The 144,179-nt window shown below is 36.7% G+C and overlaps 5 protein-coding genes and 1 long non-coding RNA gene across 6 annotated transcripts; 3 read left to right on the forward strand and 3 right to left on the reverse strand.

Annotated features, from left to right (window-relative positions):
- The first annotated feature begins 2,492 nt into the window (after positions 1–2,492).
- LOC140156644 (steroid 17-alpha-hydroxylase/17,20 lyase-like) lies at positions 2,493–44,225 on the forward strand. Its single transcript, XM_072179580.1, has 10 exons — positions 2,493–2,598; positions 30,490–30,687; positions 31,630–31,806; positions 33,540–33,633; positions 36,232–36,390; positions 37,668–37,876; positions 38,793–38,918; positions 41,547–41,786; positions 42,802–42,900; positions 43,195–44,225. The coding sequence occupies exons 2-10, from the start codon at positions 30,537–30,539 to the stop codon at positions 43,449–43,451; spliced, it is 1,512 nt and encodes a 503-aa protein (XP_072035681.1). The 5' UTR covers positions 2,493–2,598; positions 30,490–30,536; the 3' UTR covers positions 43,452–44,225.
- Positions 17,907–25,478, forward strand: LOC140156645 (steroid 17-alpha-hydroxylase/17,20 lyase-like). Its single transcript, XM_072179581.1, has 5 exons — positions 17,907–17,977; positions 19,249–19,374; positions 20,908–21,147; positions 24,180–24,278; positions 25,181–25,478. Exons 1-5 carry the CDS (start codon positions 17,929–17,931, stop codon positions 25,435–25,437), a joined length of 771 nt encoding a protein of 256 aa, XP_072035682.1. The 5' UTR covers positions 17,907–17,928; the 3' UTR covers positions 25,438–25,478.
- Positions 44,226–57,946: 13,721 nt separating the features above from the next.
- LOC140156646 (ADP-ribosylation factor-like protein 6) lies at positions 57,947–68,953 on the reverse strand. The gene is made up of 5 exons (XM_072179582.1): positions 68,777–68,953; positions 67,578–67,708; positions 62,368–62,462; positions 60,571–60,756; positions 57,947–58,896 (listed from the first exon to the last, which is right to left on the reverse strand). The coding sequence occupies exons 1-5, from the start codon at positions 68,897–68,899 to the stop codon at positions 58,871–58,873; spliced, it is 561 nt and encodes a 186-aa protein (XP_072035683.1). The 5' UTR covers positions 68,900–68,953; the 3' UTR covers positions 57,947–58,870.
- Positions 68,954–78,083: 9,130 nt separating this feature from the next.
- On the forward strand, positions 78,084–99,379 carry LOC140156647 (dimethyladenosine transferase 1, mitochondrial-like). The gene is made up of 8 exons (XM_072179583.1): positions 78,084–78,277; positions 79,420–79,574; positions 82,353–82,463; positions 87,118–87,124; positions 88,678–88,820; positions 92,018–92,137; positions 93,091–93,218; positions 95,891–99,379. The coding sequence occupies exons 1-8, from the start codon at positions 78,163–78,165 to the stop codon at positions 96,066–96,068; spliced, it is 957 nt and encodes a 318-aa protein (XP_072035684.1). The 5' UTR covers positions 78,084–78,162; the 3' UTR covers positions 96,069–99,379.
- Positions 99,380–112,950: 13,571 nt separating this feature from the next.
- Positions 112,951–129,917, reverse strand: LOC140156569 (organic cation transporter protein-like). Its single transcript, XM_072179509.1, has 7 exons — positions 129,827–129,917; positions 129,133–129,229; positions 125,705–125,839; positions 125,111–125,196; positions 119,293–119,413; positions 115,664–115,736; positions 112,951–113,202 (listed from the first exon to the last, which is right to left on the reverse strand). Exons 1-7 carry the CDS (start codon positions 129,915–129,917, stop codon positions 112,951–112,953), a joined length of 855 nt encoding a protein of 284 aa, XP_072035610.1.
- Positions 129,918–134,860: 4,943 nt separating this feature from the next.
- Positions 134,861–142,289, reverse strand: LOC140156228 (uncharacterized). Its single transcript, XR_011859492.1, has 3 exons — positions 142,164–142,289; positions 135,456–135,652; positions 134,861–135,002 (listed from the first exon to the last, which is right to left on the reverse strand). It is a non-coding gene; the product is annotated as an uncharacterized lncRNA (long non-coding RNA).
- Between the last annotated feature and the right edge of the window lie 1,890 nt (positions 142,290–144,179).

Raw genomic sequence — 144,179 nt, forward strand, 5'->3', positions numbered from 1 at the left:
GAAGAGAGGAAGGAAAAAAGGAAACAAGGAAGGAAGGAAGAAAAGAAGGAAGGTAGGAAAGAAAAAAGGAAGAAAGGAAATGAAGGGAGTATGGAAGGAAGGAAAGGAAGGAAGGAAAGAGGGAAATGGGGAAAGAATGAAAGAGAAGGAAGGAAAGAAGGAAGAAAAGTAGGAAGGATACAAGGAAGAAAAATAGGATGGAAGGATACAAGGAACGAAGAAAAGGGAAAGGAAGGAAGGTAGGAAAGATATAGAAGGAAGGAAAGAATGAATGAAAGAAATAAGGAAGGAAGGAAAGAAAAAGGAAGGAATGATAGAAGGAAGGAGAGGAAGAAAAAAGAAAGAAGGAAGGGAAGGAAAGAAGGAAGGAATGAAAGAAGGAATGAAAATGGAAGGAAGAAAGATGGAAAGGAAAGAAAGAAGGAAGAAAATAAGGATGGAAGGAAAGAGGAGGAAACAAGAAAAGAAGGAAGAAAGGGAAGAATGAAAGACGTATGTAAAGAAGGAAGCGATGAAAGAAGGAAAAAATAGAAATGGATCAAGACAAAGATGGGTGGAAGGAAGGAAAGAAGTTAGGAAACAAGAAAGGAAGGAAGGTAGGTAGGAACTTGGAAGGAGGGAAGAAAAGAATGATGGAAGGAAGGAAAGAAGGATAGAATGAAGGAAGAAAGGACAAACTGAAGAAAGGAAGGCAATAGGAAAGGAGAAATAAAAGGAAGGAATGAAGAAAGGAAAGCACAAAACAAGTATGAAGAGAAGGAATGAAGGTAGGAAGGATGAAAAGAAGGAAGAAGAAAGGAAGGACGGAAGGAAGAATAAATGAAAGAAAGGAAAGAATGAAGGAAATATGGAAGAATAATGGAAGGAGGGAAGAAAAGAATGATGGAAGGAAGGAAAGAAGGATAGAATGAAGGAAGAAAGGACAAACTGAAGAAATGAAGGCAATAGGAAAGGAGAAATAAAAGGAAGGAATGAAGAAAGGAAAGCACAAAACAAGTATGAAGAGAAGGAATGAAGGTAGGAAGGATGAAAGGAAGGAAGAAGAAAGGAAGGACGGAAGGAAGAATAAATGAAAGAAAGGAAAGAATGAAGGAAATATGGAAGAACAATGGAAGGAAGTAAAGAAGAAAGGAAAGAAGGAAGGAAGGAAGGAAGGAAAGAAGGAAGGAATAAATCAAAGTATAAAGTGCATCAGCAAATTCAGCATATTTAGTGGTATGCGCCCTGCAGTACAAAATCAACATGTTACGGCATAGAGCACACTCATTCTAAAATGTAAACAGCTTATCTACAGTAGCGTAGCTGCTACACTGAAGCATTGTGCACTTTCTGTTAGAAGCATAAGAGTTTCCACACAAGGTATATTTATGTTTGCTTACTGAACAACGGGCTGAACACTAGGATCCACAACATGCTCATCTATCAAGGCACAGTTCTTTAACCCCAATATATTTTGTACATTCATTGAATGACCTATGAAAATTTGGGGTCAAAATCTCATATTCTGTAACTGGAGGTCAAATTTTGCACTATGATTGTTTAATTGAGGTTAATGAACTATGCCATTGAGATGAGGCCATTGTGGTCCATAGTGGAACAATTATTCGGATCTACCAGTTTATTGATCGTGAAGTCCCGAGTAAAAAATCCACTTGGAAAGCTAACAAACAGAGGGAGTATGGTGACTGAAAAGATCAGACTGATCCACAGAGAAGTCTATGATGCATGTTGATTAATTTCCATATAGCCTAGCATACGATCTTATACAAAATTTATTCTTTTTTTTTTCAAACCTGATTTTTTTTGCATATTTGTAATGTTTACACATGTTCCAACTTGCACCCCGGATTTTTGTGTTTGTAGGTCAAGAGCAAAGTTCGACAAAAAGTCATAATTCATGAATTATGACTTTTATATGTCCGCCTGTAGAATTGCATGTTAAAAGGGCAAAAGGTTACTTTCACTTTATCTTGTTATTTCAGCTCGAATGGACAGAAATCCTTCCCACAATTATTTCAGCATTTTGAGTATAATTTAAAATATGAAGGAAATTGCAGATTATGACTTTTATGCATTGATCATATCTTTTATTTCTCAAAAAAAAAAAAAAAAAAAAAAAAAAAAGAAGAAGAAGAAGAAAATAGAAAAGAAAAACTATGACATACAAGTAGTCTACCACGGGATAGCCTACTGTTATTTTGATGCATCAAAATCGGAATTGAATCGAAATGATTTGAATCAAATCAATAAAAAAAACCAACAGGGAGCCTTGAATTGGAATTAAATAAAAAACATAATAATGATATATGAAGTGGAGAATCGAATTGGAATTTAAACTGGAAATTTGAATCCAATTGAAATAAAAAACCTGAATCGAAATAAGTGGGATGTGCCTTTGGGAATATGTGGAAACTATCATGCTTCTAACAAAAAGTGCACAGTGGCACCCAGTTTGGAAACTTTGCAGCTACACTATAAACCCATACCTCACGGGCATTTGGTTACTGTGCTGATGAGCACCACGTCATTTATGTGTCCGTGATACCGATATCATTTTCCTACATTCCATGAGATGCTCAAGATATGCAAACAGGAACTGTAAGTATGCCTATTAATTTCTCTGTTAGGTCCATCTATAGTAGGGCCTATAGCAGTCGAAGAAATTTATCTATCTACACACGACACACGTCAACTTGACAGCAAAAACGCTCCATGTATTGTAGGCCTAGTCACGATTATCGCACTTTCAGTTTCCCACGCGTTTGAACGGGAATTGGATTGCGGACTTTTTCGATGTCTAGTGAGCAAATTTTTTCAATATTTTGAGAAAATGATGTCAAATTTTATATTCTGTATTGTTTGGTAATAATGTCTTTTGCCAATAGTATGTTTAAAGTTGTAGTTTTGTGTTTTTGATCGCAAAGATCGGATATTTTCGTTCCCGATTCGAATTCTGAACCCTTCGCAAGGGTGCCGATTTCGGCAGAACTTTGACGATAATTTTGCCTTTTTGGACACTAAAATGCTTTCGATCCTTAATTTTGTTTCAACCGAGTCTTAAATTAGCAAGCACAATACGGTTGGTACCACTTTTATATACATTGATGAAATTTTAAAGATTTTTTTTCAAGTTTCTAACCGGCGCAAATCGTTAAGTGTGTATTTCTCATTGACATCCAAAATGGCGTAAGCCAGTCCTCAATATACATAGGTACGGCGTATATAGGACTGGCAAGCGAGTCTATGTAGGCCTATTAATATTATAGCCTTATAGGAGGTATGAAGTTACTCCATTTCCGGAGGTTCTGCGCCCGAGCGCAAAACCTCCAAAACCGGAGGTTCTGCGTATAACGTGCGCAGAAACTCCGTTTTGGAGGTTTTGCGCATGGACGACAGTGACTATTATTATAGTTAAAAACCACCACAGTGTGCGCAAAAACTCCAAAATCGGAGTTTTTGTGCCCGTCGCAAAACCTCCGATATTGGAGTTTTTGCGCATCAAAACTAATGTTATAAAATTGTTTAAACATGCTTAATCTTAATTACTTTTAGTATACGCAAAAACTCCAAAATCGGAGTTTTTGCGCCGGTCGCAAAACCTCCGATTTTGGAGTTTTTGCGCATCAAAACTGATGTTATAAAATTGTTTAAACATGCTTAATCTTAATTACTTTTAGTATACGCAAAAACTCCAAAATCGGAGTTCTGGCGCCCGTCGCAAAACCTCCGATATTGGAGTTTTTGCGCATTAAAAAACTAATGTTATAAAATTGTTTAAACATGCTTAATCTTAATTACTTTTAGTAGGTTTATACGCAAAAAACTCCAAAATCGGAGTTTCTGCGCATCAAAACTCCGATTTTGGAGTTTTTGCGCATCAAAACTAATGTTATAAAATTGTTTAAACATGCTTAATCTTAATTACTTTTAGTATACGCAAAAACTCCAAAATCGGAGTTTTTACGCCCGTCGCAAAACCTCCGATATTGGAGTTTTTGCGCATCAAAACTAACGTTATAAAATTGTTTAAACATGTCTAACTCTTTTACTTTTAGTACGCGCAAAAACTCCGAAATCGGTGCGTCTGCGCCGGTCGCAAAACCTCCGATTTTGGAGTTTTTGCGCATCAAAACTGATGTTATAAAATTGTTTAAACATGCTTAATCTTAATTACTTTTAGTATACGCAAAAACTCCAAAATCGGAGTTCTGGCGCCCGTCGCAAAACCTCCGATATTGGAGTTTTGCGCATTAAAAACTAATGTTATAAAATTGTTTAAACATGCTTAATCTTAATTACTTTTTAGTATACGCAAAACTCCAAAATCGGAGTTTTTGCGCCGGTCGCAAAACCTCCGATTTTGGAGTTTTTGCGCATCAAAACTAATGTTATAAAATTGTTTAAACATGCTTAATCTTAATTACTTTTAGTATACGCAAAACTCCAAAATCGGAGTTTTTGCGCCCGTCGCAAAACCTCCGATATTGGAGTTTTTGCGCATCAAAACTAATGTTATAAAATTGTTTAAACATGCTTAATCTTAATTACTTTTAGTATACGGGCGCAAAAACTCCAAACTCGGAGTTTTTGCGCCCGTCGCAAAACCTCCGATATTGGAGTTTTTGCGTATCAAATCTAATGTTATAAAATTGTTTAAACATGCTTAATCTTAATTACTTTTAGTATACGTAAAAACACCAAAATCGGAGTTTTTGCGCCGGTCGCAAAACCTCCGATATTGGAGTTTTTGCGTATCAAAACTAATGTTATAATAAATGTTTAAACATGCTTAACTTCATTACTTTTAGTATACGCAAAAACTCCAAAATCGGAGTTTTTGCGCCGGTCGCAAAACCTCCGATATTGGAGTTTTTGTGTATCAAAACTAATGTTATAAAAATTGTTTAAACATGCTTAACTTCATTACTTTTAGTAATAGTATACGCAAAAACTCCAAAATCGGGAGCTTTTGCGTCGGTCGCAAAAACTCCGATGGCAGCTTTCGGCATGATGACGACGATGATGAAGATGCAGACTTAATGAATCATAATAACGTTTTGAACAACTTTGTGACTGATGAATCAGAAGCAAAATGGTACCGAGTTTAGGTAAACCATGGGTTTTAAACATTTTGGCATGTTCGGTATGACCTGCAAATATATATCATCATATCAAGTTATTTCAAAAGAAAACGTGCGCGGTAACTTTTACCCATGTTTATTTCAAACGTGCCGCCAACTAGGCAACTTATCGCGCAAGGCGAGGTAGACTTGGCACCCCGCTTGGCACTTGAGATGAGCTATTGAGATGAGACTAATATCTTTATGGAAATGCGATTAGCTAGGCCCTCAAGATGTCATCTTGGTCCCGTTACGGTTAAAGGATAAACTTGGCACCCCGCCGTCCTCGCGTGGCTCTTGAATAGCTTAAACCCACTTGTGAGTATTGAGGTGGGATTATTCTAAGGATAATAATTGGGACTTGTCTTAAGTCGTCTTTAGCAACGTGTGATTAATAAAATGGCACTTATGTCTTTCGGAGAAATGCCATGTCCATCCCTATTCATGTACTGGTATCAGTCGATATCAATGACTTTTTTATTGTCATAAGCATGGCCACAGAGTGCTTCGTGTGTTTAAGGTCAAAAGGATATTATCCTACTTACATACATACATACATCGATTTATATTGCGCCTATACAATTTTAGCTCTAGGCGCATTACAATAAGAGAAAACAAAGAAAGAAATAGCAATGACAAGAAATGGATCAAATTGGAAAAAGATGGGTTTTTAAAAGCTTTTTGAAGCTGGCCAGTGTTTGGGCCTCCCTGATGTTGCATGGGAGGTTGTTCCAAATTCGAGGACCAAAGGAAGTGAAGGCGTTATCGCCAGCTAATTTGATTGTGGGAGGAATGGAGAGCCGTGTAGTATCCATGGAATATCAAAAATTTGAAAAATATCAAATTTTTATAATTTGTCATAAAATTTGTATTATATTGTGATTTTAAAAAAATGAAAATTATTTGATATCAGAAAGACATGCTTTGTATTCAGAATGCAATTCGATAGATCTGAGGTGCTCTCATGTCCCACAAAAAATACTGTCGAAACGCAATAAACGCTCATTTTGGATCCCTTAACGCCACTTGTGAGAATTGATAATTGGAATATTCAAAGCATAATCCTGGGGCTTAAGACATCTTAAGCAATGTGCGAGTATAATGAGATGCGATTAAACATCCCCTTCCTTGCGCGTGTATCGACTTAAAATGTGTTTCCCATTGTCATACTTGGATACACACTGACCACAGAGTGTTTTCTTTACTGAATTAGTTGTTTTGTTCTTTTGTGTTGAAGGACCATTGAAAGAATATCCAATTTAACAATTTTGAAGTCAGCTTTTCAGAAATCGCCCAATATCATTGGCAATATGGAGTTTTTGCGTATACTAAAAGTAATGAAGTTAAGCATGTTTAAACATTTATTATAACATTAGTTTTGATACGCAAAAACTCCAATGTCGGAGGTTTTGCGACCGACGCAAAAACTCCAAAATCGGAGGTTTTGCGTATACTAAAAGTAATGAAGTTAAGCATGTTTAAACATTTATTATAACATTAGTTTTGATACGCAAAACTCCAATATCGGAGGTTTTAGGACCGACGCAAAACTCCAAAATCGGAGGTTTTGCGTATACTAAAAGTAATGAAGTTAAGCATGTTTAAACATTTATTATAACATTAGTTTAGATACGCAAAACTCCAATATCGGAGGTTTTAGGATCGGCGCAAAAACTCCGATTTTGGAGTTTTTGCGTATACTAAAAGTAATTAAGATTAAGCATGTTTAAACAATTTTATAACATCAGTTTTGATACGCAAAAACTCCAATATCGGAGGTTTTGCGACGGGCGCAAAAACTCCGATTTTGGAGTTTTTGCGTATACTAAAAGTAATGAAGTTAAGCATGTTTAAACAATTTTTATAACATTAGTTTTGATACGCAAAAACTCCAATATCGGAGGTTTTAGCGATCGGCGCAAAAACTCCGATTTTGGAGTTTTTGCGTATACTAAAAGTAATTAAGATTAAGCATGTTAAACAATTTTATAACATTAGTTTTGATACGCAAAAACTCCAATATCGGAGGTTTTGCGACGGGCGCAAAAACTCCGATTTTGGAGTTTTTGCGCACGCTGTGGTGGTTTTTAACTATAATAATAGTCACTGTCGTCCATGCGCAAAACCTCCAAAAACGGAGTTTCTGCGCACGTTATACGCAGAACCTCCGGTTTTGGAGGTTTTGCGCTCGGGCGCAGAACCTCCGGAAATGGAGTAACTACATACATGCTTATAGCCCTGTGTAGTAAGAGTATGAGCGGCTTTATATATAGTACACTATGGGCCATTGGGAGCTATTGGTTGTAAATATTCATTGATTCTTGTTGTCTCCATCAGGGAACTACATGAATTTGATATCAAAATGTAGGCCTAGATATTGTAAAGCTCATCACAATTGTTCCCATGAATGCAAGTGGAGCATTAGTGAGAAATTTTCACAGGAAATTCCAATCTAGAAAAAAAAAATGATACTAAACAAGAATTCCCTTTAAAAAGAGAGTGTTGTTCTTATGTGCAGGCTTTCAAAGATTGTGCTTTTTATAGGCACAAAAGCATGGGTATAGGTCTATTTGACATAGAATGCTGCAGCGTGGGACACTGCGCAGGTAACCACACATTGCACATAGAGGGTCTACTAAGGTCAGTTCGGAGGGGGGTGGGAGGTAGGTCTACTCAAGTTTAATTTGTTGGGCAGAAATTTGAACCCATCGATAAAAGTTGGAATTTTCATCAAGTTTTTACAACTTTTCTCCAAATTTTGAGGAAATTTCCAAAATTTTACCTACAGTGAGGCAAAATTTTGAAAAAATGGCATGATCCATATACCAAAATTGGCCTAGAAAAGAGGGGCATTGCTATACCAAAAGGCTGAAAATGCGACACATGGGGCTAGGCATAGATCCGGGTAACCTACCAATATTTTGATGTGGGGGGGGGTGGTCCATACAATCATCCTCCAATGTTGATGCCTGTATAGGGGTTTCTGACCAAATTTATAACCTCTTGGCCATTTCATCCTAAAAAGTGTCAAGTTTTGTGTGCTTTGTGCAAATTTATTCCACATAAATGTGTACCATATTTCACTAGTTTAGCTTTAAATAATATGGCAAAATTTGTACCATATTCACTGGACTTCAAGAAATTTTTTCAAACCCTTTCCCCAATGTCAAAAAGAAATTGACACTACTGATGCTACCCATCAGTATGGTCATTTGCAGTGGCGCACCCAGGCCACTGCTACCCAGGGGCTGGAGAAAAGGTGAACTTTGACGCCTCCAAAAAGGTTGCCCCAATATTTTTTGGTTTGAAAAAGTGAAGAGCAAAAAAAAAAAAAAAAAAGGAAAATAAATAGGCACTAGCAACCTAAAAGCAAAATATTTTATGTATAATTTTATTTGTTTCACAATCTTTGAACTTTAATCATTCTTTTAGCTGCCCCTTCTTCTGCTGCCCCTTCCTTTTTGCTGCCTTAAGGGGCTTGTGCCCCAAAGCCCCCCATATTTAAACATTGATATGTACAGAGTACCCCTTCTGGGAGACAGATGCACTTTACATTGAAAAGTGGTAGGTAATGCCTGAATAAACCAACACTATAAGGGGCTGTGCAATAATTATGAGCCCTATAGGGAGGGTAAAAAAATTTTTTTTGGGGGGGGGCGAAAGTTTTGGCAAGCTGAAAGGGGAGGGTGCAAGAAATTTTTGGCGAGCCGAGGGGGGGGGGCAAGTGATTTTTGGCACACATTCATGGGGTGCCTTTTAAATAAAACACTCTAAAAGGCTTCGGGAAACAGTACGGAAACAATGCAAATTTTCCTACTTGCTGTGCTCGCAACACATATCCACAAGGTTTGCAAATTGGGATCCGAAAAATTTGGCATGTGTAAAGGGATGCAAAGATTTTTTGGCGGGCCGAGAGGGGGAGGCAAGCAATTTTTGGCAGGCCGAGGGGGGGGGGGGATCATTTTTTTGGGGGGGGAGGAGGGCTCATAATTATTGCACAGCCCCTAATGAAAGGTACTTGAATACCACTTTTCAGTGCTAGTCTTGGCAAATTGGCTAGTGGGCTGCAGTGAATGATTCTCAAGTAGCCAATTTGGTAATCCTCAGTTTTGGAGTCTAAATTATTTTGCATGTTTTAGGGTTAGCGTTTAGTTAGCTCAGGGTTTAGGGTTAATAGGGCTAAGGATGGAATTAGGGTTAGGGCTAAGTTAGTTTTTGGGTTAGGGTTAGTGTTTGGGCAAAATAATTTACACTCCTAAAAGCGAGGATCAACACTAATTGTTAAGATGATACTCCAAACAAGTACCCACTATCACATATGTGGGTGGTTTTACATGATTTTTTAATGTAAATGATATGATTGGGCAGAAAAGTGCTTGGTGCTGAAATGAGAAGTTGCTGATCACAAAACCCATTGTTTCAATTTGGAGCTTCAGAGACCTTTCTAATTCAGCTAAATTGCAAGGAAAATAAGTCAAATTACTACTGCTATCAGACACTGCTGCAAAATTGCATGGGTGATGGGATGTGCTGCCACATTGACCCCCATTTTTCAGTGGTGTTGCGAGGGTCACGGTTATCTTTTGGATGAAGGTGTTTAGCACACGCTTGGAAGTGAGGTGGAGAATGTCAGCAGCACAGTGGTCACAAGAGCAGGTAGAAAGGAGTCGTTAAACTACCACATACAAGTCAGCCATATTAACAGATCACGTTGTTGACAAGAATCGCATCATTGGATGGTGGGAGGCCGAGGTCATTGGCATTTGAAATAAGAAAGAGGGGGTGTACATTACACATTGAACAGAGATGAAGGACAGTATCAATTAGCTCACATTTTTGATGAGCAGCAACAGGGATCAAGAAAATGCTGGAATCCCTCTAGCGTCGGTTGTCAGTAGCTGCAGTCACTCCTCATCAAGTCACGATTGACAAAGGCAACAATGTTTGCTGAAACGTACACAAGTAAGTGCTTTTTTTTGGATCAGATACAACAAACCTTGTTTACTGAATTTAATCTACCAATCCTGATGAATTTGTTCAAACAATTTCAGCAAGTTTGAAATTTGACCCTGTATAAAGTTTGATGACCATTTTACTCAAAACCCCCGATGTTTGGGGCTTTGAGGCATTGTATAGGGAGGAAGTACATGTTATCAAGGGCGTCGCGTTGATCGTGGGGGATACAATGTTTGTGAAATATGATCTGGAAGCGGGCATCTCGTCATGCTTGCTCAACTCAGGGTGGTGTCTGAAGGGGACGTGTTCCCTTCAGTGTCTGAGGGTGGTGTCTGAGGGGGACGTGCCCCCCTCAGACATTTGAAAATTTGACAAAAGAGCCCAAATGAAGGCATTTAGTGGATACTTTTACACTATTAATGTGTAAAATGTTTGTTGGAAAAACTTGAAAAATATCCCGGGAAAAATGTTCAATGTGAAGGCTAAATTGAGTGGCGTGCCATTACTTTTTGCCAGGTGGTTGGGGTCAAAGAAAAATTTGCCCAGTGAGCTTTATTCCAGCCAATTTTATTGAGACATATGCATGCGCAGCACATGAAAAATGTCAGTTTCATACTATTTGAATAGTTGATACACATTGCAGGTTTATTTCCAGCGAAGCATGCAAAAATGTGCAATTTTTCACTATTTTATTATACCCAAATCAAGGTCAAGTGTTACCAAAAGTGTGCATATCTTACTAAGAAGAAGGATTTTTTGGTTGGTGAGTTGTCGGAGGGGGGGGGGGGTCAAAGAAAGAAATTTAAGGAGGAAATATTTAATCCCTACTGATTTAATATTTAGTTGGCTTTGTCATGTTTATCTGTAGCTTGTTTACTTTCTTCAATCCTTTTACTTAACTGTCTTTTTACTCAGTTCCTTGAAAACCCTCATTTTCCGGTCTATCCCTGGCACATGTACCAGAAAGGCCTACCAGGGGTAAGACATCTAGGCAAATCTTTTTACTGGTCAAGTTTATGGGGACAATGTGCGTATTATTCACACAAACTTTGATTTCAAAAGTATTCAACTTTGATTTTGATCGACATCAGACTCATTCTGCTTGATCGCATCACATATATGTTCTCCTTGTGCCCCTGGGATTGACGCCCATGCATGTTATCAGGGCTGGATTTACCTTTTGGGGGCCCTGGGCCAGGCCAAAATTCGGAAGCCCAAACTCACGGTAGGCCCCCTACAAATAGGGGGCCTACAATAAAATTGATATTACTAGGACATTTATTTATTTATTACATCTTCTTTAGCCTGGGGATACCCAATCAGTGAACGCTGTTTTCCATGGGTGCCCAGGGAAAATTGTGTGTGAAGCGTGGAAAAAAATTAAAATTTTAGACGATTTTAGCCCCAAATGAAGTTGAATTTTGCTATGCAAAGGGCCAGTGCCTGTGAAGTGTGAACAATTGTGCAATTTTAGCACCAGAGAACCCGTGTCTGACAGTGATTGATTCACCCAGGCTATAAATTAAAGCAACAAACAGCAATTTGGTGCTAAAATTATTATTATTAATATAACCATTATATTATATGGTTTAATTTTTGTTCATTTTCCAGAGAAATATAACAATAAAAACCTTAACACCATGTTGGAATATTTGATCTCATCATTGAACGCATCGACCATCATTTTACTGGTAGTCTCATTCCTGATTTATGCATGGTACAAGAATGTGAGCAGACCTGCAGGACTTCCTCCAGGACCCATGGCGCTACCCATTGTGGGCAATATATTAGGTAAACACTCTTTTTAATTCTATGTGTCCTGTCATTTTATTCGAACGCATAGGTGATGTTGATAATACTGTATGTAGAAAGCGTACGGAAAGATCATCACACATTAGAGGACCGACCTCAGAAAAGTCGACAGAGCGATGTGAATCGGAGACATCAGCACTGGAATTAAATTGCAATTTTCTTTCCATTACCTCAGTTGTTCAACTCAAAATTAAAAAGACATCACACAGTGTCAACACCCTGTATTATAAATATTTTTTCCATACAGCTCCATACTCCGTTGAAATCAATATTCTATTATTGACACAGATAAAGAAAGTTTACATATGCATTGTGTTATAGGACTTGCACCTGGATCTTAACTGAATGGGCTAAATGTGTTCCTTTATACCTATAAAGTATAATTGTAATTCTCAAAATTAATATATCACAATTTTTACGGCAATTTAAAAATCTTTACGGACAAAATGCAGTAAAATATATACACAACAAACAGCAGTCGCAGCTAATTAGTGTATTGCATTTCAAGTTAGTGTACTGGAAACAAAACCTTGGTTTTACCTGAAACAAATCAATTTTTCTTGTAACAGCAACATCATATGGGGTACGAGCATGCACAAATCGTAATAATGTGTAGAATTTAGAAACTCTGTGGTATCTCATATTATGATTATTATTATCTCGAACAAAATCGCGATGCGTAGCTGTTGAAAAAAGAGAGGATTCGCTGTACTATCACAGCAATTTTTGACACAAAGATATAGGGATGATGACGATGTGCATCACATATCTGACATTTTGTGGAAAAGAAATTATTATACCAATCTTTTTATGGAAAAATGGCTTTAAAACACTTCCACAAACCTCTAGAAGTATATCTTTCATGCAAGCTCTAGTTTTTGGAAGTAAGGAGGGGTGGGGTGCAAAGTTTGTGGACTATATACACCTATTGATTGGGTTGTTTGCCAATAAACCTTTTATGTAACTCTTTTTTAAAACTTGTAAGTTTTGATGTACTATCTTATGCAGTGCCAGGGGGCTTCCCCCGGGGCTTCCCCTCTTTTAACTTTTAACATAGTCTTAAGGGGAGGCGATCTTTTGTGCGTAATTATAGAGGGCCAGGGGATTCACTCTATCATTATAAAAAAATATCTGAAGAAATCAAAGAGCCCTAGGAATAAAAATTGCAGTGTAATTCCACGCCAGACACAATTTCTTTTAATGACAAAAATGAATTTTTGTTATCGATCAAAAACCAAACGTTGAATTTTGAATTTAGCCTGAATCCGTAAATATGGCACCTCTCGCCCTTTTTCAGGTCAAGGCTGTTTTAACCATTATGCAGTGAACCATTGTTGAAGCTATTTCACATACATGTTCAAAACACTCTAGAGAAAGAATGTGGCCATATACTGCTGAAATATCTTTTGCTGATTTCGAATGATAATGTCTTAACGTCGTAAATTTTAAGGTCAAATTCCTAAAATCAAAACAAAACATTGAGATGCAGAATCGCAGATATTCCCCCAACTTATGCAATTTCATCATCATGTCAGTGTCTTTATTATTTGTTTGAGGCCTTTTCCAAACAATCTATCTTTACAAAATGCATAATTTTTATGTAAACAAAAGGCTAAAGATAGCATTATGAGATATATCTTTTATTATTACTCTCCTTTGATCATCTGCCTCCGTGGCCGAGCGGTAAAGACCGGGACTGATAATCAATGATGCTTGGAATCGTTGGTTCGAGTCCCATCGAAGCCTGTGGAAACTTTTTTATTTCTTTTTTCTTCAAAATTCATGATCGCATTCAAATGAGTAACTTGTCGGTAAATCGTGTATCGTGTCCTTAAAACATGCCTTATATTTTTCAGAATTGACAAAGGGCCTTTACATGAAGAGTTTAACAAGATCGCCATAAAGTATGGTGACATATTTTCCGTCAAGATAGGGGAGTAGTTGGTGCATCATCCTAAATAATCTTGAGCTAGCTAAGGATGCCTTTTTGAAGAAACCTGTAGAATTTGCTGGAAGGCCCAAAACCTTTACAAGTAAGTGTTAGGAATGGGGTGTAGCCAGTGGTGGTGTCAGGGGGACCAAATGCCCCAGTCAGAATTCTTGCCCCCCCCCCAGTAAAAACCCAAAATTACCAAAATTTTCAGTTTTTGCGGCAATTTGTGCAAAATTTGTTGATTTTTCCCCCTGAAATGATAGGATCAATTCATGGTGTGGGGTCCAGGGGCCCAGTTAAGGGCCTTGGTGGGCCCCCTGATGGGGTCCAGGGGGCCACAGCCCCCTGAAACTCCAGGGGTTTACAGCATTTTTAATGCAAAATACTGTCTAAATTTGCTTTTTTATGGTGAATTCTATATCCATGTCAATTAAAACGATTATGTACGTTGCTGGGGTAGGGGTGTGGGGTGTAATGATGGGGGTGGGGTGGTATTAACATGTATATCCATGTCAATTAACAATTAATACCTTTACGTACGTTGCCAGGGTAGGGTTTGTGGTGGTGTGGGGTTGTTAACATACATATATGTATATTCATGTCAATCAACAATTAACACATTTACGTACGTTGCCGGGTATAGGGGTGAGATAATTTGTGTGGAGGTGTGTGGGGGTTGTTAAGGCATCCCTATGCCTTGCTCATCTCCTACTCTCCTCCCCCTCTCTCTCTCTTTCCTTTTTGCCTTTTCTTTTCCTCCATTTAATTTTTTTGGACAGACCCAAAGGGGGTGTTTCACACACTTAACATCCCCCTGTGTAGCACCAATGGATTAGACAATGTCATGTTTGAAGTTGGGGTTCCACAAAATTTGCCAAGTGGAATGGGGGGGAGATTTTTGCAATTCAAGGGGGGGGCAACGATTTTGAGAATTCACCCTGAAGTACACATTTACAGCCCCATATAAAAGAGAAAGAAAGAGTATCTCAATTAATTCTTATATTTTTTGTTTTTTAGCTGAGTATTTCTCTCAAGGCTACAAAGATATTGCATCTGTCTCACTTAGTCCAACATGGACGCTACATCGCAAGATTACGCACAGTGCTATCAGGTCAGTCAATCAATCAATCAATCAATCAATCAATCAATCAATCAATCAATCAATTGTCTCAGTCCAACATGGACGCTACATCGCAAGATTACGCACAGTGCTATCAGGTCAGTCAATCAATCAATCAATCAATCAATCAATTGTCTCAGTCCAACATGGACATTACATCGCAAGATTACGCACAGTGCTATCAGGTTAGTCAATCAAGCAATCAATCAAGCAATCAATCAATCAATCAATTGTCTCAGTCCAACATGGACACTACATTGCAAGATTACGCACAGTGCTATCACGTTAGTCAATCAATCAATCAATCAATCAATCAATCAATTGTCTCACTTAGTCCAACATGGACACTACATCGCAAGATTACGCACAGTGCTATCAGGTTAGTCAATCAATCAATCAATCAATTGTCTCACTTAGTCCAACATGGACACTACATCACAAGATTACGCACAGTGCTATCAGGTTAGTCAATCAATCAATTTATTGTCCTACTTAGTCCAACATGTCACTACACCGCAAGATTATGTACAGTGCTATCAGGTTAGTCAATCAAACGGTCAATCAATCAATCAATCGATTGTCTCAATTAGTCCAACATGGAAACTACATCGCAAGATTACGCACAGTGCTATCAGGTTAGTCAATCAATCAATCAATCAATTGATCAATCAATAAATCAATCGATCGATCAATCAATCAATCAATCAATCAATCGATTGTCTCAGTCCAACATGGAAACTACATCGCAAGATTATGCACAGTGCTATCAGATTAGTCAATCTATCTACCAATCAATCAATTGATCAATTAATTAATCAATCAATCAATCAATTGATTGTCTCAGTCCGACATGGACACTACATCGCAAGATTACGCACAGTGCTATCAGGTTAGTCAATCAATCAATCAATCAATCAATCAATCAATCAATCAATCGATTGTCTCAGTCGAACATGGAAACTACATCGCAAGATTACGCACAGTGCTATCAGTCAATCAAACAATCAATCAATCAATTGATTGTCTCAGTCCAACATGTAAACTACATCCCAAGATTACGCACAGTGGTATCAGGTTAGTCAAATGAATGAATGAATGAATGAATGAATCAATCAATCAGTTGTCTCAATTAGTCCAACATGGAAACTACATCTCAAGATTATGCACAGTGCTATCAGGTTAGCCAATCAATTAATCAATCAATCAATCAATCAATCAATCAATCATCAATTGTCTCAATTAGTCCATGGAAATACTACATCACAAGATTACACACAGTACTATCAGGTTAGTCAATCAATCAATCAATCAATCAATCAATCAATCAATATATCAATCAATTGTCTCAATTAGTCCAACATGGAAACTACATCTCAAGATTACACACAGTGCTATCAGGTTAGTCAATCAATCAATGATGTCACAGCACCTCATATAGCATGTATAGTTCCAGGGGGAAGCTTTTGTAAGATTGCACAGGCATTAGGTTAGTCAATTCTGTAGCCTGGTTAGATCCAATGTCATAAAATTTCATGATTTTGCACTTATTTTGTTAATATTTTCAATACAGGCATTTTGCGTCAGGAAAGCGTCTGGATCAGCTAGTTCACAGTGTTTTACCCAAGCTAAGCAGGGCTCTTGATGAAACAGAAGGAAAAGCTTTTGAACCAAAGGAGGCTCTAGGAGTTGCCGTATATAATATCTTGGCAACCATGTGTTTTGGACATGAGTAAGTATTTATTGGTACTCTCTTAAATTAATCAATGAAATTTTTCAATCTCTTAAAGGTTGATGGTATAACAATCTAAAAGGATTGAGAAATAGATTTTTGGATTTAATCGTAACACTTCTTGTAGACTTATTTTACTATCCAATGAAGTGTTTAATACTCCTAATGTACTACCAAATGGCATAATAGTTGGAACAAGATTTCAAACTATTAAGGGGGTACTACACCCCTGCCCAATTTTGTGCCCATTTTTGCATTTTTCTCAAAAATTATACCGCATTGGGGACAAGTAAGATATGTATATTATAGGGCCAAGGACTACGATTACTGCACTGGAAATTTTATTTCAGCACAGACAACAGTTGTGGAGTTACAGTCAGAAAGAGGGAAACCATTATTTGATCAATAAATCAATAACTACTTGCTTTGAGTTGCTGACATTTCAGTACAGTAGTCGTAGTCCTTGCCCCTATAATATTCATCTTACTTGTCACCAGTGTGCTATAATTTTTGAGAATAATGCAAAAATGGGCACGAAATTGGCCAGGGGTGTAGTATCCCCTTAGTGAAAATTTTCCATATTTTTTCTCATTTGGAAAGGATTTGTCTCCAATTGCAGTTGGCAAAAGATTGGAAAACAATGAAAATGAATCATATAGACTAAATATTCAATCAACAAAGATGCATAGAAGATTGAGAACCCTCCTATCCACTTGATTGATTAAAAAGATTGGAAATTAAAATAATTTGACTGAATATTCAGTTTTGTTACTAATTGCAGTCAGCAAAAGATTGAAAAATCAATATTTTTGATTGAATATACAATGAGAAAATTTCAGGGAGCGTTTATGAATTAATAATCTGATCTGGACTTACTTTTTTGGAAATATTTCACATCCTTTCCCAGATGCATTTTCAGGCCAACTGATGTTGACCTGTGATGCAAATATTGACCTGTGAAGCCAATATTGTTGTGTCACTGGTCAAGTGAAATATTGCCACCGAAAAAAAGTAAGTCCAGTAGATCAGATCATAATTTCAAATTCATAGTTGCTACTACCACCTGGATGAATGATAATCTCCACAACCATATTAAGAGAGTATTCTTATTTAAATGAAGAGATTTCATATTTCTAGTCCAATAAATCAGTACTCACTGTGGAAATTTCGTAGACTAGCAGACTTCTTTCTCAACACTATTGTAAGTGTTGTGACGAACTTCTGTTTTAAAGTTTTAAAGCTGATAGATGATTGGCATATGGAGCTTGGCAAAGAAATGACGGCTCACAAAGAATCCTATGATTCTGGTAAGTGGGGGGGGGGGCAAATGACACCCCAGTCAGAACACTGACCCCAGTTATTTTCATCATCATCATCATCATCATCAGCCAACATCATCCCACTGCTGGGCAATTCTGCCAATTACTCTTGTCTCCTGCAATTCCTGTTCAGGCTGTTGTACCCAAGTAGCTGACCAGTTCAGGTCGAGGGCTTCCTCTTTTTCTTGCTCCATAACAGTTGCCACTCAGTTGTGAGCTGACTCCATCTTCCATCTGTTAAATGTTATCCTGCCCAGATGTCCAGCCCAGCTCTCATTCAATTCTTCTTACTGTTGTTAATGTTGTTAACACATCCTTTACTCTTGTTTGTTCCCTAATCCAGATGTTCTTTTTCTGGTCTCTCCTTGTATACCCCAGCATCATCCTTTCCATACTTCTTTGTGTAGTCTGAAGTTTCCTTTCCATATCTTTGTCCATGTTTCATCACTTCCATATGTGGCATGATCAAGGGGAATGAGTCACATGTCGACTCTGGTCGACAATGATTTTTACATATGGTTCTAAAGAGGACATTTAGAGCTTTCAGAAACTGAAAATCCCATGTAGATATGACCTTCCTTTGCAAAGTTACATCAATTTATAAATCGCTGAAAACAGTATAAAACAAAAGAATTTTAACACTTTCTTTACCAATATCTCAAAATCAATATTAGGGACATCCGACTCATTTCCCTTGACCATGTCACATATGTTATGGTAGGTAAGATGCACTGATTGAAAAGCTTCCATTTCAGGCAATTTGGCATGGTTTTGTTTGTTAGTATGTCTTTCTATATCTGCTGAAAGCTGCCCATCCTGCTTATGTTCATTTGGGGGTCATTTTGAACAAAATTTTGAAAAATGGTCATTTGGTATAAAATTTTAGATAAAAGGGGTCATCAGATAAAAAATGTCAAATTTGCTGAAATAAGAGAATTTGAAAGTTTCCACATTGTTTTATGGTATTTTGATGATACAATTCTTGAAAGAATTGGGTCATTGGGTAGCAGAACTTGAAAAAAGGGGTCACCAAGTGTTAAAAAAGGGTCATTTACTTCAAAAAAGGGGCTTAATGGCAGGCACATATTGTCATTTCTGAAGTTAATACCCCTCCCCCTGCACGGGACCCCGCACCAAGCATGTAACTGCATATTTCACACCAAGGGCCTCAATTTCTTTATCTTCTTTCCCTTCATCAAAAAGCATCTGGGATGTTAGGTTTAATAATCATTGGAATCTTGTTTATCGTCTCTCCACAGAAGATGTTAAAGATTTGATAGACTGCTTGATGAAGGAACAAGAGAATGCTATCGCAGAAGGATCAGCTAAAGTAGACTCACTCACTGAGACACACCTGCTTCAAACAGTTAGTGACCTCTTCCAAGGTATAAATACTGTCATTCAGACAAGTTTTTAATTTCTTTCTTAAGAAACACCTAGATGATTTCTTATTTTGACTTGGGAAAAACAGGAAGGGGGAAATTTCTCCCCATTCTCTGAAATCACCCATTTGACTCAAATTCCAATCAGGAAACAGGCAGTAATTAAAAAATCAATCAACATCATGCAAAACCAGTCCATTTTAGCCAATAATGACTGCTCAGTACCAGAAGTGGGTAAGTGCAATAGCTGTCATGTGTAGCTGCCATGTGTAGATGAGTACATAACTGTGTAAATTGCCAAATGTTCACAGGGCAGCTGTTGCACTTACCCACTTCTGGCACTGAACAGTTGATGCTTTCTGAATGGAAAAGAAAATGAAAGAAAGTACATTTTCTTTAGGCAATGTTCAGAGTTACAATTTTCCACTCAAAAAGGGTTGTCCTCCATTTCACTCACTCACTCTTTTTTTTCCACTCTTTCCACTTGGTGTACATTTAGAGAGTAGTCTGCCCTCCAATTGACCATCCATGATCCTGGATCTGCCCTTGATAATATTGGCAGGAAAAGAAAAAGTTGAACCATTTACATTCACTTGATCAAGTGTGGAGGAGGGAGGGTGGAAGAAAACCAAAAACATTTTAAATGCCCTCTCCAGCTAACCCCGTTCATCCAATGACCCATTATTTTAGGGTTTCAAAATTGGCTGTGCTCTCAACTTCACTGTTTAAAATAACTGAAAGTTTTAATAAACTGGCTTAAAATTTTTCACTTTGCCAAACAATTTTGTCACATTTTTAAACCAAACCAAGTTTCCTTTATCTTAAATCTTGATTTTGCAACTCCAATATATATTATCTTCTGATATCAATTAATAAAAGCATTATGGCCTATTCCAGTTGAAATCCATACATTCACATCAGAAGACATGACCTTAATCTTTTGCATTCAGGGAGGGTGAATTTCAAATGGGGTTACCTGAATGGGTGACTCCATTTGAAATCTATATCCCCCTGTGTGGGAGATTTAGGTCACGTCTTCCATATGCAGTGCTGTACGGTGCGACCATTTTAGGCGCATTGGCGACTAGATTTTTGCTGATGGCGACTAAATATTCAATCCCTGGCGCCAATGGCGACCAACTGCTGAAGCTTTTAATCGCCAAAAACAAAACATGTATGTAATGTAGCATTCAAGAGTACGAATACATGTAGGCCTATGCTATGAATATGCATTTATCATGATGTCTCAATGGGGACTTCCTGGAAAACATATAATATAGGCCTACACTCTACATGCTGTGTATGAAGTATGTAGCGTTCAATGGGAATATGTAGATTGAGTACAGCAGCTATGAACATTCAACACACGTGGCTGTTCAGTTGGCACCTCAGATATTTTACGAGCAAAATTTGGGCGCCTAAATTGATAAAGTTAGGAGCCATTGGCTCCTCAATCAGTTTTTGCACCGTACAGCACTATCCATATGGGGTATGGATTTCAACTGGAACAGCCCAATTCCCTTTTTCTCCCATCAGCTGGCACTGACACCACTACCACCACTCTTCACTGGGCTGTTGCCCTGATGGCACAGCACCCTGAAATCCAGCAAAAAGTAGCTGAAGAAGTTGACAGAGTAGTTGGAAGAGATCGTCCACCCAGCGTGGAAGATCGTGGCCAGTTACCGTACACAGAGGCATGCATGTATGAGATGTTGAGGTACAGCACTGTTGCACCTGTGGGAGTTGTACATGCTACTATGGAAGATGTTGCACTGGGTAGGCAATAGGCTCTTCACTCTAAGAAATACAGGATTTAAAAAAGTTCTAAAGTTGTCCTCTCAGGAGAACCCTTAGAGGTTCTCCATCAAAAATGGCCCAAAATGTGATACAGAACCGTTTTTGGTTCCTTAGAGAACATTTAAGGGTTCTCCAAAATTAAAGAACCTTTTTAAAGGTTCCAAGGGGAAGGGTTTTCCTGAGAGGACTAAAAAGGTTCTATCTAGAACCTTTATTTCTTAGTGTGTTCTAGTTGAAGTCCATACACCCCCTATGGAATACATGACCTTAATCTCCCACATAGGGAGTATGAATTTTAAATGGGGTTACCTGAATGGGTGACTCCATTTGAAATCTAAACCCCCTGTGTGGGAGTTTATAAGGTCATGTCTTCCATACTGGGTGTATGGATTTCAAGTGCAAAAGTCCAATAGCATAGGACTAAAACAAGAAATGTTTGATTGTCCATAGATCCCCTCTAAGGGGTAGGGTCGATTGGTTAGATTAAAAAAAATAATTTTTCAAAGGTCATAGCCAAAACATGTATAGGCCTAATTAGCTTTAAAAAGAAATAGCTGAAATAGGTGTGGAGTGGATATTCACTACTGTATACCACTTGTTTCATGTTTTAAAACATTTTAGAAGTGTGACGAAACTGTTTAAAACTGTAAATAATTTTGAAGAAGAAGACTTTTGTACAGTAAAAAAACACCTTTTTTCCAGATTTTCCAGATTAATATCATTGGGATGAGGACGATCAAACAACTTTTTCCCCCTTTTTTTTGCTGATTGTTTTGTGTAAATGTAAGCATATTAAAAGTATTGATGGTGTTTTATACAGTGTGCATTAATGTGACATGATCAAGGGGAATGAGTTGATGTCGCTAATATTGTTTTTTGAGATATTGCCAAAAACATCGTTTAAATTCTTTTGTTTTATATTGTTTTCAGCCATTGCTCATAACTCGGTAACCAGATGTCCGATTTTGATGGGGTTTACATCATAATGTAGCATTCGTAATCTGCCAGAAAATGATGTAAAAAACTTCTAATTGAAAGTTGCCTACATGTGATCCATTCCCCTTGATCATGTCACATATGCAGGCTGCAACGACCCAGCAAACACAAACGTTTTGTAGAAAATGTTTAGGGTAGGTCAACATTATCCAAATGATTCAAACTGTGGCCAAAGGCTTCAACATACAAAGTCCAAGTTTATTTATTTATTTATTTACATAACTGGCTAAAATACATCAAAAATACACATACAAAGCATGTCATAAAATGTGCCCATCCACCACAAACTGGTCGTAAAGTCGGCATTTACCATTTTGAGATACAATCAAAAACAATATATGGATTTCTATGTAAAAGATATAAGAAATTTGACCTTTGATGAACCATAACTTCACTTCCAGATGTCAGATGAAGCTGGTTGAGGTGTCATTCTAAAGCTGAAAGTACATTGTTACAAAATCTGCAATAAACAGAAAATGGTCTAGAGCCGACTTTACTACCAATTTGTGGTGGATGGTCACAAATAAAAATTATAAAAGATTGTCCCGGTAGGCTAGCCAGGAGGAGCCAGGAGCGTGAACACTATCACCCGAGGGGTGTGACCCCTCCAATCCACCGAGACAAGTGAACTCAAAACATAAATATTAAATATTGCACATTTAGAATAAGTTACATATTACACATTACACATATTTCATCAACAATAACATAAAATTTAGGAGTCCAGCTCCAGCTCTTGCATAGTCATTTCAATAAAATGTGTTTTAAGGTGGCTTTTGAATGGCCTCATATTTTTATACAAAATAAACTGATCCCTGATGGACACTAGAGTGCATTCCAAAGACGGGGAAAATTGACACTGATGGTATATTTAAAACTATCGGTTTTTGGGGTGATGTGATTGTTAAAAAGCAAATTGTCAAGATGGCGAATGTTTACAATCCAGTTGCTGAATTGAAAGACATAAGAATTTGAAATACACTGGCAAGCAAAACAAATAGATAAATATTTCCTCCTGTTATTAAAGGGGCATTTCGTGATCCACAGCCTCATCCCCCCACTTTTCTCAAAAAAAATTGAGATTTTTATATCACTGGAAACCTCTGGCTACATAATGTTTATGTACAAAATATTTCTTGCAGATTAATTCGTTTAGCAAAGATATCGTGAAATTTGAATTTCGTTCTGGTGCACCAGAACGAAATTACAACGCATTGTCTATGGAGCCGTGTAATACACATAATCATGCATAACTCGCGAACGCAAAATCGGAAGCAACTGAAATTTTGGTAATAGGTTTTTTCGTGGATATCTAATGAAAAATTACATAAATAGAGGATGCTAGGATCACGAAATACTCCTTTAAGATCCATAAGATTGAGTTGTTGAAGACGCTCCCTGTAAGATTGATCCCCCCTTCTCTGACCCAAAATAAATCTTGATGCCCTCCTGTGGATAAGTTCCAAATTATTAATGTGATTTTTACGATATACAAACCAAACTGGTGAACAAAAATCTATGACCGGTAAAACAAGACATTTTCTCAAAATATCAAGAGCTATGTCAATAACCACTGAACCAATACTAGGCTTGTTTGTACTCATTGTGATGCATTTCTCATGCTGATTCCAAATATGTGACATGATCCAGGGGAATGAGTCACATGTCGACCCTGGTCGAAAATGAGTTTTACATTTGTTTCTAAAGAGGACATTTAGAGCTTTCAGAAACTGAAAACCCCATGTTGATAAGACTTTTCTTTGGGAAGTTAGGTCAACTTATCAATCGCTGAAAACAATGTAAAACAAAAGAATTTTAACACTTTCTTTGCCAATATCTTAAAATCAATATTAGCGACATCCGACTCATTCCCCTTGATCGTGTCACATATGGTCATGAAGATTTACAATTGTGAATTTTTTGAATTTTTAACAAACTTTTGAAACCTGTCATCTGCAGTCAACACCTGCGTGAAGAGAGTTAATTAAACACTAACTTATTTTTTATTGTTGCAGGTAATTACATGATTCCTAAAGACACTTGGGTAATGGTGAATCAATGGGCTATCCACTTTAATGAGAAGCACTGGGATGAACCAACTAAATTCAAACCTGGTAAGTTAATAGGATCAGTAACAATCTAATGGTCGGATAGCAACATTTGCACAGTATTTTTTTGTGGAACAATGGAGCACATCGGACATATCGTGTCATAAAATGTCTAAATTTGCCATAAAATGTCTATTATATTCCGAATTTAAAAACAAATCAAAAATTATTTGATATCAGAAGGACATTTCTCAAATTCAGAATGCAATTTGATATGTCTAATGTCCAACAAAGAATACTGTGCAAACGCTGCTATCCGAGTCCTTAATGGCTTAAGACATTGTAAATCGTACTCCCTATCCCTGACACCCAAGGGCTTTTAGCGACTGCAAGGGAAAGAAGGAAGGAATAAAGAGAGAAAATAAACAAAGAGGTTGTTTGTCCTCATCGGGATTCGAACCCGAGACGCCTCGCATGCCAAGCAGTAGCTCAGCAATGGTGAGCCACAGGTCTTTTGCTGGCCAGGCCAACGAAAGCATGTCTATATATCACTTAAGCTGATTGCATCACCACATCACATGGGATGCATGCATTTGAAGTGCATATATCATTTTGTAGTACATGTACCTGGTAGTGTTAGGGTTAATGACATTAAGGGGTATTTTACCCCAAAATGGCATAATGACATGCAGAGCACCCCTGGCAGAGCACACTTATAAATTATTTTCCAATAATGCTAACGATCGTTTTTATGATGATGCATTTAAAGGGCACCTAAACGTCGTAGGTTGTTAATTCACCTCTCTTTCCCATAACGTTGATGACACTATATAGTAAAAATCCAACCCTCTAACAATGTTTTCTGGGACACAGACACAGTCACCCCAGGGTTATCGGGGGTGATTTCTACCTTACTTAATTGAGCTGTCTGGCGAACTCATAACGAAATAAACTATTTTTCATTTCAGAACACTTCCTGGATGAATCTGGTGGTGTGCGTCAACATCCCGAAGGATTTCTTCCATTTTCGTTTGGACGTCATGTTTGTCTTGGTGAATCGTTTGCCAAAGCAGAGATATTTATTCTCTTCTCCTGGTTGTTTCAACAATACACCTTCTCTATACCACCTGGGCATGAGGGAAAGTTTGAGCTCAAGTTAGACTCCAGTACAGGCTTGGTTAATCAGCTTCTGGAATATGATATTGTTGCCAAGAAACGGTTCTGATTTTCATTAATTTCATATATGTGATCAGTTACAGTGATATGACCAATGCCCAAAATAGTCTTTCTCTGCACAATTTATTTTTAGTTTTTATTAGTTTTTAAATATGCTTATTTCATATCAAATGTTGGTTATTCCTTCATGTAATTTTCCACGACATTTGGGTTAGGGTTAAGATTAGGCTTAGGATTTAATATGGTTATGGTAAGCTTACACAAAATAATTACATGAATGGTCGACCTAAATTTCACCAAAATATAAGTTTCAAAATAAAGGGCAAAAACAACCACCAGTTGTATATATTAGACTTTATTTCAACACACAAGCCCAATTCAACAAAAGTTGTTCTTCCTTGGGGCCGTGCATATACAAACATACATGTACAAAATAACAAACAATTACAAAAGCTTATATTATCTAGACTTACACATACAAAAATGTATTACAAACTGATTAATTGTCAAAAGCCAAATTGATACTTATGGTTACATACTTACCATGCTTACAGGCATGGCTTTATGATTTTTTAAGATTATTTTTGAAGTATACAATGTTGGAGAATTTTGGATATTATTTTCTAGTTCTTTATGTTCTTTAAGACCAAAATTCACCTTGATTATGTACCAAAAGTTTGGTGATGTCCTATCAATGAACGTCCTTCCATTAGGATGCAGGGATGCAAGTTTTCAGACTTTTTTCTGAATTCAGGTTTTTTTTTACCAAGATTTACATAGTTTCTTTAATTTTCAGCTCCTTTTAGGGTCATTGCGGTTATATTCACACTGTTTTGGGATGGGAGTGGTCAAAAAGTCTGATTCCATTTATAAAAAAAAACTAGTTACGATATTGTTCCAACTTGATCATTTGAGGTTGGAATTGTCAATATTTCACACTTGCATTACAGGGAAGGAGGGAGGAAGTCAGCCTCCTATTGAAAACACTTTTATTTATGGGATGTTATCAAACTTTTGGTTTGTTCCCTAATCTAATCACACATGGAGTTGCAATTAGTTTTTATGTAAAATAAGTCTCATCTAAAACGGGGTAAGATTATACACATATGTGACCATCCAGCACAACTGAGCCCTGAAGTCGCCAATCATCATTTTTGAGATATTCAACCAAAATATTCTGCTTGAAATTAGCTTTAAAATGATGTATATCATGTCTATAGTACTTGACATTAAAGTAGTGAAAATCAATAAAACAGTCAATAAATCCTTTGTTTCATATTGTTTATTGTTAAGTTCAATGGAGCATATCTCAATAGTGGCACTGGCGACATCCGGGCTCAGTTGTGGAGGATGGTCACATATGGGCAAGTAAAACATACATAAACGAACACATTTTGGACAATTTTCAGATAAGGCTAAAAAATACAAGTTTGTTTCCTGTAAGACGGATACATTTAATTTTTTGCAGCAATTTTACCACATTTTGTTTTTTCAATTTGAGAAATTGTGACATGATCAAGGGAATGAGTCGGATGTCGCTAATATTGTTTTTGAGATATTGACAAAAACAGTGCGCAAATTCTTTTGTTTTATATTGTTTTCAGCCATTGATAAATTGCTCATAACTCGGTAACCAGATGTCAGGTGTTTGCATCAAAATGTAGCATTTGTAAACTGCTAGTAGGGCCTAAATGACGTAAAAAACTTCTAATTGAAAATTGCCGACATGTGACTCATTCCCCTTGATCATGTCACAATTTAGAAAAAATATTACATTTTCAAGCGACAGTAAATATAAGTAATTTGAAGCATACCATACATGTATGCTGAAATGATGGACTATGAACTTCGGAACGATGACTTCAAGTTCACTTCCAGTTCATTTCCGGGTTTATGATCAGACTTTAGCCAGCTACCGATGCCATTAACAATCGTGTGTGCACCTTGGTAAGCTTACTACACAAGATAGCATGGAAATATCAGCATTTTTAAAAACATTTTGGTTGAAAAAATGGTGAGGGTGTTTAATTGAAGGGGGACTACTATTTGAGGATATACGGTATGTTTCCATGCATCCTTCTGAAAAGAAAACAAAATAAAAACCTCGTTTGTATTTAGGTTTTTAGGCCTTCTACAGAAAATAAACTTGGGTTTATTACCCTTGACTGTACAAAATGATACTGATTAACAAATACTCTCTCTCTGGGTCAGATGGCACAGGATTGCGCTGCTGTGGTCTTCAAATACAAATACTAGTACTTTATTTTATTTTTAGGAAATTGTATTTTTACCTGTAGATTCTGATCTGTCATTTTTAAACAGAACTAATTATATCATAATAAATTTATAATTAGCCCAAATATTTTGTTAAATCTGTATTAACGTTATGGTGAGTGTAAACTAATACAAAATAAATATGAATGAATGAACAAAGAGTTGGGCCTGATTTGTGTCACCAACATTTGTAATAAAGCAACAAAAAATAAACCCTGTTCTACGGGCCTGACCAACCCAGATTTAAAGAAATTGGGGATAAATATTTTTCTGTACAGATGAATGCCAAATTTTTATTTCCAAATATACCAATATATGCCTATTTACAGATTTTGGTGATTTTTGGAGTCATTTGCAAAAAAACCCACAAAAAAACCAGACGGATTGAACGACCGACCGACACTAAAAAAGTCCATACAGCCTTAGAAGAGGGTGCAGTGGTGTTTTGTTTTTTCGCCCAAGAGGATATTTTTACATTTAACAGTCCTTGAAGTAAACTTTATATATCAAATAATTTCAAAAAATCAGAATTATTTGATATCAGAAGGACATTCCCCGTATTCAGAATGCAATTTGATGTGTCTGATGTGCTCTCATGTCCCACAAAAAATACTGTGCAAGGGTGGGTGACCAACCACTTAAAGCCTTAATGTACGATCTTTTAAAATTTGTAGATTTTTCTTTTTTTCTTACAAAATGATAATATGCAATCATTATGAAAGTTCCCAATACATTTGGACGCGAAAAACATTGGGAATTTGCACAGAAACAATATCATAAACTTCACCTCTATCACTCGAAACATCTCACACTATTTGGATTAGGACAGCGAAAAGTGCGGCCTCAGAGTTAGTCTCCTCTGCTGCCAAGTTGAGTTACGCTCCCTCCACATGTGGAGGGAGCGTAATAAACTAGTTTTGTTGGAGACTACGGTTTGCGATCATGGCCGACATAAAATCATAATCTAAAAAATTATGATTTTATGTCGGACCAACAGAAAATCATCCTGTTTTACTACAATAAGGCGAATTTGACAGTTTGCTCATAGATCAAGTTAGAACATGTGTAAGTATTACAAATATACCAAAAAATCGGGAAAAAAATAAAGGTAAATTCTGAAAAAAGATCGTACATTAAGGCTTTAACTCTGATATGATGGCTGTCAAAAATAATGGACCAAAATGACATAATTTAAATGTTTAGCTCAGATGCATGTGACCTTTAACTTATTGCGATTAATCTTGGTCGAAATAACATCATTATGTTTTAAGGTCAATTCAAGGTCATTAGAGGTCATCCTAGGTCAAATTAGTATTCTTGGATTTCATATCAATTTGTAAGTGCTCTTTAGCTAAGTCATAGTTCATTGAATTTCCAACTGTATGACAAAACAGGCGAAAATAGTAACTTTTTGCATAAGATTTGCAATTTGAAGAGAATTGGCCATTGCTCTTTTTCATTTAATGACATAAAATTTGAAAAATAATGTAAGAAACACTTTGAGGTTTTGACTTATAAAACCTACATTTTGGTCAAAACATGTGCTTGGATAGGTAGTTTTCAACAGATTTACCACATTAACCTTGCTATTGAATTGTGTTAACTGTTGACCTAGTGACCAAAAGTGTTTTTAGGGGGAAGTGTTAGCTTTTGTTTGATATAAAAAAAATTCTGATTGGATGAAGAGAACACTATGTTTCGACAAAAAACAATCAAAGAGGCCCATTTTTCAGCTAGAAGCTCCACAGCTCTTACGATGCTATGCACTGAACTGTGTAGTGTAATTAAAGACTGTGTGGAGACAATTCATTGCTTGCTTGAGAGCTCTTGGACAAAAATGTATCAAGGTGGAAACTGTGCGCATGATGGTTTATAAGAGAATCATTTTTGTAGAGAAACCTTTCCATATGCAACTGGGTATTGTAAAATCTCCATTTGGACCTAGCAAGCAAGCGATATGCGCACAATGATGAAAATGGCTGGATCTTCCTGAATATAAGGACAGAAAAGACAGATTGGAGGAATATGGTGCAAAGCTATATGAAGCCAAAGGCCATTGGCAAAAATACAACCATGATATATAGGATAGAAGATGAATCGCCACACCTCAGGTCAAAATGTAGAATATGTACTACACCAGATGAACAATGGGGAATCACATGATTTGATGAGATTCCTACAGAGCTATGGGAATCAATATGGGGAAAAATGTATTGATCTGCTATGGTGCTTGTGTACCCCGGTCAGTCACTCCAATCTCAATCGGATGCACATGCTTGTGTAAAAGATGTCTCTTTACATCATGAAATCAATTTTTAAGGCCATTTTAATATAATGACAACTTTTTTGTCAATTCCATGAACCTATATGAAAATTGGCACCCATGTTCATGCCATCTGGCAGGCATATGCCCATGTAGATGATCACACCCCAAACCTCCTCAGTTAGCAGCACCTCATGTACTGGCACACAACATGTTCCGTGGGTGGCCCATTCCTTTTTGAAAGAAATTTTATTAACCAATTTTGTGATGAAGTTTGGTAGGGGGTGAATGTTAGTTCATGCCAAAGGCAGGAGCACCATACTTTTTTGTTAAATTCAATACTGCAAGGGTATACATATTCGCTGTCATAGTGTGACGTCAAAATCGATCGTTGCCAGGTCAACTGGAACATATTAACTGTGATCGGAACCATGATCACAACACAAAGTCAACCAGGTTGTTAACAGGCAAAGCAAATAGGTCTGCAGAAGACAATTAATATAGTCTGAAATTGTATGTTGTTTATTGTTCTTAATGTTTGCTGTAATGTTGTTCCTTTTCCAGAGAAATATTGATTGTTCTTCACCAATAGCAGTAAGAATCTTGACACCATGTTGGAATATTTGATCTCATCGTTGAACACATCAACCATCATTTTACTAGTAGTCTCATTCCTGATTTATGCATGGTACAAGAATGTGAGCAGACCTGCAGGACTTCCTCCAGGACCAGTTGCGCTACCCATTGTGGGCAATATATTTGGTAATCTTCTTATTTGCAGGTCCAGGGCCGTAGCAAGCGGGCTCGACCGGGGAGGCCGTGGCTGCCCATTTTTTGATAAAATTGTTGTCTTTCTTTATCTTTATCTTAATTTGTGCATATATTTGAATTTTGGCCGCCCCACATTTGTGATGACCGGCGACCGCCCATATTTTATAACCTTGCTACAGCCCTGTGCCGGTCTACATGAAGGGCTAAGGGGTGTCATTTTCATTGAAAGTAGGGTCGATATAACCCCCTTTTTGAATTGTTTTTATGACCCCTATCTCCTGTTGAACATTTGTATGACCCTTCTCTGCACACGAAGATGATTATCTTTTAACAGTTCTTGTATATCTAAGATGATTAAATCAAAGAAATGTTGTCAAAGCTTTGGGCACATCCGCATGAAAATAGACATTTTCCGTGCAAGTCTCGATACGATACCATTTTATGTGCAAATACTGAATTATTCCCTTACAAAATTGTTGCTATTTTTTTCTGCGAAATTAACTATTCCCCCTGCAATCATTGATCCTGTTTACACAGAGCCCGAAGTCGACTTTAATCGACTTTGAACTCGACTTCATTTGTGTGTAAACAGAAGTCGACTTCAAATGACGACCCGGAGCAACATTTGTCGAATTCAAAGTGGACTTCAAACTCGACTTTTGCAGTGTAAACGAACATGTAATTAGAAGTTGACTTCATAATGGTTATTTGAAGCATGAGCCAGTGATGGCATTAAAATCGAATTCACAATTTGTTTTGAAGTCGACTACCTTTTAAACACCCTGCACCCTGTTAAGAAATAATTTATGCTAATCCTTAGTCGCAATCTGAACTTGTTATCGCAATTGAAGTTGAGTTCTCTCTGTGTAAACGGGGTCATGTATTGATTCTTGCTCATATGCTTAACAAAGTGTAATGTCTTATATTTTTCAGAATTGACAAAGGGGCCTTTACATGAAGAATTCAACACGATTGCCAAAAAGTATGGTGACATATTTTCCATAAAGATAGGCAGTAACTGGTGTATTGTCCTAAATAATCTTGAGCTAGCTAAGGATGCCTTTTTGAAGAAGCCTGTAGAATTTGCTGGAAGGATAAAAGCGTTTACAGGTGAGAACTAGTAACCATGGTAACAGCTAGGGGTGTAGTCAGGTTCTTTTTCCATTCTGTTACTGGTTATAGAAGAACAAACCTCAAGATGTGGGTCTAACACGATACAAGGAGATGTATGAGTGGGACGTGCCACTCCTCCCCCAATAAGTTGGATTTTTTTTCAAAATGAGGCCCCAATCGAAGCCTTTTGATGAACATTTGTGACCAGCTTCAACAAAACCTGGAACAAGTCTCCAGACATGTTTTTGAGTTATAGGCCTTTAAAGATGACATTCCCATAAAAAAATCAATTTTTGGAATTCTTAATTTCATGGTATTTCACTGTGGGACCAGAGAAGATGATAAAAGAGGAGGTCGCTCGCTGCCCACATCAAATAAATAATGTGTGCATCCGCCTATTGATGGAAACAATGATCTAATCCGATTGATCAACTAATACGATAAGTGGCTTTGCGAGTCACGACTGTCTATCTCTAAACGACGCATGCTCGGATATCAATTTGTTACGTCAGTTGACCGCGAAATATAATTTCTGTATTGTTTGGCATGACTGGCTGCTAAGTTTGACCCGAGATCCCTGTGAAAAAGACCCTCATTTTGGATCCAAATAACATTTTTGGACACGTTTGGACACAAAGCGGGAGTATATGGAGAAACTGACACGAGTTTGAATTACTGATTACACTGGTTTTATGTTTCCGTAAACTGCCGCAAATATTCAAATAGTTATCATTTAAATTTGTTTTCCTTTGACCTTATATTAATTTGACTGGAAAATTAATTATGCTTGACTTTCCATAACTTAACAATTTTTTTTTTTTTTTTAATGGGAGTTGCGATATATATAATGCTTTTTCACTCGTTTAAAAATCATGGTCACCCTGGTTAGTATTATTTTTGTTAACAAAAAAGCATGATTTGACTGCAAAATTGGGACTTTAACGATGTACTTCCGTGTGTGGAATATTTTCTCCACTAGAGAGAACTACCAAATCGGACGAGCATGTGGCGGATGAACAGATTACCACAAAGGAAGTTTCAAGTGGTGTTTTAAGTACCCCAAACAAAGAAAAGTGAATAGAGGTTAACTGTGGGTAATCGGATTATATGTTCGAGCGATCTCCTCTTTTCTCATCTTCTCTGGTGGGACTAAGTGGACTTTCAAATCCTTGAAATTACTTATTAAAAAGAGATTTATTTAAGCTTATTTAATCAATAAATAATAGTTGAACTATGAGAATTCCTATTCAATTCTGTGTAAGGCAGGAAACTAATTGCCCCATTACTCAGAATAGCAATTTGGCAAAAATATCAAGGTATCATGTACAAAATTATCCATATCTTGAAAAGTATTGATGCTATTATATATTTTTAAAGCTTATTGTCTAGTGCTAAAATGTGTTGGGGACATTTAATATTGTGCCCCCATCTAAAATTTGAGGATGTCCCCCCCAGGATTGATGCCCACCGGGAATGCCAGAGTTAAAAAGTTGCAACTATTTGGTATGTAATCCAAAGGTGTACGCATACACAACAAGCACTTTGCAGGTATAACCTCATTTTGAGATGATTATGCAAATTGTCAATTGCCAGCACACAGATCATTATTGTCAACTTTTATAGAGAGTATGCCTAACAGATGAGTCACTTGATAGATTGCCATCTCAAATGCTTGAATATTTTATGTCTAAGTATTATACATGATTATAGAATTCTTGTTTTTTTTGTAGTTGAGTATGTCTCTCAAGGCTTCAATGATATCACAGGTGCCTCATATTGTCCCAGGTGGAAACTTCATCGCAAGATTGCACACAGTGCCATCAGGTTAGTCAATCAATCAATCAATCAATCAATCAATCAATCAATCAATCAATCAATCAATCAATCAATCAATCAATCAATCAGTCAGTCAGGTAACTCGTATTGTCCCAGGTGGAAAATTCATCGCAAGATTGCATACAGTGCCACCAAGTTAGTCAATCAATCAATGATTCAATCAATCAATCAATCAATCAATCAATCAGTCAGGTAATTCACATTTTCCCAGGTGGAAAGGTCATCGCAAGATTGCATACAGTGCCATCAGGTCAGTCACATCAATCAATCAATCAATCAATCAATCAATCGGGTAACTCATATTGTCCCAGGTGGAAACTTCATCCCAAGATTGTATACAGTGCCATCAGGTCAGTCAATCAGTCAATCAATCACCCACAAGGTATTAAATCTTTGCAGGCCTCCCTTAAGGGCTGAGATAGCAACATTTACACAGTATTTTTGTGGGTCATGAGAGCACATCAGACATATATTATATTATATATTACATATACAAATTATATTGTGAATACGTGGAATATCCTTCTGATGTGAAATAATTTTAATTTTTTGAAATTTGTGATATAATACAATATAAATTTTATGGCAAATTATTAGAAACTAGCGGGAGACCCGCGCTTTGCGCGGGTCCCCGCTAGTTGAGTAAACGGGAGCGGTTAGTACACGGGAGTGGTTAGTATAAACATGGTAAACGGTGATGATGATAATCATGGTGTCTTGGTGAAGATTATTCATCCAGTATAGTAATGACCATGTTAGCTCGATAATCATAATGTTAGCTCTTGTCATATTAAAGAAGCTAAATAACTTTAAGTGAATATCCAGACCTGTGATAATGTTGTTACTCACTCAATCCCTCAGATTTCTTTTGAAACAGCTTGTGACAAAATGGTTGATCTTTAACTTTATCCCAACAAACATAAAACATTAATGTTAGAAGAGGTTGCTAGAAAAGCAGCAAAACATTTTAAGCGAGCCCATGTTAATAGCTAGGTCTACATTATAGCCAGGATTTATTTGCAGGGGTCGCAGAATTTAATAAATGTGGACTTTCAAGTTCCACTAAAGTGGGCTCACCCACCCCATATCATTTAATCTTTTAGGGCTATACTGAACAGTTGAACGACTCTGTTAGCTATATTTTAACATTCCATCTGAAAGTGGACTTTTTGCAAATCTGTCACCAATAACCCCCCCCTTTTCATCAGCTTACACCCAATGATCCCCAGAAATGGCTTCAAGGCCTTTGCTTTGACCCAGTTTCCAATTCTGAGGGACACAGCCGGCTGAAGCAGTAGCGACACAATGGTGCTTCGTGGCAAAGGTGGCGGCAAAAAACTTCCGAGTGTGCCCCACCCCCTTCCAAATTCCTGGATCCGCCACTGTCTCAGAGAAGCAGTTAAGCTGGTTTCATACTACCCTGCCGCTGAGCGGCGTGGCGCACGCGCATTGCAGACAAACACACCCAGACAAACATACGTGAGGCCTCACGCGCGGTAAGCCAACATTAAATGCGTCCATACCATGCGCCGCATTGCGCGTGAAACCATGGTGTGTGTGCGCGCGAGGTGCGTGACTCGCCACTTACGCGCGTGTTGGATTTGACGCGTTTGCTGTCATGAACTGAACCATAAGGTTATTGACCTCAACGGCCTAGCAACCGAACATTTTTTTGTTATTTCCATAGTGACTGAATAGTTTTGCAAAATGAACGTCAGATGGTTTAATGGCAATATGTACCCGATCAATGTACGAATAAATCAGAGCTGAAAGTGAAAGCATTTCGGAGACTGCTTCTGGACAAGATTTAGCGACTTCCTTTTATTTATATAGATAGATATTTTTGACATCTAACATTCCTCGAAGTAAAATTTATAAATCTAATGATATTTGCTTAAAGTGTATGTAGCTGGGAAGAAAAGCCGACGATCATTTGAAAATTTTGAGCTTTTGTGTTGAAATTGCAGATTTTTTTCCCCAAACACCTAAAAATGTGTATCTTCAATATGAAATGTCAAAATTTTTAAATGGTCCTTCCAGCTTGATACACTTTAGGTGCATATCATTAGATTTATAAATTTTACTTTGTGGACTGTTAAATGTGAAAAATAAAAACAAATATCAATTATTATTATATCGCCAATTTCAAAAAATTAAAATGATTTGATATCAGAAGGACATTCCACATATTCAGAATACAATTCGATATGTCTGATGTGCTCTCATATCCCACAACAAATACTGTGCAAATGTTCCTATCCCAGCTCTTAACAATTTTCAGTGGCACCCTTAATAATTTTCAAGCCCCCACACCCTTGACAATTTTATACAAGATGCCATTGTTTGTGGCTTAAAAATAATTTTGAATTGATTGTTTAATTGAGACATTAAATCCAACACAGAATACCACAGTTAAGCATTTAAGATTTTCTTTCATTTTACCTCATTATTTCAGCTTAAAATGACCAGAAAACCTTTCTGATAGGTATAACTAATATCATTTCATAATTTTTTGCAATGAATATAACCAAATTAAAATTTGACTGAAATTGTATTTATACCATTGTGTTAACATTTTCAATACAGGCATTTTGCGTCAGGAAAGCGTCTGGATCAGCTAGTACACAATGTTTTACCCAAGTTAAGCAGGGCTCTTGATGAAACTGAAGGAAAGGCATTTGATCCAAAGGAGGCCCTAGGAGTTGCCGTATATAATATCTTAGCAACCATGTGTTTTGGACATGAGTAAGTATAGGGTATCAGTGGCATGTCCAGAGGGGGTGCTTTGGGGGCTGAAGCCCCACACACTTGTTAAAAATCTGCTCAAAACATTGTGCTTTTACTGTCTGTGTAGTTTTGCTTGCCAGCTATGTATGTGTACAGTGATTTTCATCACTTCCAGTGTACTTTTGTACTGTTTTCCTGACACTTCTGTGGGGTCTGGAATTGGCAATTTTTGGCCATCAAATTTTGCATGTTTTTGTGGCTACATTGGTTGTTTGGTTTATTGTGTTTTTTATGTGCACAGTGATTTTCATCACTTGCCCTAGTGCACTTTTGTATTTCCATTGATCCTTGTTGTTTTTGCAGGTTTAGCACTTCTGCGGGCCTTGGAACTGGTACTTTTTGCTATCGAACTTTATTCTAATGCCTACATTTGCTGTTTTTGAATGAAACCCTTCAAATTAGGTATCAATGGATATCAAATTTAATTATATTTAGTATGAAATCTTAATGTATTTATATAGATTCTAACCTTAATTTGGATGGGAGACACAAGAAGACGGGGTCTTAGCTGGGATTTGACAAGTGCCCATCATTTTTCACCAAAACTCCCTGTCCAAACTTTCACCCAGAAAACATAAACCAGACCTCTGCCCCTTCTGGGTGTTCAGTCAGTTCAAACAGGCATGGTTTATTAGTCTGGTCTTCTTTTGAGTTCACATTAAAGCATTATTGGTATAATTTGGTGTATGTCATTAATTTTGCCTGTCCCGGGAGCAAACTGCCCATCCAAAATGATGGGTGGACAGATGACTAGCTAACACCCTGCAACAAGATCCCCACTTGGCCAATATCTCCGTTGAGCCTCTTCATCACAATGGGTTAATGAGCTACACTTGCTAGTCAAGACACAAGTTTATGCAAGGGATAAATTTATTTATGAATTATTATTCTGGGAGGGGGGAAGGGGATGTGCTGCAGATTCTGGATGCAATGTCAGTCATGTGGCTAAGATTAGAACTGTATCTATTTTGGTTTATTGATGACACGCAATGTCTTTAAAATTTGGTTTAAGAATGGGAGTTTTTTCAAAATTTTCTTGAAAAAGTGCAAATTTTTCATCATTATGAAGCAAAATTTTTCAAAAATTGGTATAATTTTGGGTGTTTTTGTTTGTCAAATTTGGTTTAAAGTTTGGTAGTTTTTTGGAGTCCTAGCCACACATCCTCTCCCAAACCAAAGTTGAGCACTTCCCCTGGATTATTATAATAATTATTTTAAATTATTTCTTTACTTAGTTACTCCTATGGGGATCCAAAACTACAGTTTTGGATAGACTTCAACAAAGACATGGTGAGAGCACTTGGTAATGGAGTACCCGCAGACTTTATACCAATCCTGAAGCACTTCCCTGATCCAAGAACTAAAGGAGTCATGAAAATAGCAGATTCATGGCATATGGAGCTTGGTAAAGAAATGAAGGCTCACAGAGAAGCCTATGATCCTGGTAAGTGGCCTAATTGGGAGTTTTGACCAAACAAACTGACAACAAATTTTGCATTTCCCCTCGCATCATCTCAAAATTTTTGGATCCCCATTGATTTCTCCATTTAAAACTTAACATTGCCTCCACATGGTTCAAATAAAAAAATCTGATTTTCCCTCAAGACCACAAACAATTCGGATTTCCCCCTTAAAATTCACATTCCCTCTGGCATCTGTATTGAATTAATCAGTTCTGTGCAATTTGTACACCAAAAATGGTTGAAATTTGGGCATTTGTTATTATTATTTTTGTAAAATTTAGCATTTTTCAACCATTTTTAGTGAAAATTTATCAAAGTTGGTAGAAATTAAAAAAAAAATGAAACAAAATGTTTTCCAGATTTATATCTTGTTTTCAAAAATTAATTAAAAATTTTAATGAAGAATTGATTTTGTTATGTTGCCCGAAAACATTTGGTTCAAAATAAATTTTTGAGGGATTTACTCCAAAACTAAGCATTTGATCTCACCGATGGATTTGTCAAGTCTTTGCCATTCTAAATATGTATACTTTTAAATTACTTTAGACCAACAATTTAGCAGTTATGAGGTCCAAAATTTTCCATAATTCCAGAGTTACGACCAACCTTAAGGTATTATAGAAACTATGGGAAAATACTTGTTTAGGGTTCGTTTTGAAAGTTCATGATATCTACTTCAGAATACAATTAAGTGATCCCAGACCCCTCCAGCCCTCACCCTGGTAACAGAACAGACTGGTGATGATCTGACAGGAAGGATTTTCTCTAGTTCAGAAACTTACGTGGCCATTTGTTGATTTTATTATATGGTGATCTTTGCTCTGAGGAAATGATTTAGGTCCAGAATACATACCCCATGTGTACTGATCTTAATGACAATTTACTGTCTCTCCACAGAAAACGTTAAAGATTTGATAGACTGCTTGATGAAGGAACAAGAGAATGCTATCGCTGAAGGATCAGCTAAAGTTGACTCACTCACTGAGACACACCTACTTCAAACAGTTAGTGACCTCTTCCAAGGTATAAATACTGTCATTCAGACAAGTTTGTAATTCTTGAGTGATAGTGATATGCATTCATATTAAAGGAGTATTTTGTGATCCTAGCATCCTCTTTTTATGATATTTTTCAGTAGATATCCACGAAAAAAGCTTATTCCCATAGATATCCACGAAAAAAGCTTTTCCACAAAATTTCAGTTGATTCCGATTTTGCGTTTGTGTGTTATGCATGATTATGTGTATTACACTGCTCCATAGACAATGTGTTGTAATTTCGTTCTGGTATACCAGAACGCCAAAACGAAATTCAAATTTCACGATATCTTTGCTGAACAAATTAATCTGCAAGAAATATTTTGTACATAAACATTATGTAGTCAGAGGTTTCCAGTGATATAAAAATCTGAATTTTTTTTAGAAAAGTGGGGGGATGAGGCTGTGGATCACGAAATGCCCTTTTAATCTTGATGTAAGAGCACTATATATATATATACCATTTTTTGCCTTGTTTTGGTGTTTTGGCAGTGACGTCAATGCATTGAGGAGGCCGTTTCGTCTGCATCAATGTGGCATGCGCATGTATGTGTGTATGCCAGCTATTTGTTCAGCTGCACCCAATGAAATGCGCACTAACGCCACATCAGGGTGGAAATGGTATACATATACTTATCTCTGTATGTGCAACCCTTTTAAACTTGATTTTCCTCATTAACTCCATTCACCCAATGACCCATTTTACCCCCCTTGCTTCCCCCCCTAGCACCATGCATAGGCAATGTTGTGAGAGTGTATTCCTGCAGTGTGTGGGTGTATGTCAGTGGCGTATCGTCATAGGAGCGCCCAATCAGACCCGATGCCCTCCAATCATGGTCGGTGCCCCCCCAATATGATGACCCATGCTACGCCACAGGGTGTGTGTATGCATTTGCATCAGCATTCAAACTATGGAAGTGTGCATATTATACACATTACCAACTATGGAGCCTCATCGCACTTAACCATGGAGCTCCATGCCACAGGTTGGATAGCTTCAAAGCCATAGAGGGGTATAACACCCCAATTTTGAAATACAAATTAAATAAACCACAGTCAGTCAATTGTGTATGGATGAGCTCTGCACTATTAAAGAATGCGTGTGATGATAGCATTGACAAGGTGGAGGGGGGGGGGGGGTGAATGTGTGTTCCATTTTGATTAGGTTTTTCCTGATATTTTCTCACATCTACAATAATTATGCAACTTGGAGTAAGTTAACTTTGTATGACACATTTGGAAGGTCATAGGTCAAAGTAGTAAAGGTGGTTGGATTTTCACACAAGTTTTGAAATTTGGTTGATTTTCATGAAACTTGATGAATGAACAGCAATTTTTCAAGATCATTTCAAGGTCATAAGAGGACATCTTAGGTCAATTAAGTAAATAATCTTGAATTGTTTTGAAACCTGGTGGAAAAGTTAACCTTTGGGTACAACAGGTTGGCCAGGGAGACTTGAGAAAACAACCTTCTTTTTCCTAAGCCTTTCTTATAATACTTATTTTCAATTTTGTTCGCAATTTAAACAATTTTAATACTTATAACATTTTCATATTACATAATTCATTTCATTTCATTTCATTCGACCGTGGAGCAGGTGACTACAAAGTTTCTCCAAGCACCATGCATGATCAAAAACTAGTGAGGTAATAACATCTGTTTCAAGTCATAATATGTGATTTGCTACACAGCGACTCCCTCAATTTTTCTTGAATTTCTACTTCCTATATGATTGTGGTGTACTAAAATACCACATGAAAGACTAAGCCTGAAGTGCTTTAATTACAGTAAAAATTAAGTTTTTATATTAAAACTAGAGATCTCAGGTTTTATTCAGAGTTATCCCCGATTGAAAGCTTGTTAACAAGTTTGACCATAAGTAGTTTAAAGCCTAGACATAATTGGCAACTGAAATGAGTATTTCAAGTTATCAAATCAGAAATGCTGTTAAATGGCCAGTATAGTGTCCAGGGGATTAACAATCCCCATGTGGGATGTCTTTCCCTTTTGTGTGATGCTTTGAACCTACTATTGGCAAATTGCCCATATTAGACCATTTTTATCAAACCTTGCCCCCAGCAGCTTATTTTGACCAGTGTCAGGATTTTCCAGGAAGGTGGAGGGGAGGGAAAGGCAACTTCAAGGGGGATTTCTGAAAATTGTCAAAAATGAGCAAAATGCCTAAAAACCACAAGTATAATGGGGAAGAAATAAAAGCTCCCCAAATTTGCCCACTGCATCTTCTGTGCTGCCAGTTTCCAACCAAAATTCATCCCGATCATGGGCCAAAATAGTGTAAAATACGCGCACACTTTGTCCCAATAAAGCCCTTTTTAGAAGCTTGAAGACTTAACATGTGCAGTCTTTACATATTTATATAGCCCACTGATGCAACTGGGATTTTTTTCATCTTTTCCCTCAGCAAAGCCGGGAATTATTTTTTGATTTTGCCCCCCGACCAAGAAAGCTGGCTACGTCCCTGCTTTAAGTGTTAACATTAGAATCATTTCTTCTCAATTGTGTCACTTATTTTTACTGAAACATTTGGCAGTTTTGTTTTAAACATGTTCAGGGGCCAAAAGCACAGGAAGTTTTTCCCTATTCTCTCCTCAGCTGGAACTAATACAACTACCATCACCCTTCACTGGGCTGTTGCCCTGATGGTGAAATACCCTGAAATGCAGAAAAAAGTAGCTGAAGAAGTTGACAGAGTAATTGGAAGAGATCGTCCACCCAGTGTGGACGATCGTGGCCAGCTACCGTACACGGAGGCGTGCATGTATGAGACGTTGAGGTACAGCTCTGTTACACCAGTGGGTGTGGCACATACTACTCTGGAAGATGTTGCTCTGGGTAGGCAATAATTATAGGGATTTTTCTATAAACAAAAGTGATTTTTTTTAAATTTAAAGTATTTTTTTTGTAAAGTAGAAACATTTTTTTCCAGATCCAAGTAATATGGTATACTCACTCAGAAATATGTGACATGATCAAGGGGAATGAGTCACATGCCGGCTCTGGTCGAAAATGAGTTTTACATAGGTATCTAAAGAGGACATTTAGAGCTTTCAGAAACTGAAAACCCCATGTTGATTCAACTTTCCTTTGCAATGTTATCAATCACTGAAAACAATGTAAAACAAAAGAATTTGAATACTTTCTTTGCCAATATCTCAAAATCAATATTAGCGACATGCGACTCATTTCCCTTGATCGTGTCACATATTTCAATTCTTATCAGGGGTACGGTGGTGCAATAATCATGTGAACCCACAGTGTGGTCAATTATAGAGGGAGGCAAAGATTTTTTGACAGTCCATAAGGGGCGGGAAAGGAAAGCATTTTTTAGCAAGTCGAAAGAGGGGGGAACAAGCAATTTTTGGCATGTCAAAAGGAGGAGGGAGCAAGCGATTTATTTTTGGCACAGATATTTTGGGCACAGTTTCAATAATTATGCCCTAAGGTGTATGAAAATGTTAGGGACACATTAAAATATGAAAAAGTTCCTGCATGCTGAGTTCGCATTATATGATAAGACAGTTTAAGTTTTTAAGTTGGGTTACACACAACAATTTGGGTTACCCAAAATCTTGTATGTGTAAAGGTGTAAAGGGGGCGGGTAAAGATTTTGGGCACATCAAAAGGGGTGGGCAAAGATTTTTGGCACATCCGGGGAAGCAATTTCTGGCATTCGGACAGCATGCACCATTCTAGGCTGAAATTGGCTTCAGTCCATGAGAAGCCCAAAACTCATATGAAATAGTTTTATTGTGTGCTCAGTTCTTATTTAATGAATAAACAAATTTAAACAATTATGACTGGTCATGAGGGAAATTTTGATTCAATAAATTCTTTGTTTATGTTTCAGGTAACTATATGATACCTAAAGATACATGGGTAGTGGTGAACCAATGGGCTATCCACTTTAATGAGAAGCACTGGGATGAACCAAACAAATTCAAACCGGGTAAGTAGAAACAGTTTGCCCAATTGTTGGAACAGGTTGCAAATGCTCTTGGAGGTTTGGGACAAGGTCAGGGGGCATACTGGGCCTCCAAGCCAATGGAGGCAAAATTTCCAAATCGTCCCACTGACCCACCACTAAAATGACTTTATCAGGACAAAGCAAAGCAAGGCAACTTTCAAGGGGTAACAATTTGATGAAAAAGAGGGAGGCAAGATTTCTCACAGTGGAGGCAGTTGCCCCCTTTCCATGCCACTGCTGGCCACATTCTAATATATAAACTATTTTACATTTCAGAACACTTCCTGGATGAGTCTGGTGGAGTGCGGCAACATCCCGAAGGATTTCTTCCATTCTCATTCGGACGCCGTGTTTGTCTTGGTGAATCGTTTGCCAAAGCAGAGATATTTATTCTGTTCTCGTGGTTGTTTCAACATTACACCTTCTCTGTACCACCTAGGCAGGAGGGAAAGTTTGATCTCAAGTTAGACTTGGGTTCTGGCTTTGTGAGACCTCTTCTGGAGTATGATATTGTTGCTAAGAAAAGGTTCTGATTTTATAATCACTGTGGACCACAATAGCCTCATCCCAATGACATAGTTCAATAACCTCAATTAAACAATCATCACGCAAAATTTGACCTCAAGTTGCCGAGTATGAGTTTTTGTCCCCAAATTTAATATCAAAGGTCATTCAATGAATGTGCAAATGTATTGGGGTTAGAGAACTGTGGCCTGATAGTTGAGCATGTTGTAGTATAGTGCCTTAGGGTTAAATGTAGACCTTATTTTGGACATTTTGGGGGCTATAAATTGTTATTTTTGACCAAAAATTGGGGTTTTAGCCCAAAATTGCAAAAGTAAGATCTATGTTTTTGGAGCCACTTCTTTTCATTAACTTTTGGTCCATACAAATCTGTGTACCAAATTTGGCACTTCTGTCACTCGTGTAACAATTTTGACCTTAAAAATATACTTTTGTGGATCCTAGTGAATTTTACACTGTGAGAAGGAGCAGGGATGGAAACAAGCACTGACATAATTTCCTGAAACTCCTTTAATATTTCCTGAAAATGTATATTTCCCTATACTTTGTACAGAGAAGATCCAAGCAAAATTTCCTGAAATCAGGAAATTTCCTGAAGATTTACATCCTTGAAGCCAGGAATAGAAAGTGTAGAATAAATTTTGCAGCCAATGAAGGGCTCATATAGTGAGGTTTACACAGTAATTTTGGGTGTTTTGGGGAATGTATATCTTCAATACGAAAGGTCAAAATTTTCATTGATTGACAGTTTTTCCTCTCAGCTACACACACTTTAAGTATGTGTCATTAGATTTACATAAAATTAGAAGAAACAAATTTATTATTTCATGTGAATCAGCATGGAATAATAAATTTGTTTCTTCTAATTTTATGTATACATGCTCACCGTCATAGGATTGAGCACTCTTTTACACGAAAGAAGAACGCAACTTTATGTATATCATTAGATTGATAAAGTTTACCTTGAGGACTGTTTTTAGCTCAATTTGCAAGCAAATTTAGGCTACAGGCATGATCTAGATTTCTCTCTGTTTTTTACTTTCTCTTGCTACATCGTTTGAGTAATGGAGCTGGTAATTTGAGGCGGCGATCTTTGCATGATCGTTCATGATGGTTACTTATTTAGCTAGAAAAATTCGGACCGGAAGTGTGATTTTTGGAGCATTTTGTTACGAAAATTTGTATCAAATTTCAGAGAATAGTCTCCTTTGCAGACTGTTTGTGGTGCTGATCATATTACAAACACTGTTCAAACTCCTTGTTCTTGTGATGATGTGGCATTTTGTAACAGAAATGTTTGCTTTTCAGTGTTGCTTTGCCGGACCGATGTGCATTAGTTGTTTTGAGGATATTGTGCAGGCTTGGGCGATATTTTGATTAATCAAAAAATAATTGATTATTTATTTTAATCGGGTACTTGATTTTTTTTAAAACACTGGTCAAAGTATTGTCATTTTGACTTTCTCAAGAATAATCAATTGTTTTTCTAAGCAAATAGTTTTGTTAAGGTTATACAGGATTTTGAACTCTTGTGTAGGCAAATTGGCTGCACGTAGCCACCTAAAATATTTTGTTTTTCAAAAAATAAACATGGCAGGCCTAAAAATCATACTTCATCTTAAAGTTGACACTCTAATGATTATTATTGTAATACTTTTAACGTCATAGCTCATACACAAATGTACTTTGTAAGTGTTTCAATTTGTGTTCAATTTCATGAGCATGAGATTTTTTTTGGGAAAGAGGCCAGGAAAATATGGGGAGAGGGTCCGATTTCATTGCGATTTCAAGCATATGTGTTACAAACAAACCAATGAAATAATGTACCTATTTATTCTTTCGATAGGTCCTCCTGATTTAAAACAGTAAGCTTACATGTTCACAGAATGTCAATGAAAATGATGGGGTAAATGTCGTCTTTTTTGCAACAACAATATTAATTTAGTGTGCCAATATATTGACACAATTATTCCCTACATTATTTCTTTGAAGTATCAGCTAACACATGCATATCAAAATTTTATGAATCAGCTACGGGAAACATTAAAAATAATTTATTTCATCTCAGCATATCAGGCCAAATGGTCCAAAATGGAGTTCTGAGATATCCACACATTTAGTTTCAAGTACTCACATTTTCTGCTATTTCACAGTATCAATTCACAATCCCATAATATTCCAGGTGCAGTGCTCCTGTATTACTACTGATAATCCTTACTGCATGGGAAGTATCAATTGATTTTCACAAAACTTGCAGAAATTGACAAATTTCTGCCAAAACTTCCACACTATCTATTATCATGTTCAAACCATGTGCTAACTTGTTTACAATGCTAGTTAGTGTTGCCAGGGCCAAGGTGATAGTACTTATTTTATTGATTTTGTCTAGTATAGTGCTGGTTGAATACTCATGCTCCACTGTGCATATGCTTCAGTGATTTTAGCAATCAAATGAAAATGATAGGGTTGCCAGTTCATGCACTGGAATAATAATCACTATAAGGGGCACATCACTAAATAAATGTCCCATTGAAATACATGTGAAAATACAATAAAGTAACTAGGTGCATAATAATTATGAGTCCTGGGGAGGGTAGAATGGGGAGGGGGGAGCAGTTTTTGGCAAACATTTACAGTGCATCTTTATAAGGCTTAGGAAACACTACAGAAACATTCAAATCTGCATCATAATATCTAGGCCATTTAAAGTTTCCACATTGGCAAAGTTAGGCTGGCCGAGAGCAGGGCCAGGGGAGGATGACAGGAAATGTTGGCATACCTTTTAAAATCTAACCCACGGGCCCCCCATGTATATTTGGGATTCCCCTTCCAAAGAAAATGATAGCCCTCACACCTTCTCTTTCTTCCATGAGTTACACCAAATGCGGAAAGATTTAGTGTAGTGTCCCCTTAAAACAAGAACTGTCTTTAAAAAAGAATTAGTGCTGTGGGATATCTAGAGCAAATATTGATACACAAAAATAATTTAAAAAATACTTTGTTGATACAATTTTTTCAATCTACATCTCTGAGATGTTTAATATATACATATACTTCATAAATAAAAATTAAAAAACAAAAGACAAGTTGAGTGGAATTTTCACCCTCCGTAACCTTAAGCTATGTTTCAAATGATATGTGGTTATTATTGGCGACTATTTGCTGAAACTGCAACCAGAATAAGAAGCGAAACAACTGTTAAACACATCTTCCTCCACTTAAAAATACGCACAGCAATGTTTAATAGTGGGATTCTATGCAACAAACGATGTTCAACCTATTACAGTCACACAATGTTCAATATATCGAAAATAATCAATTTAAAAAACAAATTAATCACAATCAATTGTTTTCAACAACCGCCCAAGCCTATAGTATTGTGAAATATCTACTTTATTCATGCAAAACAGTGGACCAAAAAAGTGAGAACGAAAGGAGCCGTATAAAGGACCACTCCAAAAAGAGTTGTCCCTATATGGCCTCTTTTAAAGAGTGAATATTTTATTCTTGCAATGAAACTCTTTGGTCTGTATGCACAAACAAGTTAGACTGGGTCTAAAGTTAGACCAGGTCTAAGTGGAATTTAGTCCCAGGATGAGAAAGGACATTTTCCTTTACAAAAGTTATTTTGTATTAATTATTTTTGAACTTTGCATTTAAATCATTAGAATTTGCTAGCTACTCTAGGAAGGAGTAAAGGACCATTCCTGATGGAACTAACTTTAGACCTGGTCTAACTCTTGTGTACATTTTGGTTCACTTTTTTAAATACGAGAGTAAACATTGTGCTTGTGAGGCCTTTTAGGGCGAGTTTCCCGACAGGAGTCTTATTAAGCCGTAGTCTTAAGGTGGCCTTGAGGCTACTAAGCCTAGCCCGCTCTCGAGGCCCGAGTCTTAACTCCAGCCGGATTTCTTCAACGCAAATTTAACCTAGTCTTAGTGGCCTTGTAGGCTTAACGCTTGACAACCTCGTCCCTTTCAACCAGCGACTTAATTGTATAGGCTGTTGGCGGTAGATGTACATAAGCTGTGGTCATCACGGTTTACCGTACTAACTAACAAGGTTGCCGTCTCATTATCGCAATGTTCCCGGCGCAAAGACTAGCCTAGACCCGCGGTCTTGTGCTTGGGCTTATACCGTACACAACTTGATGCAAGAATATTGTGTCTGTTTTCAGGGCGTAACCAGACCTGACCTTCCGGGGGGCAAGATTGAAAAATTTCCCAATTTTTGACCAAAAGTTGTATTATTTATGTGCGATCGCGAGCGGCTTGCCTTGCCAAGTGATAAACGGAGCCCCCTGAAGCTCATGGTTTTTGGCATATTAGAAGCTAAAAAATCCAGTGTTCAGAGTACACAATTTCACAATGAAAGTAGTATAGATCTTCTTCCTCTTTCTTTCCCTTTCTCTTCTCCTTCCCTTTTTTCTTCCCCTTTTTCTTTTCTTCTTTCCCTTTCTCTTCTTCCCTCTTTTTTCCCTTTTCTCTTCTCCTTCCCTTTTTCTTCCCTCTTTTCTCTCCTTCCCCCCTTTTCCCTTCCAAATTTGTTGCTCTTCTTCCCAGTTTTTTTGTGTCCGGGGGGGGGGGAGCTTGCCCCCCCCACTGGTTACGCCACTGTGACTGTTTTTGTGTCTTTTATGTATTATTTTATTTCCACTTGACTTTTTATGAGTCCAACTTGTATGAATGATACGTCTATGCTTTACTCGTGATTCTTACTTTGCATCCCAAAAAGGGTAAAACTGTAAGCCTAATGGAAAGGAATCTGTGATTCCCCTAAAAAGGAAAGCAATCAACGTGCTATCTACTGCTGATATCAGTAGTCTTCTCAGATCTCACATGAAATTATCTGTTGGTACAATATTTATAATTATTTAAGTAGAAGATATAGCAATATTATATGCATCTTATCCATAAATTCAGTTTTAATACTGCATGCATTATTGTTTCGTGTCAAATATTTACTATATCTTTACCAATTTTGTCCTTACTCTATTGTATTAAATTGATGTCCAACCTGGTATAATATAGGCACTCTAAAATAATATTGTAATAGGCCTACTTATGAAAAGTACGAGTATCAAACTATTAAAGCTTGGATAGGGACAGGTAGTATCATATAGGTCTTCATGATGATGATGATGATGATGATGATGATGATGATGATGATGATGATGATGATGAAAGAATTTTTTTTAAATTATATTCGTTGTTAAAAAAAAACCATCATTCAAAATGAGTAGGTCTTATGATAGCAACAGCTACTTAAAAAAATTCAACTAACTCAAATGAACACAACTAAATCGAACAATTACTTACCCACAGTGGCGTAACTAGACATTTTCATTTGGGGGTGGGGTGGGGGAAAGAGGGGGCAAACATAATAAATGAGGGGCAGGCATCGTTCATGCTGTTTTGGTTTGTAAGGGGTGGAGTAGGTCTGATGAGTTATGGGATCTGCTTGGAATGTGTCCCCGAAACATTGGCGTAGATTTCTTTTTGACATGAAAAAATAAAATTATGGTACAAATGCCAATGGTACAGAAGGGGGGTAAATGCAATTTATTTAACCTTAAAAATTGAGTTTGTAAGGTTAAAATGACCAAATGATGAGGTTAATTAATAACTCTCAGAAGTAGGCCTAATTTACCTATTTCATGGGGGCGGGGGCAAGAGCTCCTCCGCGCCCCCCCAGTTACGCGACTGCTTACTCATGTTAATTGAAAGACCGTCAAAAATATGAAAGATAAACTTTGCGTTACAATTTAAATAATTTGTAAATTGAAATAGACCAAGGCTTACGACCTAAGACCTGCTCTGAGGCAGGGCCAAGAAAAGCCGCTGTAAGCCTGGTCTAACAGGCTTGCGTAGACTACCGCTACAGAAGACTGATTTTGAGAAATGCAAATTTTACTGAAGCCTGGGGCTAATCCTACAAGCCTGGCCCATGGGCTAACTTGAAGCCTCGAGGCTATGGTAGCCGTGCTTCGGGAAATACGTTTTCAGTTAAGCCTGGTCTTACGACCTCTTAAGCCTTGAGGCTAGACAAGCCAATTGCTAAGCCACCCGTCGAGAAATTCGCCCTTAAAGTTCCCCTTGCCCGGCCGTCGGGCTGGCATTGGGCATGTCTACATGGATATTCACATAATATTTTACTTGTATAGAATTGCAGATTCATACGTAGTGGTAATATCTATAAAAGTGAATGTTTTATGAACATTCATTAGTTATTTATCAGTCAGTGTAGCCTGCAACAGCCATAACCTTCCTCATAGGCATCACAAAATATACATATTATCATGAATGACTGAATATTTATAAAAGTCAATGTTTTTAATGAATGTTCATAAGTTAATTATTTCTCTTTTCTTGAAATGAGAGAATAAAAGGAAAGTGATAATTAGTGCAGATTTGTAAATAATGGCTGATTATTAGTATCTTCAAATAAGAGAATTGATTGAAAGCAAAGTGATAATTATGCATATTATTATTCAAATTAATCATTTGCATCTTCTTGGATAATTTTTTTTTCCTTTCCATGCAATAAGATAATTAATTGATAGACCAACGTAATTAGTTGCATTATAAATTAAAGGAGTATTTCGTGATCCTAGCATCCTCTTTTTATGACATTTTTCAGTAGGTATCTCTGAAAAAGCTTATTCCCAAAATTTCAGTTGATTCCGATTTTGCATTTTGCATTTGCGAGCATGATTATGTGTATTACACTGCTCCATAGGCTACTGTTGTAATTTCGTTCTGGTATACCGGAATGAAATTCAAATATGACGATATTTTTGCAACACAAATTAATCTGCAAGAAATTTTTAGTACATAAACATTATGTAGCCAGAGGTTTCCAGTGGTATAAAAATCTCTTTTTTTTTAATAGAAAAGTGGGGGGATGAAGCTGTGGATCATGAAATGCCCTTTTAAATTACTACAATGTTGCTTTGTACATGTATCTCTGTCAGCTGTTTATTTAATTTGCTGAATTAATTGAATGATGTATTTTACTGAGTTAATCCAAACATCATTCAATGTACTGTTTTAATGTAACTGTATCTCTGAGTTTTGCGCTGTCGGTGTAGCAGGGTTTAAACTAGGGTAGCTTACTAGCTTCAGTGACTGTACAATGCGGTAGGGTATTCTAAAGTTTAGCCGCATTATTATACCACAAGGAAGAGATAAATAAATTATGACCTAACTATTGTATGGAATTTGTTATTATTTGAATGAGATACTAAATTATTAATCATTTTGTAAATATTCAATAAAACAAACCAGAAAATTTGTAGTGAAAAACAAATCCATAATTTAATTGGTAGCAGTGTAGTAGTGAGGTGATAGTTATAATTACCATAACCACTTGGGTATAAGCCCACCTTCGCCTATAAGCCCACCCCCTATTTTTAAAACCATTCTGAGAAGAAGGGTGCACTCAGGTATAAGCCCAGTAGTAATTTTGGTTAATTTCTTAAATCGTATCAATGCTTTTCTTTCACATTTAAGAACAAAAAATATAAAAAATATCAGTTTTTTTGTTGTTTATTCGCAATGTTTTGAAAACATTGGGCGTGCGAATAAACAAAAACAAACATTAGGATTAATTTCAAATTGTAAACCAAGTTATTACTCAAACTTAACTTTGATGACATTGCCCCCATTTTGTGATCAAGTTACTCACACATGCATGTAAATAAATAACTAATAAGAATAAATTTGTTATTGTTTATGATATTAATAATAATATCAATTTTAATATTTACACAAGCTCAGAGCTATATTCTCCATAAATTGGGCTATTCCATTTATACAGAGTAGCCTGTTTGACTTGTCAATTATATGAACAAATGTAGACTTTTGTTCCCTACAATGATACAACACTTGCAGTGGTGGCAGTGGCAGCATGGGGGATGTCCCCCAGTCAGAGCTCTTGCCCACCCAGTTACCCCCAGTAAAAACCTACAATTTATGAGCATTTTCACTTTTTGCAGCAATTTTGTGCAAAATTGGTTGACCCCGAAATTCACTTCACTAAAGATCATAATGTTGCCAATAAGAATATTTATATGAGATCACTATATAGGCCTATATGCTCTAACAAGCCTCACAGTGTCGACACCCAGTGTTATAAATATAAACTTAATACTCCGTTGGTGAGTGACGGGCGATTGATATTTCACCGAACGCAAGAAAAGGAGGCCTATCTGAGCTTATCTGATTGGCTAGAAATCGATTGCTTGATCGCTCAGTGGTGTACATTGTATTATAGATACAGCACCTGGATCTTACACGGGTTCCTTTATATAATTTGTTTCTCAAACAGTTGAATATATCACAATTTTAACTTTTGATTTCAAAATTGTTACTTATAAAATGCATTAAAACATATCCACAGCAAAATACCGGTCCCCGCTAATTAGTGTATTTAATTTCCAGTTAGTGTATTAAAAATAAAACCTTGGATTTACCTGACAACAAATCAAATTTTCTTGTAATAGAAATACCATATGGGAGTATTTCAATATCAATACACGATGTTAAATGAGTCTTGTTTTTTTTACCAATTATAAGCCAAACTTTATCGCATGACTTCAACAATGCTGGAGTATACACTAAATAGAACTGTACTTTGAACATCACTACTGTGTGCTGTGAACAGTATTACATTACATGCCAATAGAACAAACATACTTCATGCTATGTCAAGGAACCTAGGGTCCATTTCACTAAACTTTATGAAGCTTCATAAGTCTCAAAATTGTTTGTAAACTACATAAGTTAAGACGCATCGTAAAATCCATTTCACTAAAAGGACGTACAATTGAGACCCTTTGATATAAAATTGGATCAATTGAGCCCATATTTATTGGTAGAGCTATGAGTTTTAAAATATTGGACGAGACGTAGTCAAGTCCAATATTTTAAAACTCATAGTGAGACTATTAAATATTGGGTGTAAAGCATCTAATTTGATCATTATTATGTTTTGGATCCAATATTTTCACACACTTGGATCCATCAAAACATAATAATGTAAGTAATTGGGATTTACTACCAGGACCCTTCGTAAAGTTAAGTCTAGTATTAGGGTATTCATAACTTATGAGCGGTTACTTGAGTTACGTAGGGCTAACAGTTTAGTGACTAACACCCCCGGGTTCATTTCACTTAACTTTACGAAGCTTTGTTAGTCCCAAAATTGTTCGTAAGCTACTTACGATGCATCATAAAATCCATTTCACGAAAAGAATGTACGCTTCATAATAGAGATTTACGTCTAGTATTATGTATTCATGACTTACGAATGGTTACTTGAGTTAAAAAGGGTTAAAAGTTAGGTGAAATACATGTACATCCCTGGGGTCCATTTCACTATACTGTAAAAGTAGAAATTTTCGCGAGGTTTTTATTTTCGCGAATTTCGCGAGTGTACATAAAATCGCGAAAATAAAAACTCGCGAAAATAACCTTTTGTATTAGGTTTCTATTGTATCAATATCAAAACCGCGAAATTTAATTCTCGCGCAATTGACAAAATCTTCAAAATCGCGAATATATCTTCTCGCGAAAATATTGACTTTTACAGTACTTCGTAAGTCTCGAAACCATTTGTAACTTATGATGAGTTGTAAGTTCCATTTCACTAAACTTACATACGAACGGTGCCCTTCATACGTAATAGGGATTTACTACAGACACCCTTTGTAAAGTTACGTCTAGTATTGGGTATTTGTAACATTACAAACATTTACTTGAGTTACGAAGGGTTAAAAGTTTAGTGAAATGGGCCCCAGGAGGTCTTGAAGTTGCAACTTTATGCTCATTAAGAATACATCAATACAAAAGCAATATCAACAGGAATATTATAGATTACACCACTAGTCCAGTCAATCTAAACAAATTAACGGTGTCACCCACCACTAATTGCAACAGAATTTTTGTCACTTTTATACATTTTAGAGATGTCCCCTGAACATCATACCAAAAATATACCAAAATATACTTGGTGGAAAGGTAGTTTTTGGTGGGAAAAGGTCATACAGGGTCAGATTTCAAAATTGCTTTAATCTTTTAAAAATTATACCAAAGCATTCCTCTAGTCTTAAGGATTCAGAAAAAGTATAGTTTGTCATATCTGTGATGTACCATTCTCAAGTTATAAGCAAAAAGGTCAAAGGTCAAATTTTGGGCTCCACGTGGGTCAACTTCGAAAAAATGCTCCGATCTCCTTAAAATGGTCTCAATGTGTTAGTCCTTTAAAAACACTCGAAAATAAGAATAGTTTGCCATATCTTGGATGCTTCGTTACCTAGGTAGCAGGGTAAAAGAGGTCATTGACCATTGAACTCTATTGACCCCGACCTAGTTTTTGATGTTACGCATGTAATTAAACAACCTAAACGGTGCAAATATTCTTTAAATGAATTATGTTTGCAAGCCGAACAATTTGAGACCATTTTGGTTTAAATCAGACCATTTTTAGTTTTTTGACCTCTGTTGAACCCAACATTTGACCTTTGACCTTTTCGGCTATAACTCAAGAACCGTACATCACAGTTATGGCAAACTATCTTTTTTTCTGAATCCTTATAACCAGAGGAATAATTTGGTATAGTTTTTAAAATGATTGGAGCAATTTTGAAATTTGACCCCTGTATGACCTTTTCCCGCCAGAAACTACCTTTCCACCAAGTATATTTTAGTATACTTTTTGTGTGCTGTTCAGGGGACATCTCCGACATTCATAGGAGTGAAAAAAATTCTGTTGCAATTAGTGGTGAGTCAAAATCCACTTTGACTGGACTACACACAGGAAGAACTTTCACTGACATAAATAGTTTATATTAAGTGCATGTACAAATTGCATTGGTCTTGTTCAAGGCACCACACACAAGAGGTACTTATCAGAGATTCAGGTTTAATTTACTGACATCTAAAAATGGAATGGGTCAATTTTGGTGTCGATAAACATATACACAAATTTTTAACATATCAAATTTTTAACTCTCAAATAAATGTTTCAAAAAAGTGGCAAGTTATTAGTTCCTTGCACAGTGAGAGAGTCAATATTGGGCTGCATTGAGCTATTCTAATTGAAATCCACACTACCCCTGTGGAAGATTTTGGAAATATCTAACACAGGGGGAGTATGAATATTAAATGGAATTAACACATTAGGCAGCTCCATTTAAAACTCACCCTCCCTCTGTGGAAGATTCAGGTTGAATCTTTCTTAGAGGGTGTGTGAAATTCAAATGGAGCTGCCTATGTGCTAATTCCATTTGTAATTCATACTCCCCCTGTGGAAGATATTTCCAAAATCTTCCACAAGAGTAGTGTGGATTTGGAATAGCCCAATGCACAACTCAATGCATGATGGATATTTATAAAGTACACTGAGCTCAAAAAGAAACTTATAATTTTTTACAACTTGTGAATCACAAGGTCATATCTTAAAATACTGTCAATCAAAATGAACCAAAATTACACACAGGATTACTTTAATACTCGACTCAAAACACATGTCAGTAACCAAGCAGTTGTCCAACTGACACAACAGCAAAATGCACTGTCATGGGACAGCTTCCTGGATGTTCCTCCACTTTCACAGCCTAACATTTGGCACCCAGCACAAAAAATCTGTGAGAATGCTTGCAAGATCCTTGCACAGATGATAAAACGGTGCTGCTTTCTGCTTTTCATACACTTTTTTCATGAAACAGGGCTGGGCTGTGAATGTGGTCCAGGAAGCTGTTCCATGTCAGTGCATTTTGCTGTTGTGTCAGTTGGACAACTGCTTGGTTACTGACATGTGTCAAGAGTAGAGTATTAAAGCAAACCTGTGTGTAATTTTGGTTCAATTTGATGGACAGGATTTCAAGATATGACCTTGTGATTCACAAGTGAAAAATTATAAGTTTCTTTTTGAGCTCAGTTTACTTCTCCAGACTGGCAGAAATTGAAAATTAAAATGTTACTTAGCTGAATACTTTTTGAATAGCTGAATTCTACATGCATATATGGCCATCCATCATGAATGGGCTGCAATGTTGGTAGAGTTTGTTTTGAGATATGGTCCATTAAACTCTCTCTTAAAAAAACACACCAAAAAACAAAGGATTTCTCAACACTTGTACAGATTTTTTACTACTGTGCAAACAAGCAACAGGGGCATGTCTTATATCTTTGTAAAGCTTACTTTGAGGAGAATTTGCCTGGCCAATATCTCAAAGTAAAAACGCTGACATTACAGCCCATTTGTGGCATATGGTCATGGCAAGGATTTCAATATTACAATGTCCTTCAGTTCCCAAAGTCAGGGTTGATCAACTTGAACTCAAACTTGTTGTAAAGACATCATCATCCTGAGCCATCGTCGACCCACTGCAGGGTGAAGGACTCTCCAAGGTGATGCCACTTTGATTTATCCCACACCTTTCTCATCCAGGTTATATCAAGAAATTTTGTAATTTTATCCCTCCATAACAAGAAACAATTGCCACTTTTTGCCAGGACATATTCAAGGTGATACGACCCAATTTACATGAGACAAGGTTAAGAAATTGCTATAAATTATTAAGGTTCGTTCAGACTACGCCGCAATTGCTTTGTGGTGTGTTGCCGATATATTGATTATTTATTATTGCAACTCAACACGTTTCCAAGTTAAAATATATTTAACTCTATTGCGATACCGCAATGCAGTATTTTGTAGCATGATGCAGTACAGCAAAGTCAGCAATGCACCGCATCACAAAGCAATTGCGGCGTAGTTTGAACGGATCTTAAGAATGAGCACCATAAGTCGGCTACAACTCATGATACAGGTTAGCTTATTTCCTGCATGAATACTTGGATAGAAATGTTCAACACGCTGCATTTTATCTACAGTACAATTGTTATATCTTTTTACATCATCAACATGTTAAAGATCAGTTAGAATCAGAGGATAGATTCATTCTACACAGTAAATCGGTAAGAAATTTATCGTTTCCATTAACTTAGAGGTTCACTATTTAATTTCCAGGGTGGGATGGGGGTGAAGTTTTTTAAAAAAAAAAAAAACAAACTTGCCCACAAGTGAGACACAAAAAAATCGCCCACTGAGTAAAAGAAAAAGCCCACCTGAACTATGTATAATAAAAGGTAGACTTAAAATGTACATAAAAAATTTGTCAAAAACAATAATTTAAAAAAATAATTCGATCTGACCCAAACTTCCATGACCCCCCTGGAAATCTAATGGTGCACCCTTTTGCTTGTAAGAATACTTTTAAACCAATTTTGAGCAAAATGAGACATTTTGTGCAGATCATTCCACCAACTAAGGCCAAAAAAAAACAACCAGATTTGTCTCATATCCCATGGGAGTTTGAAATCTAATGTGGTATGCGACTTTTTGTTTTATATTTTACCCCCTTGAAAACTCACCAGTTTTGGCCCATTATGTTTTGCCAATGGCGTTTTGTTTGGCATCAGAAATCTAATGCACATGGGGGACATGAGACAAACCCTTTTTTTGGCCTAAACAGTATACATGTGATACACACTAAATATTGTATATTGAAATTAGATATTTGGCCCTGAACATATTTAAAGCAAAACCTCCTATGTAACCTGTTTGCAGTTTTGTTGTAAACATGTTGAGTGGCCACAAGCACATAGGAGGTTTTTCCTGCCCAACAGCGATATACATTTCTTGCAAACAGATTGCATTTCATGTTACAGAAAACAATAAAATGCAAAAGATTTGAAAGCATTTTGGTCATATCTCAAAATTCATCTCAGTAACAAATGATTCATTTTGCTTGTACTTCTTACATTTTATTCTGATAAAGTCACCCTGAACACCAACATTCATTTTCTTAATTCAAAGCAGGCCCTGATTAATGAGCTACTGTAGAATTCCATTTACATATGTGCCTCTATATGAGTTTTTTTATTTTACAAAAGAGACGAAAGGCAGACACCCTCCACAAAAACATTATTTGCAGTTTGAGCAACAATATTACTGATACAGATGGCTGTACAAACATGCATTATTGTAAGGCCAATCTATATTGCAATGTTTTTGTGGAGGATATCTGTCTTTCATCTCTTTCGTCAAAAAAACCCTTATTTAGAGGCATATATGTTTGTAAATGGAATTATGCGCTTTTCTTATTCAGTAGTAGGAGGGGTCTAGTTCTTTAATTGACGACACATAATCTAATTGGACAATTGCATGATTTCGGGTGTCATCACGAGTAGTGATAACGCATAACACACCAGTAGAGAAGTGTATGTAGCATGTTGTATGTGTAGACCTAGTATGCAATACTCGCAAACTTGCAGTACACACATATGTAGACGTAAAGTAAGTTGTAAACAAATTTTGTTCATTTTAGAATAAGTTTTTATAAGGCAAAAAAAACCAACCATGTTTGGTTCCTGTAGCAGGTCTAAAAAATCAAATGCGAAATGTTTTTTTTAAATCCATGTAAAAAATGAAAAAAAAAACACCTTTCTTGCGGCAGCTGCAAGTTGGGCTCAAGTTGGTTTTGCATACAGCAACACCATTTTATTTTTCACTACGCTCGTTTGTTGTGTAAATGTGTGATGTTTTCTCCAGTAATTTTTCACTACGCTCGTTTGTTATGTAATGTGTAAATGTTTACTCCAGTAGTGTTTAAAAAAAAAATTTTGTGATTTTTCTAATGCGCAAAATAAGCCGCCAAAAAAGGAAATGCGCATGCTGCGGGAAACTAACTTGGTTTTTTTTTTGTCTAACAGTAACATAATTTTTGCTCAATAAAATAGTTAGATATTATTTAAACTGATTAAGAATGAGAACAAAAGATATGCACTTTTGTTTTGCTATCCTCTACCGTGTGACAGACGACAGGAAGGTCCAATATTTTATTGTAGCGCCGGCATCCAATACTCAAAATATTGGACAAAACTGTGGTTTATCGCAGAGGTAGAGGAGAGTTTTAGTAGACTGTTGGCTGCACCATTAGCCTAATCATTTACCATGGCAACCTGAGTAGCAAGCAACCTTTACATGCACTATGGACCACAATAGCCTCATCCCAATGGCATAGTTCAATAACCTCAATTAAACAATCAGTGCAAAATTTGACCTTATGTTGCAGAGTATGAGTGTTTGTACTCAAATGTTCAAAGGTCATTCAATGAATATGCAAGTGTATTGGGGTTATAGAACTGAGCCCTAATAGATGAGCATGTTCTGGATCCTAGTGATGGATAGTATTGATTGCACTCAGTGTAATATGAAACCTACTAATCTGCCATTAACACCCAATTGAAGTAGTACTGCCACAAACCTGATGGTGTTCTCAGCAATGATGGAATAAATATAACCTCTAGGATTTTCAAAAATATACAAGTAAAAGTCTCTTATCTAACGGATCTGTGTACCTCATCGCTTCTGTTGGGTCAGTTGATCTGTAATGAAATATGAAATGAAATTAAAATAGTGTTAAGTATTGGTTAGATATAATGATATAAGGATGTAAGATAGGGTTGCTTTAAAGAAGATATCTTACCCTTCCCAGAATCCTTTGCAACATGATGCATTACCTCATTGCATGAAATGACAATCTTATTACTTAATACAGGTTCCTTTTGTTTTCATGTTTAAAAAAGACTGCCTAAACATGGGTTGATAGTCAAGAAATAAACATATTTTGCAAGATCTGGATGTGCCCTGTTCATTGAGGTACTTTTTGTCACTATCAACCCATGTTGCATTAGATAGCAAATCAATACAGAAAATTGAAATGGAAGAAATGCATTGTGGGAAGTATAAGACATCTTCTCTTGGGTTGCTGAAAGGGTTTACATGCACATATATGCAGGTAGGTTTTCAGCTGTGTATGTAACTTTTCAGCCTGATTTTAACTCTCTCCACACGGGTGTGATTGCAGACGACAAGTTTCATATTTTTTTTTAATTAAAAAATTTCAGAATTGTAAATTTCCATGACCATATTTGGAATCATCATGAAAAATGCATTAAAATGAATACAAACAAGATACACACAATGTAGTACATGTCCAAACCCCTGCAGCATCTACACCAGGCACAAAAAGAAACTCGTCAGTTATAGTCATTCTTGCGGTTCAACAACCTGATAATTTTGGATTATTCTGAAATATACATTTTGTTGATTGGACTTTGCCTTTCTCATTTGACACCCTATTCGTGAAAATCAAGCAAGAATTGACCAAGATATGCGCCTCCAAACCCTCAAACCGTAAAATCAAAAGTTGCAATTTTAACGATTCAATTGCGCCTGTTACACTGAGTCTGTGTGCTTTATTGATTGGCCTGTGGTGCTTGTGTGCAATACAATGGTGCGTTCCCATTGAAAATAGTTGAAATTGCAACTTTTGATTTTGGGATTTTTGGGGTTTGGAAACGTATATCTTGGTCAATTCTTGTTCGATGTTCACGAACAGGGTGTCAAATGAGAAAGCAAAGTCCAATTAACAAAATGTATATTTCAGAATAATCCAAAATTATCAGGTTGTTGAACAGCAAGGATGACTATAACTGACAAGTTTCTTTTTGTGCCTGGTACGGTGTATTTCTGTTTTGTGGAATAATTGAGCTAGATTGAAATTTCCCTTATACTGCTAATTGTGTCTACCCGTACAAAACTAGAGAGAGAGAGAGAGAGAATGGTCAAAATTAATAATCCCTTTCACTGTTTCAGAACAAAGTACAATCATGGAAGATAGGCAACATGGGTACAGTATTTCAATGGATTAAACTTTGCACTTTGCAAAAAATGCTTTCTACTTGTGTTTTGATTGAGCTAGGTTACAAGGAACGGTGCAGTTCATTCACACATCTTGTGTTACTGTTCAACCCTAGCAATAATCTAACTAACATTAAACCCCTGAGCACTACATGCAAATCTAACATTGCCTCTGATTGGCCAATTACATGATATTGTCATTGGAATCACCAATCAGAATAGAGCTTTGAAAGTAGTTCACCCAATTTTTTTGGGTGGTGAAATTATTCTAAAGATGTTGCTGATTGGTCCAATTGATAATGTAAACTACATTTTGACCAATAGGCAGGTAGTTCTCACAGGATTAAGGACATTACCTGATAACCATTGGATGCCTTCATGAAGTCCTTCCCCTGTCATGGCATTGCTTGCACATATGTGCCATGGTTTGTCCTTGATTTTCTCTAATTCCAACATCTGAGAAACTTTGACTGATGATAAGGCATCTCGTAAGTCCATTTTATTTGCAAAGCATAAAATAGGCACTCTTTTAGTTTTGATTTCTGGAAAGGCAAACATAATTAATATAAGAATTTGAGAAATATAGGCAATATCATACATTTTTGTGGGTATGCTCACCCGGAATTTTGAGGTGGTGGGTCTTTGGGAGCTGATGGCGTACCAGTACAAGGGGGGTGTTGCTGCAAACAGGTAGAAGGGGGTCATTTGGAGCTGCAAACAGTTAAAAATTGCCTGAAAAAAAACCCCAGAAATATGAGGAATGAGCAATTTAGGGGTCTTTTAGAGCTGAAATGCTCAAAATCAAGTGTCTTTCAGAGCTGTTTTGGTAAAATTCAGAGGTCTTTCAGAGCTGCATGGTCTAAAAACAGGGGTCTTTCCAGGGCATACCCATATGGCCATTTGTGTTGAGTGTCCCCACCTCGCCATCAGTCTAGAGTAAAGACTTCCATATCCTTTAATCCACCTTCACACCCACTGCTGAATTTACAGAACAGCAAGGTTGCTTAATTGTTTGAGCCATGCCATCCAAGAAAACAATTCTTGGGAATAAAATTTTGTGGGGATCAAAATATTTCTAAGGAGAATCAAATGAGGAATTGGATTCCTTAAATTAAATCATGGGGAATGCTTGAGAGCACTCCGATTCAGAAGTTCTCTGTGTCTAATTGGTTCAAATTCCAATTTCATGTAGAAGTACTGCATATATAGGCCTATAGAATGGGTTTCATCAAACCATCTACATGATCAGCCTAACATGTAATGTATGGCTGGCGTAATGGCCACAGATTTAAAGAGATCCAGATATAGTACCGACAGACAAAGTCCCTTTGCTTTGTATGCACTGAGAATTCTCACATATTCATGAGAGCTGATTGTTCCATCTGTGTCTAACAAATAATGCATGCCGTTGCCTGTATTATGCATTTATGCAAAAAATGTCAAGACTGCTCTTTTAAAAATATGCAATAACAGGTGCAAGTGGGTGTGGCATTTTTGTCTCTCATAAACATAATATGATGCTGGACTTTGGCAGTTGGTCCCAGTCAGAGAGTTTCTGTTTATTATTAGTCTATGGAGACAAATTTCATAGTTCCAGGTCTCAGTGCATACATGATGCTGGACTTTGGCAGTTGGTCCCAGTCAGAGAGTTTCTGTTTATTATTAGTCTATGGAGACAAATTTCATAGTTCCAGGTCTCAGTGCATACATGATGCTGGACTTTGGCAGTTGGTCCCAGTCAGAGAGTTTCTGTTTATTATTAGTCTATGGAGACAAATTTCATAGTTCCAGGTCTCAGTGCATACATGATGCTGGACTTTGGCAGTTGGTCCCAGTCAGAGAGTTTCTGTTTATTATTAGTCTATGGAGACAAATTTCATAGTTCTAGTCCAATAAAAGAGCACTTACAGTGACTTTATTAAGATTTAATTTAAATCTGGTCAACCAGGCATACCTATTTTTGACGGATGAACCGACATTGCGACTGAAACCTTCATTCTTCAGCTGGGTTGTGATGCAAATGACTTACTGTGGACGTTTCGAAATATGTCAGATTTCTTTTGTTGGACTAGAACTATGAAATTGGTCTCTATTTCAATAACAGTCCTGATGAACATGTTCAGTAAAATTAGTCTATGGACTTGGCATCTTACCTTGATGTTTTATGAGGAGATCAAGTTCTTCTTTAGCTACTACCATTCTTAGTTTATCACTGCTATCAATCACAAATATAATTGCCTGGGCATCTCTGAAAAGCAACAGATGCAAAGAAATGCACAAATCACTTTTAATGTGAACAAAATTAATATATATACATTGAAATGAAATCATACAATTCAAAAATAGAAGGTGGTTTTAATCTCTTTGCTTGATGAGACATTGTCATATCATTAAACTTTGTCCACTCTATATCTTCACCTCTGCTCATACATTTTCTCGCACAATAACAAATCATTCTAATGTAAAAATTATTAAAACAATCTCATTAACACTTATTCATCTTACTATAAATAGGCTAATGTTGTATCTATGTATGAAGATCAAAAGGCTCCGTCAGTTTGGATCCAAATGTCGCCAAATTCATACGGGAGATCGAGGAATATACGGGGAATGGACTGAACTTTATTTGGTTGAAATCGGTCAAGAATTGGCTGCAAAAACAGTGAAAATATGGGTAAAAACGGGGTTTTTGTTATGAAAATCAGTTGCCAGCCTAAGCGTCACTGCAGCTGGCCGGCAGCGTGTCGGCACCGTGTGCGTAATGCGCACTACGCCAATGCGCGCGTAACTAGCCAGAGACCAGTGCAGTGGACATGGACGGGTCACAGGATTATGAACACATCCGCAGACACGCTATGAGAGGACGTAATAAATGCCTGTGTGGGAGATTAAGGACATGTCTTCCATAGGGGGTGTATAGATTTCAACTGGAATAGCCCAATGCTCTATAACTGAATCCTGAGAAGTGTTAAGGTGGCTGTGTACTCTCAGACATGCATGTAGTAAAAGTGCAATAACTTTGTAATTATTCTCGCAAGACATATAAAAGTATACATTTTTATAAAGGCAAGACATCAACGAATCTTAATATAAATATAGATTTGGTGTAAAAACAACAGTTATGAAGAAAATCACAAAAAAGTGAGTTTTTGCCAATATTTGTTTGGTACATCATAACAAAAAACACTCTTTCCAAAATATTTTATTTTGTTTTTATCTCAATCTTGAGGCTCCATTCCAAAAACGGTTTTTTTAGTTTTTTGATATTGGCCTTATTTTTTGAGATATTGACCATATAAGGCATCAAAATGAACTTTTGAAAATTCACAAACGCCTATTTGCACAAAATGATACCTAAAATCGGAAATAGACCAAAATATAAAAAAACAGGAAAACCGTTTCTTGAGTCCATCATGCTTCTTACGATGATCATATTTGCTTATTTATTGAGTTATCGTGTACCTAAATCGTCATTTTACCGAGAAAATGAACACTGAAATAATGGCCGTTGAAGTTTAAAGTGGTCACATTTTGCACTTTCATCGAATCTCACAGGAGAATGCGGCAGTTTTTGCTTTTCTACCTTACATTACATGAACATCGGGTTAATCCACGACCCCTTGAGAAGTTTGAGCGAAATCCATTCATAACTCGGGGAGAGAACTTGAAAAAAACCCCACATTTTATCAGCTAAAACGGAGCCATTTGACCACCAGGTTTTTGTGAAATCAGTGCTTCCGTGGTGTTTCCATAAGATTCGCCGCGTATTTGTGCGTTCACAAATTGCGTGATACGCAACGCGATGCGTTGTTGCGCGCGTGTACCCTGCTGGTACAACAAAGATTTTCTTTCCTTTTCAATTTCAAACACGAGTGGAATAGTGAAATAAAATCCTTAAAATATTGCAGTTGGAGTTTACAAATCTGGATTTTCATTCCTTGTATTTATAAAAAACATAACAAAGTACAAACATATCAAAAAAACTCAATTTCGCGAAAGAAACAATGCCTTGAGTACACAGCCGCGTTAAGTTCTGTGTATCATTACTTAAATCATAAAAATAATCCGTCTCCAGTTTATCTTGATTCAAATACTAAGCTATCTCAAGCAAACAATCTCCATCTTCTTGGGATTCATATTGGGCTGTTCTAGTTGAAATCCATACACCCCTATGGAAGACATGACCTTAATCTCCCACACAGGGAGTGTAGATTTCAAATGGAGTCACTAGTCGTGTAACCGCATTTGAATTCATACTCCCTGTGTGAGAGATTAAGGTCATGTCTTCCATATAAGGGTGTGTGGATTTCAACTGGAATAGTCCCGGGGGGGCCACTGGTTATTGACAAGGGGGTATCATGCGTGGCCAAATAATCACGTAAAAGGGTCTTTTTTCACGATCAGGCACTGTACGTACGTATCGTGAATAGGGTGTCAAAAACATGGAAATTGGAGAAAAAGGGTATCTTTTTCACTACAGATTTACGTATTTAGGGTCCGTCCAGACGCCAGTCCTTCATAAGTTTCATGTCCTTCATGTTTATCCCTAGACTTGACTGTGTAGTTCTCTGTTTAGTCTCTTCTTTAAGTCCATAAAGATTGCCGACTTCGCCCAGCTTGCCCTGTTAATATTTTTTCATTAACCCATTCAATGCTACACAACCCTACAACATTCAATGGTGATGTACACATGCAGTACATTGTACATGCACAGCACGTGTATACTCTGATTTTAAGAGTTTCAATTCTCCTTTATAAAGTCCAAAGTTTCTCATTTCATTTTAAAATATTTTTACTATTATTTGAATTTTCTATCTTGTATTATGGATAAAAATAAAGATTTTCAAGCTAATTTTCATGTTGTATACAATTATTTAACCACAAATATCTACCGTAGAGGATTGATTGATTTGACCTGTGACCTATTATCCACAAAATAAATAAATAAAAACATGCATGTTATTTTCGTCAAAAGCATCATATATTTAATTTTTGTCAGAATTTTGTCACAATAAGTGATCTTGATTTTATTTAAAAAACAAATTTTAAACTTTTGAATAAATTGTGAAAACATCAAATGAATATTAAAAGGTAAGATGGATGGTGCAGAATTAAAATACGTTTTTGGATTGGTATCAAATTCTGCAGTCATACACGAATCCTGCAAGTCTTGGCTGAACTGATTGAGCACCATGCATCTCAGTCGCTATTTACCGACTTATTTTCATCCTAATAGTTTATTCAACTTATGAAATAATACCACTATTATTCATCCGATTCCTTCCAGAAGTAGGCCTTAATTGTTGTCATTTTAAGCTTTTAAAATAAATTATTAATATTGCACTTTTCATCTTTTCGCAATACATGAATAAGGCCTGGGCCATAAAAAAAATCTGACCACTATTTTATGATTTTTGTCTTACTTTGAAACGTGATTTGTAGGTCTATAATAATATTTGGAGGATGGAGAATAAATTGTCCAATTTTTAATAGGGCCTACAAAAATGATATAAAAACATGACTTCTTTTTCTCTATTTTCTTTTCTTCATTGTTGTTTTTTCTTAGTTAGAGTTTTGTAAATTTTCTTTTCCCTCTTAGGCTCTCTGATACTATAAATCAGCTTAAAATAATGTAACGTTTATTTTGTAATTTTAAAATAGCTCATATTCTGCCTTGGTAGCAGAGCCATTCTGATGACTTTGAATTACTATTAAAGAAATCAATGAAAATGGAGCTTCAAGCTTCACAAGTAGTAGGCCTATTACTTGCTTAGGGTGTCGAAAATATATGTTTTACTTGCTAAGGGGTAAAAAAATGCCAATACTTGTTTAGGGTAGGATATTACACTTGTTATACTTATTTAGGGTGTATTTTCAGTCGTTGCACATACTTGTTTAGGGTGCTTTTTGAAACTCCATGGCCACGCATGATACCCCCTTGTCAATGACCAGTGGCCCCCCCGGGGGAATAGTCCAATTTTCATCTTCTTGAGATTCAGATTTCTTCTCACCTAAAATGGAATGTACATGTTTCGTTTTTGTTACAAAACAGCGCAATAGATTGTGGTTTTCTTAGAACAATAGTGGGCAATCAAAATCAAAATATTCTTTTTTTTTCTAGCTGACCAGTTCAGTTCAGTTCAGCCTCCCCAAATGGAGAGTTTTATTACATTGTAAATATAGACCACCGGCCTTTTTCACATCTATAAAATCAATGATTACAATTTACCAATTTTAGAAACACATACAAACAAAGTCAGTCATTTTTTTCAATACTGAATTCTAGCTGACCATAATTCTTCTGGTTTTCTCCTCATCCAATTTTTACCCGGCGGAGGGGCACTCACATATAAATGCGGCATGGGTATATGCGGCGCTCTAGGTGGAGTGGAGTCCCTTCAGGCTCTCTGATAGTTCCTTAATGGAAGGGGTATGAACGTTTCGACAATATTTATTGTGGGACATTAGAGCACATCAGACATATCAAATTGCATTCTGAATACGAAGAATGGCCTTCTGATATCAAATAATTTTGATTTTTTTAAATTCGCAATATAATACACATTTTATGGCAAATCATTAAAAATTGATATTTTTGATATTAAACAGTAAACTTTATAAATATGATGATTTATATTTAAAGTGTATGTAGGTGGGATGAAAAGCCGACGATCAATTGAAAATTTTTACCTTTCGTATTGAAGATACAGATTTTTTTCCCCAAAACACCAACAAAAAATAAGTCTTTTGGGGAAAAAATCCATATCTTCAATATGAAAGGTCAAAATTTTCAATTGATCATCGGCTTTTCCTCCCAGCTACATACACTTTCAGAATATATCATTAAATTTATAAAATTTACTTCGAGGACTGTTATATCTCAAAAATGTGAAAAATATCAAATTTTATTAATTTGTATTATATCGTATAAAATTTGTATTATATCGTAAATTTCATAAAATGAAAATTATTTGATATCAGAAAGACATTCTTCGTATTCAGAATGCAATTCGATATGCCTGATGTGCTCTCATGTCCCAGAAAAAATACTGTTGAAACGCTCATTCCAGTTCCCTTAAGACCCACATTTGGATCATGAATCAGTTCTTTGAGCCTCAAACTCTGACAATTGTAGCTCTTTAGCCAAAATTTGGAACATTTTGAAATTTGTTAGCTCCAAAGCCTATAATTTGGGTCCATTTTAGACCCATCAAAAATGTTGAGATTTCAGTTCACCAAGCCCCTATTTTGCCCAAAATGAGTTCTTACATGTAGTTCCCAAAGTTTGCCGTTTGGCACCGCACAACGCTACCAAAATTTTAGGTGAGTGCCCCCACTCCCCCGATTTTTACCTAGTACTTACTTGTAGTAATGCTCCCATAGATTCCTGTATTTTCCTTGGCCAGACATGTCAAACACTGTAAAGTTGACTGCTGAGGATTTGAACTTCTCAACAGTGAAACCAACAGTTGGTACTATGTCCTCTGATTGTGTCTACGAAGAAAAAAATGTAATGGCACATATTATTAGAAAATATAGCTAAGGAAGTTATATGCATTGGGCTATTCCAGATGTATTCCGCACCCCCCTATGGAAGACACTTCCGGAATTCGGGGCTAAATTGACAGCCGGAATTCACATGTCAGGAAAAACCCATGGAAGACACTGCAGGAATTGTGGTAATATGTCTAATATGGCCAGCGGAATTCACGTAAATGTAAATGTCTTCCATAGGGTTCCAGCTGGAATTAGAACATTTTTTTGTTTCCAGCCAGAATTCAAGTAAATGTCTTTCATAGGTTAATCGAGATGGTGATCATAAATGAAGATTCTGCCGGAATTGGAGCATTTTTGACCATTTTCCAGCCGGAATATTAAGAAATGTGAATGTCTTCCATAGGCACATCATGGCCTTTAACAATCCCCACTCTTGTTTTTTGTTTATTTTAGCAGCCGGAATTTCACCTAATCTCAATGTCTTCCATACCCTCCAGCCGGAATCTTTGCTAAAAATGACTGCTGGAATTCTAGACACATCTCAATTCCAGCTGGAATTGTATTTTTTTAAATGTCTTCCATAGGGGGGGGTGCGGAATACATCTGGAATAGCCCATTATGGGAAGGGCAAGTGGAATTACATCACAATTCTAAATCATGTATTCAGACTCTTCTGCTGTCTGCAGTTCCTTAAGACTCACATTTGGATCATGCTCCAGTTCTTTGAGGATCAAAACACTGACAAATTGTAGCTCTTTATCTCAAATTTGGAAAAATTTATCTCAAATTTGGAATTTTTCAGCTCTACAATGTACATCCTATAATTTGGCCCAATTTTTATAGACCCCAAGAATTTCAGTTCATCAAGCCCCTAGCTATTTTGCCTGAAAATCAGTTCTTAGTCCCCAAAGCTCGGCACCTTTTTCAAAACTGCACCCTTCTTTATATTTAGACCTAGGGGCCAAGTATTCTAAATTTGACAATTTGAAAAAGTTGGAACAATTTGAAAAAGTTGAACAATTTTTGCTGTATGGTACTGTAAAATAAAATATTAAAGACACTTACATCTTTAGGTTTGAGTTGGTTAATAATTGTTGTCTTGCCACTATTGTCCAAGCCGACACACAACACCTGAGCCTGTTTGCTGCCACCGCCAAACAACTTGGAAAAAAAATCTAGCAAACCCATTTGACAAGTTTGGTGTTTGTTGTATCTTACGTGAAGAGAAAGTTGTATGTATTTAAGATCGAGTAACACAACTTGGTATGAGAAACTACACTAGTCTTCAATATCTAGCGTCAGACAAAGATGTCAGTTGGAATCAACTCAAATCAGGAATACTGCTGCAGCTGATTCAGTTAGCTTTCATGACTTGATTGAAGTTGACATTCTTTCTCAAAAGCTTTTCCACATAATGCTGGTGATGAGTTACTCTTAAGATGATGATCTTTATCTCTGGATTGGCGATACAGAAGTGTGACAATGCTGAATATCAGAAGACACTTAGGCAACTTCTGTAAATTAAAGAAAAGAAAGAAAATTGGAAATGTGTACAAAATAATTGAGTTAGTGAATAAAATGATGTGAATTTTTGTATTCTCTATCATGCCTGGAGGAGATTAAAAACAATTGGTCTTGAAGCTACTGTTAATATTATGTTAACCCCCTGAGTACCAGTGTCCGAAATAAGGAAAATATGGAGGTTATCCCGAGGATAACTAAAGCATAAATTCTGCGTGTCCTCACTACATTTTGGTTGTCCCCAAAATGTGTCATACTTTTGGAGGTAAAATATAGTGGTTGTCCAGGGGATAAGTACATAGCTCAATATGGTTGTCCCCAGTGATTTTTGGACAAGAGGACAAGAGGATAAGTGCTTATTTCGAACACTGCTGAGTACTACCTGCCTGCCTCTGATTGGTCAATTACATGATATTTTCACTTTAATCACCAATTCAGAATGGAGCTTTGCAAATAATTCACCCCAATTTTTTTGCATGGTGAAATTATCCTAACAATGTTGTTGATTGGGTCACTTAATAATGAAAACTTCTTTTTGACTAATCGGCAGGTAGTTCTCATGGGGTTAATACGGTAATTAAAAACCACCAAAGAGATATTCCTGGATTTACCCATAATGCAAATAGGTGTGGGAATTTTGCTAGTGTGGTATACCACAAATAGAACGAGAAGATTTGCCCATTCATTTTGCATACCACTTTGTCCATTTTTTTTTTTGTAATTTCTTCACAAAATGCAAAAAAAAATGCAAAAAAATGCAATAAAGCACTCTTTACTCAAGAACTCTAGTTTCGAATTTGCATGCGATAATTACCCATTCGATGCTAGAATAGGCTGCTATCATTTTTCGGGAGACAAGCATTGATATTAAAATTGAAGAGATTCATCAGGAATACAATATTCAGATTTAAAGGTTTCAGGTATAAATTCCAATAAAAAAAATCATGTTTTCCATACAGTTGTACTTCCTAACGGTAGTACAACAAGTTATACCTAGAATATTTTCTCAATTTAAATTGTATCCTTTCTACTTTCTAGGTATGACTGCTTTTACCATAAAATTTGTGTCAATTCCCGATGTCATGATATGTGCGCCACGTTATTTTAGGCTCCGCGATTGCTGATTACATACACTGTACATAGACGAGAGCAACTGGTAATAGTGATCCCTGTACTAGCCTTAGGGGGTACTACACCCCTGTGGTAAATTTGTGACTACTTTTGCATTTTTCTCAAAAAATAATAACACACTGGTAACAAAGGTTATGTATATTATTGGGGCAAGGAATCCAATTACTACACTGAAATTTCAGTGAATCAAGACAAGCGGTTCAGTATATATGATAAGAAATGAGGTACATCCTAGCGGTACCTTATTTCTTATCATAAAGAACGAACCGCTTGTCTTGGGTCACTGAAATTCCAGTGTAGTAATTGGATTCCTTGCCCCTATAATATGTATAACTTTTGTTGCCACTGTGGACATGTGTTATTAGTTTTTGAGAAAAATGCAAAAATAGACACAAATTTATCGAGGGGTGTAGTACCCCCTTAAAGAAGCAGGTGGTGCTATACTGCGGATCTAGACTAAGTTGTTGGTTGCTTTGTAAAAATATGGAACGCTTCACGATTTTGTGTGTCAATGATTGGAGTATCGGTAGACGGTACGTGAGTAAATTTGAAGCTTGTCCGAGACCGAGGTTGCTCAGACTATCGACTAATAATTCCAAATTAAGGGGGTACTACACCCCTGGCCAATTTTATGCCCATTTTCGCATTTTTCTCAAATATTATAGCACATCATTGGTGACAAGTAAGATATACCGTATTTCGTCGAATAGTCGCCCCCCCTCAAATAAACGCCCCCACCACTTTTTTTCAACCAAGATGTTTCAAAAATTCGATATTTCCATGCTATCTTGTGAAGTAAGCTTACCAAGTTGCTCACATGGTCGCGAGTAGCAGCAATAAATAGCGATCCGAACCCGGAAGTGAACCAAAAGTCAGTGTCAAAAGGTCATAGTTCGTCTTTTTAGCGTGACTTTTAAGCTTACCTAATGATTTTAACGGGAATTTTCGTGCTAAAAATGACCTCTAATAAACGCCCCCCTTGGGAAAATGTAACGCCCCCGGGGGCGTTTATTCGAGGGGCAAGGACTACAACTAATGTACTGAAAATTCAGCAACTCAAAGCAAGTAGTTATTGATTTATTGATCAAATATTGGTTTTCCCTCATTTTTGACTGTAACCCCACAAATGTTGTCTGTGCTGAAATAAAATTTATAGTACAGTAGTTGTAGTCCTTGCCCCTATAATATGTGACATGATCAAGGGGAATGAGTCACATGTCGACCCTGGTCAAAAATGAGTTTTACACATGTTTCTAAAGAGGACATTTAGAGCTTTCAGAAACTGAAAACCCCATGTTGATACTGAATTTTCTTTGTGAAGTTTCATCAATTTATCAATCGCTGAAAACAATATAAAACAAAAGAATTTTAACATTTTCTTTGCCAATATCTCAAAATCAATATTAGCGACATCCGACTCATTTCCCTTAATTGTGTCACATATACATATCTTACTTGTCCCCAATGCGCTATAATTTTTAAGAAAAAGGCAAAAATAGGCATACATTTTGGCAGGGGTGTAGTACGGTACCCCTTAAGGCGTTCGTTACCAGTTCGTACTTACTTACTTGGTTGATATCCTCCTGAGAACGCCATAAAGGCGCTTTGACTGGAGGTGAGGAGAGTGTGGTCTAAGGCTGTATTGGTGTCACGTAGCTTCTCGAGGGCAGCTTTAAAGGCGTCGGGCTTTGGTGATGAAACTAAGTCGGTCGGTAGTCTGTTCCATGCTTTGATTGTGCGGGGAAGAAAAGAATTTGCATAGGCATCTGATTTGGTATGGTGTTGTTGAAATTGGTTACTGTGTCGCGTCTGGCTCTGTCAATTTTGGGGGTAATATAGTCCTTGTAGTCTATGTCCATGAAGTTATTTAAGATCTTGTACAAACAAAAGATCCTGTAGTCTCCACGTCGCTCTTTCAGACACGTCCAATTTAAGGATTTCAAAATGGCAGAAATGCTGGAGTCACGTTCATATGTGTTTGTGACGAATCTAGCTGCTCTCTTCTGGACAGACTCGAGGCGATTTATATTATTGGAGGTATACGGATCCCAAGCCGCAGAGGCATAATCTAGATGTGGGCGGACAAGCGTATGGTAGAGCTTCTCCTTGGTGGAAGCTGAGGTGTGGTAGAAATTTCTCCTGATGAAATTTAGAATCCTAGTTGCCTTTCCAGTAGCATGGTCAACCTGGCGGTTCCAGCGAAGATCTTTTGGATCTGGATGCCTAAATAATGACAAGTGTCAGTATTTTCCAGGTCGACTCCAAGCATGTTGTAAGTAGGAACATCTTGGTCTCTGCGTCTTGTAATTCTCATGGTCTGGCATTTACTCGGGTTGAATCTCATACCCCAGGTCTCAGCCCACTTCACCATGGTGTTTAAGTCATCCTGTAGAATCCGCGCATCTTCGGGTGTCTTGATGGATCTGTAGACTAGACAATCGTCAGCGAAGAGCCAGGTGGTACTGGAGACGTTTTGATGAATATCATTTATGTGAAGAAGGAAGAGGTGCGGTCCCAAGACCGTACCCTGGGGTGCACCACTCAACACGGGGACCCAGTCGGAAGTTTTTCCATTCACAACCACACGTTGGAATCTCTTGGTCAGGAAAGTACTAATCCAATGTTTGGTATTTGAGCGAACTCCGTAGTAATCTAGCTTGGTCAGAAGGCGTTGATGGGGCATGACGTCAAAGGCTTTAGAAAAGTCAAGTATAGCCATGTCGGTAGAAAGTCCTTAGTCAATATTTGATGCTAAGTCATGGGTTGTTAAAATCAGCTGTGTTTCACATGATCTGGCTCGGCGAAAAGCATGTTGGTTTTCAGCAAGAATATTCCATTTGGTGAGGTGCTTCATGAGGTTACTATCGATGATGTGTTCGATAAGTTTGCAACAGGTACACGTTAAAGAAACAGGTCTGTAGTTTGCTGGTGCAATGGTGGAACCTTTTTTGAAAATTGGAGTTATGTTTGCTCTACGCCAGTCCAGCGGAAGATCACCAGTGTCCAAAGTCTGCTGAAAAATATGCTGCAGAATTGGCGCTACTTCATCAGAAGCAATCTTTAAGGCCTGGTTCGCAATCAGGTCAGGTCCGATGGCTTTGGATACATTGATGTTCTGAAGAAGTTTCCTGACCCCATCTACGTTGATCGTAATTGGAGGCATGTCAGGATACGGACTTGGTTGCATCTGAGGCAGTGTTGCGGGATCAGAATCTTCATGTGTGAAGACACTTTCAAATTGCTTACCAAGGACTTGAGCTTTTTCTTGATCATCTGTGTAAAGTGTACCATTAACCTTCAAAGTCTGGACACCAATGTTGTCGCTTCTGCGAGAACGGACATATCGCCAAAAGTCTCTGGGGTTATCAGATTCCATAATGTTTTTAACATAAATTCTGTGGGCACTCCTAATCTTCCGGTCAGTATCTTTTTGCACTCTGTGATACTTCACCCAGTCGGATTTCTTTCCCGACTTCTTAGCTCTGATGTAAAACTTTTCCTTTTTACTGCACAGCCTTTTTAATTTTGAAGAGAACCAAGGAACACGGTTGTTCCCTCTGATTAGTCTATGGGGAACATTTGTAAAGACTAAGTTGGTTAAATTGTCTCTGAACCAAGTCCAATTTTCCTCAACTGTTTTAGAGGATGGATTTCTCTCAAAAAGTCTTGCTGGAGATCATTTACTTTGGTCTTGAAAAGATCATCATCCACGGACTTCCAAAGGGGATCTTACGAGATGGTTTCTGCTGAAGTTTAGTCTTAGCAGCGAGGTTGGCCAACACTATGCTGTGATCACTTATGCCAGCGTAGGGTCTAACATCAGATACCAAGGATGGGTGACTTGTGAGCAGCAAGTCAAGAACGTTTTCAGTTCCATTTGCGTCCCTTCTGGTAGGGAAATCTACTAACTGAGACAAATGATTGTCATCTATGACATTCAAGAGAGTCTGTTGCATGGGATTTTTGTTCACCATACTGGGGGTTTCTTGCCATGTCAAACCAGGGACGTTGAAGTCACCACCGACTATAATTAGTGGTGAACTAGATGAGTCAGTGATCTTACTGAGTGAAATACCAAGTCTTTCAATGGGTTCAGCGGTGTCATCTGGAGGTCTGTAAAAACTACCAATGAGAACGGTTTGCCCGGGTAAGGTTGCCTGGCACCAAAGGAGTTCAGTGTCATCCACAGAGAGATCCATCCTTTCAAAACAGGGGATGGTGTTTCGCACAGCCACCATGGGAAACTCGGTCTTTCCAGAAGATTTGGAGATAACTCGGGAAAACTTCAGCGGATGAGATGGTAGAATCTAACCAAGACTCTGTCCCTATGATAATGTCACTGGTATTTGTTTGCAGAAAGGTTTCAAGGAGGGCTGCTTTGCCACGAATACTACGGCAGTTCACAATGGCAATCTTCAACTTGCTGGTTGAGTTAATTGTCTTTTTATTTTTGTTTTTATTTTGAGGGGGATTGAGCGAGCACATGGTTGGTCACTGTTCGGAAGGGGGGCAAGACCCTAGCAGATGTATTACCAGCAGGGGTATTCATCGGTCCATCAACACAACCCGACGGTTCACCGACAACTTTCCATTCACCTTCAGATCTTTTAATGGTGATGGGGGAATAGTATGCTTGCTTGCTTTTTCACACTTCCAAAGTCTGTCAGATCTGCGCAGTTTGATTGGCGAGACCTTAGCGTTCGGGGCACACCTCGTAGATTTAACAGGGCTAGAGGTTGCACCAGGAGGAATATCTGTATCATTCAATGAGTATAAACTATCAAAAGAGTTACTAAGGTCAAAACTATCCCTGACACTGTATGCAGAGATGAAAAATGTTGAGTCAGTAAGGTTAACAACACTACACGCTGGGCAATGCCAAACAGCATCTGGGTTAGCCTCATGAAAAATCAAGGTGGTATCGGAGGCTTCGGAGCAGTTAAAGTGGAACCAAGGGTAACAATACGAGCACTGGATGCACTCAGTTTTTACTCCATATCCACAAAGACCACAGGGCCATTTAGGTTTTCTTCCTCTGCGCTTGCGGCCATTTACTGCCGCTGATGTTGAGGGAATGGTGGTACTGACATAATCAACAGATGGAGGACCAGGGTTCAAGTTTATGTCACCTGCAAGTAGGTTAACCAAAATGAACAGGGGAAGCCTACCTCTGGGGTAGCCAGTAAGAGGAGATGAGCTAGTTTTTAAACCATTGGCTTGAAATTGTTTGAGAGCACTTGAGCTTGAGATGACATACGCTGACTGCAAATTTACAACAGTCGAATTTGGCAGGGATGGAGGATGAGGAACAACAAAGTCAATGTCAATTGGGTTAAAAGTTGCATAAAAAAACGGAAGGATCCTACCGTAATTACAGGAACCAAAGGTGAAGGATGTAGCATTCAAATCCAGGCGGAGACGCAATCCAATAAGACCAGACACAATGCACACAAGCAGTTGTGAACTGGGTGGCGAAGTAACCTTTCCGGCAATGTATCGTCGATTAAAAAACATGGCACCCAAAATTTGTAAACAACAATGGCGGCCGGTCACGTGAGCCTCGTTCACAATACACAATTAATTAAAAACTGCAGGTAAAAAGTCACTGGTTAAAAAGTCACTCGAAGGCGATATCAAAATGGCGAAAATTTAATAACACTTAATCAATAACGAGACGGTTAAAATCCACGGATGAGGATGGCTACCCTGTGTAAAGATAGTCACTTGTGCTGAGCATGAAATTGGTCACTTATCGCTCACTGTTCAAAATGTGACATCTACACCAATTACAGTCCCGAAACTGTCTACTTTTTAGCCGACCTCAATTCGAAACATTTAGTGATAGTTAAAATGCGATCCCCAACCCTTTGGTTACCTTTGGACGAATTTTTTGAAATCTCCATGAGTCTCCGTGTCTGAAATTCCCGGTACAAACATCGAAAATGTCGCAATTCTCAGTTCTCGGTGATGATACTATATCCGCATCGCTGTTTTCATACATGAATATGCATATCTCTGACCCCTGTAAGGTCAAAAAGCGTGGCGTTGATTTCAACCAATCCGATCCACCGTTTAATAAGCAGCTTGATACTGACGTCATATCTGAGGTGACCAGGAGGCAGGAGCTACCATTTTGGTAAACTGAACTCGACTCAAATGCGTTCTTTTGGTTCACATAAATCGAACAAAATTTTCAATAACGGGTAATAGTATGATTTCAATTTTTTTTATTAATGAAGTTACTTGTAGTTTTGAGGAATGACAAAGTTGTTTTGGGAAACTTAGATGTTTGTTTCAACTGATGATGTAGGATCGCAAGGTGAGTGAATTCGTGAAGAGATTTGCTTGTTTGAGTGATAGTAGGATACGGGATGTAGGCTAGTCCTCTGTGTTTGACCGGCTCCGGCGTCTCAATTCACAACGTCTCAATTGCGTACCTGCTTACCAGACAGCAATACTGCGTATTGCCAGATATAGAGGATGGCAAGAACAGTGGTCAGAAAATTGTGGTGGAATTGCGATGAAGAGAAATTTCACAACTGCGGAATTCAACAGACTGTATGACGCAACTGCATATGGCTTCCAAATCCAATGGCGCGAAAACAAAAGTCAGTTAAAATACAGCTCCTGTGGTCATCAAAATCCAGAAAAATGTAATCCACGTATGCATAAATGTTCATATAAACTGCGGTAGGGTAAAAATCTCGATAAAAAAAAAAAAAAGGGGGAAATTTATACCGTACAATTTTAAAAACTAAAACGGGAGCTTCTGAAAAGTACGACCACTCTCCTCCGCGAGGTAGTCTTGACAGCAAGACTTCATTCTTTATCATAAACATAATGACATCTACGGACCAGTATGCTGAGTTATAGTTGTAACTAGAACTACTCCGCGAGGGCCCTAAAGAGTAAAGACTGACTCAGTCTACAGGAACTGAGCTATAATATTTTTACAGTAATTTCTTGGCCAACAAACTGGAACACTAAACTGCTACTCTAAATGCTATAATCAAATGCAGCAAACCTCTTTGACGAGCGCGACTTCCGTGATGTTGCAAATTTGGAGCTAACAACGCGTACCAGGTACGGCGCACAGTTCATTCATAAATTTCCACTCGGCAACAGCAGATTGCCTCAGCAGCCAATCAGAGACAAGTGCGTCCAACGCAGTAAATACACGATGTATACTTAAAATACACGCTCGTCAAAGGTTTACTGCATTTGATTTATAGTGGCTCTGCGATAAACCACGGCCACGCGAATATAATCATAAATACTAATAGCTTGGACTGTAGATACGGTACAAAAGAAGGCATACACGCGCCTTACATTGCGTACATGCTTAGTATGCTACATGCAAGCAACGCGCATGTTCCAGTTTGGCCAAGAAATTACTGTAAATATTATAATTTGAAGCTAGACTTTTCGAGTAAAAAGTGGGAAGTTCAAGGTTTCCGAATTTTGCACTCCCCGTACAACTAAAATTTGGTCAGCTTTTAATGGGACAAAAACATCGTTCTAAAAATATTTCATACATAGAAATGTAGAACAACTTTATTGAAAGCGTAATACCATTCTTAATACGTGTTATATTATCGTCCCTAGCAGCTTACCAGCAAATAAAAGATCCAGTTCCGTGTCATCGAAGAGCCGTCCGCAGAAATGTATCCCAGCGTTCTTGACAACCACAACTTCCGGGTGGTCAAAAGGTCACGTAAACAACTACATGTGCGTGAAAAGTGAAGTGATTGCTTTGATTTCACGATTTATGTGATTTGTAACATGGTTATCTTTGTAAAATGAACCCTCTTCGTTTACCTCCGCTACCAACACTTCGTGAGATTATTCGTCTCTATGGGTTACGAGCTGAAAAGCAGCTGGCACAGAATTTCATTTTAGATCTCAATTTGACAGGTAAGCTTAAAAAAATATAAGCTTACATTTGAATTGATTTCCTAAAATTAATGTCAAGCAAAATTATTTTTACAAAATAGATGTGCTCACTTTTGAGGTTAGAGTCCCATCTTTGGTTTTTTTGGTAGATCAGGCTGAGCGGCGGTGACATTTTCTGCGCCTTGCTCGTGTTTAAAAAGGTGAACATTGATTACATTGCGATGTTTCAATGATCATGATTGTGTTTCCAATACCACTGAATACGGTCATTGACGGTATTGACTAGTCAATGTTTTCAAATAATATTGACAACATTGAAAACTGTCAATGTTCTTGACATGAAGGGGAATTAAGTCAGTCAGGGAAAATACAGCCGGGGATTTGCATGTGACGTGTGCCAAAATTTTGTGAACAAGACCTGTTTCCCCTACTTTTGAAAACCTGCAGACACCTCTGACATTAGGAAGATGACCCACTCCTTTCCTTCCTCCTCTGAAACGTAAGTGTGAAATGTTGAAAATTCCAACTTGAAAGGTCAAGTTTGACTGATATTTAACAAACGTAATTGGACTTATCGACCCCTCTCTAAAGTTTGTTCGGCTTATGTAAGTGAAAATTATTTAGCTTTCGTTACTGCGCACATCAATAAAGTCCCAACTCACGGTCGCGTCAACACATGCGCCAGTCACGCATTAAGCAACGCACAACTAGCGTAAGCATTGCGCCCAACTGCGTGCATGCCATTCTATATCAATAAACAGTGTTATGAGTCTTATTTTTAAAGCCGAACAAACTTGAATGAAACTGAGCATTTTTGCTATAGGGTGTCATCACCTTTTGGTTTGTTCCCCAACACTATGGACCACAATGGCCTCATCCAAATGGCATAGTTCAATAACCTCAATTATACAATCATAGTGTAAAATTTGACCTCAAATTGCAGAGTATGAGCTTTTGTACCCAAATTTCCAAAGGTCATTCAATGAATACAAATATTACTTTATTAGGGTTAAAGAAATGTGCCCTGATAGATGAGCATGTTGTGGATCCTAGTGTAAACACTAAACACAAGTATTGATCTTTCTCCTCAGAGCAGGATTTGTCTGAAAAATAAAAGCTCAATGCCATATTCTTTTTTTTTTTTTTTATCATCAATATTTCAGATAAAATTGTCAAGTATGCTGGGAAAAATCTAGAAGGGGCGTATGTGTGTGAGGTTGGTCCTGGACCAGGAGGAATTACCAGATCCATCTTAAATAGAGGAGCAAGTCAAGTGGTGGTGGTGGAGAAAGATAAACGTTTTATGCCAAGTTTACAGGTATGTAATAAGAAATTGCTTCTAGGATTGCTTTTTAGGATCACAGGTCAAATAATTGAAAAGTCAACAAAAGTTTCTCTTAACCAGTGGTTTCTATGGACAATAGACTTTTTTCAGGGGGTATGGGGGGGGGGTGGAAAGTGAATTTCAGGGGGACAAAATCAACAAATGTTGCAAAATATTTTCACAATTTCATATAAATGTTTGGGGTTTTACTGGGAGCACCCGAGGTCATAACACCCGTTTCCAGATGCATCACTGCAGCTCCCTAAGCAGTATAAGTCTTCTGATGTCCTTCTCTTGAGAACCTAGAGACTGGAATTCCCTCCAATTGGAGCAAGCACAACTGTCATCCCTCAATGCCTTTAAGGATACGATACATGATTTACCGACAAGTGACTCATTTCGGAATGCGATCATGAATTTTGAATTTTGTTTCCACAGGCTTCGTTGGGACTCGAACCAGCGATTCTAAATTTCCTTCGATTACGCGTCTAGCGCTTTACCGCTCGACCACCGTGGCAGTTGAGTGGATGAGTGTAATGATAAAAGATAAATCTCATAATGCCATCTTTAGCCTTTTGTTTACTAAAAAAAGACGCGTTTTGTAAAGCCGTTTTATGCATAAATAGCACTGAACGTTTGGGAAAGGTTTCAAACAAATAATAAAGACACTGATGTGATGATGAAATTGCGTAAGTCGGGAATTATCTGCGTCGCAATGTTTTGTTTTGGTTTTAGGAATTTGACCTTAAAATTTACGACTTCATGACATTATCATTGAAATCAACAAAAGATATTTCAACACTATATGTCCTTGTTCTTTCTCTAGAATGTTTTGTACATGTATGTGAAATAGCTTCAACAATGGTTCGCTGCATAATGGTAAAAATAGCCTTGACCTAAAAAAGGCGAGAGGTATCATATTACTGATTCAGGCTAAATTTAAAATTGATATAAAGCGTTTGTTTTTGATCGATTACAAAATTAATTTTTGTCGTATAAAGAAATTGTATCTGGCGTGAATTACACTACAGTTTTTATTCCTAGGGCTCTTTGACTTCTTCAAATAATTTTTTTAATGATAGAGTGAATCCCCTGGCCCTCTATAATTACGCACAAAAGATCGAGTCCCCTTCCAGCTTCAGGGGCAGCTACATCTAGTTGTAGATACCTGCACTTGTAATTATTGACTGTGTCACACTTGCAATGTCACCAGACAGGGTCTAATTCTGCACAAACCCGGGCAAAGTTATTTCTATAGATCTGCTGCGCATTCAAATTGCATTGTATTGCATCGTAATTTCATTTGTGTCTATGCTAATTATGTTTACACAACATGAACTCACGTGTTTTCAAGCAAATTCGCCGATAATAGGTGATCAAAAGCGATCGGAATGTTACAAAAGTACAGATCGCATTCAGCTAACTTCATATGAGATGATCTTTGGAAAAATACGGCATAATTTGTCTTGGTGTTTGGGGAATGCCATGCAGTAAAATATTAATACGTTGCAGCAATTCATGATTGACAACTAACAATCGGCGTGTCCTTCGTATCCTCCACTGTCAATTTCTTATCCACTCACTAATCCTCACAAAAGCTTTGTGTTGATACGTAATGTGTGGAGGCAAATTGCAATAAGTACAATGAAATAATGAGTAGAGGCGGGCTCCGAGGCGGGTTTCTTCTTCATCTTACGTAACAGTATTGTTCTCCAAAAAACCGGAAGCTTGTCGTTTGGAGCTCTAGCTGAAATACAGCAAGATAATGTAAGATAGTAAATATAAACCTGTATTTTAGCTAGAGTATCTCGAGCTAAATGTCACCTGATGTCTATACAAAGAAGTTCTGGTTCACACTGCACTAGCTGTATCTGTATTCGGATTCACTTTAACTCAAAATCAATGGGTTGCTACTATGTGTGCAAACCAAGCATGAACAAGTAACTAAGTTATAGCATACATGTATTTACCATGATGGCGAATAGTTATCAAAATTAATTACCAATATGTGTACATCCATATCAAAACGATGCACTTGTCGGCTGCTACATATGTCTCATTTCACATAATAGCTAGGAATAAATACTAGACTCATCTCAAGTGCAGGTCACTTCAAATCATCCCCAAGTCACATTGTTAAAGAATGTTCTCTGTATTCCTAAACAATGTGACTTGGGATGATTTGAAGTGACCTCCACTTCGGAGATGAGTCTGGTATTTATTCCTAGCTATTATGTGAAATGAGACACATGTAGCAGCCGACATGTAGCAGCGGCAAGAAACAAGAAAATTTGAAACCTTTCATCTGTAGTCGACACCCGCATGGAGAGGGTTAATATTAGAGTCCGAAGTTTTCCGTTTTGCGGAAAACGGAATAAAATCACGGAATCAGAGGTACAACACGGAAAATGACATGTTTGTATGGTGTGACAAAAATTGTTAAAAGATAAGAGAAATAAATGTTAAAAACAATAATGAGATGTGTTTGTCAATATGGCAAAATACTGTTTGATAATACCGATATATAATGATATTACCAAGGCATGAACCCCCTATCTCTTCAAACATCGTAACATCGGTCTATTTTCGTGAGAATATTCCAATCAGAGCACTTTATTATGACATTTATCATTGCTTATACATTTTAAGCTTTATTCATGAAACACGGATTTACAAATTTTACAACACGAATTACAACACGGAAAATGGATTTTAGAAAATGGTAAACTTCAGACTCTAGGTTAATATGAATGTTTCCTCTTTTCTTTGCAGATGCTTGCTGAAGCTTCAGAGGGTAGGCTGCAGGTGTTTAATGATGACATTTTGAAATTCAACATGGAAAATATATTCCCTGAGGCAGTGAAGAAGGACTGGCATGGAGAGGTGATGCATACCCCGTAGTTTTAATATTTTCCATTTTTTATAGTATTAGTAGAAAAAGAAATAATTTTTTAAATTTAGATTTATAACAAAATTCAAAGTTATTTGAATGATTAGTATTGATTAAAGGTGATGTTTTTCTCTCTTGCATAATTTCTCTCAAACTTTATTTCAAGGAAATTAAAGTTGAGGAATCTTTAACAATGTTCATTATTTCAATTCAGTACCTTACAATTGTGTATTGGTGGACTTAAGGTTATACACAAAATGTATAAGTTTATGAAGCATGAAATATGAGTTTGTATTACAATAATGGTCTTTGCTCAAGAATGTTTGTCAAAATTAGCCATATCCGGTTCTCATACGTCAGAGCAGTAACACTTCAAAGTTGACTTGAATTCAACTCCAAGCGATCTGTTGCTTTGTGCTAAGCAGTGGAGTGATCGATATATATCGGCTTGCCCTTAGTGGTAAAGCGGCATAATAATATAAAACCAGCATAGCATGTGGCAGTAGCCAAAAAATGTGAAAATTATGTAAAGGTATGAAAGAGGACAATTTTCAGTGGTCACCTACCAGTACAACTTTTCTGCACCCTTCATGAGTTGTTTATTCTTTTTCCCTGCCATTGTAGATCTTCCAGATGTGCATATCATTGGTAACCTCCCTTACCAAACAGGAATGCTAAGATACCCTTCGATTAGTATTCATTTACCATTCAAAGGCTAATAATACTGTATTCATTTCCCCTGCCGCTGTAGATCTTCCAGATGTGCATATCATTGGTAACCTCCCTTACCAAACAGGAGGCTAAGATACCCTTCAATTAGTGTTCATTTACCATTCGAAGGCTAATAATACTGGATTCATTTTACCCTGCCACTGTAGATCTTCCAGATGTGCATATCATTGGTAACCTCCCTTACCAAACAGGAAGGCTAAGATATCCTTCGATTAGTATTCATTTACCATTCGAAGGCTAATAATACTGTATTCATTTATCCCTGCCAATGTAGATCTTCCAGATGTGTATATCATTGGTAACCTCCCTTACCAAACAGGAAGGCTAAGATATCCTTCGATTAGTATTCATTTACCATTTGAAGGCTAATAATACTGTATTCAAGTTAAGTTCAAGTTATTTTATTGACATCACCAAACAAATAGGTACAGTCAAGTTATACAAAAGATACACATATAGAAAATAATAAAGAGAATAAATAAATTATAAAACTAAACTATTAAACATCTAGGTTACTACGTGCTTCAAAAGCAGAGTTTACAAAAGTAAGAACAGGTTTTATACTATCAAAATCTGTGACACTCATTATTTTTATAAATTTAACATCGTCAGTCAGATTATCAAAGTTATCATACATATCAGTTAAAATTTTCAACATATCTCTCATAAAGTATCATAAAATGGGCATTTAATAATAACATGAAATTCATCCTCAATCATATTTAAAGTACATAGATGACAAATTCTCTTATGAGGATCTAGTATAGGTATTAAATGACTTCCCTTTTCAATCATCAAAGAGTGAGCACTGAGTCTTAATCTACTGAAATTTGATCTAAATGCGCGATGAAACATAAGAACATAATTCTCACAATGAAAATTTGTTTTGAACAAACAATAAGAACGAAGTTTAGGCTGATGTTGACATCATTTATCCCTGCCAATGTAGATCTTCCAGATGTGTATATCATTGGTAACCTACCATACCAAACAGGAAGGCTAAGATACCCTTTGATTAGTATTCATTTACCATTTGAAGGCTAATATTGTATTGATAGTGGTCGTTACTATTCATTTATCCCTGCCACTGTAGATCTTCCAGATGTGCACATCATTGGTAACCTCCCTTACCAAACAGGAAGGCTAAGATACCCTTCGATTATAGTGATGATAGTGGCCGTTACTATTCTTTTCCCTGCCACTGTAGATCTTCCAGATGTGCATATCATTAGTAACCTCCCTTACCAAACAGGAAGGCTAAGATACCCTTTGATTAGTATTCATTTACCATTTGAAGGCTAATATTGTATTGATAGTGGTCGTTACTATTCATTTATCCCTGCCACTGTAGATCTTCCATATGTGCACATCATTGGTAACCTCCCTTACCAAACAGGAAGGCTAAGATACCCTTTGATTATAGTGATGATAGTGGCCGTTACTATTCTTTTCCCTGCCACTGTAGATCTTCCAGATGTGCATATCATTAGTAACCTCCCTTACCAAAAAGGAAGGCTAAGATACCCTTTGATTAGTATTCATTTACCATTTGAAGGCTAATATTGTATTGATAGTGGTCGTTACTATTCATTTATCCCTGCCACTGTAGATCTTCCAGATGCGCACATCATTGGTAACCTCCCTTACCAAACAGGAAGGCTAAGATACCCTTCGATTATAGTGATGATAGTGGCCGTTACTATTCTTTTCCCTGCCACTGTAGATCTTCCAGATGTGTGCATCATTAGTAACCTCCCTTACCAAACAGGAAGGCTAAGATACCCATTGATTAGTATTCATTTACCATTTGAAGGCTAATATTAGGGATGCCCACTGTCAATACAGTTTACACTAGAACGATTTTTCATTTACTGTGTGCGTGCACTCACACACGTATTGTCTATGGAGAAACTGATCGATACAAGAAATCCCAGGCCTGTTAAATGGGCGTACATACTTGTTTTGATCCAAATGTAGGCCTATATCAGGGTGTTTCAAGAAATTCCTGATTCCACCAGAAAACATTAACCAAACTTTTTCCTGTTTGGTCAGTAAATAGAGAGGACCTTCCTTCATGAAGAGATCAACTTTTTTAATGAAAAATTTAATGAGATGAGAAGTACAACAGGTTGAAGTGACACCATTCCGTGCATCAGGTGTTCAAACGCAATTATCTCCGAATTTGGAGTGAATCAGACAAGCAAACTTACATACTCATAAAATTTAACTATTTTTGAAGACAAAATGTGTAGGATGTTAAGAAATTTAAGAATGTTTAAGCCTACCGCGGCCCATCTCAAATCATGCACTTCCCAGTGCACTGTTCACTACCATGTCCATTTCATATGCTGGGCATATGTTATCCATCATGGCTTCCATGCACACACAGTGTATTGCTCAATGTAGTAAAGATAACCTTTGAGTTGGAGCAAATTTCTCAAAATTGGTAGTGATTAATGTTACCAAACTTATGCCATGATGAAATATAATAATTTTGAAGATAAAATGTGCTGACCTTAAAAGATTGAACAATGTTTAAGACTACCGCTTTTCATTTGAAATAATGCACTTATTGTTCATCTCCTCTATGGAGATATTTTCCATGGCGGCCATCTCGTCGCCAGAGTGCTACACTATCGTAAGTGACATTTTTGGCCAAAATGAGATTTTGACGAATTATGAAAGGCCATATAAAAACGCACATTTTAAATCAGGTTTTAAGTTTCAAAATTGCTTAATTATTTTTAATTAATAAAATAAAAAATATCGTAAGTGCAATACAATTTTAATTAATGCATGCAAGACTATCGTATGTGCCACTTACGATAGTCTTGCACGCTAATTTTGTTTTTCATTTGCTGCAAGACCATCGTATGTGCCACATACGCTACTTTATTGGGCCTAAACAGCAAAATCACGGAATGCTACACCATCGTAAGTGCAAAACAGTCTCTAACACATCACTGGCTGTGACGCTGGCGGCTGTATGCGTTGTCATCATGCTGGCTAAGTTCATAGCTCCCATGACTGGTAATAGAGACGATAAATCCGGTGTTTTTAGTTTTAGATTCAGTAATAAATCTTGAGAGATAACATTACGCCAAAATGTGTCTTGCTATTGTAAATATTATGTGCCAAAATAAATTAACACTTGTTAAGAAACATAAAATGACAAAATATTGGATATTTGAGCCGATATTACGCATATATCCTAATTTAGCAATGAATGCTACACTATCGTATAGGCACATACGATAGTGTTGCACTTTACACTTATTTCTATTTGAGTGCAGCAGTAGCGTATGTGGCACATACGATAGTGTTGCACCTCTACACTCATTTCTATTTGAGTGTAACACTATCGTATGTGGCACTTACGACATCTAAATCAGTAAATAATTCATCGATTTATTAATTTTAACACCATTTATATAGTTTATATTATTCAAATCAAATTGCTTTACATTCCCATGTCATTTTATGGCCACTTGGAAACAAACGGCTACGCTAAACACAAAAATGCTCCTCCTGTAAAACTGTCCAAACTGCACTTACGATAGTGTAGCACTCTGCCGACGATCTATGATCATGCTTGAGGTTTCACCAAACAAACCATGGGTTTTGAGGTCTTATATTTTTTGTTGTATGTCAAAAAAATTGATTAAATTTTCAGGATGATCTTATTTTCATGTTGTTATAAGCAAATATAATGTTCCAGATAAGCTAGTTAATAAATACATTAAGAAAAAGTACCTTAAAGTTGTACTTTCTGTTAGTATTCCTTTTGGACTTTAACTTTTAAAATGTTCTAGCAGCCCTATATAAAACCGTGACACTCGAAAGGCCATATCTCTGGAATGAAACGTCCGATTAAGATTATTTAAACGCCAAAATGTTTCTTTCATCAATTCCCAGCCAATAAGTTAGGTCTGAATCAATTTAAAAGTACTTCAATTTTTAGTGGACATGCCTACTAATATTGTATTGATAGTGGTCGTTACTTATCGTTTATCCCTGCCACTGTAGATCTTCCAGATGTGCACATCATTGGTAACCAGTGTTTACTCTCTCTGGAAATTGGGTGCGCCAAATGAAACATTTTCTTCCCAAATTGGCCCAATTTTGGCTCAGTAATTCCCCAAATTGACTAATGTAATACAGCATTGCAAATTTTGTGTGCGCCTAAAAATAATTTTCACTGGGCCAAAATTGAGACATACGGCCTCTGAGTAAACACTGTTGGTAACCCCCCTTACCAAACAGGAAGGCTAAGATACCCTTCGATTATAGTGATGATAGTAGCCGTTACTATTCTATTCCCTGCCACTGTAGATCTTCCAGATGTGCATATCATTGGTAACCTACCATACCAAACAGGAAGGCTAAGATACCCTTCGATTATAGTGATGATAGTAGCCGTTACTATTCTATTCCCTGCCACTGTAGATCGTCCAGATGTGTGCATCATTAGTAACCTCCCTTACCAAACAGGAAGGCTAAGATACCCTTCGATTAGTATTCATTTACCATTTGAAGGCTAATATTGTATTGATAGTGGTCGTTACTTTTCGTTTATCCCTGCCACTGTAGATCTTCCAGATGTGCACATCATTGGTAACCCCCCTTACCAAACAGGAAGGCTAAGATACCCTTCGATTATAGTGATGATAGTATATAAATATTGACTGCTATGAGGGGCATGGTTAAGATTATAGGCCCGCGGTGATCTCAAAACCATGCTATGACCCGAGGCGCAGCCGAGGGTCATAGCATGGTTTTGAGATCACCGCGGGCCTATAATCTTAACCATGTCCCAAATAAAGCAGTCAATATTTGTTTTATATCAATCAATCAATCAGTCTTTATTTCATTCAAAATACAACAATACAATAACAGCAAAACAACACATTTGTTTTATATACCGAATTAATATAGATTTTTGTCATCTGATTGGTTAAAAGGCCTATTTTATTGTTCATAGGAGCTCATAGGCCATGGTAAAATTTACAAAGAAAGTTTTTCGTTATGAACCGATCGCGTCACCGCAACTGGCAGGCATCGCGTTGGCGCCGTGTGCGTAACGCGAACACGCCATCGCGTGCGTAACGCGAACACGCCATCGTGCGCGTAATGCGAACACGCCATCGCGCGCGCCGATGATGTGAAAATGACTATTCCCGGGAATAGTCTTTTAAAAGACTATTGCCCGGGAATAGTTCAGTTTTTACGTAATTGAGGGCATAGCTAATTCAATGACTGCACTTTTAACCAATCAGATGACAGGAATCTATATATGAGGTATATAATAGCTGTTACTATCTATTCCCTGCCACTGTAGATCTTCCAGATGTGTACATCATTAGTAACCTACCATACCAAACAGGAAGGCTAAGATACCCTTCGATTAGTATTCATTTACCATTCGAAGGCTAATAATACTGTATTAATTTTTCCCTGCCACTGTAGATCTTCCAGATGTGCACATCATTGGTAACCTACCATTCAATGTATCTACACCACTGATAATCCGATGGTTAGCGGCAGTGTCCAATCACAGTGGACCATTTGTCTATGGCAGAAGTCGTATGTTACTCACTTTCCAGAAAGAGGTTGCTGAGGTATGTTGCTATTGCAGTTGAAATCCATACACCCCCTAGCTCGAGATACTCTAGCTAAAATACAGGTTTACATTTACTATCTTACATTATCTTGCTGTATTTCAGCTAGAGCTCCAAACGACAAGCTTCCGGGTTTTTTATGCCTCTTATGCCTCCACCGCGAGGCATACTGTTTTTGCAATGTCCGTGCTTCCGTCCTTCCGTCTTTCCGTCCTTCCGTGCTTCCGTCCGGATGCGATATCTCGGGCATGGATGGGCGGATTGACTTCAGATTTTCAGGATAGGTGGGTCATGGTCAAAAACTCTGGCTACTTTTTTTTGGGTGAGGTTCAAGGTCATATACTGAGGTAAAAGGTCATTTGAGGTCAGAGGGCCCATTTTTCTTATTTACCTCTTTTCTCGGAGACTGGGGGCCGCACGTTCCTCAAACTTGGTGGCTGGGTGCATCTTGACCCCAGACAGAACAAGTTTATATTGGTTAGTGGGTCAAGGTCTCCTGAGGTCATGCAGGGGTCATCTGAGGTCAAATTATCAAAAATAGTCATATGGCCATGAAACTTGGTAGGTACAGTCAACATTTAGAGCCAAATTTTTGAAAGGTCATTTTGGGGTCATCTGGGGTCACCCAGGGGTCATCTGAGGTCAAGTTAGTACAAACTGTCGTATGGGCATAAAACTTGGAGGGTACAGTCAACATTCAGAGCCTAATTTTTTGAAGGTCATTTTGGGGTCATCCAGGGTCACCCAGGGGTCATCTGAGGTCAAATTAGTATAAACTGTTGTATGGGCATGAAATTTGGTGGGTACAGTCAATATTCAGAGCAAAATTTTTGGGAGGTCATTTCGGGGTCATCTGAGGTCATCTGAGGTCAAATTAGTAAAAACTGTCGTATGGGCATGAAACTTGGTGGGTACAGTCAACATCAGTGTTTACTCAGAGGCCGTATGTCTCAATTTTGGCCCAGTGAAAATTATTTTTGTCTCACAAAAATTTGTAATGCTGTATTACAATAAGTCAATTTGGGGAATTACTGGGCCAAAATTGGGCCAATTTGGGAAGAAAATGTTTCATTTGGCGCACCCAATTTTCAGAGAGAGTAAACACTGGTCAACATTTAGAACCAAATTTTTGGAAGGTCATTTTGGGGTCACCAGGGGTCATCTGAGGTCAAATTAGTATAATTACTATATGGGCATGAAACTTGGTGGGTACAGTCAACATTTAGAGTCAAACTTTTGGGTGATCATTTTGGGGTCACCCAGGAGTCATTGAAAGGTTGTTTTGGGGTCATCCAGGTGTCATCTAAGGTCAAATTCAGTCTCCTCTTTTAGGCTTGACGCTTTGTATCAACTTGTGAATTCCACATCACTCCCTTTGGTGGAGGCATCACGGTCGACGCTGTGCGTCGAAAACCGCGACATCCGAGAACCGCGGTCCATCTAGTTTGGAGAACAATACTGTTACGTAAGATGAAGAAGAAACCCGCCTCGGAGCCCGCCCTACTCATTATTTCATTGTACTTATTGCAATTTGCCTCCACACATTACGTAATCAACACAAAGCTTTTGTGAGGATTAGTGAGTGGATAAGAAATTGACAGTGGAGGATCTGAAGGACACGCCGATTGTTAGTTGTCAATCATGAATTGCCATAGCGTATTAATATTTTACTGCATGGCATTCCGCAAACACCAAGACAAATTATGCCGTATTTTCCAAAGATCATCTCATATGAAGTAAGCTGAATGCGATCTGTACTTTTGTAACATTACGATCGCTTTTGATCACCTATTATCGGCGAATTTGCTTGAAAACACGTGAGTTCATGTTGTGTAAACATAATTAGCATAGACACAAATGAAATTACGATGCAATACAATGCAATTTGAATGCGCAGCAGATCTATAGAAATAACGTTGCCCGGTTTTATGCAGAATTAAACCCTGTCTGACACCCCCTATGGAAGACATGACCTTTATATTTCACAGAGGGAGGGAGAATTTCAAATGGTGTTATCTGAATGGGTGACTTCCATTTGAAATCTACATCCCCTTTATGGGAGATTAAGATCATGTCTTCCGTAGGAGTGTGGATTTCAAATGGAATAGCCCAATAAGGAGAGGTTCCAAGGTCGCATTTATAAGTGACCTATTGCGGGACATATGTTTGATAAACATGTGCAATTTTTATGAAAAACAAACACTCGTTTTGGTTTGTGGGCATTTTTGTAAACAGTTTATTTACAACAGTGTTTACATGCAAGTCTATGAAGAGACTGGTCATTTAGAGTGCTATCTCCTCAGTTTTTAGGCTTGTAGTAAAAAAACAAGTTTTCACCCTATTCCTAACCTAACCCTAAACCTAACCTTGACTCTAGTTCTAACTCTGACCCAAACGCTAGCCTAACCTTATCCCGAACACAGTTAGTACTATGGAGCATCGGTTTGGTGATCCGAAGGTCCCAGGTTCAAATCCTGGATGGTCAGTGAATTTATTTTCACTGGCTGTCATTTATGTATGTGGAGACTTGTGTTAATAAAAACTGTTTTCATAAATTAACCAATTCAGGCAGAAATGAAACCTTTGGAAGCAAGAAAACCTTTGGCTAAAACATCCTTTGTAATATGTTTCTGGTATTCTTAAAAATCTAGGAAAATAATAATTATAAGATATCCTGGGGATCGAGGGGTTTTCCTGAACTGCACAGAGGGTAGATCTTAACCCTATGAGAACTACCTGGCTATTGGTCAAAAAGGAGTTTTCATTATCAATTGGACCAATCAGCAACATTGTTAGAGTAATTTCACCACACAAAAAATGGGGGTGAATTATTTGCAAAGCTTCTTTCTGATTGGTGATTAAAATTAAGATATCATGTAATTGACCAATCAGAGGCAATATTAGATCGGCAGGTAAGTAAACATTTGGCTATGAATATGATGTCATTCTGCAAAATCTGGAAACCCTTGGATAGGTAATCACAAGATGCTTCAAATGGGATATTCCAGTTGGAATCCATATACCCCCTATGGATCACATGACCTTAATCTCCTGCACAGGGGGTGTCGATTTCAAATGGAGTCACCTCTATTATTACACTATATTTCTGTTCATCAATGCAGGAAACAAATCTGGTGTAGTTTTTTACTTTGATAATTATGTTTTATTTTCTATGTTTTCTTATCTTTTTACAATAGAGGTTAACAGCCCCTCCGAATCACCCACAGAGAAGTCGTCCATCAGTTATGGCGCAGCATTTATGTCACGTTAAACATTGCTTCACAATACCAGGGAAAGCATGTGTACCAACACCGGACGTAAGTAACTAAAACCCCTGGACACTACTGATTATCTAATAGCATTCCTGATTGGTTGATAACTTGAAATGCGCATTTCAATTGCCAATTATGACTAAGCTTTAAACTATTTATGGTCAAACTTAACTGATCAGTCTGAAGTCGGACAAATTCAATTTTCAGTTTCTTATAGGATTGTTAACAGCATTTACGAATCTACATTTTGCAGGGAACCCCATTGAATTTGAATAACCAGTTCAAAAGATACGAGCAGTTAAAGCGTTTCCAAAACAATAGGAAACAAAAGGAAATACTTCTGTTGTTTGACTATATCTCAAAATCAATATTTCTGACTTCCGACTGATTTTGCTTGATCACATCACATATGATGTGTTTTTCTTGGGTACAGTTAGAAGAATTTGCAGATGGAAGTAAACAAGTTGACATATAGGAGACATTGGATGCATGAACATATTTGTGTGAATTTTCGGTCTGGAAAAGGTTTTTTTTTACTTTTTTTATATCTTTTTGTTTTTCAATTACCAATAGTATAATGTGCAGTACTTGTTTGTAAGTATGCATTAACACTCACTGACCACAGAATTATTTCCACCAAAGACAAATTCAAGGTAAACCCTACTTTATTTGCATGTACATGTCTGGCAGACTTAAAATACTGCATTTTTATAAAGTTCAATGTTTTACTTGTGTAGACGCTGAGGATGATAATACAAAATATCAGAACCCTTAGCCAGGTATGACTATACAGGGAGACACATGCAGGAAATGGTATTTTACAACATTTCTTTTTTATCCTCAGTTTTCAGATGAATGTTTTAGGGAAACTGTAAAAAAAACCTTTTTCAAAAAAAAGCTCTACGGTCGAGACTGCCAAGACGGTCTGTCGGACGAGGACAAGCAATCAACTTTTTTTTTGCTTTATCCTGCTAATATTGATGTTTATTATCTTGCAGGTTGACATTGGTGTGGTACATTTTACACCTCTCAAAGAACCACTCATCAAGCTACCCTTTCATTTGGTGGAAAAAGTTGTTAGATCTGTATTTCACTTCCGGCAAAAGTATTGCAGAAAAGGTGTAGAGTAAGTGTGCTTAAAACATTTTTTTGTTTTGGAGTTACAATGATGTAAATACAGAGCTAAGCTACTCAAATTTGGCACACTCACCAGAGCGTTTTTACCGGCTCAACCGGCGTCGTCAGCGGATCATATTGTTCTAAAGATTTGTTGTTGCAAGTAATGTTGAGACACCTCCAATGATGTCACAAAGGGTTAGACCTTGACTCTGTCTGGGACAACTGCCTTATAAAATGCAAGGCATAAAATTCCATGTAGAAAAATGCAATTTGTGTTTGACTGAAAATTTCATAAATGGCTTATTTCTTGGTAAAAATGATAAAAGGTAGCAACGAAAAGCCACTCACTTGATGCATAACTAATTAGTATGTGTTCCAAAGCTTAAAGAGAATTAATCAAGTCATTTTTGGATTATACCAAAATACATGGGGTGGCTTAGATCTTGTGAACTGCACCACCAAACAATCTAGGCCAAATTGTCTATTACATGAAACATGTAAATAGCCTGCTGCTCTGAAAGTGTAAATGCTATCCTTGGTGTTTACTGCTAGCGCATTACAATGCTGAATTCAGCAGCTTTGTCATGCAATAAGAAAAATACTGAAGTAATCAAGTATCAAAAGCTATCAAAGTATCTGCACCTTCATTTTGATGTCATATAAACATATACCAAAAAGCAATTACCCCTTTAAATAATGGCCATTATTCCTAAATGGTTGATTATATGCCAAATTTGGAATATGCACCGAAGCAGAATTTGTTTCTGCACATTATGACACCTCATTTGTTGCAATGGTCCTAATATTGATGTCACAGCGTACATTTTAATGAAAGTAACCCAAGATTTGAAAGTTGCAGCAAAATCATATGGCCCATATTCAGTATCCATTGAAGGAAATCTGTTCAGCTCTCATTGGATTATTCTTTATGTTGCATGCATTTGGAGAGGATCAAAACATGTGATAATCAATAGAGGCCCTGCATATGACGTATCATCCCGTAAATATGGCAGACTACTCAAATGCATTCAACAAAAGCATGATTGCAATCTACCGTGACAGTTCGTCTCACACACATAACCCTGCACTACGATCAAATAGGTTGATGACAACATTTGATTGAATGGACTGCACTCCGCCATAACTACGGTGAAGGACACCGGTTCAAATCCTTTGTTTGGAGCCAATGGATAAAAGAATGCAGGGCCTCTATAACAATTATCATTATTCACATCAGTGATCATTATTCACGTAATGTCAGATTAAAACATGAAGATTTCAATATTGTTTTCTGACTAACAAGGTCCTAAATGGCCTACAATTGAATACCTGAGTGGAAGAAGGGCCCAACTCCAATTTTTTACAAAAATGAGTTAGACCCAGCATTTTATTGCCAGCAGACTGTTCTTCCTTGTGTGTGAAAGATGAGCCAAAATTCACTCTCTAAATGGTCTTCCACATACACTTAATCATGGTTTTCATGGAAGTAAGGCCCAACTTCATGGAGTTGGGCCCTTCTTCCACAAATATTGGATTAAAGAGGAATTTTGTTCATCCATGAAATCTGCTTTTCACTGCAATAAACTTTCTTGCTAACATATTACATGCGTCTACTTGTGCAATTAATGGATAATTACCTAATTTCTGTAGCTATTTATAACACATCTGCTTACGGAACTGACACTTGCAGTATATTAGTGGAAGAAGGGCCCAACTCCAGCTCGTATTAAGACCTGTACCATTGCCATGGAAACATCATATATAATTTCGAATGTATGTATAATATTGTATGTTCATGTATTAAAGGTCCCCTGAAGATGAAAACATTCTGTCTATAAAACTTTTCCAAATATTAAGTTTTTTCTTAATATCTCAAAAAAAGTTTTGATGGAGTTGGGCCCTTCTTCCACTCAGGTATTCAATTGCAAGTTGTCCTTTCAGTGGTAAAGTTAGAATCAAAATTTACTGCTAGCATGGTATTACCAATAGATGTAACCCTTGGACTTCAGCTTCTTGTGACCTTCTTGGTCACCAAAAACATTCAACTTGTAATGTTTTAATATGGAATTAAGTAAACAGTGATCACTGATGTGAATAATGACATTTTCTTATTGATTATTACATGTTTTGACCTCCTCCAAAATATTCACGAAACATTATCTTTTTAATGGATACTGAATACAGGAGCAATAGGACTTTGCTGCAATTTAATACTTGGTTACTTTCATGTTAATGGACACTACATTATCAATATTGGGACCATTGCAACAAATGAGTTGTCATAAAGCGCAGAAATAAATTCTGCTTAGACTGCATATTCCAACATACAATCAACCGTTTAGGAACAATGACCATTATTTAAAGGGGTAATACTTTTTGGTAGATGTTTATATCAGATTGCTTTCACCTTTGGCATTTTTCCGCTTCTGTAAAATGACCAAATTTGTGCCCGAATCGATCATCGCCATTTTCCTGTAACTATTTTCCCTAGGAACCAGATGCTGGGGTAAATCCTCCAGTCATTGATGCTCACGCATAGCCACAATTATCCACCATGTTTGATTAGTTGCAAGAGAGGGCCATGGGGCTTAGGCTAAGGAAGGAATAAGTAGGGCCATGATGTTTCAGGATGGTACAATTTATGCTAAATGTTACCACTTTGTTTCTCATATCACACAGAATCCTGTTCCCATATCCAATGATGAAAGAGTTAACCAATGAAATGTTTGAATCATCTGGTGTGGATCCAACTCGTATAGCACCATCACTCAGCATGGAGGAGATTAATGGTCTGTGTTTAGCCTACAGTGCTATTTGTGATAGGATACCTGGTCTTATTGATTACAACTATAGGTAGCACACACTGTACTAAGATTATATCATAATTTTGTTACTTATAATGGATCCTGGGTTTTTCTATCGGAAGTCAGGTTTGTACTGATATTTCTTCCACACAAAGGTAACTAGGCATATTGTATAACAATAGATACAGCTCAGAGGTTTTTTGTATTGCATTGCACATGGTCACTGGGTGGGAAAAACCTCATATGTACTTTTGGCCCTTGAACATGGATAAAGCCTTGTAGGTGTAGACTTTATATTGACGAGGTTGCTTCATCCATGTTCAAGGGCCAAAAGTACATGCAGGAAACACTTCATAATTACTTTTGGCCCTTGAAAATGGATAAAACCTTGTAAGTGTACACTTTATATTGAATGGTTTGATTCATCCATGTTCAAGGGCCAAGAAGGCATTGCTGTCAAATTGATTTCCGGAGGACAAACCCATGATTCACATAATTCATCACATTTCCAGCCATGTTTTTCATTAACTTTTGATGTATTCCACAAGTTATTGAAGAATGTGGCTGGAAATGTGATGAATTATGGGTTTATTACTCAGAAAATCAAAATTGCAAATGAGAAACATGTAAAAATGACTCAGGCATTTGGCGTAGCAGGCTGACAATATGTGACATGATCAAGGGGAATGAGTCACATGTCGACCCCAGTCGAAAATGAGTTTTTCTAAAGAGGACATTTAGAGCTTTCAGAAACTGAAAACCCCATGTTGATACAACTTTTTATTGCGAAGTTACGTTAATTTATCAATCGCTGAAAACAATATAAAACAAAAGAATTTTAACACTTTCTTTGTCAATATCTCAAAATCAATATTAGCGACATCCGACTCATTTCCCTTGATCGTGTCACATATTGACAGTGGCGTAGCCAGGCTGGGGGGAAGTGCCCCCAGGGATAAAATGGGGATGGCAAAAAGATGTTCTTAAAATGACTAAAAATGGGACAAAAAATTGACAAATGGGAATGAAAATTTGGCTTTGTCCCCTCACACTAAAAAGCTGGCTATGTCACTGTATGTTGATTGATCATCAGACCTGGAAAAATGTGCATTTCCCAGAAAGAAAATGGAAAAAAAAACACTCAAAGTTAGCACTATTTCACACAATTTCTTTAGCTTATGGGGAGGAAAAATTTCCCTTCTGATACCAATGTTGGTACTTCCTGAAGCTGGATTCCCATTCTTTCCAGGTCTGTTGCTGACTTGGAGGGAGTGTGGGGTCATCAGTGAATAAGCCAAATAATCACAGCTTTTATTTTACAAAGACATTTGCCACACTCCCAATAAAACAGGAGAGTATGAATTGGTAACAATGACATACTGGGCCAAATTTGCTGTAGGAGTGCAAATTGAAAACTTGCCCCAATGATCAACTCCTACTCCCTATTCTAGAAAAATACAGCACTAATTTTTTTGGATTAAAAAAACATCATGTTTGGCCAAATGAAACATAGCTAAATCGTAATCCTTTAGTTAGTACTAACTGGCAATGAAAGTAAAATTTTGAATTTTTGGTCAATTTTTGGAAATAAGGGCCAAAAACATGCCTTTTTAGGGTGTTTTTCAACCTCTTTCGTATTCTGTGACAATCAAGCCCAATTGAACGAAGACTAATTTCAAGTTATGCATTCTAATTTTTGGAAAACATATTTTCCAATCTTTTTCATAACCAATTAGCAAAAATAACATATTAAAATTTTGAGCTAACTCTTACCCTAAACTCAAGATTTTGAATGCTTAGACTTGTGCCAAGTCTTACAATTTTGTGACTACACTTTGAATTATAAGAAAACATGGAAAATTGCATGTTTTTGGACCATGTTCCCTCAAATTGCAAAAATATTAAAATTCGACTTTTATTGCCAGTTAGAACTAACTAAAGGATTAGGATTTAGCTATGTTTCATTTGGCAAAACAGGATAATATATTTTTAATCCAAAAACATTAGTGCTGTGTTTTTCTGTAATGGGGAGTAGACTGTACCTGTGTGTGCAAAAACAATAAGCATTGAGAGGGTTGGGCAAGCTTTGAGACACTCTTCTTTTTTTGCCTAAGTATCTGTTATATTGGGCATGCCAAAGCATAAAAGGCTTCCTTGGTAAGGCCCTTATATGACCCAGGGGCAGGTAGGATCCAGGTACCATGGTAGTAGCATATTGCATTTGGAAGTTTCAGGAGGAGAGGGAGGTTAAATTTGTCTGCTGGTCCGACGGGCTGCTCCCCTAATGATATGCAATTGGGTTATTCCAGTTGAAATCCATACACCCACACTGTATGGAAGATATGACCTTAATCTACCATAAAGGGAGTATGAATTTTAAACGAGGTTACTTGAATGGGCGGCTCCATTTAAAATATTCACCCTGTGTGTGGGAGATTAAGGTCATGTCTTCCATAGGGGATGTGCATTTCAACTGGAATAGCCTATTATTTGTTTCAGACAAGTGAAGAATAAGACAAGAAAGAGGACAACACAAACATACTTTTTTCTTTTGTTTTGTTATCTTTATCACCGATAATTGTAAATGAGAGTACAATAGAATTAATAGCTAGTATTTTATATTTACTGGATATTATGTGATTTATAACGATGGACTTTTCTAGTTGAAATCCATACACCCCCTGTGGAAGACATGACCTTAATCTCCCACACAGGGAGAGTGAATTTCAAATGGAGTCATCCGTTCAGGCAACCCCACGATCCATGATAGGAGATTAAGGTCATATCTTCCACAGGGGGTGTTTGGATTTCAAATGGTTAATAGCCCAACCCCAGGGTATCCCAGTTCAGCCTAAAGCTGGTGTAACACTGGGCTTTTGAGAACCAGAACATCAAATAAACACTTAAACTATTATACTGTAGGCTCCTATAAGAAGAATATATTAAAAACAACTGAATGTTAATACAATAAGTTATCAAAGTACACTTAATTGTTCATGTGCATTTATAATTAAAAAACAAAAAAATAAAACATTATTTCAGAATAATGCATAATTCTTCCAATTCCAAAGTGAATACATATTTTAACTCTGTGTAGTTGACATTAGTTTATTTTGTTAACAGATTGTTTTTGCAGATAACAGTTATAAAGTTTCAGTTAACCAAACTGGAAATCAAATTGATCATGTGATTTAATAAATGCAGCAGCTTGACAGTAATTCAATTAAAATTTGTAAATGATCATCACACAGTTTAGATTTACAAGTTGAGATTTCAATCAACCAAAGTGCCAATCAAATTGATCATTTGATATCATTGTCCTAAACAGAGCAGCTTGACTATAATTTAGTTAAAACATAATTTATGATGATGGCACAGATTAAATGTCAAGTGTTTGAAATTTCATTTAACCAAATTGCCAACCAAATTGATAATTTGATATCATTATTCTAAACATGGCACCTGTAGATTAAATGTAAGTTGTGTGTAGTGTTTTGTAGTACTCAGGTTTGTTAGGGTTAATGATCATGGCATGATGGCACTGATTAAATGTCAAGTGTTTGAAATTTCAGTTAACCAAATTGCCAACAAAATTGATCATGTGATATTTTACTGAATTGCCAACAAAATTGATCAGGTGATATTTTATCATAGACTTGGTCACTTGGTGGCTTGACATTGATGTAAAGGAAATTTTCAAATGATTATGGCTCAGATTAAATTTAAAAGTTTTTAAAATTTAAATCAAGTGAATTGTCAATCAAATTGATTTGATATCACTATCCTACACTCAGTAGGTTGACTCTAATTAAAGTAAAACATGATAAATAATCATAGCACACCTTGAATTTAAACTTACCTAATAAAACTGCCAACCAGATTGATATCATAAACAGGCATGGTAGCTTGACCTTAATTCAGACAAAATTTGGTAAACGGCAATTACACAGAGTAAATTTACTACAATTTTTTTTAAAATAACATGCAAAATTTGCTTAACAAAATTTATCATAATATCGTCACCCTCATAACCAAAGTGCCCAAGGCATTATTACATGTTTCTCATTTGCAATTTTGATTTTCTGAGTAATAAACCCATAATTAATACAATGTCCAGCTGCATTTTTCATTAATTTGTGGAATACATCAATTCCACAAGTTAATGAAGAATGCGGCTGGAAATTTGATTAATTATGGGTTTATTAATCACAAAATCAAAATTAGAAATGAGAAAGATGTAATAATGACTTAGGCACTTTGGTTATGAAGGTGGTATCATTATCACCACATGCTGATGAATCCCAGTAATTAACTATTAACCTGTCCCTTTGTATTGGAATGACTATGGAGTGTATTTTATAGGGACGGTTTACTATTTGTCAGTATGGGGAATCACAATGATATGATCCCTAGCAGAAATTCTATACAGCAAGAAGTGTATCAAAAGTGTATCAAAGTGTATTAAAACTGTATCAAACAGCAATTTAATACAGTTTTGATATACAAAGGGTGTATTGAAAATGTATCAACTGAAAATATAAGGTATCAAAACTGTATCAAATACCACCTAACTGTATCAAAAATGTATCAAAAGTGTATCAAATTTGAACTTAGTTAATTTTGGCCATGCTTGTGGTGTATCAAAAGTGTATCAAATTGAACTTTGCAGTTTTTCAGTGTATGTAAAGTGTATCAAAGTGAACTTTTGGTGCTAGATGTATATCAAAAGTGTATCAAATTGGACTTAGTCAAATTCTGGCTGCATACAGTGTATCAAAAGTGTATTAAATTGGACTTTGCCTGTTTTTTAGTGTATGTAAAGTGTATCAAATTGAACTTAGTTAATTTTTGGTGTCTAGAGGTATATCAAAAGTGTATCAAATTGGACTTAGTCAAATTCTGGCTGCATACAGTGTATCAAAAGTGTATTAAATTGGACTTTGCCTGTTTTTTAGTGTATCAAAAGCGTACTAAATTGGACTTAGTTTATTTTGGGTGGCTAGAGGTATATCAAAAGTGTATCATGTGGCATGTATGCAGTTAACACCAGGATTTGCATTTGGAAATGTACTGTATTTTAGAGCAAATTATGGTGTTTTATTTATCATGATGACGATACAAACATGCTTGTAGACTGCACATTAGGTTACAATGTAGTTGTAATCAGGGACTGTGATTAAAGAGGAAATATCTGACTTTGTTCTGATAAGGTAAGCTTACTATATATTATATATAGGGCCTCAATGTATATGTATTAAGCATGAATATAGCACATGCCTGTATAGTAGATGTTATTGGTAGCCTTTTTGTCTCTTTATTGAGGGTAACAACTTCAGTGACAAGCACTGCATTCCAAGCAGGCCTTCTGATGTATGTATGTTCCATTTTGGTTGGGTTTTGCTTTTTTTGCAAGACTTTCTCACACATTTATCCTATTGCGTTGTAATTTTGAACGTTGATTGGGGAAAGTGCATTGAGCTGCTCCGTGATGGGGGAAAGTGCTAGAGGTCAGCATTAGCAGTAGAGGGCAGTGTTGAATTTGAGCTTGATTAGACTAATTTCAAAATTTGACCTTTGACCCCTTCACTTTGGGGTCATTAATGTTTGCAAATATGTTTAGATCATGTACGGATAATTCTTGTTGAATTTGAGCTTGATTGGACCAATTTTGAAATTTGAAAAACTGTATCAAAAGTGTATAAAAAACTATCAAAAGTGTATCAAAACTGTATCAAAAGTGTATAAAAAACTGTATCAAAAGTGTATCAAAAAACTATCAAAAGTGTATCAAAAAACTATCAAAAGTGTATAAAAAACTGTATCAAAAGTGTATCAAAAAAACTATATCAAAGGTGTATCAAATGGCATGTATCAAAAATAGGGTGGTCCAGCTGGCCAGCATTAGAATTGGAACGCTGATTTGATACAGTGACATATTTGATACACTTTTGATATAATTATGTATAAAATGTGTATAAAATGAAAGGATAAGAATTTCAATGCTAATTTGATACAGTTTAAATTGGCACGCTGATTTGATACAGTGACATATTTGATACACTTTTGATATAATTATGTATGAAATGTGTATGAAATGAAAGGATCAAAATTTCAACGCTAATTTGATACAGTTTAAAATTGGAACCCTGATTTGATACAGTTACATATTTCATACACTTTTGATATAATTATGTATGAAATGTGTATGAAATGAAAGGATAAAATTTGAACGCTAATTTGATACAGTTAAAATTTGGAACGCTGATTTGATACAGTTACATATTTCATACACTTTTGATATAATTATGTATGAAATGTGTATGAAATGAAAGGATAAAAATTTCAACGCTAATTTGATAGTTTAAATTGGAACCCTCATTTGATACAGTAACATATTCGATACACTTTTGATATAAATTATGTATGAAATGTGTATGAAATGAAAGGATAAAAATTTGAACGCTAATTTGATACAGTTTAAATTGGAACCCTGATTTGATACAGTTACATATTTCATACACTTTTGATATAATTATGTATGAAATGTGTATGAAATGAAAGGATAAAATTTGAACGCTAATTTGATACAGTTTAAATTGGAACGCTGATTTGATACAGTTACATATTTCATACACTTTTGATATAAATATGTTTGAAATATGTATGAAATGTGTATGAAATGAAAGGATAAAATTTGAACGCTAATTTGATACAGTTTAAATTGGAACGCTGATTTGATACAGTTACATATTTCATACACTTTTGATATAATTATGTATGAAATGTGTATGAAATGAAAGGATAAAAATTTCAACGCTAATTTGATAGTTTAAATTGGAACCCTCATTTGATACAGTAACATATTCGATACACTTTTGATATAAATTATGTATGAAATGTGTATGAAATGAAAGGATAAAAATTTGAACGCTAATTTGATACAGTTTAAATTGGAACCCTGATTTGATACAGTTACATATTTCATACACTTTTGATATAATTATGTATGAAATGTGTATGAAATGAAAGGATAAAATTTGAACGCTAATTTGATACAGTTTAAATTGGAACGCTGATTTGATACAGTTACATATTTCATACACTTTTGATATAATTATGTTTGAAATATGTATGAAATATGTATGAAATGAAAGGATAAAAATTTGAAGCATAAATTTGATACAGTTTAAATTGGAACCCTCATTTGATACAGTAACATATTCGATACACTTTTGATATAAATTATGTATGAAATGTGTATGAAATGAAAGGATAAAAATTTGAGCATAAATTTGATACAGTTTAAATTGGAACCCTCATTTGATACAGTAACATATTCGATACACTTTTGATATAAATGATGTATGAAATGTGTATGAAATGAAAGGATAAAAATTTGAACGCAAATTTGATACAGTTTAAATTGGAACCCTCATTTGATACAGTAACATATTCGATACACTTTTGATATAAATTATGTATGAAATGTGTATGAAATGAAAGGATAAAAATTTGAACGCTAATTTGATACAGTTTAAATTGGAACCCTGATTTGATACAGTAACATATTCGATACACTTTTGATATAAATTATGTATGAAATGTGTATGAAATGAAAGGATAAAAATTTCAACGCTAATTTGATACAGTTTAAATTGGAACCCTGATTTGATACAGTTACATATTTCATACACTTTTGATATAATTATGTATGAAATGTGTATGAAATGAAAGGATAAAATTTGAACGCTAATTTGATACAGTTTAAACTGGAACGCTGATTTGATACAGTTACATATTTCATACACTTTTGATATAATTATGTATGAAATATGTATGAAATGAAAGGATAAAAATTTGAATGCAAATTTGATACAGTTTAAATTGGAACCCTCATTTGATACAGTAACATATTCGATACACTTTTGATATAAATTATGTATGAAATGTGTATGAAATGAAAGGATAAAAATTTGAACATAAATTTGATAGTTTAAATTGGAACCCTCATTTGATACAGTAACATATTCGATACACTTTTGATATAAATGATGTATGAAATGTGTATGAAATGAAAGGATAAAAATTTGAACGCAAATTTGATACAGTTTAAATTGGAACCCTGATTTGATACAGTAACATATTCGATACACTTTTGATATAAATTATGTATGAAATGTGTATGAAATGAAAGGATAAAAATTTGAACGCAAATTTGATACAGTTTAAATTGGAACCCTCATTTGATACAGTAACATATTCGATACACTTTTGATATAAATTATGTATGAAATGTGTATGAAATGAAAGGATAAAAATTTGAATGCAAATTTGATACAGTTTAAATTGGAACCCTCATTTGATACAGTAACATATTCGATACACTTTTGATATAAATTATGTATGAAATGTGTATGAAATGAAAGGATAAAAATTTGAACGCTAATTTGATACAGTTTAAATTGGAACCCTGATTTGATACAGTTACTTATTTGATACACTTTTGATATAATTATGTATCAAATATGTATGAAATGAAAGGATACATTTCATTTGATACTTTTTGATACATTATCTTGGCATTTGATACACTTTTGATATGTATAAAATGTGTATGCAATGTTAATTTGATACAGTTTTGATACATAAAAGTGTATGAAATGAGGGTTCCAATTCAAAGCCTTTTATTTCATACATTTTTCATACGTATCAAAAGTGGTGTATCAAAAGTGTATCAAATTTCAGCCAGGGATGTCATGAACTTGGTGGTATGACATCTGTTGAATGCATTCAATAATCACCACATAGAAAAGCTTTACCATTTTGAAATTTCTTGACTGCTTGGTCAATAAGGAAAGCATTAACTTGTTTATCTATTAATCAATCAGTGAAAATGCCTTGGATTTGTAGTGCCTCAAAAATCGTCTCAATTTCCGTTAAATTTGCTATATTGCTCTATTTAAATATCTGTAATATTCACACAATTTGATCAAATTTTCTACCTAACTATGCACAATTTGCAATATATTTCCAGGCAATTTCCAACAAATTTGCGGAATTTCTCTGAAATTTCACACAATTATTGTGTTAATACAATTAGCTTTATTTGTTTGGTTGTATCAATGGGCTTCAGACAATGACTCAATACATAATAATCACAGGGGTGTCAGTATCATATTATATTAACATGTTTAAATAACTCGCTATGATCCCCTGATTACCCCAAGAGGAATATTTTCTTGCTGATTCTTTCGTTTGCTGCATAACTTGCTGCTTGAAATAAAAGAAGCCAAAGTATACAAGAAAGGATTAATGGCAGAATTGAATGGTAAGACAAATATTGCTATCCAGACATAGGCAATTGGGTTGACCTCTACTGCCCCAGCTTGGACCAGTATGGACAATACGCCTATTGGAACCCAGCAACAAAGATCTGTAAAGACTAAGATATAGACTTTCATAGCCATTCTGAGTTCCTGTTTTAAATTGGCAGAACGACCAGCTCTCATAGCTGTTTGCCTGGCAGAGATCAAAATAGCCACATAACAATAACCTACAACAAAAAAGCATGCCAGATTAAGAACTGTAAATATGGCAATTGAGAAGTACATAGCTGCCTTGCCCCCTGTACGTACAAGAGAGGAATATGTTATTGTGAAGTCCCCAGCATGATATGTATATTGATGTATTAATGTTTTATTTGTAGTATAATAAATTGTTCTTGAAATGGGTAAACCCACACAAATTTCCGATACTGCATAGATATCTGGATTACCTTGTGATAATGCCAATGTTGCTATGCTTATGCCTAATGCTATAAACCACAGCAGGGCAACCATAACACGTGAAAGTTTAGTGCTTATTTGATACCTGAATGTGTACTTCACGCCCAGAAACCTGTCAATTGTGATCAGTGTTATGAAGAAAGCTGATGCCTCGCTGGATAATACAGACAAGGCACCAGCTATTCTACACAACATACTAGATCTCCATGATTTAGAAAATGATGGAAAATAATGTGTGTAATACATGTCTGCTGAAACTAAAATGATCAGATATATACCCATACAGAAATCAGATATTGACAGATTTGTGATCAGCAAGGATTGGACCTTATTACTTTGTTGTTTATGCTTGTATTTAACGTAACAAGCCAAACTATTTCCAAGTATAGCAAGAGCACATACCAACCATACTGCTATTCGAAGGCCAAAATATGGCAGCAAACGTTTGCATGTGAGGAATGGAGAAGGAGCTTTGTCGCATATACAATTAGCCAATGTAAAACAACAGATAGAAGGGTCACTTACAATTAAATCTGTTTCATTCAACCCTGCAAAAGCATTTGGCTCAATCCACAAAAGTGGATTGTCAAGCAAGTCAACTCTTTCCAAATATAAACAATGAAAGAACAGCTTAGCAGGAATGCTAGTCAATTTATTTCCTGACAGATCCAGATGTCGCAACTGGCTCTGGTTGTGAAATATATCTTGTGGAAGGAACTGCAATCGGTTGTTATCAATATCAAGATATCTAAGTTCGGTTTGATTTTGAAATGTGCCAGAATGTAAAATGGAAAGGTCATTGTGTGACAATGTCAGGCGTAATACATCGACCCATTCACGATAATATGATGTTGATGATTGACTGAATAATTTACTGAAAGTCCCAAGCTTTAACACAGAAAGATGATTGTTGGAGAGATCTAACATTTCAAAGGTTGTCAACTCACTGAATACACCAGGTGTAATATCAGTAAGATTATTGCTTGAAAGGTATAACCGTCTCAAGCTTGTCAAGTGACTGAATTCACCAGGTGTAATTTCATTTAGGTTATTGCTTGAAAGGTATAACCATGTCAAGCTTGTCAACTCACTGAATACACCAGGTGTAATATCAGTAAGATTATTGCTTGGAAGGTATAACCTACTCAAGCGTGTCAACTCACTGAATACACCAGGTGTAATATCATTAATATTATTGCTTGAAAGGTCTAACTCTATCAAGCTTGTCAACTCACTGAATACACCAGGTGTAATATCAGTAAGATTATTGCTTGAAAGGTCTAACGTATAGAGGCTTGTCAACTCACTGAATACCCCGGTTGTAATATCATTAAGATTATTGCTTGAAAGGTCTAATGTATTCAATCTTGTCAACTCACTGAATACACCAGGTGGAATATCAGTAAGATTATTGCTTGAAAGGTATAACAATCCCAAGCTTGTCAACTCACTGAATAAACTAGGTGTAATCTTAGTAATATCATTATCTTGTAGGAATAGATACCCCAGAATACTTAACCCATCAAAAGCTCCTTGCTGAATGTACCTGAGGCTGATATTGTTTAGATATAATACATCTAATATATCAGCAAACATTGAGAATGTTTTTGGTTTGATACCATGCAAAGTGGAGTCAGCCCAGTTCAAATACTTCACATCAGATGGGTATGGGATTGTAGTCTCAGCTATGTATCCATTAGTACAGTTGCCTGATACTGTGTAGTTACTAAGGATACAGGTGCAGTCTATGGGACAGTGGATGTGACATTTTATACCATTACCACCTGGTGCAACTAATTCATACCACCACCACCAGTTGGTAATATCCTCCTCTTCACATGTTATGGATATGTGCTCTGGATGATCATCTGCAACAGTGTTATTACCAAGCACTGTAAACAATAGCAGCAGCATCCACACTGAGATTTCCCTGCAACCAAGCCAAGACATAGTAGTAGTGATATTCAGGCTATGGTATGGGGCAAAATCTGAATATTAAACTCTTCCCTCTCACAATAATGTGTGAATAAGAAACAACAGTGTTGTATTCACCACATATATTTGGTAAATATTCGCGCTGGAATGTGAATGGCCCCAAATTGAAAGATAGATTGGCATGTAAACACAAGTTTCAACCCTTTACCTTTAAATCTCTCAACAACCAAAATCTGCGCTCTTTTTTTAAATCCCTCTACATTGATGTTGACTGCAGACGACAAGTGCCAAATTTCTTGTAAAATTGAAATATTTCAGACTATATTTGGAATCTGCATGAAAAATGCATTAAAATGAGTACAAACAAGCCTAGTATTGGTTCAGTGGTTTTTGAGATAGCTCTTGATATTTTGGGAATATATCCCAGAACTTGGGACTTTTTATGTTGAAGCCTACGGCTAGCACACAGAGCAAAAATATTATAAATACACTGTTCCTCTTTTGTAATGCACCAGCTGAGGTGCTTAAATTAGGCAAGAAAAAAAAAACACTTTTACTTACAAAAACGTTATGTACAATAACAACAAAAAACAACTTATTGTCTATTGACTGGAAACGCCCACCAGTTCCACAGCTGTGAGGAGGTGCTAAATTAGGCACAGAAAACCAAAACAGTAGCAAACTTACAAACTTACTACAAAGTTATTTACAACATAGGCAAAACAACTTAATAAATACACGAAATTAGTAATTATAAGTAAAGGATAATATGTAACATCACAAAACAAAAATGAAGAGTTAAATCAAGTCCATTAAGTTCAATTTTCATAGAATTAGTTTTAGGCTTGATGAAGATACACAGAGATGCACTTGATTTAATGTGATGTGGTAAACTGTTTCAGATATGAGTTCCTGATGACACAATCGAGCGTATACTCCACGAAATATGTGTGTGGCAGTCAGTAGATAACAAAATCCAAAATAACGACACTAATCCGCTCACAATAGTAGTCGAATGTGAAAAACTGGTGTGGCAGTCAGCACATAAATTAGTCAAAGTAGATCACACAATATCCAAACTCTTAATCTTCTGTACTCACCTCATCTACACAATGTCTTTGCTCTTATTGCATTTTACAATAATGGTGAATATGAAACACAAGCAATCGGTCTAACAACATCCAAGGTTTGAATTTGTTTTTTAATTATCTTGTGTACATAGAGGCACCGGTCCTTTTACAGTTCAACGGGTGTGACATTCAGTGCATAAATTGGCCAAAGTAGACAACATAACATACAAAATCCTTATTCTTCTTCACTCATCTCGTGCATAACGTCACTGCTCCTTGCACAAGAATTGTTGGAACAAGGGTGTGGCAGTCAGTAGAATATAACATTCAAAATTCAAAGTATTTTTTATTTACTACAGTGGTCCTCTCGAAATACTGGTTGAATTCAAAACACTGGCATGGCAATCGGCGCATAAATTAGTCACAGTAGATCACACAACATCCAAAATCCTACTTCATTTCGCGTATGTGCCTAAACAGCGTGACTGTTCCTCTTGCACTAATGATTGAATATGAAACATGGGCGTGGTCGTCAGGAGATAACCTTTATAGTACCAAACATAACAACACCGGTCCTTTCACAGTAACAGTTCAATGCAAAAAATGGGTGTGGCAGTCCGTGCATACATTAGCCCAACTCCCAATTCTGCATTGTTTAATCACCTCGTTTATACAGCGTTAAATCTCGTAAATTGCAATAATTATATCAAACGCATTGGCAGTTACAGCATCCAAAATGCAACTGTTTTAGTGTTTTTAATCTGCTCTCTTAGCATAAAGACACTGGTCCTCTCACAGCGAAGTCAGCGCGTAAATTTGACGAAGTTAATCTCAGAACATATAAATTCTTAGTCCTCTTCATTTGAATATGAAACACAGGTTTGGCAGTCAGTACATGTAGATAACAGCATCCAAAATTCAAATTGGTCAAATATTAGATCACGCAACATACAAAAAGTTTTTCTCAATTCACTTATCGTACATAAGACACTGCCTGGGACTCTGGTCCTTTGATAGTAACAGTTAAACAGCGTATAAATTGGCTAAAGTAAATCGCACAACATCCAAAATCCTACCTCTTCACTCACCTCAGCTACATACCATGACTTTTCCTCTTGCAGTAATTGTTTAATATGAAACATGCATGTGACAGTCAGGAGATAACTAAATCCAAAATTCAGAAGTATTTTTTTATATTACCTCTCCTACATAACAACACTACTCCTCTCAATGGTTGAATACGAAATCTGGTATGGCAGCCAGTGCCGATTTTTGCCAAAGTAGATCTCACAAAATCCTACTTTTTCTTCATTCAACTTTCCTACACAGCAACTCTGCTCCTCTCGCGATACTGGTTGAATGCAGCACACAGGCGTGGCAGTCAGCACATATATAGTAATTCATATACTCTGTCCATGGTTGATGTATGAAGTAATTTTAAGTAAGCTTTTAAGAACAGCAGCTCATTCAATATGAATTTTATATTATTTTGAATATTTCGCAGAAATTGCAGAGTAGAGTATAACAATATCATTATATTACACTGTATCATTTTACAGGATGTAGAACAACAAAACCAGTGTTATATTGGGCTATTCCATTTGACATCCATATAACCCCTGAGGAAGATGCGACCTTAATCCTCCACACAGGGAGTGTGAATTTCAAATGGGGCTTCCTGAATGGGTGACTCCATTTGAAATCTACACTCCCTTTGTGGGAGATTTAGATAATGTCTTCCATAGGGGGTACATGGATTTCAACTGGAATAGCCCAAAATTACTTAATTTGAGTGGATCTAGGCACCGGGCATGACATTGATCCTTTTGTTTTTGCAACACGCTTACTTTGATAGCATAAAGTTACACCTAACATCAACATCACGGATGGAATTGAATACAAGGCCTGTCATGAGAAGAAATATGGTAGTTATTTATTACCTATTGCAACTTGGTTCAGCAAATTTGTACCAAAAGATAAAATTGGTTAAACTATATTAACGTTGAAAGAGACTTACAGATAAAATTTATTTTCCCCTGGAAGTAACAGGTCAAAATACTACCAATGTGGACACGGTTGTTTGATGGCATGTAAAAGTACGTCATTTTTAAGAAAAGGTGAACACTGATGGCGCTATTTATCTTAAATCGTGTTTTCAATTTTACAAGGGTAAACACTGGTATAATGGCACTAACACATCGGTAACAAATAACAAGGGAAATTTCAAAAAACATTTTATCATGAAATGTAAAGAATAAATTATAATATTTGGCCAATTAAATTTTAAAATATATGTAAATAGCACCCTCAATTAGCACACAAATATACAGTTTATAGAATAAAAATTACAGCAAAAAAAACAAACAAAAAAACAGAAAAAGATGAATATAGTGTTAAAGAAACGAATATCTATGTTAAAAATGGTTAAAATATATGAATATATTACTGTGTGATACCTGCTGGTATTGTCCAGGTCTAGAATTGAACATTATATATTAAATGGTTTGTTAGAAAATTTAATAAATGATCACATCAAACAACCGCAGGGAGGACCAAGTGGGACGTTTTCCTTAAAGGACAGTTAGGTCAAAGGTTACCCAGGGTCATCTACACACTTAAAAAAAAGAAAGAAAATGGTTCTGATTTGGTAAATATTTGCTGGATATAAGGTTGAAGGTACATGTATGGGAGATATGTTGCACAAGCATGTTCCAACCAGCGATATAGGCGATATAGGCGCTAGTGGCGTACCTGAGATAATAAGAGATAGACTATAGTTGTCAGCATGGTTGCCAATTTGGTGCACTTTATGGCATACACTTAAGTGGGGTTCTGATCACGTCATCATCACATTGGTACCTCATTCGCTGTTGAAGCTGCGTAGCATCGTGTGACCTAGACAGAGCAGACGGACACCGCTACAGTAATTTGCAGATAAAGGGTTACTGTTCAAATAACTTGTTTAGAGCAAATAATGCATCTCATTCTGAATGCTCAATTCTGGCAAGGCTACACCGCCATAGGTGCCCTTGTTTATATATACCGTAAAAACTTGATATTTAGCATCATCACATTGGTACCTCATTCGCTGTTGAAGCTGCGTAGCATCGTGTGACCTAGACAGAGCAGACGGACACCGCTACAGTAATTTGCTGATAAAGGGTTACTGTTCAAATAACTTGTTTAGAGCAAATAATGCATCTCATTCTGAATGCTCAACTCAGGCAAGGTGCCCAAGGTGCCCTTGTTTACATATACCGTAAAAACTTGAAATTTAGCATAATTATGTGCTTTCTATCAAGCGCTTTTGAAAACATGAAATTGTACCATAGTCCGGCGCTTTACCAACTGAGCTAATGGAGTTGAGACACAAATTATCAGGTTTACTTGTTCGTATATAACTATATGTATCGATGATTTGTTCAAAACCCTTTAAACTTTTGTGGATGGCTCTTCATGTCTGCATTTTTAAAAGCGCTCAATAGTAAGCTCATATGCTAACTATCGAGTTATTATGGTAATAGTAATACCCGGTACAATAAACTACTTGAGAGCAACACAAAGCCCCTATGTGCTATAATATTTGCAATTCAATTTGATTTTATTCATTACTTCTATCCTCATAAAAACTAACAAAACAATAACATAAAAAAATAGAAATATAGCAATATTACAATGGAATCAATCAATATATCAGGCAGAGAAAATAAGTATATTTTAATACAAATTCATAACCTCAAGTTACCTCTTTTTAAATCTCCAAAGGGGTATCAAATTTACTGCTTACATTAATACATGCCCACATATCTTATTTGTTTTGTAATAGTTGGTAAAAAATAACACAAAATGCAACTTTGTGACTTTCAAATGTCATTTCTGGTACAATAATTGTATTTGTGCACTTGGTCTTCTTAGGGCGACTTTCACTGAAACCCTCAGTGAAAACTAGACCTGTTATGGGTATGTTTTTTTAAATAGAAATCTATTCCCACTAAAGGTATGTTTTTATAGAAATCCTGTCCCGCTAGGGGTATATTTTCACTTAAAACTACTCTCGATAGTAGGGGGGGGGGGGTTACCTCCAGCAACCCCAGATCTAGCATGGGTACCAAGAAAATTGTTGAGAACCAGAACCCCCGGGCCTGTTAGCCATATAATACAGTGCCTTCCTTTTCATTAGCTTCCAAGTGCTCATAACCACCAAGTTGGTCTAGACTCTTTGCTTCAGCAGGTTTTTGTACATCAGATAACATAGGTGCATTGTGTAGGTTTTCCCCATCCTCAATAGTCTCTGGTAGCGCTCGGTTTCTAGTCTCTGGAAGCCAGAGACCTAACACGGCAGCTATTAGTGACATCACACCAAATATGCCCAAGGGAAGATAGTGACTGGTGTCCTCCTATGGATGGAAATAGAAATAACAGTAAATATTCACATGGCAGCTATTAGTGACATTGCACCAAATATGCCTCCTAGTATGGATACAAATAGAACAGCTTTATTTGCTCTATTCGCGGGAGGTTCACATGGAATATTATTTGGTATGCATGCTCGTCACGTGACATTGATAAAAGGGTCGAAATTTGATATGCAGGCGTTGACGATGTCTTCAGGAAAAGGGGTACTTTTTAACGGTAATCATCAATGTTTAGGTTGTAATTTCAACCCGTCTTCGATGTTAAAGGTCACTTTATTCACGGAGTGTTCATCATCTGATCTGGAGATGGTACTCAGGTACACAAGTAATAAACCAAAACAAAGAAAATGAATCGATGTAGTTCCAGTGTATTCTCTTTATTAGTACTCATATTAAGTGAGAAAATTTTCATTACAATGTTACACATTATGCCATTTAGGGGTCCGTTTTAGTGTCTTCTGCCATTAAAGGGGGTAAAATTTCTAATATCTTTCGCCAATATAAGGGGTAAAATTTGCTACCCCTTGAATTTGCCATTGGAGACGAATTTTGAGATGCTGTGACAAGCATGGGTACCATTTTCGTATGCGAGTGAAACCCCTGGGCTCTATTGCATTCACACACACAAACCTCCTCTGACAGTGAATGGAATTTGTCCAGCGTGACAAGGTGTCACCATAGCTGGAACGTATACACCGGGGGTGGGGCACATCAAAATTTTTGGTGGGTATGCTCCCCCGGAATTTTGAGGTGGTGGGTCTTTGGGAGCTGATGGCGTACCGGTAAAAGGGGTCTTTCGGAGCTGTGAACCGGGCTGTGAACAAGTAAAATGGGGTCTTTTGGAGCTGCGAAAAGTCAAAATCAAGGGTCTTTCTTGGCTTTTTGGTTGAAAATCGCCTGAAAAAACAAGAAATATGAGGAATTAGCAATTTTTGGGTCTTTTAGAGCTGAAATTATCAAAATCAAAGGCCTTTCGGAGCTGAATTTTGGTCAAATATCGGGGTCTTTCGGAGCTGCGAAACCCAAAAAGGGGGGTCTTTCCGGGGGAGCATATCCGTATGGTCATTTGTGTTGAGTGCCCCCCCCCCCCGGGCGTATACATAGCATCATAGTGCAGTTATACTGCACAGCAAACATGATTCGACCTTTGCAGTACTTAAACCTGGTTAACAGGAAACTATTCCAGCAAAATCAATCGATAAAGTCTAGTCTATCCTCAACATTGAATGGTGGATTGCACTTATACCCAAATATTCAAATATATTCAAATATGGCACTTGCCAATCAATAATCACCCACTTGAAATTCCCTGACTCGCTGCACTGACCAAAGCTATGGACAGATATGGGAGCTGTTTTTACTACGAACATTTGCAGATGCCCCACATACTCAGTTCTTAGCCTACATGTAATGTATACATTATTCTTGATTGACGAGTACAAAAAAATATCCATCAAGTGGTTTAGCTTTAATGCCCTTCGGAAGAGAGCGGTCTACAAGTGAGTGATAGTCACTAAATGTTGCAATCGATTTACACAGGGAATTTTGCAGGCCATGCAATTCTATTTCCTAGAATTTCAGAGAGTACAATAAATATTGGCCGGTTATTTTTCACACAGAGACGTTAACTAGGAAATGCCCTATACCTCTAACATACACTGTTTGTAGAGGTCACAACCTCAATGGTGAGAGCACTGTGTATTATGTATAGGAAAACGAACAGTAACTGTAAATTTTACACCTAAATAATTATTGAAGAGACCCAAAGATATCCCTACTATACATCCTTTAAAACACATTTTACCCCGAGAACCGCTTAAACCCAGTGACTGCACCACTTGAAAAAAATTGGTAGTGGTCACTGGGCTTTAGCACCTCCCCATGGACGTATAATAGAGCACGAAGTGCGATGGACTTGCAACTCCATTCGTCAATGTGAGGTCAGCGATCGTCACGCTTGCAACATGTGGACGTAGATGGCAGCAGCATTTTTCTTTAATTAGCACAAGTCTCCACAGCACTACGCATACTTTTTTACGTAGCTTTTAGTACTATCGTGGTGGCAGCAGCATTTTTCTTTACTTTTCCAATATGGTGCCGCCCTTGAATCAATTTGGTGCCTGTTGGCGACGCCATCGGACGCCATTTAAGGGCAGAGTAATACACAGGGAAAGCCGACGCTGTCGCCACCTTTTTGTGTTGCGCTAGTATACGAGTTGAAACGGCCTGATCTCCCTGGGTATAGCGTTTTTAATTAATTGCCATGGTCAAAAGGCCCTATCTAGTAGGGCCACCCTAAGAAAGAAAACACGCGAAGTTTATTCTACTTACAAGATATATGACGAATGGTGCCAATATACTGCCTACTCGTGCAAAGAAGGAGCAAGCACCAAATCCAACATTCCTGTGAAATATAAAATGAATTAAAACCGTAATTAGTCACAAGAAGTATGACAAATGGTGCCAATATACTGCCTACTCGTGCAAAGAAGGAGCAAGCACCAAATCCAACATTCCTAAATAATGAAATAAAATATTTTAAAGGTCCGTAATTAGTCTCTAGAGAATATTTATTTGTGTTTATGAAGATTTTTATGGCAATATTATCCTTGTGTCTGTTTCATCACCATTTTCAAAAATGGTTTCACATACAGAGCTATAGAGTTATAGTATTATGGTGATATATACCTGCAGATATCCAGGGGTGGAGGACGGGTGAGGCCAAAGTTTGAATTGCCAGCTTACTAAACTTACTATTACAAACTTTACAATGCAAGTGAATCGCACACAGTTTGCGATGTTGCCTTACAAGGGACCGTTCACAAACACTTGTTGGGGAGCCTGACGCAAAAAAATTTCATCGCAAAATTTTTTCGGAGTCCCCCCTTTCAGATCTCAAAATAGTCAGCCCCTCTTTTTTGGCACTATTTTGAAAATATGGGTCAACCCATAGAAAAGCATAAAACCTCAATTTTCCCGGGAAATTTTTTTCAGGCCCACCCCCTTGGGAGGATCAAAACTTTTAAGGGCTCCCATTTTGCATCAGGCCCCCCAAACAAGTGTTTGTGAACGGTCCCTAAATAAGATGACTTGAAAACGTCAACATGTTCAAAACGTTTATAATGCTATAACATAGCTTCATGTTTTTTATTCATAAGGGATTTGCTCGCGACCCCTTATGCAATGACCCTTAAGTTTTAGGGGTCGCGACCCACAGTTTGGGAACCGCTGCACTAATCTATTGCTCCATGGGCTCAAATAAACAATCATAGTGCAAAATTTGACCTCAAGTTGCAGAGTAGTATCCACATTTTTAAGTTCATTCAATGAATGTACAAATGTATTGGGGTTAAAGAACTGCCCCCTGATAGATGAGCATCCAACTTCCTGACCAAATCTGGTAAGCCAATACAGGGTGTTGTTCAAGTCAAATTTCACCTAATTTCCTGGGAAGGCACCTTGTTTGCTGCCGTAGTGCACCTTAGTAACCATTGGTTACTGCTCCAAGCCTGGGCTCATACACCTGTTCCGAATTTTGATATGCCATAGTCTATGCGTGCGATCATTTCGATCAGTGGTTCGTAACAAAGAAAGTGTGATCCAGTTGACCTAGCAACGGTCATATTCTAACGTGCACTACGACAGTGAATTCATCCTTGGAAGCATCGCTGTGAAGAATCATGGAAAATGTCTTACCTAATAACAGTAGGAAATATTTCTTTTGCATACAACCAGGCTATTCCAAAACATAGTGCATTGTGGGTAGGTGTTCATGTCTTACCTGATTACAGTAGGAAATATTTCTGTTGCATAGAACCAGGCGATTCCAAAACATAGTGCATTGTGGGTAGGTGTTCATGTCTTACCTGATTACAGTAGGAAATATTTCTGTTGCATACAACCAAGCTATTCCAAAACATAGTGCATTGTGGGTAGGTATTCATGTCTTACCTGATTACTGTAGGAAATATTTCTGTTGCATACAACCAAGCTATTCCTAAACATATTGCATTATGGGTAGGTATTCATGTCTTACCTGATTACAGTAGGAAATATTTCTGTTGCATACAACCAAGCTATTCCTAAACATATTGCATTATGGGTAGGTATTCATGTCTTACCTGATTACAGTAGGAAATATTTCTGTTGCATACAACCAAGCTATTCCAAAACATATTGCATTGTGGGTAGGTATTCATGTCTTACCTGATTACAGTAGGAAATATTTCTGTTGCATACAACCAAGCTATTCCAAAACATATTGCATTGTGGGTAGGTATTCATGTCTTACCTGATTACAGTAGGAAATATTTCTGTTGCATACAACCAAGCTATTCCTAAACATATTGCATTGTGGGTAGGTATTCATGTCTTACCTGATTACTGTAGGAAATATTTCTGTTGCATACAACCAAGCTATTCCAAAACATATTGCATTATGGGTAGGTATTCATGTCTTACCTGATTACAGTAGGAAATATTTCTGTTGCATACAACCAGGCTATTCCAAAACATATTGCATTGTGGGTAGGTATTCATGTCTTACCTGATTACAGTAGGAAATATTTCTGTTGCATACAACCAAGCTATTCCAAAACATATTGCATTGTGGGTAGGTATTCATGTCTTACCTGATTACTGTAGGAAATATTTCTGTTGCATACAACCAAGCTATTCCAAAACATAGTGCATTATGGGTAGGTGTTCATATCTTACCTGATTACAGTAGGAAATATTTCTGTTGCATACAACCAAACTATTCCAAAACATATTGCATTGTGGGTAGGTATTCATGTCTTACCTGATTACTGTAGGAAATATTTCTGTTGCATACAACCCAAGCTATTCCAAAACATAGTGCATTATGGGTAGGTATTCATGTCTTACCTGATTACTGTAGGAAATATTTCTGTTGCATAAAACCAAGCTATTCCAAAACATATTGCATTGTGGGTAGGTATTCATGTCTTACCTGATTACAGTAGGAAATATTTCTGTTGCATACAACCAAGCTATTCCAAAACATATTGCATTGTGGGTAGGTATTCATGTCTTACCTGATTACTGTAGGAAATATTTCTGTTGCATACAACCAGGCTATTCCTAAACATATTGCATTATGGGTAGGTATTCATGTCTTACCTGATTACAGTAGGAAATATTTCTGTTGCATACAACCAAACTATTCCAAAACATATTGCATTGTGGGTAGGTATTCATGTCTTACCTGATTACAGTAGGAAATATTTCTGTTGCATACAACCAAGCTATTCCAAAACATATTGCATTGTGGGTAGGTATTCATGTCTTACCTGATTACAGTAGGAAATATTTCTGTTGCATACAACCAAGCTATTCCAAAACATAGTGCATTGTGGGTAGGTGTTCATGTCTTACCTGATTACAGTAGGAAATATTTCTGTTGCATACAACCAAGCTAAAACATAGTGCATTGTGGGTAGGTATTCATGTCTTACCTGATTACAGTAGGAAATATTTCTGTTGCATACAACCAAGCTATTCCAAAACATATTGCATTGTGGGTAGGTATTCATGTCTTACCTGATTACAGTAGGAAATATTTCTGTTGCATACAACCAAGCTATTCCTAAACATAGTGCATTGTGGGTAGGTATTCATGTCTTACCTGATTACAGTAGGAAATATTTCTGTTGCATACAACCAAGCTATTCCAAAACATAGTGCATTATGGGTAGGTATTCATGTCTTACCTGATTACAGTAGGAAATATTTCTGTTGCATACAACCAAGCTATTCCAAAACATAGTGCATTGTGGGTAGGTATTCATGTCTTACCTGATTACAGTAGGAAATATTTCTGTTGCATACAACCAAGCTATTCCAAAACATAGTGCATTGTGGGTAGGTATTCATGTCTTACCTGATTACAGTAGGAAATATTTCTGTTGCATACAACCAAGCTATTCCAAAACATATTGCATTGTGGGTAGGTATTCATGTCTTACCTGATTACAGTAGGAAATATTTCTGTTGCATACAACCAAGCTATTCCAAAACATATTGCATTATGGGTAGGTATTCATGTCTTACCTGATTACAGTAGGAAATATTTCTGTTGCATACAACCAGGCGATTCCAAAGCTACTACTAATACAAAATTTCCCAATAGCAGCAGTAGCAATAATGGCCATAGAGAGGTCTGTTCCTGATGCTGGAATTTAAAAAGTTGCAGAATATTTGTTATTAGATTATAGGCCTATAGTTTGATAATAATTAATTTTTAGATTTTTTCAAATAAGAAATAATTATGGCTCACCAGCAAAATGAAACAAATCAACTTTTATAGCATAGTCATGATAGTGGTCACCACACCCATGCCCATCAATGGCACAACTATAACCTTATATTTCAATAATATCATAATCTTGTAATCAGAATACTAGGCCTAGTATAAATAAGCCAACATACAAAGGGCCCTTCAGGCCCTCATAAATTTTAACAGGTCTAGCTCAATTGCAATATTGACATATGTGACTCCTCGCCACAACTGAGCCCGGATGTCGCCAATCATCATTTTTGAGATATTCAACCAAAATATTCTGCTTGAAATTAGCTTTAAAATGATGTATATCATGTCTATAGTACTTGACATTTAAGTAGTGAAAAATCAATAAAACAGTCAATAAATCCTTTCTTTCCTATTGTTTATTGTTAAGTTCGATGGAGCATATCTCAATAGTGGCACTGGCGACATCCGGGCTCAGTTGTGGCGAGGAGTCACATATGAGGTTTTAACGTTATACTGGTCCACATTTTGTGACACTTTCAAAGACTTCAAAAAATCACAGACCATCAGTATGTGCTTACAAGGCCCAGCAGCACTGCAATGCCCAGAATGCATTGCAACTTGATGCATCACCTCATCAAATGCCCATTACTTTGTTCATGCATCCCTTTGTTTTCATTTTTTGAATAGACCAGCTCAACATGGATAGATAATCATAAAATATTGTGCAATATCTTGATGTGTGAAGTATACACTTCGTCACTATCGACCCATGTTGTTCTAAATTTAAACCACAAATCAGTACAGAAAATTGAAATCGATGAAATGCATTGTTAAAAGCGCTCTGTGGCCCAAGGGGCCATTTCTAACATTGCTAGTAATTCAGTATCGAAGTTACGTAATGTTACTATGTCAACGGGATCACGCGCTAGAGTAATGAACCACGATCGCATATGGAAAACTTTGGTGCATCTGCTCACGCCACTTTCAAAATGTCTTTTTAACACAGGAAATTCTAGTAAAATGTCGACTTTTCTACCTATCTTCAACCACTACAGGAAAACGAAAAATGTTTTTAAATATCTTCGCTCGGTATTAAAAACTTTGATATATCTACTTTCAAATAATATAAATTATAAATGCATTGAGTTTTGGGAAAAGGTGGCACTTTTTACTTAGAAAGTTGTACGTTTTTCAATTTTAATGGGAAATGAGACATTTTCTTTCTTTTTCAAGTTTTTTGAGCAAATTATTTGATAAATAATTTCATAACATTTCACTGGAACATGCTAACATTTTTCTTCGCATTGCAATAAACACTTGAGAGAGTTATCTTTCTGATGATATAAAATTCATGTTTATTAGTGGATAGCAAAAGGTGGCACTTTTTGATCCAAAATAATAATAAATATCACCAAAACTCATATTTTCGATGTGCACAGGGATTCCAAACAATGGAAATCAATCAACCATAACGAGTGAACAATGGGGAGCACAATGGGTTTTTCTATGCTTGCCTAATACAAGGTTGTGCAGTAAAAAAAATGTTGCTCTTCATGCTACCACTTTTATGCTCATATTGTGGCCAAACTTTTTCATATGAATGATCACCACATAAAGTATATGGCACTCGAAGGCATACCAAAGTAGCGTGATCCGGTAACCAAGAGAATTACGTAACCACTTCGATGCTGAATAGGACCATACGGTCAACGGAAGAAGGAATCAGAAAAATTCACTCATATTAAAGCCATATTATAACATTTACTGAGGAGAACACCCTCAATAGTTTGTCAAAATTCTGTTTTTTACATGATTATATTGTACTTTATTAAACTAACACACCCTGAAAAAAATCAAGACTATAGGTGCTGTAGTTTTGTCAAAATCCGAGATTTTGAATAAAACGCCGGAACCATCGTTTTATTATTACCATGGAAATATCAGTTGAACGCGTACACGATATTCACAACAAAGTACGTGCATTGCGTGCGGGACGGATATACACATCAAAGGATAGTACCGTGACACAACCGACAGAGTGATACACATTGGCGACATCGGCGCTGGTAGTAAATTCCAATTTTCTTTCTTTGCTCAGTTGTTTGGCTCAAAATTAAAAGGGGACATATCTGATAATAAAAGCTAACATTTTATGGCAAAGAAATACTTATCTATTTTGAATGAAAATGTTATAATATGGCTTTAAGTCTTATATCGATAAACTCATTCACCCAGTGCATGAGTGCAGTAAAAAATCACAGCATACCCTGTAGAGCAGTCACTGCCTATCTATTTCATTCCAAACAATGCCAAAAGAAGCCCCATCTCCATATTAACATAACAATACTTGCTCCAGTTATAGACTTTTTGTTTCCCCAAATTAATTCAATTTATTTAATCTTCCTTGAATCCTGGTGAAACTTCATCTTTTTCACAATTTTTCCAATCCAAACACATTCTTCCCCAAATGGATAAACAATAACGGAATAATGGACACCCCCGCGCTTTACCTCTAGTTTGAACCAGTTTAGCAGTAGCGTAAGCGTAGCTAGGAGGGAAATTAAAGGGATGCTAACCGAATAATCCTAATTGAGATTTTTTTCACAAAAGTCACTGTTCAATACAGTATGATTACATTGACTGAGATGAAGAAAGTTTACTTTGATCCGCTGGTGATACCACTTGAAGCCCCAGAAGACCATATTGCTTCCAAACGAAACACAATTGAGACACATGATATAGCTTCATATAATATATATAATGAAAATTAACACCGGCCTGTCCATCAGTGACGACGGGGTTGTCTTCCACCATTTGAGTTGAGTTTCAACACCAAATCTGATATGATAATACTGGGTGTTGTTATAATAACACTTGTTGTTGTGATGATACTTGTTGTGATAACAGCAAGTTGTCATCCTTGGCATTGTCTTTTTAAAGACATTTCTTGTTTCGGTTCTAGCTTGTTCCCCAAATCCGAGGTAGTTGAGTTTTCTCATCATCATCAAGATCATAAATCATTTTATAATGAAGTGGAAGATTCCCAAATCGGTATTTTTTGGTGAATCGAAGGTACACCCTATGTTACTTGCTTACTTATCTATTGACCACCCTTGTGGTTTTAAACATGGACATAGGCATATCTCAAAAAGCTGCAAGGTATGACCCACAAGAAAAAAGTAAGAAATACAATAAAAACACCTGGGATATCGTTTTAATAGCCGGTACCTGGCAAATGAATGTAACTAGTACTCAGGCTTGTCATATTTTGCCATATACAATAATTACTATAATTTTGATCAGAAACAACATGCAAATAAGTTGGCGCAAACATTAACACAAAAGTGAATATTTCGGGCCAGCAATTTATGGGCCGCCTCCATCCTGACATTTGTTTAGTTAAGGTGGTACACCCTTGATACATTTATGACTATTTTTGCATTTTTCACAAAAAATAATAACACACTGGTAACAAAAGTTATGTAGGCTATATTATAGGGGCAAGGAATCCAGCTACTACACTGGAATGTCAGTGATTCAAGACAAACGGTACGTTGTTTATGATAAGAAATAAGGTACCACTAGGATGTACCTCGTTTCCTATCATATATACTGAACCGCTTTTCTTGAGACACTGACATTTCAGTGTAGTAATTGGATTCCTTGCCCCAATAATATACATAACTTTTGTTACCAGTGTGTTATTATTTTTTGAGAAAAATGCAAAAATAATCACAAATTACAGGGTGTAGTACCCCTTAAGGTGGTACACTTTTGAAAAATTTGTGACTATTTTTGCATTTTTCTCAAAAAATAATAACACACTGGTAACAAAAGTTATGCATATTATAGGGGCAGAGAATCCAGTTACTAATTCTGGAATTTCAGACACTGGACTATAGACAAGCGGTACTCATTTCTTAACATATATAATGAACCACTTCTCTTGAATCACTGAAATTTCAGTGAAGTAATTGAATTCCTTGCCCCTATAATATACATAACTTTTGTTACCAGTATGTAGTTATTTTTTGAGACAAATGCAGGTGTTTTTATGTTTCCGAACTACTTTCGGGCTCTGTTGCTCGGTTGCTCTGTAGCTTTAGTATACTATCCAGAGAGGTGCCTCGCTTGCTAAGTCTATGAGGGCCACAAACTATGGCTAGTAGTAGAAAGCAGCCATATATTGAACATTTGAAAAGATTTTACCTGTTTCATCTGGAAGGCAAGCTGTAATTATGCAAGAAATGCCAGCACCGATGATGAATACAAACCTGTTTCATCTGGAAGACAAGCTCCCAGCAAACACAAAAACGTTTTAAAAACGTTTTAAATAGGTTATATTTTGGCTTTTGGTTTAGGTAAATACGTTTTAATAACATTAAAATGTCGGGTTATATAAAGGTCATGATAACGTTTTAAAACGTTTTATATGAAAACAAACTACAACAATATTTTTAATGTTTTCAACAAATGTTATTGTAAACTATTTCTGTAAACATTTTTGCCAATTTTTTTGTCAATACTTAAATAACATTATGTTAAAATATTTGAACCCAGCAAACACAGAAATGTTCTTAAAATGTTTTTTTCAAAACATTTTAATAACATTTAAATGTCGGGTTATATAAAGGTCATGAAACCGTTTTTAAAACGTTATTGCAAATATTTTGGGCAAACATTTTTCGCAAAATATGTTTTCAACCCCAAAATAACATTCTGTTTAGAATGTTTTGTATCAAGTTTTCAAGAATGTTTTTGGAATGTTATTAAAACGTTTTTATACCCTTTATATAACCCGACATTTAAACATTTTCTGTAAAACATTTTTGTTTGCTGAGCAGTAGATTATCAAAAATATGTTTTTTAAGGTTATGAAATCGTTTTATACTCTTAATATACCCTTTATATAACCCGACATTTAAACGTTTTCTGACAACCTTTTATAACCTTTTGCGAATGATGTCGAAAACGTTTTGTGTTTGCTGGGCTGTAATTATACAAGAAATGCCAGCACCAATGATGAATACAAACCTGTTTCATCTGGAAGACAAGCTGTAATTATGCAAGAAATGCCAGCACCGATGATGAATACAAACCTGTTTCATCTGGAAGACAAGCTGTAATTATACAAGAAATGCCAGCACCGATGATGAATACAAACCTGTTTCATCTGGAAGACAAGCTGTAATTATACAAGAAATGTCAGCACTGATGATGAATACAAACCTGTTTCATCTGGAAGACAAGCTGTAATTATGCAAGAAGTGCCAGCACCGATAATGAATACAAACCTGTTTCATCTGGAAGACAAGCTGTAATTATGCAAGAAATGCCAGCACCGATGATGAATACAAAGCTGTTTCATCTGGAAGACAAGCTGTAATTATGCAAGAAATGCCAGCAGCGATGATGAATACAAATCTGTTTCATCTGGAAGACAAGCTGTAATTATGCAAGAAATGCCAGCAGCGATGATGAATACAAACCTGTTTCATCTGGAAGACAAGCTGTAATTATGCAAGAAATGCCAGCACCGATGATGAATACAAACCTGTTTCATCTGGAAGACAAGCTGTAATTATGCAAGAAGTGCCAGCACCGATAATGAATACAAACCTGTTTCATCTGGAATACAAGCTGTAATTATGCAAGAAATGCCAGCACCGATGATGAATACAAACATTGGCAGTCGTCTTCCCCACCTGGAATTGCGGAGGGAAGAGATAAGAAGAGATTATATTTCAATTCAATTCAATTCATTTCAATTCAATTCAATTCGGCGTTATTTAAAAATTTAAAATAAAGATATTAAAATTAATTTAAAAATGTATTAAAATTCACATATCGGTCAAATGCCAAGTTGTGCAGAAAAGAATTATCCATCTATTGATTACTTTATTAGGTAACTTACGTTTAGTGTCTTTAAAGATATTGCTTTTGTTTTAAGTGTATGGATACTTTTTGTGTGCAGTATCTTACAATGAAGTTGTAAATGGTAATATTTTTTGGCAAACATTTTGGCAAATTATTTTGTCAACACTTGAATAACATTATGTTAGAATATTTTGCAGCAAGTTTTCAAAAACGTTTTTGAATGTTATTAAAACGATTAACAACCTTTACATACCCTTTATATAACCGATATTTGAACCTACTGTATTCTCTGAAATATCACTTCCGGGTAACGATGTTTGCTGGGTTAGTACTTACCACATCATGATAAAGAGAATTATAAGAAAAGCTGGAATTTCTACCAAACCAAGCAGAAAGAAATTAAAGTATTTGTTTCCTGCTAATTTAGCGCTATAGAGTGACAATCCAAAGTAGACCACACTGTTTACAACCCTGTGTGCAAGAAAAATAAGCAGAATGCTAATTTAGCGCTATAGAGTGACCCTCCTAAGTAGACTACACTGTTTACAACCCTGCATGCAAGAAAAATAATTACAAAATTTGGCAAATATACATTTTGTTAACTGGACTTTGCTTTCTCATTTGACACCCTGTTCGTGAAAATCGAGCAGGAATTGATCAAGATATGCACCTCCAACCCCTCAAACCCCAAATTTTCAACGATTTTCAATGAAAATACATTGTTGTATTGCAGATTTCACCAAATAATGTCTCTAAACGCTTTCCGTCCCGATGCAGTGTTTTTGCATTTCGGTAAAAGTTGACCAACATTAAATCAATATCAAAAATCAAAAAGAAATTGGCAGATTTTGTGAAAAATTTGTGCCAGGTATTAAATGTAGGCTTGAATCCAAGCATCTGCCAAGATTTAAAAAGACTCAGTACTTTTATTCAGATTTTAAATGCATTTCTCAAGACGCCAGTTTCTAGGTAATATTACAAGTGGCGCTATTCTGAAAATTAGGTGAACAAACTTGATAATCTTCGCGGTCCAGTAGTTCGAAAATTCAATGGTCAACAATATATATCTTTTTGTTTGTTTACTTGCTTATTTGTTTATCTTTCAGGAAAATATTACTTCGAAAAATTGAGTCGCTTCGTAAGGTAGGTAGAGCCATTTGAATAGAGCCTATTTTGTACACAAAGTATAGGGAAATTTATTAGTATTGTGATACCTGCACACAAACATCACAGGCTAATCAATAAAGCACACAATGTAACAGGCACAGTTGAATCGATAAATTGCAACTTTTGATTTTGGGGTTTGAGGGTTTAGAGGCGTATATATCTTGGTCAATTCTTGATCGATTTTCATGAACAGGATGTCAAATGAGAAAGCAAAGTTCAATTAACAAAATGTATATTTCAGAATAATCCAAAATTATCAGGTTGTTGAACAGCAAGGATGAATATAACTGACGAGTTTCTTTTTGTGCCTGGTGTAGAATACATTGTAATGCATAACAACACTCATATTGCGCCATTCCAACAAGATCAAAAATAGTATGTGGGGTTTCTTTCATTTTACCTACTTACGCTCGTATTTGAGCGTTCTAAAAATAATATGAAACAAACATGGAAAACAATCAATAATATCATTGGCCGTGGTAAAACAAGACAAGCTCAAAAGAAATTTAGAAGTGACAACGGCAATACTATTACCAATCCCCATGATATTTCCAACCTTTTTAACGATTTCTTTGTACATGTAGGTCCTAATCTAGCATCACAAATTCACAAATCAGGTAAAGATTATTTTGATTACCTAAAAAATCCAGCATCTAGCAGTATGTATATGAAGCCAGTTGTTGAAATGGAAATCATTAAAATTATTGATAAATTTAATCAAAATAAAAGTGCAGGTCATGATAATATTGGAAATTTTATTATAAAAAGAGTTGCAAAGGAAATTGTTCAGCCGCTTGCCTCAATCTTTAATCTCTCCATTTCAACCGGTGTTGTGCCACAAAAAGTAAAAATAGCAAAGGTAATACCAATCTATAAAAAAGAAGATTCTGAAGTATTTTCTAATTATCGCCCAATTTCGGTACTACCTTGTTTTTCGAAGATACTTGAAAGACTAGATAGTAATAAAATACTAAATGATAAGCAGTTTGGTTTTCGAAACAACCATTCTACATACATGGCCATAACTCAACTAGTTGACAAAGTTAACTATGCCGTTGAAAGAAACGAAACCACAATTGGAATTTTCTTAGACCTTTCCAAAGCCTTTGACACCATCGACCATAACATATTAATTCATAAATTGGAACACTATGGTTTTCGTGGTATCGTACTTCAGTGGTTCACTAATTATTTAAGCAACAGAAAACAATATGTACATTACAACTCTTGTGAATCAGAACTTAAAGATATTATTTGTGGTGTACCTCAAGGTTCTATACTGGGTCCCTTATTATTCATTCTCTATGTAAACGATATTATCAACACATCAGATGTATTAGACTTTATATTATTCGCAGATGACACTACTATTCTGTACTCACATAAAGATATTGAAAGTAAATATCAATTAATTAATAATGAATTGAAAGAAATTAGTAATTGGTTCAAGTCGAACAAACTATCGGTAAATGCAAGTAAAACAAATTACATGGTTTTGGGTACACCACATATGACATCAAAAATAAACTCAACTGTGTGTGATGTATCTCCTGAGATCATTTTAGATGAGTCAGTTCTGGAACGGGTTACTAATACAAAATTCCTGGGTGTGATTATTGATGAATGTTTGACGTGGAAATACCATATAAACTGTATAGCAAAAACCATCTCGCGAAATATTGGAGTTATGAACAAACTTAAATTTTATGTACCTGATCGTATCCTGTATTCTCTATATTGTACTCTTGTTTTACCTTATTTAAATTACGGAATATTGATTTGGGGTGATACGTGTAAAACATACTTGGATAAAATTATGAAATTACAGAAATGGGCTGTGAGGACAATAGCAAATAGTCATTATAGAAGCCACACTGCTCCCTTATTTGCCAAATACAATATTTTAACTCTTGCAGACACCTACAAACTTGAATTGGGGGTATTTATGTACAAGTACAGTAATAATGAATTACCGGGCGTATTTGATGGCTTCTTTACACTACGTTCCAATATTCATAATTACCAAACGAGAAACGCAGATAAATTCAACTTAATGAAGAACAACAAAACATTTACTGACCATGCCATTCGTACTGCTGGTCCAATATTATGGAATTCATTGCCAAATTCAATAAAAACGGCAAATTCATTGAAACATTTCCGTAAGATATATAAACGTGACTTGATCTCAAAATATGATTAATTCTTGAGCATTGTGTTTCTCGTTTGTTTGTTATGCTTTGTTTTGTTTTTACTTTTTTGATGGTAACATTTCTTTGTTAAGGGGTGACTTCCTCTGGCCTTACTGGCCTTCTGGTCATCCCCTCCATAATTCGTTTGTTTGATATTGCCTTTGTTTTTTAAAATATATACTTGGGTGATTTCATGTGAATTATGGGAAAATAAAATATCTTGTATCTTGTATCTTGTACGACCTATAATGGACAGAAAACCTTCCTGAGAGTCATTACAAATATTATTTCATAATTTGTAGTGAAATATAACAAATTTTAAATTTCACCTAAATCATATGGCTTTACTGAAACAAAAAGTATCAATTTAATGTCAGGGAATCAAGTGAATTAGTTTTGACTTACCACACAAAGGACATAATGCAAGAATGTTGGCGTATTTTAGGAGTGCGAAATAAATCCAACACACTGTACTTGGTTGAATCCATGTTATCACCAACATCTGATGGGAAGAAAATGAGTTCAAAATGAATAAGACCATATATCACATGAATATCAAATGAAAATTAATTATTATAAAAAGATTTCAACTATTTAATCACAAATCGCCAGGTGAGTGCAATTGTCATTTTGCAGTTTTTTGTGTTTCAATCTGTTTACGTATTCATTGCTTTTTAACTTTTTAATAATGTAAGAATCTACCAATCTACCTTTTTCATCTATCTGGTCTTGTATAATCTGGTGAAAGCATCTCATCACATCCTAACCAGGCACCCCCCTGCCCCCGGCCTCTGATTAGACAAAATCTCTACCAATCTACCTTTTTTATCTATCTTGTCTTGTATATCTGGTGTAAGCATCTCATCTCATCTCATCCTAACCAGACACCCCTGTCCCCGGCCTCTGATTATACACAACATCTCTACCAATCTACCTTTTTCATCTATCTTGTCTTGTATATCTGGTGTAAGTATCTCATCTCATCCTATAACCAGGCACCCCTGCCCCTGGCCTCTGATTAGACAAAATCTCTACCAATCTACCCTTTTCATCTATCTTGTCTTGTATATCTGGTGTAAGTATCTCATCTCATCCTAACCAGACACCCCTGCCCCTGGCCTCTGATTAGACAAAATCTCTACCAATCTACCCTTTTCATCTATCTTGTCTTGTATATCTGGTGTAAGCATCTCATCTCATCCTAACCAGGCACCGCCTGCTCCTGGCCTCTGATTAGACAAAATATCTACCAATCTACCTTTTTCATCTATCTTGTCTTGTATATCTGGTGTAAGCATCTCATCTCATCCTAACCAGGCACCCCTGCCCCTGGCCTCTGATTAGACAAAATCTCTACCAATCTACCTTTTTAATCTATCTTGTCTTGTATATCTGGTGTAAGCATCTCATCTCATCCTAACCAGGCACCGCCTGCTCCTGGCCTCTGATTAGACAAAATTTCTACCAATCTACCTTTTTCATCTATCTTGTCTTGTATATCTGGTGTAAGCATCTCATCTCATCCTAACCAGGCACCCCCTGCCCCTGGCCTCTTATTAGACAAAATCTCTACCAATCTACCCTTTTCATCTATCTTGTCTTGTATATCTGGTGTAAGCATCTCATCTCATCCTAACCAGGGACCCCTGTCCCTGGCCTCTTATTAGACAAAATCTCTACCAATCTACCCTTTTCATCTATCTTGTCTTGTATATCTGGTGTAAGTATCTCATCTCATCCTAACCAGGCACCCCTGCCCCTGGCCCCTGATTTGACAAAATATCTACCAATCTACCTTTTTCATCTATCTTGTCTTGTATATCTGGTGTAAGCATCTCATCTCATCCTAACCAGGCACCCATGCCCCTGGCCTCTGATTAGACAAAATCTCTACCAATCTACCCTTTTCATCTATCTTGTCTTGTATATCTGGTGTAAGCATCTCATCTCATCCTAACCAGGCACCCCTGCCCCCGGCCTCTGATTAGACAAAATCTCTACCAATCTACCCTTTTCATCTATCTTGTCTTGTATATCTGGTGTAAGCATCTCATCTCATCCTAACCAGGTACCCCCTGCCCCTGGCCTCTGATGAGACAAAATCTCTACCAATCTACTTTTTTCATCTATCTTGTCTTGTATATCTGGTGTAAGCATCTCATCTCATCCTAACCAGGCACCCCTGCCCCTGGCCTCTGATTAGACAAAATCTCTACCAATCTACCCTTTTCATCAATCTTGTCTTGTATATCTGGTGTAAGCATCTCATCTCATCCTAACTAGGCACCCCTGCCCCAGGCCTCTGATTAGACAAAATTTCTACCAATCTACCCTTTTCATCTATCTTGTCTTGTATATCTGGCGTAAGCATCTCATCTCATCCTAACCAGGCACCACTGCCCCTGGCCTCTGATTAGACAATATCTCTACAAATCTACCTTTTTCATCTATCTTGTCTTGTATATCTGGTGTAAGCATCTCATCTCATCCTAACCAGGCACCCCCTGTCCCTAGCCTCTGATTAGACAAAATCTCTACCAATCTACTTTTTTCATCTATCTTGTCTTGTATATCTGGTGTAAGCATCTCATCTCATCCTAACCAGGCACCACTGCCCCTGGCCTCTGATTAGACAAAATCTCTACCAATCTACCTTTTTCATCTATCTTGTCTTGTATGTCTGGTGTAAGCATCTCATCTCATCCTAACCAGGCACCACTGCCCCTGGCCTCTGATTAGACAATATCTCTACAAATCTACCTTTTTCATCTATCTTGTCTTGTATATCTGGTGTAAGCATCTCATCTCATCCTAACCAGGCACCCCTGTCCCTAGCCTCTGATTAGACAAAATCTCTACCAATCTACCTTTTTCATCTATCTTGTCTTGTATATCTGGTGTAAGCATCTCATCTCATCCTAACCAGGCACCACTGCCCCTGGCCTCTGATTAGACAAAATCTCTACCAATCTACCTTTTTCATCTATCTTGTCTTGTATGTCTGGTGTAAGCATCTCATCTCATCCTAACCAGGCACCACTGCCCCTGGCCTCTGATTAGACAATATCTCTACAAATCTACCTTTTTCATCTATCTTGTCTTGTATATCTGGTGTAAGCATCTCATCTCATCCTAACCAGGCCCCCCTGTCCCTAGCCTCTGATTAGACAAAATCTCTACCAATCTACTTTTTTCATCTATCTTGTCTTGTATATCTGGTGTAAGCATCTCATCTCATCCTAACCAGGCACCACTGCCCCTGGCCTCTGATTAGACAAAATCTCTACCAATCTACCTTTTTCATCTATCTTGTCTTGTATATCTGGTGTAAGCATCTCATCTCATCCTAACCAGGCACCCCTGTCCCTGGCCTCTGATTAGACAAAATATCTACCAATCTACCTTTTTCATCTATCTTGTCTTGTATATCTGGTGTAAGCATCTCATCTCATCCTAGCCAGACACCCTTGCCCCTGGCCTCTGATTAGACAATATCTCTACCAATCTACCTTTTTCATATATCTTGTCTTGTATATCTGGTGTGAGCATCTCATCTCATCCTAACCAGGCACCCCTGCCCCAGGCCTCTGATTAGACAAAATCTCTACCAATCTACCTTTTTCATCTATCTTGTCTTGTATATCTGGTGTAAGTATCTCATCTCATCCTAACCAGACACCCCTGTCCCTGGCCTCTGATTAGACAATATCTCTACAAATCTACCTTTTTCATCTATCTTGTCTTGTATGTCTGGTGTAAGCATCTCATCTCATCCTAACCAGGCACCCTTGCCCCTGGCCTCTGATTAGACAATATCTCTACCAATCTACCTTTTTCATATATCTTGTCTTGTATATCTGGTGTGAGCATCTCATCTCATCCTAACCAGGCACCCCTGCCCCTGGCCTCTGATTAGACAAAATCTCTACCAATCTACCTTTTTCATCAATCTTGTCTTGTATATCTGGTGTAAGCATCTCATCTCATCCTAACCAGGCACCACTGCCCCTGGCCTCTGATTAGACAATATCTCTACAAATCTACCTTTTTCATCTATCTTGTCTTGTATATCTGGTGTAAGCATCTCATCTCATCCTAACCAGGCACTCCTTGCCCCTGGCCTCTGATTAGACAATATCTCTACCAATCTACCCTTTTCATCTATCTTGTCTTGTATATCTGGTGTAAGCATATCATCTCATCCTAACTAGGCACCCCTGCCCCAGGCCTCTGATTAGACAATATCTCTACCAATCTACCTTTTTCATCTATCTTGTCTTGTATATCTGGTGTAAGCATCTCATCTCATCCTAACTAGGCACCCCTGCCCCAGGCCTCTGATTAGCCAAAATCTCTACCAATCTACCCTTTTCATCAATCTTGTCTTGTATATCTGGCGTAAGCATCTCATATCATCCTAACCAGGCACACCCTGCCCCGGCCTCTGATTAGACAAAATCTCTACCAATCTACCTTTTTCATCTATCTTGTCCTGTATATCTGGTGTAAGCATCTCATCTCATCCTAACCAGGCACCCCTGTCCCTAGCCTCTGATTAGACAAAATCTCTACCAATCTACCTTTTTCATCTATCTTGTCTTGTATATCTGGTGTAAGCATCTCATCTCATCCTAACCAGGGACCCCTGTCCCTAGCCTCTGATTAGACAAAATTTCTACCAATCTACCTTTTTCATCTATCTTGTCTTGTATATCTGGTGTAAGCATCTCATCTCATCCTAACCAGGCACCCCCTGTCCCTGGCCTCTGATTAGACAAAATTTCTACCAATCTACCTTTTTCATCTATCTTGTCTTGTATATCTGGTGTAAGCATCTCATCTCATCCTAACCAGGCACCCCCTGCCCTGGCCTCTGATTAGACAAAATTTCTACCAATCTACCATTTTCATCTATCTTGTCTTGTATATATGGTGTAAGCATCTCATCTCATCCTAACCAGGCACCCCTGTCCATAGCCTCTGATTAGACAAAATCTCCACCAATCTACATTTTTCGTCTATCTTGTCTTGTATATCTGGTCTAAGCATCTCATCTCATCCTAACCAGGCACCCCTGTCCCTAGCCTCTGATTAGACAAAATCTCTACCAATCTACCATTTTCATCTATCTTGTCTTGTATATATGGTGTAAACATCTCATCTCATCCTAACCAGGCACCCACTGCCCCTGGCCTCTGATTAGACAAAATCTCTACCAATATACCTTTTTCATCTATCTTGTCTTGTATATCTGGTGTAAGCATCTCATCTCATCCTAACCAGGCACCCCTGCCCCTGGCCTCTGATTAGACAAAATCTCTACCAATCTACCTTTTTCATCTATCTTGTCTTGTATATCTGGTATAAGCATCTCATCTCATCCTAACCAGGCACCCACTGCCCCCGGCCTCTGATTAGAAAAAATCTCTACCAATCTACCTTTGTCATCTATCTTGTCTTGTATGTCTGGTGTAAGCATCTCATCTCATCCTAACCAGGCACCCCCTGTCCCTGGCCTCTGATTAGACAAAATTTCTACCAATCTACCTTTCTCATCTATCTTGTCTTGTATATCTGGCATAGGCGTAGATCCCGGGGGATGGGGGATTTATCCCCCAATATTTTTGCCAGGGGGATGGTCCATACAATCATCCCCCCAATGTTGACGCCTGATAATGGGTTTCTGACCAAATTAACCTCATATTTGCCCATTTTAGCCCCAAAAGTGCAAATTTTCGCGCGCTTCGCGCGCATTTAATCTACTTTTACACCATATTTCATCAGTTTAGCTTCAAAATAGCAACAATTTTTGCGCGCTTCGCGCGCATTTATATCATAAACTAATTCTGTCGCCAAAGGGTGCTGAATTGACTATACTTCAAGATTTTTTTCCAACTTCATCCCCCAATGTCAAAAAGAAATCTACGCCACTGATATCTGGTGTAAGCATATCATCTCATCCTAACCAGGCACCCACTGCCCCTGGCCTCTGATTAGACAAAATTTCTACCAATCTACATTTTTCATCTATCTTGTCTTGTATATCTGTTGTAAGCATCTCATCTCACCCTAACTAGGCACCCCCTGCCCCTGGCCTCTGATTATACAAAATTTCTACCAATCTACATTTTTCATCTATCTTGTCTTGTATATCTGGTGTAAGCATCTCATCTGGTATTGTCTTTTTGTTGATGGAAGCAATTCTACGTATCGTCTTTGCAGCATCTTCATGTTTTCCTGTTGATACCAACCACCGAACGGATTCCAAAATCAACCTTAAATAATAAAAGTGTGTTAGAGTGACCAGTGTCTTACAGGATTTTTACAGAGTGGAAAAAGGGGGCAAAGTGACTTTTTTTGGGGGGGCAACATTTGATGAAAATGGCCAAATGTGTCGAAAATCTAAAATGTCGTAGCGACCAGTATCATGGCTCTACACCACTGAGCATGACAGATAAATAGTAAAAATAATGCATGTACAGTGAGGTCAAAGGTCATTTAAGGTCAACTTGTAAAAGAGGCTGAAAGTGAAAAAATTGTCTCACATGAACAGTTCAAATCCACTTGCAACCAAACTTGAGTTATTGCTGCAATATGGAAACTTAAATATAGTGGTGTAGTACAGGGTCACTGAGGTCAAAGGTCAAAGGTAAACTTGTTGGATAAATTAATCGCGAAAGGAGGCAATGATTTGTGGTTTGAGAACTGCACTGGATATATTTACTTACCAATAATACGGTATGCAAATAAGACATGGTACTGAAATAGCTATATGCATTTTGCGCCAGTTTGGTATTACATATGCAATGCCTGCCAGACTAGACACACCAATTCCCCAGAACACGGTGTTTAATGAGCCCATTATGAGGCGTGCCTCGGTAGAGAACAGTTCCATGACCATTACAAACTGTGTTAACTCAACACCCTGGAATAAATTAGTTATTTAACATTAGTCTTATTGTCATGATTTTTGGGAATATGCTAAATTACTAGAGAGATTGCGATATTTGATATGCGGCACACGTGGACCGTCCGTTTAAACGTGCGTTTATACGCACGCTATGCACGTTTATACATGTATTGGCTGTATATAGTCAGCCAACGATTTTGGATACAGCATTCGGCCCTCTTGCGGCCAAATGTTTTTAATCAAAATCTGGTGCATATTTTTAACGGTAATCCACATAATAACGAAAGGTTAGCTTCATTTGATTTTAGTACAGGCTTAACATGCCCCTTAAAATTGATTGTTTTTTCAGTGCTTCCCGAATATTATTATTACAAAAATCTTATTATTTCTGTAGCTTAAAGGAGTATTTCGTGATCCTAGCATCCTCTTTTTATGACATTTTTCAGTACATATCCACGAAAAAAGCTTATTTCCAAAATTTCAGTTGATTCCGATATTGCGTTTCCGAGTTATGCATGATTATGTGTATTACACTGCTCCATAGACAATGCGTTGTAATTTCGTTCTGGTGCACCAGAACGAAATTCAAATTTCACGATATCTTTGCTAAACGAATTAATCTGCAAGAAATATTTTGTACATAAACATTATGTAGCCAGAGGTTTCCAGTGGTATAAAAATCTCAACTTTTTTTTTGAGAAAAGTGGGGGATGAGGCTGTGGATCACGAAATGCCCTTTTAAGGACCACTACATGCATTTATCATGACTTTATTTTCAAAATGATACTTTTTTTGTGGTGAAAATTAGTCGCGTTCATGAACCCTCGTAACGTCATAACAAATGTCGATTTCAACGCGGACCGTGCGTTTGCAAGCCACGGTTGTATCAAAAAGGCACATCGCCATGTCATTTTTTTATACAGCCGATGTCACGTGCATTTCAACAATGTTCAATGGACAATCTCTACGATGAACTGCGCGTGTGAATGCAGTCAAATTTTCACACCTTCCTGTTGCTTTATTGTAACGATTTCTTACAAACAAAAAGGATACTAGTTAAGACTTCCCTTCGTATGTTCATTATACTTGATTGTCTTTGTTGATGGACAAATTTTGTGCATTTTCAACCATGTCTCCACGTTCATTTTGAACGTGCAAAATCTTAATCTCTACGAATGAACTGCGTGTGTGAATGCAGTCAAATGTCCACATTTTCCTGTTGCTTTATTGTAATGATTTCTTACAAACAAAAAGGATAATAGTTAAAGGGGCATTTCGTGATCCACAGCCTCATCCCCCACTTTTTTCAAAAAAAGTTGAGATTTTTATACCACTGGAAACCTCTGGCTACATAATGTTTATGTACCAAAAGGTCTTGCAGATTATTTCGTTTAGGAAGGATATCGTGAAATTTGAATTTCGTTCGGGTGATCGGGAAAGTTGAATTGCGTGCTGGTGCACCAGAACGAAATTACAACGTATTGTCTATGGAGCAGTGTAATACACATAATCAAGCATAACTCGCAAACGCAAAATCGGAATCAACTGAAATTTTGGGAATAAGCTTTTTTCGTGAATATCTACTGAAAATGTCAACCATGTCTCCACGTTCATTTTGAACGTACAAAATCTTCAAAACTGGCTAAATACGCGACCCGGCTTCGACATAGAAGAGTGGTTTTGAATGGATCGACGGGCGTACGATCACCATGATCACGGCGTTTAGAAATTATCGCAATCTATCTAATGTTACCCTAGAGAACACAAACAAATGTTTTAAAAAATGGTATGCATGTGTCATAAAATATGTTTTTGTTGTGGTCAAAACGTTTTAATTGCATTTAAATGTCAGGTTATACAAAGCATGAAAAAAAACCCCACACGTTTTATCGGGTTATATAAAGGTCATGAAAACATTTTAAATGAAACACAAATGTTGTCAAAATGTTATTATAAAATATTGGCAAACATTTTAGTAAAATATTTCGTTAAAACATTAAGTCAGAACGTTTTGTTTTCAAACATGTTTCTAATGTTTTTATCCATTATACACCCTTTTTATAACAAATATAAAATTAGATTCGTTAAAACTATTCAACTGGGCTCACGGTTTTGACAGGCAACGGTTTCACACCTTATCCTAGGTGCATCTTCAGTCCGTCTGTTGGTCTGTCGGCAAGAATGCTGGACGGTTCGCACCCTTTCTATTTCGCACCCGTGCACTTTCGCCCCCTTTCTATTTCGCACCCGTGCACTTTCGCCCCCTTTTTATACCGCGGGAATTGTGCTGCTGTTGATTGATGCACGATCGATTGCTTGAACTCCCGGCGGTGCGGCGTAGTATGTTTATAGTGCTGGGGCCGTCGGGCATGCACTTATTAAGTCATGATAAACCCGGGAAGGAAGGAAAGAAAGGATATTTTATAACAAAATAGAGGAACGATTTTTTTTTCTCAGGATATATATTACAGGCCAGATATTTTAGCAGCAGGCTTACCCAAAATAATGAAATAATTAGAATTCAATGATAAAAATAGTAATAATAATAAATAATAATAATAATAATAAATTTATATTTAATTATTAATTATAATATGTATAAAAACAGTGAAAATTTGTTCCAACTGACGACCAAAGGATGGATCCAAAAGGATACAAGTGTCAACAAGCAATGGATAAAATTAAAAACAATGAAAGTATGACACAACATCCAATGGGGGAGTAACAAAAAAATATATAAACAAAGTTAATTTAATAATATAATATGATGATAATAATAAGAATATGATAATAATAATAATAACAATGTTAATAATATAAACAAAGTTTATTTAATAATATAATATAATGATAATAATATGATAATAATAATAAGTAGAAGAAGAATAACAATGATATGAGGATGAATGCAGATTGTTTTTATCATATTCATTTATTATAAATGTTTTGTCTCTTAGTGAAATATTGTATTAGTCTATGTACATTTTTGCATTATAATTATCTTTTAACAAACTTTTATATTTTATATTTTAGTAATGTTTTAATATCCACACGGATATGTGGAAGATCAATATTGTATTGAACATGTTTTACCGTGTATAAATAAAGTTATTATTATTATTATTATTATTATCCCCTCACTTTTCTCAAAATAATTGAGATTTTTGTACCACTGGAAACCTCTGGCTACATAATGTTTATGTCCAAAAAATAATTCTTGCAGATTTAATTCGTCTAGCAAAAATATCGTCAATTTTGAATTACGTTCTGGTGTACCAGAACGAAATTACAACAGTGGCCTATGGAGCAGTGTAATACACATAGTCATGCATAACTCGCATAATGCAAAATCGGAATCAACTGAAATTTTGGGAATAAGATTTTTTCAAGCATATCTACCATGTCTACTAACAAATGTAATAAAAAGATGATACTAGGATCACGAAATACTCCTTTAAGATAGATGTCATTTCTGCGTCGGACCCCAATAGCCTGATCATGCAAACGAAAAAAAAAGAAAGAAAGGAAATAAAGAAAGAAAGGGAAAGAAAAAACGAAATCCAAAGAAATTAAGATGAACTGAACAAATCTAATTGATAGAAATAAATTGATTGTTTAAAACTGTTTATTATGTGCAGCAACATCCAAAAACAAAACAGGGTTCAAAAGACAAAGCAGCTTTCTTGATTAAAAAAAAGAAGAAAAAAGGCACTATAAAAACGAAAAAAAAGGAAAAAGAAAAGAAAAATAAATAAAGAAATTCATCTCCTTTACACGATCTTTATTATCTAAGAAATAGATGCTATATTACATTATTGACATCTTCGAGTTCAAACATCCCGCCTTAAAATTGTCGGCATATTTAGCAGATTAAGATATAAGATGTGCCGTGGTGTTAATAAAGCATCGTCATAATGAGTCCGTGATTGACAGGCCAGTAAACAAAATGAATCATATGAATCATATGACGTCATGAATCAAATGAATCATATGACGTCATCAGTGAGGAATATCCCGATTGTAGACAAGATATCATCACAGCATCACCATCTGCTGAAGACGCTAGTCGGACTAGTGAAAACGTTCCAGGTGAGCGAAAAATAGTGTAGTGTTGAAGTTAAAACTTTAATTCAAAATGAATCATGAACACATAAATGTCAATCATTTACAATGCAGAATTGGATAGCATTTTTTCCACAATTTACTTTATGTTATTTATTAAAACCATATTTATACAGGGCTACCTTTCAGATAAATCTGCTATTACAGGGGCTCTGTGTCATAAAAACAATATACATAACAATTTGTAGAATTATACATAAGCCCTATATATGTAAGAATTTTTTAAAAACATGAAAATGCATAAACATCAAAAAATCATACATCAAATATATCAAAATTCATTAAAAGTATTTACATTTCTTTGTTTTATACAATTTACGTAACACTTGTAGAAATATATATTAAATTAATTAAGAACACAGACAAAATACATCATTCATTAAAAGACATAAAAGTTAAAACATTTGGTTCATTATTTACATTTCTCATTAAAACGAACAGAAAACTTTCCTGATTAATAATATTTTACGATCGTACGTCAAGAGGCATATGGCACTTTTGCGTGTCTGGAGGTGTCTGTTTACGGTACCCTACCATTGATTGGACGGCCCACACCATACCCGGCGCTTTCGCGTAAGTCATTCATTACATAATGGGTTGAAGGAGTCACACTTTATACAATCACGCGGCCGCGTATTGGAGACTTGTCAAGCAATCGATCCGGTACGGGTGTGTTCTGGGACGAATATATGCGTGCTACTGCCTAGTCACCGTAGGCTACCATTGCATTGATTGAACCCATGTCACGCCCGGCGCTTTCGCGTACTAGTGGCAGCTAATACTCGCGGTGAAGAAAGGTGGTGAAAGTCGGCACAGCATTATCGCAAAGCTGCTGCAGGCATTTGTTTTGCTTGTGCGCATTTGTCTTTGAGAAATTTGCTAAATTTTTTTTTCCATTAGTGTCATGTCAAAGAAGATCAATTCGGCAACATAAAGATGGGATAAAATTATAAATTATAAGCCATCATATTTTGGCCATATCAATATTAGGCCCTATAAATTTTATACTTTATAGGCCATAAATAATTTAACACTCAATTATATAGCCTATTATAAAGTACTAATAAGGTAACATAATTCTAATAACAATAATATAATAATAATTAATATAATAATAATAATAATAATAATAATAATAATAATAATATAATAAAAATAATTAATAGGCTTAAAATAAAATAAAATAGAAATGAAATAAAATAAAATAGGCCTAAGTAAAACAAAATAACAAATCAAAAACATAATGAATACCAATCTTTAGTCGAAGCACATTTAATATATCGTAATAATATAGGCATATTAAATTCAATCGAACCGGAGAGTCCATCAACATACTATTTGCTTTTGTACACGCTGGACCCAGTACCGGTACTGCAAACACAGACAATCAACACTCAAAAGTCAACCAATACTATACACATACAACACCCCACTGTACCGCCGGGAGTTGAAGCGATCGATCGTGCATCATCAATCAACAGCAGCACATTACCCGCGGTTTAAAAGGGGGGCGAAAGTGCACGGGTGCGAAATTGAAAGGGTGCGAACCGTCCTGTTTCCGTCGGGAATCCGGAATTGGTCGCTGACCAGTGGCGAGATGGTGTTGCAAGAGGTCGTAGATTTAGAGCCAAATTTCTTTGGAATGTTCTTAATAACGGAATTGTAGGCCCCCGCCAAGTTGTGACGCAGGCCGCCTCCCCTGTTGAGTGAAGGCTGTTCTTTTTTTGACATAGATCGCTTCCTTAATACTCCCCTTTTGTACCACCTGCGCTCCCTGTCTAAGATCACAACGTCCTTGTTGTCGAAGGTATTCGTGCTGTCCAAATGCGTATACTGCAGAATCCCCATATCTACGACCTATGACCAATTGCCGACAGACCAACAGACGGCCTGAAGATGCACCTAGGATAAGGTGTGAAACCGTTGCCTCTCAAAACCGTGAGTCCACGAATCTAATTTTATATTTTGATTATACCTGGATGAATGACAACCTTCACAAACGTATCCTTTTTATAACCCAACATTTAAACATTTTCTTTCAAGCCTTTTGTGCTTGACTACTGTCAACAAACAGATTTATAGTCTGTTCACTAGCTATAACAAGTTCAATGGAAATCCAGAATCCAAAATGTACACTGCAATAATCTGTGTGTGCTCAATTTACTCCTGTTGTTTGTTCACAATATAACCCCATGAGAACTACCTGCCTATTGGTCAAAAAGAAGTTTTCATTACCAATTGGACCAATCAGCAACATTGTTAGAATAATTTCACTACACGAAAAAAATGGGGTGAATTATTTGCAAAGCTCCATTTTGATTAGTGATTAAAATGAAGATATCATTGAATTGACCAATCAGAGGCAATGTTAGATCGGCAGGTAGACTTTATTAGTTTCACTTACTTGTTCAAAAAATCCGATACAAAACCATATTATAACAAACCATGGGTAGGAATGGGTGAAAGCCAAAGCTGTACCAAAAATGGCTTCAAACAGAAGAGCTCCAAGAAGTACCTTCTTCCTGCCAATGGTGTCTGATATTTGACCAGTGAAAATAGAGCCACATAGGACGCCAATGAAGAATATTGACTGCGACATCTCTGCGAGTAAACCACGATGGCACACAAGGTCCAGCTGAAACAGAGTGGTTGATGAGTTTTATGTAAACATCTAAAAAAAAGTAACTAACCCCCCTTAAATAATGACCATTATTCAACAACGGGTGATTATATTGCAAATCTGTAAAATGCGTTGGAAGCAGAATTTATTTATGCACATTTTGACACCTCATTTGTAGCAATTGACTAAATATTGACGTGCATATAAATTAACGTAGCCCAAGATTTGAAAGTTGCAGTAAATTCTAATGATTTTGCATTCAGTGTAATGGAATGAAATCTGTGTAATGATATCTGAGTGTTTTTGTATTGTAAAAATTTGTATGTAAGTGCAACTTTCAAATCTGGACCTCACTACATTAAATTGACCGGTGTTTTATTGTTTTCTGGGCTACCGTATCAAATTAGGTGTCAAAATGCGCAGAAATAAATTCTGCTTCCAACGCATTTTACAGATTTGTAATTCAATAGCCCCTGTTTGAATAATGGTCATTATTTAAGGGGGGTTAGTTACTTTTTTTGAGATGTTTACTTCATACCGTTATGAATCCGTTTTCGTAAAGTCTTTTTATAAATTTATGTTCCGCATGTATTATTTTTGAATTAGCGAACAAGGGATCAACGCTTTAGATATAGAGGGCAGCATATCATAACGGTGATCATCGTCGACCGTACTGTGTTGAACCGTCAGCAAACCCATGATCATACTGCAGTTACTGTCCGTTTTCCTATACACAATACACAGTGCTCTTTCCCATTGACGCGTGACCTCTACAAATAGCCCTACGTTAAAAGTATGGGGATATGACTAGTTAACGTCGCTGTGTGAAAAATAACCGGCCAATATTAAAAGTACTCTTCTAAAGTTCTAGAAAATATAGTTTTTTAACATGTCCTAAATTTTAGCTAATTTAGATGTTTGGAAATATTCGTACTTTGGTGTTTTAGTTAATGTTATAGGTAATAGTACATTGCCTAGTTAACGTCGCTGTGTGAAAAATAACCGGCCAATATTAAAAGTACTCTTCTAAAATTCTAGACAATATAGTTTTGTAACATGTCCTAAATTTTTAGCTAATTTAGGTGTTTGGAGAGGGTCGCACTTTTGTGTTTTAGGAAGGACATGTAAACGACAGATAACACCAAAAATATGAAGAAATTATTTCCAAACCGTGTTAAGTCAACAATCATTATGTTGCTCATTTTCAAGAATGCTGGTTTACAAAAAGCACGCCATTGTCTCATTTCGTGAACAAAGGTACACATACCATTGTTTCCTTTCGTTTCCTTTATAATCGGTTACCCAACTGAAGCTATGAATACCAGCTTTATTGCGATATCGCACATGAAAACAGACACTTGTGCACAACCAGAGAAGATCCGATTTAATCAGTTGAGCTGTTTCAATGAGTGTTATCTTGGTTTAATAGCTTTTAATGGGGTTAAGTCCTGCAAAGGTCGAGATGAATTATACTGTAGACATGACTGCATCATGTGCCACCCTCTTTTGCTTAAATACCCATCACGCTGATCACAGGCCGTTGTCTTATATAATATACATTTGTTACGCTTATAAGCACTATAAATGGTGAAGGCAAAGCCGCTTGCAAGCGGTTCAAAAGGCACTTTCTGTACCCCCTCTGTTGGTCAGTGTTACATTAAGGTTGTTGTTGGTCAATGTTACATTAAGGTTACTGTTGGTCAATGTTACATTTATGTTACTCTTGCTTTCTTGCCCTGCGGGGCCCTTCTATTGGCGCTTCTATATTGCGAACCCTGCTTTAAATCCAGAACGTTTTCA

The sequence above is a fragment of the Amphiura filiformis genome, chromosome 7, assembly GCF_039555335.1.
Source record: "Amphiura filiformis chromosome 7, Afil_fr2py, whole genome shotgun sequence".
In the NCBI taxonomy this organism is placed as follows: domain Eukaryota; kingdom Metazoa; phylum Echinodermata; class Ophiuroidea; order Amphilepidida; family Amphiuridae; genus Amphiura; species Amphiura filiformis.

What these genes read in the sequence shown, in the direction of transcription:
- LOC140156645 (XM_072179581.1), top strand. Translation starts at nt 17,929, where the DNA reads ATGGAGCTTGGCAAAGAAATGACGGCTCACAAAGAATCCTATGATTCT. An exon ending in CAAAGAATCCTATGATTCTG is followed by an intron (nt 17,978 to 19,248) that starts GTAAGTGGGGGG and finishes GTCTCTCCACAG; the next exon opens with AAGATGTTAAAGATTTGATA. An exon ending in AGTTAGTGACCTCTTCCAAG is followed by an intron (nt 19,375 to 20,907) that starts GTATAAATACTG and finishes TTCTCCCATCAG; the next exon opens with CTGGCACTGACACCACTACC.
- LOC140156644 (XM_072179580.1), top strand. Translation starts at nt 30,537, where the DNA reads ATGTTGGAATATTTGATCTCATCGTTGAACACATCAACCATCATTTTA. An exon ending in AAGGATAAAAGCGTTTACAG is followed by an intron (nt 31,807 to 33,539) that starts GTGAGAACTAGT and finishes TTTTTTTTGTAG; the next exon opens with TTGAGTATGTCTCTCAAGGC. An exon ending in ACCAAACAAATTCAAACCGG is followed by an intron (nt 42,901 to 43,194) that starts GTAAGTAGAAAC and finishes TTTACATTTCAG; the next exon opens with AACACTTCCTGGATGAGTCT.
- LOC140156646 (XM_072179582.1), bottom strand. Translation starts at nt 68,899, where the DNA reads ATGGGTTTGCTAGATTTTTTTTCCAAGTTGTTTGGCGGTGGCAGCAAA. An exon ending in ACCAACTCAAACCTAAAGAT is followed by an intron (nt 67,709 to 68,776) that starts GTAAGTGTCTTT and finishes TTTTCTTCGTAG; the next exon opens with ACACAATCAGAGGACATAGT. An exon ending in CTATGGGAGCATTACTACAA is followed by an intron (nt 62,463 to 67,577) that starts GTAAGTACTAGG and finishes GTTGCTTTTCAG; the next exon opens with AGATGCCCAGGCAATTATAT.
- LOC140156647 (XM_072179583.1), top strand. Translation starts at nt 78,163, where the DNA reads ATGAACCCTCTTCGTTTACCTCCGCTACCAACACTTCGTGAGATTATT. An exon ending in TTTAGATCTCAATTTGACAG is followed by an intron (nt 78,278 to 79,419) that starts GTAAGCTTAAAA and finishes TCAATATTTCAG; the next exon opens with ATAAAATTGTCAAGTATGCT. An exon ending in CATGTGTACCAACACCGGAC is followed by an intron (nt 92,138 to 93,090) that starts GTAAGTAACTAA and finishes ATTATCTTGCAG; the next exon opens with GTTGACATTGGTGTGGTACA.
- LOC140156569 (XM_072179509.1), bottom strand. Translation starts at nt 129,917, where the DNA reads ATGCTTACACCAGATATACAAGACAAGATAGATGAAAAGGGTAGATTG. An exon ending in TGCATTATGTCCTTTGTGTG is followed by an intron (nt 125,840 to 129,132) that starts GTAAGTCAAAAC and finishes TCTTGCACACAG; the next exon opens with GGTTGTAAACAGTGTGGTCT. An exon ending in CACCATTTGTCATACTTCTT is followed by an intron (nt 113,203 to 115,663) that starts GTGACTAATTAC and finishes TTCCATCCATAG; the next exon opens with GAGGACACCAGTCACTATCT.